A 118,438-nucleotide genomic window follows, 5' to 3' on the forward strand; every position below is an offset into this window, starting at 1 on the left:
GGTAGCAGCCAACAAGCTCAAGCCTACTGCAGTCCAGCCTAGGACTCCCCCAGCAGGACCAGCTGGAGTGTCCCCCTTGTGTCCCCCCTTGGACCAGGGCTACATCCAGCCAGGCCGGCCCCCACTCTTTTCTTAGTTTTTCCATGGCATCCCAGCCGTGCCTGTGAATCTGATGGCCCCTGCCTCCTTGCAGGCCCAGGACCCCCGAGCCAGCTCTGACTGTTTCATGCCTCAGACAGATCTTCTCCACCACTGGAGCTGCCTGAGCCCTGTGGTGGAGCTGACACAGGGCCCCCCACTAATCCTACACTATTTCTCTTCCCATTATGCCCACCCTTGACCCTTCCACTATACCTAAGCTCTCTGGATCTATGGATTGTAGCTTTGCTATCATTTACTTAATGACTAATATCCACATATAAGCAAATACATACCATACTTATCTTTCTGGGTCAGGATTACCTCATTCAGAATGATTATTTTCTATTTTCACCCATCTGCCTGCAAATTTCATGATGTCATTATAAAAAAAAACCGGTGAATAATACTCCATTGTGTAAACATATCACATTTTCTTTATCCATTCTTCTGTTGATGGACATCTATGTTGTTTGCAGTTTCTGGCTATTATTAATAAGGCCACAATGAACATGACTGAACAAATGTCCTTGTGGTAGAATGGAGCATCTTTGCGTATATGCCTGAAAACAGTGTTTTAGTTAGGGTTTCTCTTGTTGGGGAAAAAAACTCATGACCATGGCAATTCTTCTAAAGGAGAATATTTAATTGGGGGTGGTTTATGGTTCAAAGGTTTAGTCCATTGTCGTATGGCAGGAAGCGTGGTGGCATGTCCATGTAGGAAGACGTGGTGCTGGAGAAAAAGTTGAGAGTTCTAGATCTTGATCTGTAGGCAGCAGCAAGTAACAGGGCTTCTAGGCCTTGATTCTGTTTCATGACCTTCTTCGAACAAAACTACACTACTCCAGTAAGGCCATATCTAATACTGCCACCCCCTGTGAACCTTTGAGGGCCATTTTTATTCAAACCACAAGTGGCATAACTGTATTTTGAGGTAAATCAATTCCCAATCTTCTCAGGAAACACCACACTGATTTCCATAGTGGCTGTGAAAGATTGCACTCCCATCAGCAATGGATGAGTGTTCCCTATATTCAACATCCTTATCAGCATGGGCTGCCTCTTGTGTTATTAATCCTAGCCATTCTGACATTTGATGGCATCTCAAAGATGTTTTGATTGATGATAAGAATGTTGAATATTTATTTCTCAGCCATTTTGAGTTTATTAAGAATTTTCTGTTTAGTTTTGTACCCCATTTTTAATTGAATTAATTTGTTTCTTAATATCTAGTTTTTTGAGTTCTTCATGTATTTTGGATATTATTAGTCCTCGAACAGATGTGGAGTTGGTAAAAATCTTTTCCCATTCTCTTAGGCTATCACTTTGTCTGACAGAGTCCTTTGCCTTACAGAAGCTTTTCAGTTTCCCATTTATTAATTGTTGATCTTAGTGCCTGTGCTGTCAGTGTTCTCTGTTCAAAAAGTTGTTGTCAGTGCCAATGAGTTCAAGGCTGTTCTCCACTTTCTACTCTATCACCTTCAGTGTATCTCTTTCCTTCCTTCCTTCCTTCCTTCCTTCCTTCCTTCCTTCCTTCCTTCTTCCTTCCTTCCTCCCTCCCTCCCTCTCTCCCTTTTCTTTCTTTCTTTCTTTCTTTCTTTCTTTCTTTCTTTCTTTCTTTCTTTCTTTCTTTCTTTCTCCTTCCTTCCTTCCTTCCTTCCTTCCTTCCTTCCTTTCTTTCTTTTATTTTTTGTTTCAAGTCTTTGATCCACTTGAACTTGAGTTTTGTGCAGGGTGATGAATATGTATCTATTTGCATTCTTCTACATGCAGACCATTTGTTGAAGGCGATGTCTTTTTTACCGAATGTGTATTTTTTAGCTTTTAAAAAAAAAAGTTAGGTGTCCATATGTGTGTGGATTTATGTTTGGGTCATCAACTCAATTCCATTGATCAATGTGTTTGCTTTTATGCCAATATCATGTGGATTTTGTTACCATAGCTTTGTAGGACAGCTTGAAATCAGGAATGTTGGTCACTGACAGTTCTTTAATTGTTTAGGATCATTTTAGCTATCCTGTTTTGTTTGTTTGTTTTTATGTATAAAGTTGAGCATTTTTCTTTCAAGGTCTGTCAAGAAGTGTGTTGGAATTTTGATGGAGATTGCATTGAATATGTGGATTACTTTTGGTCCAATGCCCATCTTTACTATTACTCCTACTGATCCATGAGCATGGGAGATTTTTTCATCTTCTGATATCTTCTTTACTTTCTTTCTTCAAATACATGAAGTTTTATTCATACAACTTTTTCACTTGTTTGGTTTAAGTTACTCCTAGACTTTTTACATTATTTGAGGCTATTGGGAAAGGTGTTGTTTCCCTGATTTCTTCCTCAGTCTCTTTGTCTTTTAAACATAAGGGGTTACTGATTTATGTAAGCTAATTTTGTATCCAGCTCCTTTACTGGAGGTGTTTATCAGGTATTGGGGATCCCCAGTGGAGTTTTTAGGGTTACTTATGTATATTATCACATCATCTGCAAATAATAATACTTTGACTTCTTCCTTTCCAATTTGTATCTCCTTGATCTCCAGTTGTCTTATTGCTCTAGCTAAGGCTTCAAGTGTTAGATTGATAGATATATAGAGCGTAGACAACATTGTCTTGTTTCTGATTTCAGTGGAATTGGTATGGGTTTCTCTCCATTTAATTTCTCTCCATTAAAATTTATATTGGCTATTAGCCCAAATGCTTGAATTACCCTAGATGCCTAGAACAAATGAAACTCAAGACAGATGATCAAAATGTGAATGCTTCACTCCTTCTTTAAAAGGGGAACAAGAATACCCTTGGCAGGGAAGAGAGAGGCAAAGATTAAAACAGACACAGAAGGAACACCATTCAGAGCCTGCCCCACATGTGGCCCATACATATACAGCCATCCAATTAGACAAGATGAATGCAGCAAAGAAGTGCAGGCCGACAGGAGCCGGATGTATATCGCTCCTGAGAGACACAGCCAGAATACAGCAAATACAGGGGCGAATGCCAGCAGCAAACCACTGAACTGAGAACGGGACCCCTGTTGAAGGAATCAGAGAAAGAACTCGAAGAGCTTGAAGGAGCTCGATACCCCTTATGAACAACAATGCCAATCAACCAGAGCTTCCAGGGACTAAGCCACTACCTAAAGACTATACATGGACTGACCCTGGACTCTGACCTCATAGGTAGCAATGAATATTCTAGTAAGATCACCAGTGGAAGGGGAAGCCCTTGGTCCTGCTAAGACTGAACCCCCAGTGAACGTGATTGTTGGGGGGAGGGCAGTAATGGGGGGAGGGTGGGGAGGGGAACACCCATAAAGAAGGGGAGGGGGAGGGATTAGGGGGATGTTTGCCTGGAAACCGGGAAAGGGAATAACACTCGAAATGTAAATAAGAAACACTCAAGTTAATAAAAAAAAAAAAGAAAGTAAAAAAAAAAATTTATATTGGCTATAGGTTTGCTTTAGCCTGCCTTTATTATGTTTAGGTATGTCCCTTATATTCCTGATCTTTCCGAAAACTTTTATCATGAAGGGGTGTTGGATTTTGTTAAAGGCCTTTACTACATCTAATGAGATTATCATGAGGTTTTTTTCTCATTCAGTTTATTTATATGGTGGGTTACATTTATATTACGTTTTGGATATTGAGTCATCACTGCATCTCAATGATGAGGCCTGCTTGATCCTGGTGGATGATCTTTTTGATGTATTCTTGGATTTGGTTTGTAAGTATTTTATTGAGTATTTTTGTATCTAGGTTCATAAGGAAAATTGATCTGTAATTTTCTTTCTTTTTGAGTTATTGTATAGTTTAGTTATCAAGGTGACTGTGACCAAATAAAATGAATTTAGTAATGTTGCTTCTGTTTCTATTTTGTGTAATAATTTGGGAAAACCAAAAAGTGACGTTATTAGTTGTGGTAGTTTGAAAAGGTATATTCCCCATAGACTCATGTGTTCTAATGTTTGGCCCATAGGGCGTGGCTCTATTAGGACATATGGCCTTGTTGGAGTAGGTATGGCCTTGTTGGAAGAAGTATGCCACTTGTGGGGCAGGAGTTGATGTCTCCACTTCTCAAGCTATGCCCAGTGTGGCACACGGTCTCCTTATGCTGCCTTTGGATCAAGATTAGAACTCTCACCTTCTTCCCCAGCACCATGCACACCTCTACTCTGCCATGTTTTCTACCATGACAGTAATGAACCAAATCTCTGACACTGTTAGTCAACCCCAATTAAATATTTTCCTTTATAAGAGTTGTCATGGTCATGGTGTTTCTTCATAGCAATAAAACCCAAACTAAGACAGTATATATTTTTTAAAATTTTAATTGACTCTCTGTGAATTTCAGATTATGGACACCAGTCCCATTCATCTCTCTGTCCCTTTGTATCTGCCCTCTTCCTTGTAACCTCCCTGCCCCCCCCCCAAAAAAAATCCTGTCATGGAAGTTGTAATGTATCACAGTGTATCACACAATATAACCTTCTGTGCACACACTTTTCTTGCAAATATTCATTGGAATGAGTCATTGGAATGAGTCATTGGTCTGCTTAGAGGCTTTTGTCTTTTGCTACACTATCTATACTGGATCCTAACAGGAACTTTTGGATATCCTGTTGTAGCCCTGTGGCATGGAGATCCTGCAGCTTTGGATCTGCAGGATTGACCCTTTCACAAGCTACAGAAGTTTGTAGATAGGGTAGATATTGATGTGGGTCAACTCAAAGCTCTGGATCTGGGCCTGGAAGGTAGCTGAGTTGGTCAGCCCACTAGCATTTCTCAGCCTGTACCATAGGGTAAGCTCTGCAGTCTAGCCCTGGCTACCTCACCAATGCTTCAGATGGCAAGGCCCAGTGTCAGCTCTCTTACTCTCATGTTCTTGTGGCTAGCTCACCCATGCCTTCAGCACTGGGGTCACCTCTACTCTATCACCCAGGCAAAGTGCTTGACCTGCTCTCCTGAGTGCTACAGCTGGTCATGGGCAGGGTCAGCTTTCCTGCTCTCATGATCTCAGGACCAGCTGGTTGGGAGACTTTTAATGACTGCTTCTGCTTCATTTATTTGATCTTGATTTAACTTTGATAAGTGGAAACTATTAAGAAAAATATCCATTTCTTTTATATTTTCCAATTTTGTGGAGTGCAGACTTTTAAAGCAGGTCCTTATGATTCTCTGTAATTCCTCAGTGTTTGCTGTTGTACTTTTCATTTCTGATTTTGTAAATTTGACTATTCTCTGTCAGCCTTTTAGCTAGTTTGGATAGGATTTTTCTGTCTTACTGATTTCCTCAAATACTCAACTCATGCTTCATTGATTTTTTTTTTGTACTATTCCCTTTGTTTCTATCTTATGGATTTCACCCTCCAGTTTGGCTATTTCTTGCCTTCTACTCATCTTGGGTATGGTTATTTCTTTTTGTTTTAGAGCTTTCAGATGTGCTGTTAAATTGATAGTATGAGATCACTCCAGTTTTTTTTAAATGTAAGCACTTAGTTCTATGAACTTGCCTCTCAGAATTTGCCTCTTTATTGTGTCCTTTAAGTTTGAATATGCTGTGTATTTATTTTTAAACAATTGCAGAAAGTCTTTAGTTCCCTATGATTTTGTTGGAAATATTTTCTATGCCTTTTACCTGGGTTTCTTCTTCTTTCTCTATCCCCAATATTCTTAGGTTTAGTCTTTTTAGAATGCTCCAGGATCCTGCATGTTTTGTGCTAAGGAATTTTAGATTTATTACTTTCTTTGACTTACAAATCCATTTCTTTTTTTTAAATTTTTTTTCCATCTTTATTAAATTGGGTATTTCTTATTTACATTTCAATTGTTATTACCCTTCCCGGTTTCCAGGCCAACATTCCCCTAACCCCTCCCCCTCCCCTTCTATGGGTGTTCCATCCCCATCATGCCCCCATTACCGCCTTCCCCCCAAGAATTCCATTCACTGGGGGTCCAGCATTGGAAGTGCCAAGGGCTTCCCCTTCCACTGGTGCTCTTACTAGGCTATTCATTGCTATATATGTAGTTGGAGCCCAGGGTCAGTCCATGTATAGTCTTTGGGTAGTGGCTTAGTCCCTGGAAGCTCTGGTTGGTTGGCATTGTTGTACATATGGGGTCTCGAGCCCCTTCAGTGCTTTCAGTCCTTTCTCTGATTCCTTCAACGGGGATCCCATTCTCAGTTCAGTGGTTTGATGTTGGCATTCGCCTCTGTATTTGCTGTATTCTGGGTGTGTCTCTCAGGAGAGATCTACATCTGGTTCCTGTCAGCCTGCACTTCTTTGCTTCATCCTTCTTATCTAGTTTGGTGGCTGTATATGTATGGGCCACATGTGGGGCAGGCTCTGAATGGGCGTTCCTTCAGTATCTGTTCTAAACATTGCCTCCGTATCCCTTCCTAAGGGCATTCTTTTTCCCCTTTTAAAGAAGGAGTGAAGCATCTGCATTTTGGTCATCCTTCTTGAGATTCATGTGTTCTGTGCATCTAGGGTAAGTTGAGCATTTGGGCTAATATCCATTTATCAATAAGTGCATACCATGTGTGTTTTTCTGTGATTGGGTTACCTCACTCAGGATGATATTTTCCAGTTCCATCCATTTGCCTATGAATTTCATAAAGTCATTGTTTCTGATAGCTGATAATATTTGATTGTGTACATGTACCACATTTTCTGTATCCATTCCTCTGTTGAAGGGCATCTGGGTTCTTTCCAGCTTCTGGCTATTATAAATAAGGCTGCTATGAACATAGTGGAGTATGTGTCTTTGTTATATGTTGGGGCATCTTTTGGGTATATGCCCAAGAGAGGTATAGCTGGGTCCTCAGGTAGTTCAATGTCCACTTTTCTGAGGAACCTCCAGACTGATTTCCAGAATGGTTGTACCAGTCTGCAATCCCACCAACAATGGAGGAGTGTTCTTCTTTCTCCACATTCTCGCCAGCATCTGCTGTCGCCAGAGTTTTTGATTTTAGTCATTCTGACTGGTGTGAGGTAGAATCTCAGGGTTGTTTTGATTTGCATTTCCTTTATGACTAAAGCTGTTGAACATTTCTTTAGGTGCTTCTCAGCCATTCAACATTCCTCAGCTGAGAATTCTTTGTTTAGCTCTGAACCCCATTTTTTAAAATAAGGTTATTTGTCTTCATGCAGTCTAACTTCTTGAGTTCTTTGTATATTTTGGATATAAGCCCTCTATAAGTTGTAGGATTGGTAAAGATATTTTCCCAATCTGTTGGTTGCTGTTTTGTGCTAACAACAGTGTTCTTTGCCTTACAGAAGCTTTGTAGTTTTATGAAATCCCATTTGTCGATTCTTGATCTTAGAGCATAAGCCATTGGTGTTTTGTTCAGGAAATTTTCTCCAGTGCCCATGTGTTCAAGGTTCTTCCCCACCTTTTCTTCTATTAGTTTGAGTGTATCTGGTTTGATGTGGAGGTCCTTGATCCACTTGGACTTAAACTTTGTACAGGGTGATAAGAATGGATAGATCTGCATTCTTCTACATGCTGACCTCCAGTTGAACCAGCACCATTTGCTGAAAATGCTGTCTTTTTTCCATTGCATAGTTTTGGCTCCTTTGTCAAAAATCAAATGACCATAGGTGTGTGGGTTCATTTCTGGTTTTTCAATTCTATTCCACTGGTCTACCTGCCCGTCTATGGGATGGTACCAATAACATAAAGTTTTTATCACTCTTGCTCTGTAATACTGCTTGAGTTCAGAGATAGTGATTCCCCCAGAAGTCATTTTATTGTTGAGGATAGTTTTAGCTATCCTGGGTTTTTTTGTTATTCCAGATGAATTTAAAAATTGTTCTGTCAAACTCTATGAAGAATTGTATTGCAGTTTTGATGGGAATTGCATTGAATCTGTAGAACGCTTTTGGTAAAATGGCCATTTTTACTATATTAATCCTGCCAATCCATGAGCATGGGAGATCTTTCCATCTTCTGAGATCTTCTTCAATTTCTTTCTTCAGAGGCTTGAAGTTCTTATCATACAGATCTTGCACTTGCTTGGTTAAAGTCACACCAAGGTATTTTGTATTATTTGGGACTATTATGAAGGGTGTCGTTTCCCTAATTTCTTTCTCAGTTTCTTTCTCTTTTGTCTAGAGGAAGGCTACTGATTTATTTGAATAAGTAGGGAGAGAGGGGGTAACCTTATCTAGTGCCTGATTTTAGTGAGATTCCTCAAGTTTCTCTCCATTTAGTTTAATGTTAGCTACTGGTTTGCTGTATATAGCTTTTACCATGTTTAGGTATGGGCCTTGAATTCCTGTTTTTTCAGGACTTTTATCATGAAGGGGTGTGGAATTTTTTCAAATGCTTTTGCAGCATCTAATGAAATGATCATGTGGTTTTTATCTTTCAGTTTGTTTATATAGTGGATTACGTTGATGGTTTTCGAGATATTAAACCATCCCTACATACCTGGGATGAAGCCTATTTGATCACGATGGATGATTGTTTTGATGTTCTTGGATTTGCAAGAATTTTATTGAGTATTTTTGCGTCGATATTCATGAGAAATTGGTCTGATGTTCTCTTTCTTTGTTGGGTCTTTGTGTGGTTTAGGTATAAGAGTAATTGTGGCTTCATAGAAGGAATTTGGTAGTGCTCCATCTGTTTCAATTTTGTGGAATAGTTTGGATAATATTGGTATGAGGTCTTCTATGAAGGTCTGATATAATTCTGCACTGAACCCATCTGGACCTGGGCTCTTTTTGGTTGGGAGACTTTTAATGACTGCTTCTATTTCTTTAGGAGTTATGGGATTGTTTAAATGGTTTATCTGTTCCTGATTTAGCTTTGGTACCAAGTATCTGACTAGGAAATTGCCCATTTCCTGCAGATTTTGTTGAATATAGGCTTTTGTAGTAGGAGCTGATGATCTTTTGAATTTCCTCTGGCTCTGTAGTTATGTCTCCCTTTTCATTTCTGATTTTGTTAATTTGGACACACTCTCTGTGTCCTCTGGTTATTCTGGCTAAGGGTTTATCTGTCTTGCTGATTTTCTCAAAGAACCAACTTTTGGGTCTGTTGATTCTTTGTATAGTCCTTTTGTTTCTACCTGTTTGATTTCAGCTCTGAGTTTGATTATTTCCTGCCTTCTACTCCTCCTGGGTGTATTTGCTTCTTTTTGTTCTAGAGCTTTTAGGTGTGCTGTCAAGCTGCTGATATATGCTCTCTCCTATTTCTTTCTGTAGGCACTCAGAGCTATGAGTTTTCCTCTTAGCACAGCTTTCATTGTGTCCCATAAGTTTGAGTATGTTGTGCCTTCATTTTCATTAAATTCTAAGAAGTCTTTAATTTCTTTCTTTATTTCTTCCTTGACTAGGTTATCATTGAGTAGAGCATTGTTCATCTTCCATGTATATGTGGGCGTTCTTTCCTTATTGTTATTGAAGATCAGCTTTAGCCTGTGGTGGTCTGATAGGAAGCATGGAATTATTTCTATCTTTCTGTATCTGTTGAGGCCTGTTTTGTGCCCGATTATATGGTCAATTTTGGAGAAAGTACCATGAGGTGGTGAGAAGAAGGTATATTCTTTTGTTTTAGGATAGAATGTTCTATAAATATCTGTTAAGTCCATTTGGTTCATAACTTCTGTTAGTCTGTCTATGTCTCTGTTTAAGTTCTGTTTCCAAGATCTGTCCATTGATGAGAGTGGGGTGTTGAAATCTCCTACTATTTTTGTGTGAGGTGCAATGTGTGTTTGGAGCTTTAGTAAGGTTTCTTTTATGTATGTAAGTGCCCTTTTATTTGGAGCATAGATATTTAGGATTGAGAGTTCATCTTGGTGGATTTTTCCTTTGATGAATATGAAGTGTCCTTCCTTATCTTTTTTGATGACTTTAGGTTGAAATCGATTTTATTCGATATTAAAATGGCTATTCCAGCTTGTTTCTTCAGACCATTTGGTTGGAAATTCGTTTTCCAGCCTTTTACTCTGAGGTAGTGTCTGTCTTTGTTTCTGAGGTGTGTTTCATGTAGGCAGCAAAATGCTGTCTCCTCATTACATATCCAGTTTGCTAATCTATGTCTTTTTATTGGGAAATTGATTCCATTGATGTTGAGAGATATTAAGGAATAATGATTGTTGCTTCCTGCTATCTTCATATTTGGAGGTGAGATTATGTTTGTGTGCTTGTCTTCTCTTTCTTTTGTTGCAAAATGATTAGTTTATTGCTTTTGGTATTGTGTAGCTTGCCTCCTCGTGTTGGGATTTACCATCTATTATCCTTTGTAGGGCTAGATTTGTAGAAAGATATTGTGTAAGTTTGGTTTTGCCATAGACTATCTTGGTTTCTCCATGTATGTTAATTGAGAGTTTTGCTGGATACAGTCACCTGGGCTGGCATTTGTGTTCTCTTAGGGTCTGTATGGCATCTGTCCAGGATCTTCTGGCTTTCATAGTCTCCGGTGAGAAGTCTGGTGTAATTCTGATAGGTCTGACTTTATATGTTACTTGATTTTTTTCCCTTAGTGCTTTTAATATTCTTTGTTTTGTGCATTTGGTGTTTTGACTATTATGTGATGGGAGTTTCTTTTCTGGTCCAATCTATTTGGAGTTCTGTAGGCTTCTTATATGCTAATGGGCATCTCTTTCTTTAGGGTAGGGAAGTTTTCATCTATGATTTTGTTGAAGATATTTACTGGTCCTTTGAGCTGGGAGTCTTCACTCTCTTCTATACCTATTATCCTTAGATTTGATCTTCTCATTGAGTCCTGGATTTCCTGTATGTTTTGGGCCAGTAGCTTTTCCCGTTTTACATTATCTTTGACAGTTGTGTCGATAATTTCTATGGAATCTTCTGCTCCTGAGATTCTCTCTTCTATTTCTTGTATTCTGTTGGTGATGCTTGTATCTACGGCTCCTTTTCTCTTCCTTTGGTTTTCTATATCCAGGGTTGTCTCACTTTGTGCTTTCTTTATTTTTTCTATTTCCATTTTCAATTCCTTCACCTGTTTGAGTATATTTTCCTGTAATTCTTTCAGGGATTTTGTGTTTCCTCTCTAAGGGCTTCTACTTGTTTACTTGTGTTTTTCTGCATTTCTTTTTTTTAAATTTATTTAATACTTAATAATAATTCTTTGGTTTCCGGGCAAACATCCCCCTCCCCCCCTCTCCTTCCTTATGGGTGTTCCCCTCCCAATCCTCCCCCCATTGCCGCCCTCCCTCCAACAGTCTAGTTCACTGGGGTTCAGTCTTAGCAGGACCCAGGGCTTCCCCTTCCACTGGTGCTCTTACTAGGATATTCATTGCTACCTATGAGGTCAGAGTCCAGGGTCAGTCCATGTATAGTCTTTAGGTAGTGGCTTAGTCCCTGGAAGCTCTGGTTGCTTGGCATTGTTGTACATATGGGGTCTCGAGCCCCTTCAAGCTCTTCCAGTTCTTTCTCTGATTCCTTCAACGGGGGTCCTATTCTCAGTTCAGTGGTTTGCTGCTGGCATTCGCCTCTGTATTTTGCTGTATTCTGGCTGTGTCTCTCAGGAGCGATCTACATCCGGCTCCTGTCGGTCTGCACTTCTTTGCTTCATCCATCTTGTCTAATTGTGTTGCTGTATATGTATGGGCCACATGTGGGGCAGGCTCTGAATGGGTGTTCCTTCAGTCTCTGTTTTAATCTTTGCCTCTCTCTTCCCTGCCAAGGGTATTCTTGTTCCCTTTTTAGAGAAGGAGTGAAACATTCACATTTTGATCACCCGTCTTGAGTTTCATTTGTTCTAGGCATCTAGGGTAATTCAAGCATTTGGGCTAATAGCCACTTATCAGTGAGTGCATACCATGTATGTCTTTCTGTGATTGGGTTAGCTCACTCAGAATGATATTTTCCAGTTCCAACCATTTGCCTACGAATTTCATAAAGCCGTTGTTTTTGATAGCTGAGTAATATTCCATTGTGTAGATGCACATTTTCTGTATCCATTCCTCTGTTGAAGGGCATCTGGGTTCTTTCCAGCTTCTGGCTATTATAAATAAGGCTGCGATGAACATAGTGGAGCACGTGTCTTTTTTATATGTTGGGGCATCTTTTGGGTATATGCCCAAGAGAGGTATAGCTGGATCCTCAGGCAGTTCAATGTCCAATTTTCTGAGGAACCTCCAGACTGATTTCCAGAATGGTTGTACCAGTTTGTTTTTCTGCATTTCTCTAAGGGAGTTCTTTATGTCTTTCTTAAAGTCCTCCATGATCATGATCAAATGTGATTTTAAATTTAGATTTTGCTTTTCTTGTATGTTTGGACATTCAGTGTTTGCTTTGGTGGGAGAATTGGGCTCTGATGATGCCATGTAGTCTTGGTTTCTGTTGCTTGTGTTCCTGTGCTTGCCTCTTGCCATCAGGTTGTCTCTGGTGTTACCTTGTTCTGCTATTTCTGACAGTGGCTTGACCATCCTATAGGCCTGTGTGTCAGGAGTGCTATAGATCTGTTTTCCTGTTTTACTTTAGTCAGTTATGGGAACAGAGTCTTCTGCTTTCAGGCGGGTAGTTGTTCCTGTCCACTGGCTTTCAGCTGTCCCCGTGGTCAGGAACCAGAAGGTCCTTCCCCTCCTTCTCCTGGGTCCCTGTGTGCAGGGGGCCCAGAAGGTGCTAGATGTTTTCCCCTTGAGTCAGAATTGTGGGCAGAGTAGTCTCCTCTTGTTTCCCAGCCGTGTCTCCTCCTCTGAAGGTCTAGCTCTCCCTCCCATGGGATTTGGGTGCAGGGAGCTGTTTGACTGGGACCCTTCAGATCTGGGCACAGTCTGGACTGCAGGCCTCCTGCAGCTTGAGTGCCCCTATCTTCCTGTGCCCAGAGGCCCCATATAGTTTCCTCTTCGGCTGGGGATGTGGGCAAAGGTGGGCAGAAGTGGTGCTCTCTCCTACCCTGAAGTCTCAGGATTGCCTACATGTCTGGGCGATCAGCTCTCTCTCCCTTGGGGTTTGGGAGCAGGGAGCTATGGGCTGGTATCAGCAAGGTTGCGCTGGCTAGAAACAGGAAGTGTCTGGTCCCAGAGGAATTTTGCCTTTGTGTGTCCTGAGTCCACCAGGCAGGTCACTTAGAGCAGAAAAGTTGGTTTTACCTCTGGTCTCGGGCCTGAAGTCATTCCTTGGGGCTAGGTTTCAGCTTTCCTTGAGGGCAGGAACCAGAAAGGCCTGCCCTTCCTTCTGGGTTTGTGTGCACAGTGGATCCAGATGGCACTAGATGTTTTCCTCTTGAGTCAGAAATGTGGGCAAAGAGTAGTCTCCATATCCATTTCTTCTATCATATCTTCAGTGCCTGAGATTTTTTCCCCCATCTCTTGCACACTGTATGTGAAGCTTTTAGTTCCTTTTTTTAATTTTAATTTTAATTTTAATTTTTTTATTTTATTTCCGAATTCCATCCAGTTTGGGTTTTCTTTATTGATTCTATTCCCATTTTCATATCTGTTTTTATTTATTTGTTTATTTATTTATTTATTTATTTTTCTTAGATTGCTTTGAAAGACTTATTCATTTCTTCTTTAAGGACCTCTATCATCTTAATTAGTTGGTTTTAAGGTCTTTTCCTTGTGTTTTAGCTGTGCGGAAGTATTCGAGGTCTGCTGTGGTAGGACAGCTGGGCTCTAGAGGAGATATATTCCTCTGGTTGTCAGTGATTATGTTCTTAGGCTCTCATCCAGGCATCTAGGTTGGGATGGTTATAGGTCTAGGTACTGAGCTTTGGGTTTGTCTTTGTTGGGTAGGTGTTTTGCTCCTTGGTTTTTGTTTCCTCTGTGGACTTTTCAGTGACTGTGTTGGCTGTGTGTTGCCTGCTTTCCTGGCATATCATCTGATGTGTTCAAAGAAGGTACCTGCAGGTTTGGGAGACTGGGATTCCGGGTTGCGTTTGGCAGGAAGGAATATTGGAGGTTATGGTCTTGGTGAGGAAAAGAGGGACCACAACACGGTTTCTACTACAGATCTGGGGATGGGAGTGAGAAGATCGGAACTGGAGAAGCGAAAGGAAAAGTGTAGGTCTGCCTGTCCTTAACCTCTGACTTCTATTTTTGTCTGTATTCAACACAGGCTCTGACTGTGTACTTTTGACTGGCTTAGAATTTATTATTATTCAGTGATCGTCCTTCCTCTGCCTTCTGAGAGGGGAATATCCATGTGTGCCACTAACCCTAATGTATGTTTTTTTGTTTCCAACTAAATATGTGTTACCATATGCTAGAAGCAGATGGGTCTAATTTTTATTGTGGAATAACACAAACAGAAAGTGAAATATGACAAGGATATTTCCATGTATATAACAATAAATTGACATGGAATCTAATTTATGATGTTTAACTTGAGATATCCTGCCAAAACATAGTTGATTGACAGAATAAATATTAAAACTACTAATGAGATGCCATGTTCTATAAATTGAGGTAGAAGGTTATGGAACAAAGTTCATTTTCTTTATTGCTCTGTGAAGGAAGGAGAAGCAGGCAAAGAAATGAGGGTGAGGGCCTGGGTCGCTTATTAGATTCTAAGAGAAAACTAGGTAGGCCACAAGCCCAGGACACGTGGTGCCCTGCAGAGATACTCCAGAAAGTCTATGTAACTATTTGTATGGAGTCCATAATTCCGCAGTTGAATTAACCACTCTAGACAAACAGGGAGCAAGTGCCTATGGAACTAGAGAAGAACGAAGAAAGGGATGAAGCAAATGATTAGTGAACTTTAAGGTGAGAATTCCAGCAACACCTTGCAGTGCCTTTGGATTCCACAACATGAACATGAAGTCCCTCCCTTTTCACAGAAGCTCTTAGTGTGCAAGTGCTTAGTGCAGAAGCTCTTAGTGCACAAGCTCTTAGTGCAGAAGCTCTTAGTGCGCAAGCTGTTGTGGGAAGCTTTTCGGCATTAAAAAAAAAATGAGAAATGAGTATTTCTCTCAAATATTTTGTGTCTTTTCAATTAAAAAGCTTCTTTGTTTAGCAACAATGATACATTTTAAGAGTATAACACACCATGGGGAGGCACGTTTCTCAGCGTTTTTAAATTCCTGCCTTATTTTTTTTTGAGAGTTGGGAACAATAATTCAATATTCCAGGGATTCTTAAAATTTTCAAAATTACGGTTATTTTCAGCATACTTCGGACAGTAAATGCATCGCTGGTAAAGCTCTCCCTTTTCGTCAGCTATGCTCAAGTCATGTAGCTCCTAAAGGAAGGGAATGTGTGCACACACCTGGCACTTCGATCGTCCACTAAAACCACAAAAGCACGAAGGAAAAGTTCGACATGGAAATTGAAAACAAGGACATACGCAGGCCTTCTTAAAATAAAAAGAAAATAGAAGGGATTTATTGCAACCTCGCAGGAAAGAATGGTTTATTTGTTATTAGGTTAATGCCTTTTTCGTGTCTGTACCTCCTAGACCACTGGAATTTCCTCTGACTTTGATTCCACTTTTCCTGTCTTTTCCCTTTGTGCAGTTTCCTTTTTCTGGCTATTTTGAGTAACTGGTGAAAGGAGACAATTACAGTCCAGTGGATTCCTGGGTTTAAGATTTCCTGGCTGAGAAAGGGAGATAAATCAGGGCATGCCACCAGAAGATTACCGATTTTCTTTTTGTTTTCTTGACTGCAGACATAAAAGATAAAAATTCTGAATATAACTAGATATGAAATTTAGTCTGCTGCATTATTTCTCATATTTCCTCTTAGGCTGGTAAAAAATTTATTCCTGGTGGCTTCCAGCCTGGAGAGTCGCTTTCATATTCTTCTGAGATAATCAAAGGTATTATTCAAGGTATAAACACAGTTTTCTATGCCCTTTGTTCTACAACTGCAAACATTTAAAGGAAATTGAGGCTGTATTTAGGATGAGGCCTGTTTCTATTCTTACTGTTTCAGACCCTGCCCAGAGTCACAGCCTTTTCCCCTCCAGTCTGTGTGGGGACCCTCTCTTGATGGCCCCCGTGTTGTGAGCTCGTTTGTGGTTTGACATACACTATTCTTCCTGAAGGTTTTTGCCTATAAACATAACTCCGAAACCAAATCCCCGAGGAGAGGCTCCTTGGAGGGACTTCCAGGTAAAGACAGTGTGTTTCTCTGTGCTCTCATGAATATGCATAGAGGTGTCTTTAAGAGCAGCCCCCCATGATGCTGCATGTTAATATTTCATTTATATATTCTCTGCTAGAAGAACATTTCGTGCCTCTAAGTAAATAACACACACTGCTGCAGATGCAGTGTATCAATGGAACAAGGTCACCCAAGTTTCAAAATTAGAATCCAAAACTCGAACTTCTTTTCTAGCTCCAGGCCCCTTCGAGTCCATTATCTGCTCTCTCAACACCAGCCCTTACAAGAGAATATGGCTCGGTCACTCAGTCACTCAGTCTTTTTCTTTTTCTTTCTTTCTTTTTATATAATGTATCCTATCCCCATTGTGTATGTAACCTGTCTATATGAATAATAAAGAAAGCAACACTTGGATCCCCCACATTTCCACACACTGAAGAGTAAATAGTTATTAGACGTATGTATTTTCCTTTAAGGAGAATCTCTTCTCCTGCCAATAAATACGCTTTCATTTCATCATTCTTAATAGCTGCCCAGAAAGACTGGATGGCTATATCTCACTGGTGTTTTTCTTTCCCGTGCAGTGTCTGTAATAAGTATTTGTGAAAGAGAGGGCGAGTCATCTCTTCAGTGCTTTGATCTGAGGCTGATTTGAGACTCTGATGAGTCTAGCAGCCATGGCCTTCGACTTCCAAGGGCAAAAATCGGGAAGGGAGCTAAAAGGGGAGCGGTAGCAATGGGATGACTCATTTTGTTTTTGTCTTTAATTCTTTCTTATCATAAAGTGAAAAACAGTGGCTGGATAAAAAAGACAAGAAGATGCGGTTTTACAAAGCATCATCATCATTTCCTAACTAAAAGGACACCGTGACAACATATAATTATGAAAGCTGTTAGGGTATCCAGATTATATACTCATGACGCAGGGCACGGCAGTTACCTCAACACAAACATTACCTTCACCCGGGCTTTCGGATTCTGACATCATGTTATGAAACAAAGTAATTGAGAAAATAATAAATTGATTTGGGAAACTCTAAACACAGAGGTGAAACATTCAGTGGCTGCCAAGAGAACTGCATCTGGGGTAGATTTAAGCCTTAAGAGTGCCCTAGACTGGTTACTGTGGTTATGAGTCACACCTGTCAACACCAGAGGAAAAGCAGAGCAGGCTACCTCCAAACTTCTCTAAAGACCACCTAGAACTTCCCCCACCCCACAGCCTTTCTCCTTGTGCACTTGATGGCCAACTGATTTAAGCAGGATATGAAGCTATTATGGCCCCTCTCCCAAGTTGCTGTCTATCATAGTAGACTTGCCTTTGCCTAGAGGAACTGACAACTACTGTTTGCTTCAGGCTTTGTGGCTAAGCCACTGTTCTGAGCAGAAAGAATGGGTCTTTAGTTTACCTTCTCCCACAACAAGGTTTAGGAAATCACTAGGGTACTTAAGCATTGAGTGGCATAGTCAAACTTCATTGAGCCCTGACTTTGGATGTTTACTTCTGCTGTGACTCAAGAGTAAAAGCCTGGTGAGCTTTGATAGTCCTTTCTTCCTTGTTGGAGTTGGATTGGGGTGAGCATAAGACAAAAGGAGAACCAGGAATGAAACAGTGTAACACGTCTTTATATGCAGGATGCTGGGATACCCAATGTGATGGTGAGACTGAGGCTATTCTGTGACCTGAAGAGATTTACCCAAAGTTTAAGAATGGCAGAATATAGGAAAATGAAAAGCCAAGTTTCACTGGAGGGTTTGCTAAGCCACTAAAATGGCCTTCTTTGTTGAGTTTGGGTTTGAACAACTTTAGAAGTCAGAACACTTATAAAGCCATCCTCCATCAGGAAACCCCAGTGATCTTCCTCCTGTTCATTCTTCCAAATCAAGTTTCAAGTGACCCTTATACTCTCTACTCTTTATGAATTTTTACTAACTCTATTCCAAACACCATCTACCAAGCATAATTTTATATTGTACATTTTTGTAGTGGGAATGCATACATTCTCTCAATCTGTTTGAAATCCTGTGACCTGAAATAGCCTTCCTACAGTTTCCTGCAATCTACACATTAAAGCTCTTGCTCTGGACAGGGAGTTTTGCATTTTTCCCTCTTGGCTTTATTCTATATAAATTATCAACAATCTCTGAGGAAGTATTTAAGACTTCTCTAAGGCAGAAATGAAATACTTTCGCCGTGATTTTCATCGTTATCCCTTCCTCAGCCCCTGGCACCTTGCCTTGCTGCAGGTGCTCCACACAGTTGGCCATGTGTGAAGTTAAAGGTTTGGATTAAATGACCACAAATGTCCCTCAGATTCTAAGGTACGGCAATGAGGTCTAAACAGAAGGGAAACTGGACTTCCTAGGGGCATGTAAAGGTTGAGAATTGGATTGGAGAGAAAGGGAAATCTGTAAGTGTGGGAAATACGAATACGGTGAACAATTTAAAATAAAAGATTAGTGTCTTAACTACATTTCTATTATTGGAACTTTACTCATGATATTTGCTTTTTGATGCTTATCCAGGATGGCTCGTTGCTAATGCAGAGTCCAGCTCTTTGGAGGAATGCACTGAAAATAAAATCTCATACTAGGTGGCCAGTCATGAATTTTTCATAGGTTTGCCAATATTTTGGGATTCATGGCAGAGCTTTCTGTCCTTGTTTAAAGCGCTGAATGTCCCTGATATTTTGACCTTGGAGAAAGATTTGTTTTGTTTGAGGGAAACACTCCAGTGAGCTATTTTTGCACTCACATTGACATTTAGACTTGGAAATACTGTATTTCCATGATACTTATCCCTGGACAAGCTTGCAGTGCTGATAAAAAGTCTTAGAGGTCTGACTTTTAGTCATCACCGATGATGTGATCTTTCAGGGACCTTCCCAATTATGGGCTTTTTCTTACTGTAGATTAATTGGTGGACAAATAAATTAATATGAAATGAAGGGGCAAATAAAAGTATGAGAATTCATATTTTACCCCTTGATTGTTTACCTCACGTCTTTATTCCTATGGTTTATGAACATAGGAACACAAACCTAGGCACTGTTTTGTTTTAACTTAATGATGGATCAAATCTCTGCTTATTTTTCCACTACTGCCTCAATTAGGCCTGATTGGCTCACATGAGAAAAGAGGGCTAGGCACACAGTGGCTCCTTGGAAGGTTTCGTGGGAGTGATGGAGTGGGGATGGGTGTGTGGGAGGTGACTCAAGGAAGACAGTACCGGCTTTCTTTGCGTATCTCTGCGCCTCTGAGCACGATGGTAACAAAGGTAGATCTGGGAACGTCCAAGCTTCTCTCCCCATCTCCTACCTCCTTCCCTCCCCGGCCAATTTTTAAAGATTCTAAATGTCCCTTAAAGGTGCACTTCCTCTCAAGTCTTCTCCTGTGTCCATCTCTACTGCTCATCAGAGGCAGAGTTCACTACCCTGCCCACAATGACCATTATAATGGTCCCAATATAATGATAAAAATGTGCAAAGACCCCCTCCTTGAATACTTTTACATATTTTATCAGAATTACATTTTTGTTATTTTAGGCCCCAAACTAGTTTTTTTTTAAACAAAATAATCTCACACTTGCAGAATTCAACAGTTTATTTCATTGTCAGATTCAATATATATTTGGTGTATGTGAAAATTTCACACATTGGTGGTGATAGTGAAAGACCCCCAGACTTGGGGAGAGTCTCGCTCCAGTCATGGGTTGAGGTACCCCCAGGAAACACGAGAAGCCGGTCTTGATGTAATCAACAAGAGGCAGTTTTATTTACGAGATCTCGGGCTGACACGTATCTCACACAGGAGATTGAGTCAAGCCCCGAGCCTCTCTAGGCAGGAGCTTATATAGGGAAAACCAGGGGTTTCGTGTGAATACACATAATTGGCTAATACAAAGGGTGCACAGTTACTTTTGGCACGGAGTTACATCAACAAAGCATACGTGTAATCTAGCATCTCAGCAATGTGGGCAGAGCAACTCATCTCACTGCAGCAGGGGGATGACCCATCCTCAGGGAGTGAAGGAAGGGGAGGGGGTGGCTCCAGATGGCCAGTGTCCTTGGGAGTTGATAGTCGGGCCAGTGAGCCCTATCTCAAATTCTCTCAGGCATGTCTGGACTTTGTTCATGACTAACTTTTAGAAATTTAAACCCTTCATTCCCCTCTACTCCTTGTGAATAGTCCTAATCTTAGGACTACGAGTCTAGAGTCTAGAGGCTCTTCACCCCGTATAGCCCGATATAGCCCGATACTGTTGTCTCAACATAAGGACATGTATAGCACTAATCCGCTCCCTGACTCCAAAAGCTAAAAGGCGATTAATGATGTAGGGCCCAAAAGTGAGCAAAAGGAGGAGGATAATCAAGGGACCAGCTAAGGCTGACAGCAGGGTGGTAAGCCATGGGGACCTATCGAACCAGCTTTGAAACCAGTTATCAGTGGTTTCTCGTTCTCGTTGTCTCTTGTCCAACCTCTCCCTAAGTTTAGCCATAGAATGGTTCCGGAGTGATCGAGGTAAAAACAACATTCTTCTCTCAAGGCAGCACATAGCCCTCTTTCTTTAAGGAATATCAGGTCTAATCTTCTCCTATTTTGAAGGACTACCTCTGAGAGGGAGGTTAGGTATTCTTGGAGGTCAGCTAAAAAGTCTTTAGGATTCCAATCTGAACACTATCTAAACCTATACACCAAGGTCATGACTATCTTAGAACTTTTAAACTTATGGTCCCTGACGCACAGTCCCAAGAAGTGTTAGGAGTATTAACATATGTAATGTTACATCATTTGTAATAGAAATCAAGCCTATCTCTATATTTTTCTCGATGGAACCCAGGGCAAACATGAAATTCTTGTTTCTAAAGCACACTCCTCAAGTGAGCATTATAGCAACATCCCAGTCACGTCTCTGATGTATCCACTTATCTGATGTGCAAGTCTAGGGAGCTTTTTGAAGATCTGAGTGTCCCTCTAGGTCCCAGCTCTCAGCCCCAACGGCTAGTATGCGGCTGGTGAGGGCTGAGAATTGACGGCTGTCAGGGTGGTCAGCAGCATCAGGTACGGTCCTTTCCAGCGAGGCTCGAGTGTCTGGGCTCCGTGTCATTGTATGTACCTACAGTCTCCGACCTGGAACGTATGAGATGCCTCGGAGGTCCCTGGGGCATAGGCTGCTGCCAGCTGTGAGCAGATTTCTTTCTGTATCACCTGTAGGTCTTTTAGCCTGACACATAAATCATTATTACTATGACATGTTGGTTCAGTAACATCATCTAATACAGTCAGAGGATCTGAGGCCCCATATAAGATCTCAAAGGGGGTAAAGCTGAATCTGGAAGGGATATTTCTTGCTCTGAAGAGAGCGAGAGGGAAGGAGTGTCACCCAGTCTGTGCCAGTCTCCATGGTCAATTTAATTTGGTCAGGGTCTCTTTTAGAGTTTTATTTATTTACTCTACCTGTCCTGAACTTTGAGGTCTGTAAATATAATGTAATTTTCAATCAACCTCTAAATACTTGGCCACACCCTGGCTTACCTTGGCAACGAAAGTAGGGCCATTGTCTGACCAGATTACCTTGGGCATTCCAAATCGGGGGAAAGATTTCTTCCAGTATCTTCTTGATGATTGTAGAGGCCGTCTCTTAGTCCAATCCCAGTTCCCAGTGGCTGTCTCTTGTAGGCCTGTAACCAGGATAGGCTCCTGCATAGCCATTTTCTGAGCCACTTTATCTGCTTTGTTACTGTCCTATGCCACTGAATCTCTTCCTTCTGATATCCTGAGCAACGAATAGTACTCACAGTTGTTGGCTTCACCAGGGCATCCAAGAGATGGTAAAGGCATCTGCAGCGCTGATGTGCTGGGGGGTAGAAGTTCAGCCATCCCAGATGACATTGTGTTGTCCACCACGGCAGCACCCACTTATCTCTGACCTTCATGAAGAGAACTGTTCCTGTCTGTGGACAAGGTCTTCGGCTTTCAGCAGGGGTCAATCAGCCAGTCGCAGAGGTCTTTCCTCCACCCATGGGCTTCTGCCAGTGCTTGACACTTGTGCTGTGGTGGCTCCAGGTCAGGATTGCACAGCAAGGTGACCAGATTGCCCCCAACAGGTGGAGAATCTAGTCCATGTCAGCTGATCAGTGATCCCATCCTCTGGGACATTTTATTTAAAGGCAAAACATCAGCCACTCTACCGCAGTTTAAGTCCTGGATTGGGTGATAATTGTCAGAGCCCGGCTGGCAGGAATGATGTGTTCCAGGCAGAACGGCACTAAGCCACACACACACATCTCCCAGCATCAGGTACTGGTGCACTGAAACAGGTCTTAAGCTCCACATACACAGTCTGTAGATATGCATACACATGGCCTCACCCAGCCATTTTAGCCCACACAAGCCATTTTGGAGAGCAATTTTCTCATGAGCAAGGGATAGGGGCAGTCAGGGATGACCATGAACTAGTGGGTGGGTTACCCGGCCCACGCCAAGGTCCACTGTTCTTCGGGCAGTCCATAAGTATTGTTCGTTGCCAATAGCCCCTTGCACTCAAGGTCTTTGGATATTGACCCACTGGGGGGGGGCATAGGAGCACAGAGCATTGGGTCCCTGTATCCACACTTCCCTTCTATCTCTGTACATAGCCAGCACTCTAGGACCAAGAAGCTCTCCAGTGGCCCCTCTTGTTCTTTCTTGGGCAGTCCCTGACCCAGTGTCCTTTTTCTTCGTATTAGGCACACCGATCTTTAGCCAGGAATTCTCTTCTGTTGCCAGGTACTATCTTCCTAGGTTCCCCAACTACTGTGGCCAGTATATGTTCCTCTCTTGTCTCTTTCTCTTCCTCAGTCTCTCTGTCTGTATCTTCTTCTACAGCTATTAGTTGCTGTCTACTTTTGTGCACCGACCCTGAACCATATATCAACCTTATTTTCTCTGCAACTTACAACAACTCTCTCAGTGACTTAGCTTAACCCTTCAAGTTTCTGTAACTTTTTCTTTATATTTTTTTTCTTACTTTAGCCAAATTGGTGGGGCATTTTCTAGCCCCTCTGAGACCCACCCTTGGAGCCTGGCGGCAGACCTGGCACTCCCTACCTTTAGGCGTTTTGAAGTCAACAGGCAGAAGTGAGGGCCTTCCATCCGTGTCTGGAACATTTTTTCTGGCCTCTAGTAGGATTCCATCTTTCCTCGGTGGTAAAGAAGACCTGTAACAGTTACTAACAAGCATCTCAAATGGGATGGTGAGAAAACAAGGGAATCTTGAGAATAGAGGTCCACTGAAGAGGACAAATAGCATTTAGTCACACAGCTAAACCAGGAGGCCTTCTTGGGACAAAAAGGCCGTTGTAGAAATAAGCACAAGCTTTGTTCCTGTGAAACAGAAAGGCAAGCAGAGAGGCAGCTGATCTGTTATCGACTATCTCTCTGGACTTAGATTTTACTTAATAAGTACCTCCCTTCAGTGTCAGCTCAGTGGCTCTGTCTCTCAATAAACCCAGCCTCTGAAGGACACTAGGCTTCTAGTAAGAACTAATAACAAAAGGATGGAGAGAGGGTTAGAACCTGGGTGTTAGATACTAAGTGGCTGACAAAAGAATTGTAACCAGTTCACCTGGGGCTATCAGGACTGTAGTAGTAGTCCTTTACCAAGCTGTCTCACTGGGTTAAAGGCCCATGGAAAAGAAAACATTAATCCTGACCTTGGCCACAGCCAAAGACTGAATTCTAAATTTTGACTGGCAAAACAAAGTTCTTCACAGTTTGTTGCAGATTCTTTGAAACTATTTTAGGGGCTTCTCTGCCCCCCAACCTGGGGCATTTTGACCACAGGGGCAGGAACTGGCTGCTGTGGGGATAGGATCAAAGGCACTCTCCATGTCAATGATGACTAACAGGGAAGGTTACTTAATGTTGGAGATCAACTCCTCTCTTGGAATAGGGCCAGCAGATAAGGCAGGCTCCCTTAAAGAACTTCTCGTAATGAACACTCTCCTTTTGTGAGCAAGTGTTGAAGGTCTGGCCACTGAAGGCAGCAACTGGATTTTTTTTTTTTTTTTTTTTTTTTTAGGGCCAAAATACAACCACTAACTCTACGCTATCTTTGTTGTCAAAGCGCCAACCCCAGCCAGCCTCCTTACCTTGAAACTCCTCTTGTGCTGACTTGGCCAGAGCTGCGCTGTTGCCCACGCTCAGCCTGTAGCTTGCTAGTAGGCCTGCATGCTTGCCACCCTCAGCCCCTACATTTTCCTACTCTGTGTTGTCCCTTCCTTAAAAGCTGTGAATGTTTAAGCCACAGGGAGAATTTTTCTTCAGGATCTAAGGTAAAGCTTTCAGGTTCTTGTTAATGCCTGCTTCAGACGGATCACTCACTAACCTGGAGTCCTTCATACACAACGGTTAACAGCAGCTGGGCTGGACAATGGGAGTAAAGAGAGGGGCAGCTCTCCTTGGGGAGGAGGCTCAAGAGAGAAAGATAAAACTCCCCGGCAGAAAACAATTTCTCTCAAGCAAACTATTTTTAACTTTTAAGTTAAGCACCAAGAGGACCAAGTAAAACTCCTTGACAAACAAAGCAAACAGTTTCATGATTTCAAACACAGTTGTCAGTCCAAGATTTCAAACACAGTTGTCAGTCCAAGTCCAAAAACGAAACAAAAGCCAAAAAGACACTGGACAATACCACAGAAAACAAACCAGACAAACAAGACCAAGACAAAGCATCCTATAACCAATTTCCACAGATGCCTGGTACCTTCAGTACCTGGCCCAAACTGCAGCTTAACCTTAGCTGCTTCTGGGATACCAAACACAGAAACAGAATACAGACAACAGACACTAACACATCTAAGCACACTTGTCCATGCCTATACTTAAATAGGCAGCCGAACACGACCTCCGAAGTCAAGTCACAGTCAGATCTCTTTGACTGTCACCTGCCGGGTCCTCCCGACAAAAGTTGGCTTGTGGGACGTCTCCCAGAGCTGGGGCGTCCTCACTTCCGCTATCTAAAAAAAGAACAAAAAGAAAACAGCTATTCGAAGTAGAAACCCAGTACCTACTCACAGGCGTCTGTCCACCTGAGTGCACTCAAAAACAACGGAGTGGGAAGCCCATCCACTCGAGTGCACTCAAAAACAACAGAGTGGGAAGTCTTCTTCTGCCCAGACAGTGCACCAAGACCTTAAACCGGTACTGAAAAACAGAGACTACAGGACTTAATTCACACACACACTACTCTCACACTCACACAGCGGCCGCTTTCCAGCACTCACACTAACGTACCTCCAAGAGGCATTCGGATCTCCGGGGGTTACGCTCCTATCCCGGACGAGCCCCCAATGAAAGACCCCCAGACTTGGGGAGAGTCTCGCTCCAGTCATGGGTTGAGGTACCCCCAGGAAACACGAGAAGCCGGTCTTGATGTAATCAACAAGAGGCAGTTTTATTTACGAGATCTCGGGCTGACACGTATCTCACACAGGAGATTGAGTCAAGCCCCGAGCCTCTCTAGGCAGGAGCTTATATAGGGAAAACCAGGGGTTTCGTGTGAATACACATAATTGGCTAATACAAAGGGTGCACAGTTACTTTTGGCACGGAGTTACATCAACAAAGCATACGTGTAATCTAGCATCTCAGCAATGTGGGCAGGGCAACTCATCTCACTGCAGCAGGGGGATGACCCATCCTCAGGGAGTGAAGGAAGGGGAGGGGGTGGCTCCAGATGGCCAGTGTCCTTGGGAGTTGATAGTCGGGCCAGTGAGCCCTATCTCAAATTCTCTCAGGCATGTCTGGACTTTGTTCATGACTAACTTTTAGAAATTTTAACCCTTCAATAGGGGAGTGGAGTGGTGAGTTCAGAGATTAAATTGGGGTAAAGGCCTCCTGAGCCATCCCTGGTAGATGACTGCACTAATGATTACCACCCAGAACTACTTCATCAAAAGTCATCATTCCCACCAGGGCGTGGAGCACTCTGATGACGAGCGTCCCTTCCTTGGTCTCCTTCAGAATCCTGCTATTAGTATTGTCCTGGGCTTATCTTCTCTGCCCCCAACTTAATTCCATGTAATCTCAGAGAAGAAATGAACAATGTGTAATATCCTGAAATAGTTTGCAGATTTGTTTCTAAATGCATTTACTATTCACAGCATTCAAGCTAACCCTCACAAGGATCTTAATTTACAAAACCATTGTCTTGCCTTTGCAATACCCAACAGAAAAATTCAGAAAGCGTTTCACTAGCGTTCCATGCTTTCTCTCTGCTAACCCTGACCATGTCATATTTCTTAGGAGTGAACAAAGATTCAGTGTTGTGGTTTGCCCTGGAGTTATCTGTATTTTGATGCTAATTCACTGCCTAGTCAAGGACAGTTGCCTAGTCACTACTCAGGAATCAGGTGACTTCACCAGAACCTTCTCCCCATTGAATCTGTAAAGTACAGGTGAGGGGCAAGAACAGGATAGAAGGAGGCCTGTCACTGGGGGAGAAGGAAGGTGGGCAGGAGAGAAGTTTGAAGGAAGAGGAGGAACTAGGGAGGAGAGAGAGAGGAGGAGGAGAGAGGGGAGAAGCCATGGCAGGTGATGTTAAGATTCTGCTGTGTATTTACAGGTTGTTATCAATGTTCCTAAGGGATGGATGGTACTGGGCTTTGTATGTTTAAGTGGGCAATTATATCTTATCAATGGGATCTAAGATTATTGTGTTGTGTGTTCTTTTATGTGATGGTTTGAGTGTAGGAAAGTGTGCAGCGGCAGGAGACAATGGGCCACCATGGAGTTGGGATGTGATTCCGCCAAGATATCTAGCAGATATCTTGGGGCACTGAGGTGCAGACCTAGCGGGGTAAAAGACAACTATTACATTTTTTATTTTTATATTTTTACAACAACAATTCAGCAGTGAATTACTCCTATGCTCTGGCAGGAATTTGAGAATACAGGAAAGGGTACGGTCTTTAGAGGTACCTGGATCAGTCTTGGCCTTTCTTTTCCTCACTTGGACTTGTGAATAATTCACTATACCTGCATACCATCAATATCTTTATCAAAAATGACAGAGATGATAAACATGGGAGTAAACTTGGAAAACAAGTGTTTAGACAATATCAGAGGCCCCCATACAATTCACATAGTTTGTAGTCCTATAAGCAATTTTCCCCAGCAAAGCCAGTGATGCATTCATTAGTGCATTATTTGCATAGAGAGAGAGCATCTGTACATTAACCTCTTCTCTGGACTGAGGAGGATTGCCCGTGATAGGCTGTCAAAATACCTCATAGAGAAGACAGGTTCATAAGGCAGAACCAAGGCTGCCATGCTCCAGTCCTGTTTTCCCTTCAGCTTTTACCACATTTGGTGAGTGGTGTACACCTTTTGTTTAAAGGATGGCATCAACAGTAGCATTTGTATGACAGCTCGAAGAAAAGGTTAGCATTTAAGCCCATCCTTGCTACTTACTCACTAAGTGATGTTGAGCTACCTGATGAAATTTCCCATGACAGGTGGTATAATGGTCTGTCCCCCTTATGCCATGACATCCATGTCTTAACCCCAGAATGTGTAAATATGCGGCCTTATGTGACAAAAGAAGCTTTGCATTGTGAAGTTGGCCAAATTAAGGACCCTGAGATTGATGGTACCCTGGATCATTCAGGTAGAGTCAATGCCATTACTAAGGTCCTTATGAGACACAGGAAAAATAAAAATCAGGAGATGGGATGCTGGACCCAGGGTGTGGGGTGGTGCACTTTGAATGAAGGAATGGCCAGAAGCCAAGAGATGCAGATATCTCAAGAAGCTGAGACAGGCAAAGCAATGAATGGCTTTTTCCATGAAGAATCCAGCAGAGACACAACTCTGCTAATACATGTTGTAAGCTGCTAGGTAGGTTTGTGGGTATTACTAATGATACCAACTGAAACCATTACACCAGAAGCTTTAGTTTTTAATGTCTAAAATAAATGCTATGACCCTATACAACGAATATCTATGGTATCAGGTAATATTTTTGGCAGGCAGTTATAGTACTTAAAAATGTCCTTGCTATTCTAAAGCTTATATGAGAAAACAAAAAAGTAAAAAGTTATTTTTTAATAGTATAGAGTTTTGTCACAAAGTAAAGTAGATGAAGCAACCAGAGTATCATGAGTGGATCCAGAATACATGAGGGTATCAAGGTCAGGGTTTAAGAAGATAAATGTAGAAAGAGGCTGGACACCCACCCCTTCCACAGAGAGAGGAGAAATCATGTGAAGGATAGGACATGGCCTGGAGTACAGCAGGTGAGCCTAGAGTTTCAGTTGATCTCCAAAACGTCATTGTGAGGCATTTGGATTTTATTTAAAATCTATCAGGAGGCTTTGAAAATGACAAGCAGAGAAACAACTCAACTAGATTGTTATTTCAGGAAGAATTCTAACCACAGTGTCACTTTGCACCTGTACCCTTGAAATATACTAGCATACACTAAGAAGGTAGATCTTCAGTGTTTCACCAAAATACCAACAGTCATGTGAAGCTCTGGATTCTGTAGCTATTTTGACTGTGGTCATCATTTCACAATATAAACGTATATCAATATATCTCTATCTATCTATCTATCTATCTATCTATCTATCTATCTATCTATCTATCTATCTATCCTATCTTAGAGTATTATTACTGTGAAGAGACACCATGACCACAGCAACTCTTGAAAAGGAAAACATTTAATTGAGGCTGGGCTTACAGTTTGGAGGTTTAGTCCATTGTCATCATGGTGGGAAGCATGGTAGCTTGAAGGCAGATATGGTGCTAGAGAAGGAACTGAAAGTTCTATGTCTGGATCCACAGATGGCAGGGAGAAAGAGTGAAGTTCTAGGCCTGGCTTGATTTTCTGAAACCTGAAAGTCTACCCCCTAATGACACACTTCTTCCAACAACAGCATACCTACTCTAACAAAGCCACACCTTCTAATAGTGCCACTCTCTATGAGCCTATGGGCGCCATTTTCATTTAAATCAACACACACACACACACACACACACACACACACACACACACACACACACAGACACACATTTGGATTTGGGATTACTATTGAGGTTGGATATGAGGCAGTTTTCAGATGATATTTGCATTGAAGCCACAGGGTGTAAGAAGCTTATCCATGCACAGTGCATGTACCAAGTATATACCCTTGCATCGTAGGGAGTCAGGCTAAGGAGAAGCCAGGAAGGAATGGAAGGCAGAACCAGAGGTGGAAATCTGAAGAGTATGCATGCTTGGAGAACGAGGCTGAGATCACCTTCACCGAACAACTCTTTCAATACGTGGAAGATTATAGTCACCAGGCAGACTCAAAGGTCAAGGCTCATTAGAAACCCAATGGTGACTTGCACTTCATATTATTGAAAATTAATTGAAATTTTGGTTGCTTAGAAACAATATTTTGGTACAGACCAGAATCACAAAAGTCCAGTTAGTCACCTTTGTCTTACTTCTAGAATTTTCTTTTCTTGTATCTGGATGTTCCCTTATAGTCATGGCTCTGTAGACAGTAAAGGCCAACTAAAGAACAGGAAGAGCACTAAGTAGACTATTCTCCAGTGCACAATACAGCTTTAGGAAGACAAGAGCCAGGCCTTAATGAACAATGGTGCTTTGATGCAGTTAGGAAAATGCTGTTTACTGAAGTAGCCTGTCAGCTCTGTACTCTTCTGTTTATAATGAACTGATGATAAATTCCTATGCTGGCACACAAACGGCTGGGCTGCATAAGGTTGGAAACTTCATTATGCATTTATTCACTAAAGATTTGAGCAAGTGATTTCTAACCTTTTCGGTGTTACAACAGCCTCTGTCTCTCTGATGTCCTTTTTATTTTTGGTCATCTGTGGCATTCCACGATTTCTTGAAAGGGCTATGATGGTAGGGTTTGACTACTTGAATTAGATGTAATTTTGTTTTGAGCTTTCTCACATTTCTGAAGGTTCCTGGTCTTAGATGCAATATTGTAAGACCACACAAGGGAATAGTTGGGCCAAATGGAAAAACAAATGCACAATGGTGCTGGTAATTCATTTCAACTTGAGAGCATTTCTGAGGAATTGGTGTCATTTAAAAGTCACTTTGAAGCCTGGCATTTTGAGGAAGGCTTCTGGAACACAAGTTTACAGTGTCTTGCTCTATGGCTGAGCTGTGTCTACATGACTGTCTGTACTGAGCTTCTCTTCTCTGAATTCAGAGCCCACAGTAGGCTCCTGGTTCTTCTTCCACCATCACCCAATTCTCTTTCCACTGGTGGCTGCATTCAAGCAAGTTTTCATGAAAACACGCTCTCTGCTTCATGCCCTTTGGAAAGGTTGTTCCTCTGCTACGCTTACACAAAGTGGTTGCAAGGTACCCAGCATCAAGTGAATAGCTAAACATTTCCAAGACTTTATGAGCTGAGCTGGGCCCTTCATGTAGGACAGCATACCTGAAGACATTCTACAGGGTGCTGTGGCATGAGACCTGCTTCTCTCTCTGGGGGTCCAATGCACAGTGAGGTGCACACATCCCCACAACTTTGTGATGCTCACTGTTCAGGCCAGGGAGAACTGCCACAACATCATGGTAAGGCAATTCTTCCTCTACAAAGCACAGAACACTGTTTTCCTTGAAGCCCCTCCTCATATGGAGTCTAGCATATTTTAAATATTGATAAGTATTGACCCATTCACCTACAGTACCCCACCTTCCTCATGCCCCACTTCCTCCTTACTCAGCCTCCTTTTGCATTCTTCAGATATGATCAGCGTTAGTGTTTGTCCAACAGTCCCTCCTTTGCCTCTCTCCCTCTGTATTTGGTTTCTAGGTGCTACAAGTGAATCTTCATAGACTTAGTAGCTTAAAATAAACCTATGTGCTATAGTCTAGCTGGCCAGGGTCAGTAATTCAAGCATCACTTAGCTAAATCTACTTAGGTTTTACAACATTGCATTGATTAGAATCATGGGGTTGATAGCAGAATGTATTTTTTTGTATGTGTAGGGTTATACTGATTTGCTTCTAGAAGGCCAGCTGGAAAGCATTGCTGAACATAGAGAAAGCTTAACCCTTTCTTGTAGGCTTTGTTGATTGGGTCAAGCCTGCCTGCAATTACCTACTTCAGATTAGTGGTGTATACACCACAACATGTAACATCATTATGGAAGTTATCTCCACCATAGCCTGCCATCTTTAAGAGGAAGGTAAGTGTGTCAGAGGACAGAGTCTTAGGGGGGGTATACTGCTCTGTTTTATGCTTTCCCTCAAACTCCAGAAACCTGAGTTATATTTTGCCCATTATTTGTCTGTTTATCATGTATGTATGTATGTATGTATGTATGTATGTATGTATGTATGTATCTATCTATCTATCTATCTATAATATGTATGCATGTATGTATGTATCTATATATTTATCTATCTACATATCTACCATCTATCCAACTACCTATCATGTTAAGAAATGCACACAAACACATTGACTCACCTCCCTTTAAACTCCTTACTATTAACTTTAGTTCATCCTTCATCAGAGTTTCTGGCAACACAGTCTATTTGTTCTTCTCTCCCTAAATGTGCCCTTTTCTTTCAAACTTACCTACCCCTCTGGTGCTGCTTTTTTGAGTAATGATTTCGAAGAAAATGGCAGTTGACTCCACATGTATCCATCTTGTGTTGCCTCTGTTGTTCTTGTGTGTGTTGTGCCCACACACTCTGCTCTCCTTGCTGTCACTCTAGGTGAACCATCCTGTTACTATCATTTTTCATCATTCACCCTTTAGTTTCCTACTGCAATGAATTGTTCCTCACTTCACCCAAGCAGTCTTGCTTTAATTTTTCCTTCTTAAATCCCTCCAGTGAGTCTACCGGGTGGGTTTATCATTCTGTCCTCCTTTCCAACAGTCTGTTGTAATCCGTCATCCATATTCCTCTAAGTAATCCCAATACAATCCATTGCTTCACCAAGTTGGCCTTCGATGGTGTTTGTACTTTGGCCTGTTGTAGATTTCCTATCTGGGGTGAGTAGGCATGTGTATAGCGTCTCCCTGGGAATAGTTTGTCACACAACACCAAGGCAACTCTTGTAAAATAAAGCATTTACTTGGGGGTTTGCTTACTGTTTTTTTTTTTTGTTGTTGTTGTTGTTTTTTTGTTTTTTTGTTTTTTTTTAATTAGGGTTGCTATTTCTATGAAAAGATACCATGACCATGAAAACTTTTATAAAGGAAAGCATTTATTGGGGCTTGCTCATAGGTTCAGAGGTTTAGTCCATTGTCAGCATAGGGAAGCGCGGCAGCATGTAGGCAGACGTGGTACAGTAGAGGAAACTGAGAGTTCTACATTTGGATCCACAGGCCCAGGTAGGGAGAGTGAGCCAGTGGGCCTGGCTTGAATGAAACCTCGAAGCCACCCCCAGTAACGCATTTGCCCCAGTAAGGCCACACCTACTCCAACAAGGCCACACCCACTCCAACAAGGCATCGCTCCTAATCTTTCCTAAGCAGTTCCACTAACTAGGGACACACATTCAAACATTTGAGCCTGTGGGGGCCATTCTTGCTCAAACCACCACAGACTTATCAATATATCACCTATTAGGTAATGTGTTACAATCAAAGCATATAATACTCATATCACAGAAATCGGCTGATCGAGTCATATCAGAACTGGTATAAAAAACATGCAACTTCTGTGACCATTTGGGTGGCCATCATCTCAGCTGGACACTGGATGACAACATGGTGGTATCCTTCTAGTTCTCTGCTCCCTGAACAGTGGTACAAAGATTTCGTGTGTGGGAAATACTTATGGTAATATAACTGATAAGTTTAATTCACTAGGAAAGCAATTCCAATGGGAAGTACTAATCATCAAAACTTTTTTGCCTGAGGGATAAGAAAAGCAAGGCAGAGATATATGAAATCGAATATGTTTAAAAAACTGAAATACTTGCAAATTCCTGTGTTAACGGAGAAATAGAGAAATGAGAAAGAGATTTCAGAAGGCAAAAATGATATAATTTTATTAAGTATGTCTGAATGGAATCTTTAAGTATTTATTTATATATATTTCCAGACACTATTACTATCAGATCAGATGTTTATTTTTCATATACAATTTACTATTGCTGCCCTTCAATAATTTTGTGAACTCATAAAATTGAATAAATTTAAGGTGTACAGTATTGTCTTCTATTACGTTAGTGATAGATGGTGGTTTCTAAAGTGAAAGCCCGTGTGTGTGTGTGTGTGTGTGTGTGTGTGTGGTGTGTTCAAGTATTGTGGAGGATTCCTTTTAAAGATTTAATAACTGTGAAAACAAGTCATGGAAATTTCTTTCTTATTTGTTCTTATAAGAGTTCTATCTTCCTTTCCGACCATGAATCTGACCGTTCAATGACCTTCTATCTCTTTTACTTTTTATTTGGGATTACATGAATGCAGTGGAATTTCTTGTTAATATGCACAGGATGCTGGAATGTCAGGTTCATATCCACAGACTGGTTACAAGGAACTAAGCTGTGGTTTGTGTTCATTGGTAAGGATGTTAACCACTGTTTATATCCTGTCTGCTAATATCCTGAAAATCTTGGGCTCTTGGAGGCTCTTTATCAGCAGGTTGCATGAACTAGGCAGAAGAGAGAGCATGGCTTTGTCTCTAGGCGAAAATGAGGACATAAGTTCAGACTTGTAAATACAAAGTGTTAAACTTTGGAACAGTTTTGTAAGGTGCAGGAATTCAGCCCAACGGCTGCATGAAATTGCAGAAAAAATGATTTTCCCCGGGGATCGACTATGCAGGGACGGGGCACATGATATTTCTGGATATTGCAGCAAACTCTGGGCAGGATTAACTTTGAGTTGGATGATTGGGGAAGATGGCATTTCCAATTGCTTCTGTTTCTATTTGTATTCTAGGACAGAAGCTCTTGACCTTTTCTGAATCTTGTATTCTTTTGAGAATCTATTAAAAGGTATCAGTTTTCTTTCCCCCAAACAAGTGAACATATGATACTGTTTCTTCCTGTAAATGATATTAAACACACAGATGAAGGGAGCAGGTCTAGAGAAGAACCTTGTCTCCAAGGATCCACATTTGAAAGCTGTGGTGTCAGGTTACTTTTTGCTTGTAGAGGACTTGAATAATTAAAGCATCATCAGCAAAACAAAGGTGCATTTGCATTTTGCTACAAAAATGTTATTTGGAACTCCTTTCAACACAGCATATACTTCTTAATTTATTTTGAAGTGTTCTGGAACCAATGAATCAAAAATAAGAATAGGTTAAATATTTATTAATTTGAAGAGCTTTTGAAAGTTGGAGTTCTAAATTTATTCTAATTTAAGTGCTATTTATAGAGGAGTTAGTGATGAATTACCCATCTGTCTTGTTATTTGGTTCTTCTGAGACTACAATGCTGTGGCAGGATATTTATTTGTAATTACTTTATAAAGGACCAAGCTGAACTTCACAGAACTCAACTGACTGGCCATAGAACACAGAGAGAATGATGTACTGGATGCGAATTCATTTAATTCCTTATTCTGATCTGTGACTTCAAGGACCTTAGTATCTCCATAACTCAGTTTACTCTTTTGAAAAGCAAGTTGGTGGTCATGTCAGGCTTCAGTGGGCATCAGCACCCTTTGAGGTTCATGTCCTTCTTACAGGTTTGCATGGCGTTCTTGTCACTGTCCTGAGTGCTCAGCGTAAAGGCTGGCTCAAAGTAAATAACTGATAATGTAAAAGATCACGTTAAAACTAAAGCGGAACACAAGACTTTAGACTATGTTTAATAAAATGTCTTCTAGTTTTAGGAAAAGGCATGGATCAATTTTAATAACATTTCTTTTTTGCATTAATCAAGTCAGTGCTTTGATCTTATTACTCTGTCGGAAAGTCGTTTAACTGCTTATTTTGGGCACTTAAAGCTGTGCAGCAAAATATCGCAAACAGCAGGGGCACAATACCAACCTGCATTCTCTTCCTGGTTTCTGTGGGTTGTGATTTCAGCGGGGCACAGAGGATAATGTTCATCTCCACCCCACTGAGGTACAGTAAGTGAAGGTCTCACAGCTTGAGAGCTGGAGTTTCAGAGACTCAAACATCTAGGACCTAGGCTGTGGGGCATCTTGTTTGTCTCTCTTGAGCCTCTTGAGATCTCTGCATGTGGTCTTTCTAGTACAGCAGTTTCCCAGGAGCCAAACTTCTCACTTACCTTTGAGGAGTCTGGGAAGAGTGTCAGCTGGAGCCCTGTCTCCTTCCTAACCTACGCTTAACAGGCACAGGACATCACTTTTGGGGCCTTACGAGACTTCCTGTCATCAGTGATGAATTAAACTCCCTTTTCTGGGAAAGCTTTAAGATCATCATGTTCTCTAATCCTCATAATTATTTTTTTACTAATTAATGCCATGGTCAAGTTAGTGAGTAAGTAAATACTGACAGTATTCATGGGAAGCGGCAGTACAGGAAAAAAAATGACTTCATTTGTCCTCAAAGAGGTCACAGTCAATTTGGGGAAGATAATACCTCCGTAAAAAAAGATAAGCAAGTGTATGCTTTACGTAAAAAGTCCTGAATGACAAATTCTGCTTCCAGAAATTCCACCGATGTGCTGTCACCAGTGTTGGCTACATTTCTGTTTCCTCATCAGAAGACATGGAGGTGGAGTAGAGCCCATGTGGAGCCTGGAAACCCTGTTGCTGCTTCCTGGGTGCTGTCTGAAGCAGCAGACCTGGCATACTATGGACCCTAAAGGATGACTGCCTTTAACTTACTAATTCTTTTTTTCTTATTTTTTATTAGATATATTTCTTTACTTACATTTCAAATGTTATTCCTCTTCCCAGTTTCCTGTCCATAAGATCCCATTCCCTCCACTCCCCCTCCCCCATACAGGTTTTCCCCCTATACATCTCCCTTATTGCCCCCCCCCCCATAATCCCCTGCACTGGGGGTCCAACCTTGGCAGGACCAAGGGCTTCCCATTCCACTGGTGCCCCAACAAGGCTATTCTCTGCTACATATGCAGTTGGAGCCCTGGGTCAGTCCATGTGTAGTCTTTGGGTAGTGGTTTAGTCCCTGGAAGCTCTGGTTGCTTGGCATTGTTGTTTTCATGGGGTTGCAAGCTCCTTCAGCTCTTTCAATCCTTCCTCTAATTCCCCCCAAGTTACTAACTCTTTAAAGCTGATCAACACACATACACAATGCTCTGCTAAGTGCAATAGGAAAGACAGAACTGATTCATTACGTACTCAGTGAGCTGGCACATGTACATCTACACTAACAGTAATTGCGTGCAGTGTGTGTGCTTTTCTATATGGCTTTTTCTTTTTGCCATGTACAGGCAATATAAAACAAATATAGAAAGATCTGTGTGAATACTGTGAAGGTGTAATGTATGGACAGCTGTTACTCATAGGTATACATTAAATGGTTGGTTGTATGTCCAATACTTGTGTACATTGACTGATATCTTTGGGGGTGATGGTTATGCACCTTCTTCAAGGTGGCAGCCAGGGCAGATTCCTTATCTTTACTAGGCAGCCATGTTTAGAGAATAATGGGTTTGAAGTGTATCTTTTACGAGGACCCTTTGGAGTCTTAAGATTATTTTTTTTAGCTTTGCTTTAAAAACACATGTCCAAGCACACGTTCAGATGTTTTGCTTTCTTTTCCTAACTTTAATTGAAAGCCTACAGTTTAAATCCTTGAGCTTAGTAAGGCTATCGTTCAGATAAAAGGAAATCTCTAAATTCTCTATACAGCCAAAAGAGACAGAAGCCTTTTTATAATAACCCTGTGGTGAACTCAGAAGTTTTTATATTAAAATGGTATCTATTGCACACGTGTCTAGAAGATAATAACACCTTGCCTTATGTGTTCCTAGTCGCTTTTAAAGTGTTTTCTTTGCTAGAATTTTGATTTTGATCTGTCTCTGGGGCTTTTCTGTTCTTGCCCTTTTAAGGGCCTTCGCTGGCCTGTCTCAGAACTTCTGGGCCCTAGCCCAAACCGCTTTAATGGGTAAACAGTATATTCCCATATAAGTGGGATGAAACTGGATCGTGGCAGGCAGCACTGCTGGTAAAACTATCTTTTAGGGACAGACAATCTGCACTTCAGGAAAGGAACTGAGTCACCGTTTGTTTAGGAGGCCGTTGTTCCTTCTGTCTGGGGGAGGACTCTCTTTAAGGTTTTTGAGAAGAAAACATGCGATGTATAGGTATCACCTTATTTAGCCGTCAGTTTTATGTCGTAAGCAATACAAGGCACATAAACGGCCTGGGATCAGAAATCCTGTAAGAGTGCAGAAGCAAAGCGGGAAAGATGAATTGCTCTCTCTGCTGTGGCTTCTATCCTGCCCTAGCAATGCCAGCACTATCTACCCAACTGAGGGGAATATGTGGGAATATGTCTTGATGTTGTGGTTGCAGTGCCCTGGGGACTCTGGGGCACATGGAAGGGGGAACCTGGGAGCTACCAGACCCAAGGGCAGCAGGTACCTGGAAATGTCATGCAGCCCTAGAACTAAATAGAGAATCAGCACACACCTCCTGACTATCCCCTGTCCAGAGAGTATAACTTTAAATGATGTATAAAAATGGTGGGACAATGTGAGAGTCTTTGCTGTCTGATGTTGATCATAATTGTTCTGGCTCCATAGATGTGGGGTGAGCAGGTTGAACCCCTTCTCAGGCCTGCTGCCAAGGAATGTAATCCCCCTGAACCCTCCTAGGTAGCTTAGTCCTTCCCAGGGCCTTGCAAACATTTTGGCTGCCCTCTAGTTGATGGTTTCACACACTTCTCATCTGAAGTAGGCATGGCCAATCAAGCCTTCACTGTGGACTCAATTTTGGCAATTTCCACATTGTGTCCTCATGGGCAGGGACTGACCTTATTCTCTAATGATAATTTTGCACCGTGCTCTAGTTTAATTGTGGCAGACTGATAATTCAGAGGGCATCTGGTCAGAGATAGGGTACTACTACCACTGTGTCAGAGATCCTCAAGAACTTCAAAAGCAGAGAGCTGGTTTAAAGGTTAAAGAGGTTGCTGCTGTCGTAGAGGACTGGACTTTGACTCCCAGCATTCAACACTGGGTAGTTCACAATCACCTGTAACTCCAGCTCCAGGGACCTGGAACCATCTGGTCTTCATGTGTACCTGCACTTGTGCATGTGCGCGCACACATGGCTAAATCAAAATCAAAATCAAATCTTTAAAGTGCTCTGTAAACAATAACAATAGCAACAACAAAACTTCAAAAGCAAATCTCTCTTGAACTTAGCTTGGACTTTGAGCATCCCTTATTGTGTCTAAAGGAAAATCAGGCCTTTATCTACAAGAGCTGAACCCTCCTTGAGCTTAAATGTCATATTTCTTTTTTCAAGAAAATGCTAGCTCCTTGGCAATTCCAGCAATCATTTGGTAATCCCTCAGAAGTATCTCACAAAATCCTGATACTAACATTAAGATAGACTATTTTGAAGGCCAAATGTAATAAATATCCATGTCAGTACCATTAATAAACATTTGCTAATAAATATTTCTGTTTTGTGCTGAGCATTGCTGAAAATTCTGTGCCAGTGGTTCTCAACCTTCCTAATGCTACAACCCTTTAATACAGTTCCTCATGTTGCGAGGACCTCCCAACCATAAAATTATTTCCACTGCTACTTCATAGCTATAATTTTGCTACTGATATGAATCCTAATGTAAATATTTTCAGAGATAGAGGTTTGGCAAAGGGGTCATGACCCACAGGTTGAGAAGAGATTCTGTGCAAAGCGTAGCCCTTTCCGAGGAGTTAAAGTGTAGGGACATATACATGTAGACCCCTGGGGAGAGAAGCTAGAAGGAAGGGACACATATGTAAAGATGCCGTGGACCCAACTTAGAGAGAAGAGTTACATATGTACAGACACCAGGGGCAGGAGTTAACAAAGGGGCGCACAAAGACACCAGGGACAGGATTAGAGAGAAAGGACGCATATAAAGATATAACAGGCAATGACTTCCAACATGAGGGTGGTGCTCAAGGATGATTTCAGCCACGGAAGGTATATGAATTTGGATGGAGATGAGCTTTCTGAGGCGAAGGGAGTTTGGGATGATCTAAGGGAAGGAACATGGAGAGCACAGCAAGCCCTGAGGGTATGGGTACAACTCAGAGAAGCTGTATGAAGAACGCCTTTCAAGGGGAATAGTTCAATAAGTAGAGTCGAGATGGTTTATTTTGTTTAGAAACCTGCCAGACACAAACACTGTACTCAGAACCTTCCAACACTGTCTCCTTCAGGAACGCACATCCCATTCCTATTAGGTTTGTCATACTTTGGGAGCTTTCCCTTCTCAAGAGGAACACAGCGGTCAGAACCCTTTATGAGTGCCAAACTCTGTGGCACTCCAGGGCCCGGGTTCTTCAGTCATGCAGAGTAGAAGGGCTGAATGGCCTGCACCATCACCTGATAGCTAATCAGCCTACCAGATAGACACAGACCCAAAGACAAATATTCATTCTCAGATACTGCGTAACTCAGATAGGAAATAAAATTATTTCCCCAAACCCAATATCCATCTTTCGATGATCTCTCTAGAAGCAGAGCCCGTGCCAGAGGCTGAAGGGCCTGTAATCTACTGAGAAGAGAATCTCTGGGATGGAAAAGTACAGTAGAGAGCAACGGAGCTGGGAAGGTTGCAGTCTCCTGTCAGTGAGAGATAAGAGTTGTAGACTCTGGTGGGAAGAAAGGGCAGAATTAGCTCAGGCTAGACTCCAGTCAGCAGATGCTTGGAGAGGAGAAGCAAATATGAACCTGTGGTAGCCAATAGTTCTAGCAGTCAGTGAGTGCTTAGACAGTGAAATAGAACCACCAGGCAAGCACACTATAGAGTGTACTATATACTATCAGTACACAGATGGATTTATTATTGTGCAGTTCAATGTTATGTCCCTCTTTGTTCAACTATGTTCAGATCAAGCGTCATGGTGCACACACACACACACACACACACACACACACACACACACACACACATTCACACTCACACCAGAAAAAAGGGCCAGGGCCCATCACAAAATCTTCTCATGGCTTTTATGCATAGTGGCCAAACCTTTGGCATTTCTTTTCCTTGCCATAGGCTGGTGGCTCTCCTAGATGGGGCCGAGTGTCCCCACACAATACTTAAGGGCCAGGAATTTAGACAAAGTGTGAGTAGGTTTCCTATTTTCCCATTATCAATGGGAGCGACATCAGCTTTAGACTGGTAGCATAGATGACTTACGGTATTTTGTATTTTGCAAGTTGATTCATATTGAATCAGTTTCTATTAAATAGTACCAGATAAGCATACTTCCTCATTAAGTATAAAAGCAAACCAGAGACAAATCCATTCTAGAACCCAAATTTCAACTGTAACTCAAGAATGAAGTTTTTAACATTAAGTGTAAAAGGAGACGGAATAATTCAATGTTAGCCTCCTATGAATTATGCTAAGGATAGCATGGAGCTAAGGTGCAGAAGTAAGGAAGATGAGAACGAATCATTATGAGTTGCAAGAGCTCTCCTGAGAACAGCAGGTTAGCATTAAAAGTAAAGGAAAGCACTTTGTTCAAAATTGATTCCATATTTCTTTTGTGTGTTTGAGGTGTGTGGGGTATGTGGTAGGGGTGGTGAATGGATACGTGTGACAGTGGGTATATGTACTTGTTTGCACATACGAAGGCTAGATAAGGACTTTATCTGGCCTGCTCTATTATTGTCAAGCTTATTACCCTGAGACAGGGTATGTTGTTGAACTTTCTGACAAGCTCAAGCCCCAGCTATTCTCTTGCCTCCTCCCCAACAGTACTAGGGCATGTGGAGGGTAGTGGGATCTGAACTCAGTTCTTCATGCTTATGTAGCAAGCACTTTTATCTACTAAGCCATCTCTCCAGTCCCCGATACTACAATGTTATATGATTTATTGTTAGAACTTTGAACACATAGACATAGAAAATAGGTACTATAAGGTACAAGCAGTTTTGTAATTTCTTTTTTTAAGTGGTGATGAACATTTTTATCTGTTACAAGCTTCCCCTCCAAAAACTCTATAAAACACACCTTGGGCTAAATAGTCTTTCATTTTATGAATGTCCCACGGTACATCTCATTAATCTATAAAATGCATAATTTACTCCTAGTACAGTGACACTGATTTTAATTTTATTCAGGAGCAAAGTATTCTGAATAAATGCTGTACATTTTGAGTATTAAGCTACAGAACTGCCTTCGACATTGGATGAAAATTTGATTTTTGTCCTGAGCACATTTTCTGAAGTGGCTGTTTCCTGACAGTGTGATTCTTGTGATAGGCACCTATGCTATTTAAAAACACAGTCTTATTTCCAAACCTATTAACAAGTACGTTTGCCTGCAACAGAGTTTTCCACTCCAAGACTTCTAAAGTTAGGGAAACTGGAATAATCTTATTTTCACAGTAAAATTAAAGCAAAGCCACAATAAAGCCGTTATACTAAGCAGTGAGTGACTCCAAGAAAATGGCTCTTAATTAAAGAAAACACAAAAAAGCCACAGTTAATCACCAGCTTTGTATGTAAGTCATTTAGTACTAAGAAAACTTGAGAAAGACGTAAGATCCAAATGTCAGTACAAAGTCCACTATTGTTCAGGCTCTCAGGTTCTGAATCAGGTGTTCCCAGGTCTCATGCTCCAGCCAGTGGCTGTAGCTCCCAATTTTTGCCCGTGAAACTAGCATTTTATGTTTTACGTGTCCCAAGGACAGAAATTCTAGGAAAAGGATATAAAAATTCACATGAAGATAGATTTAGACCCATGGGTATTGTTTTCTATTATTTTAAGATCTTCAAACCCAAGACAAAGCACACACATGTGCACACACACACACACACACACATCACATACCACATACATGCACCACACACTCATATGCACATGCATGCATCCCATACAAACACATACCACACATGTCCACACATTCACATGCACATGCATGTGCCTCAAACACACACACACACACACACACACACACACACACACACACACACACTTGGAGTTAGTACAAAGCAAAGTCTTCCACCCTTATCAAATGTCTGTTTCTAAATTCATCACTGTATCACCATGTGTTGGATTCTGCCTTTGTGTATGTTGGCTTCTGGCATAAAATGAGGGATTAAATTAGAACTGAGAGCAAGTCATCGGCTGTCAGTGCTAGAAAGTGCTCTGTTGACTCAATCAGATCCTTCATTTTCTAAACAGGAATCCCAGTCTCAAGAGGTTAAGTGCCTTGTCTGGAACGGAATAAACAGCAAGGGTAGAGGTGAAGTTTATGGCAGATCATTTAATATCTGAATCCTGTGTTTTTCATTCAGCTCCTAATCTGTACACAGAGGTCAGCTGCGAAGCTTATTAACTCACAGTTATACAAATGAAGCTCTGTAACGTGAGCAATGTAACTAAAACCAGTTTTTAAAAGGTTGCCCCAAATTGGCAGCTAGCTCACTGTGTCTGAATGCTCCTTTAAAGAGAAAGGGGTTGTTTTGGTTTTCAACCTTTGGGCAACAATTCAAACCATGATCTATCTTTCCCCAATCTACATCTGCCTGCTCTCAGACTCACTCTTGTGGATAAAAGCATGGCTAAAAATAGTAACCCAGAAAAAGCGATGCAGACAAGAAGTAACACGGCGGTAAGCAAACTGTGGCTGGGCAGCCTGTGCTGTTTATTAGATTCGGATCTTAAAATAGGAGCGGGGATAATCTTGTGGACACAGCCTTAGTTTGAAATAAAATACATTATTTCAAACAGCAGTTTGTCCTTGGGGATGATGTTAACTCGGCTTTGCAGCCAAGTTACTTCGTAGACTGCGCAGCCTAACAGCAGATAAACTTGCAAGGGACACACTTGTTGGAGTCATTTGACTGAAGGTTCATGGTTTCCATAGCGTCATAGCTTGCAGACAGCGGTAGTCTTCTTCAGAGGTCTAGCAAGGTGGAACATGGGGAGAGGATCCTCTGTTTCCGATCATTATCTCTGACGTAGATGTTGGGAGGATTACGTGGTGTAACAGCGGTTAGCATCAACGGTGCAAAGGAGGCGGGGCCTTAAAAATAGCATGGAGCTGAGAAGGACAAGTCTGGGGATGAGGGATTTTCTTTGCTGCTTGATAGCTTTCATTATAGACATCGGCTTCCTCCCTGCCCCTGCCCTGTTCCTTCTACTTCTCTTGCTTTTATGTGCGTGGTGTGTAGAAGTTCGTGCAGGTACATGTGGGTGTACGAGCATGTGTGGGCGTGCATGTCTCTCCCTCTGTGTTCTGCATACTCAATTATATAAAGAAGCCAGAGGTCGATGTTAGGTGTCTTCCTTAATCACTTACCCCTTAATTTTTTAGACAAGGTCTTTCGGCGAAGCCTCAGGATTTGTTGAGGCTTGCTGGCCAGTGAGCTCCAAGGGATCTGGCTTCTGCCTCAAGCGCCCAGCATTAGGTTTACAGCACTTACCCGTCACCATGTATGGCATTTTTACATGGGTGCTAGAGATCTGAGAGGAAGTCCTCGTGCTTGCATGACAGACACTTTACTGACTGGACCATCTCTCCAAGTGGATATGGACATTATTAATCGAAGCTCCTAGACAAGTCTATCTGAGGGTGAGGGATAATTACCCCATCTCTCTTACAATGATTAAGTGTGACTATGCATATTTCTCCTACTCACTAAAAGGCATGGGATGTTAGTTATATAAATACACTATTATTTTAGCTCCTAAACATTTCTAAAGGGAATGGACTACCCTCGGGATCTTACAAATTACGTTAGCAGCAAGGATCAGTGCAAAGAATTTCTGCAGAGGGCCGTGTAAGTCTTCAGCTTAGCTGGCCGTGTAGTGCATTATAAGTATTCACCTCTGTTGTTGGGGAAGTTTCTCCAGGCAGAAAGTAAATTAATCAGAATGCTAAGCTTTGGTCACATTTACTTACCAAAGGAAGAAGACAAGTCCAGAGTTTGCGACCCCTGCCAGAGGACATGGGCCTATTTTATTTCTACCACACGCAGAGCTCTTTGCCAAGTTCCTCAGGTAGACATCTGAGGATTATCTTCGATTGCTTTCTTCTTTTTAAAAAACATTCTTATATTTCATCAGTAATGAGTGCCATTGATTCCAGTTTTTCAACGCCTTCTGTTATCTTCTCATGAGGGACCCTTGGACCAACTTTTTAAAACCAGTTTCAAGTCCATCTACTCCATGCTTTCTCACAATGCTCCCTTAACAGTGTAGGAAATAGTCAGAAGTGGACTTGCTTTATGTGTTGACAAGTGGTAAATCTATTGACTCCTCCTAGAGCATGGTACACATTCCTGAGGTTAAAGATTTTGTCCTTCTTCCTCCTCCTCTTCCTCTTCTTCTTCTTCCTCTTCCTCTTCCTCCTCCTCCTCCTCCTCCACCTCTTTCTTTTCTTCTGCAAACTTGGAGTCTATTAAGGAAATACTGTAGGGTGTATTTACCCATGAGCATGGGTAGAGGAGGAGAGGTGTGTAAGAGGAGGACAGTAATCGAAGCCCTGAGTGGGTGTGTCAGGCCTTTCAAGAGGCCAGTCTCTCTTTTGGAGGTCCTAAACCCCCTTACCCCCAGTTCATCCATAACTTGGATTCTAGAGTCCTTGTATCAGGAAAGGTGCATCAGGGAAAAGATGATACACTTAAAGTAAGACCAATAAAGATTAAACAGGGAATTTTAGAGGGTCTTTGTGGGTGAGAAGAAGGAAAAGGAGTATCACAGTATTGTTCCTAAACCTAAGGCATCTATGGGATTGGGCTGTCACAAGAATAGAGGGGCTTCTAGAAACAAGTTCCATGATAGGACATAAAAGGAGGCAGTCAGTGACAGCCTCTGGGATGGGAGTAGGAGAGAAACTCTTCTCAACACAGGCTCACCCCTCCCTCAGACCTCCTGCTGGGACTCAGTAGAAACCCAGCCAGCTTGCAGGAGTCCGAGGAGTCAGTTCGGTTGGTATAATCCCAGAGAACAGGGCTCTGGAGGGTAGACATGACATCTGGTGCTATGATTCCTTTGTGTCCTCAGCATCCATTCCTGTTTCCAGGAAATCCTCACGTCTGCCACAGGAACACATTAAAGCCCACCGGCCACTGAATCAAGAGGGGGGCGATGCCAATTCTTTGACACCCATGCCTGATGTGAAAGCAAGGGTGGTCACTGGGACTCTTAGTAAGGTAGCAGGAAACAAAAGAAAGGGGACTAATACAAACAGCAGTTGCCATCCCTTACTAGTACGTGGACATGGCACAAGGCACGAGTTGACCAACAGGCTTTTTCTTTTCTGGTGTGTGCACTTGAGTGTGTGCGTGAATTGTATGGACATGTATATGGAGGTCAGAGAACAACCTTGGGCATCCTTCCACCTCTACTTCATACAGAGTCCTCACTGGCCCAAAACTCGGGACTCCATCTGTTTCTACCTCAGGATTATGAGTGGGCAGCATCACTCTTTGCTTTGTTGTCCTTGTTGGATATGAACTCAGACCCTCCTGCTTGCAAGGAAAACACTTTACCAGTTGAGCACCTATCTTATCCCAGGGTGCTTTTGTTCTACCACACATTCTATTCCTGTTCCTTTGTCCTTTTGCCAGCGCTGCAGTTGGAAAGGGATTCTCTCCTGGTAACATAAACTTTCATTCTTCTAAGAGCCTAAAGTAAATAAACAAATCAGTCTCAGCCTCTTAATATGAGTGTCTGTTTCCTGGGGTCACTGTGGGGACTAATAATAGATGCAGCAGGACACACGTGCCAACTCAAATGTAATTCAAGTAGCAATTAATAAAGAGACTATCACAAAGACTGGAAGAAGAGCCAGGGTATAGCTTCTGAATTCTGCAGACTACTTGAATAGGGCATCCCCTAGCTATATCAAGGAAGGAGTTGTTCCCATAATCTGGGAGTCATGAAAACCATGCTTCCAGAGCTTCTTATTGGATGGAGAGACGGAATCATCCTGAAGTGACCCAGGTGGGCAAGACTTGGAAGATGCGCTTTCATCTCGCTCTTATTTCTTCCTGATGCTGCAGCAGTCTCCCCTTGTTTAATCTACACAGGCACCAGAGGGGGTAAAGCTTCTTGGTATGGTCATGCACAGTAGTTTCTTTCGTTGTTTACAGACATGGTTCCAGGATGGCTTGCAACTCACTGTGAAGCTCAGGAGCCATGGTGGCCTGGAGTTTACATCACCCCTGCCTTTGGTATGCTGGCATGACGAGTATAAGAATGACACTTGACTAGCAGGAGAGCTTCTTAAGGGCAGGGGACAAGCGAAGAAAGGTGAGAGAACAAATGAAAGATCTCTGGGGTGTAGATATTCTCCAAACACAAGCCAAATGATTCCTTCTCCTCCTCCTTCCTCCTGCTCCTTCCTCCTTCCCCTCCTCTGTCTCTGTCTGTCTGTCTCTGTCTGTCTGTCTCTGTCTGTCTGTCTCTGTCTCTCTGTCTCTGTATCTGCCTGTCTGTCTCCCTCTTTCTCTCTCTCTCCTCTCCTTCCCTCTCCCCTCTTTTAAACAGTCTTCCCCTGACACTCAGGTTGGCTGTGGACTCACAGCAATCCTCCTGTTGTTCACACTCCTGTGACCACTGGCAGCATCTCTCTCCAATTTACACTTTCTTGACTCCTTACAACGTCACCTTGCTTTGTTTTGAAATCCGTGTGAGCCCTTATTTTAAATTCTTTGCATAAGAGGCCAAGGACCTAGAAAGGTCTGGTTGAGATCTTGACCACCATTAATATTCATCCTCAGCATGTCCAGTAAGAGGTTTATTCAAATGATTTTTAGAACTAAACAATATTCTATCTTTTGATGACTTTGACTGGTAAAATAAAAATCAAAGTAGTTTAACCAATATTTACATACTCATTCAGTTTTTTCCTCATTACACCTGTCGTGCATTGATTTTTGAACATTTTTGCCACCTGTGTTGCGTGAAATTTCTTTTCCTTTGTAACTCAGACCAGTGAACAATTCCACCTCATCCATTTTTACAATTCCATTTAAAATTCTCTTTTGGTAAAAGGCACATTCAATCACAGTCCCCTTGAGAATTATTTCTTTGATTCATTAGCTCATTTACTATTTGGATGCTTTAGTTTTTGTAGAAATGTACATGGCCAAAAAATATTTGAAAGAATCTTCAGAACATCCTTAGCCATCAAGAAAATGTAAATAAAAATTGGTTTGATATATATCCAACGTCAGTCAGAATGGCCATCATCAAGACAACATTTGACAACAAACACAGATGAGGATTTGGAGCTAGGTAGCCATTATTCCTTCCTGGTGGCAATGTAAATGTATGCATCCACTGGAGAAATCAGTAAGGAGATCCCTCAAAAAACCAAATTTGATACTGAAATATGACCAAGCTATATCTGGGTTATATTCACAAGGGACTTTTAAACGAATATATCATACACGACACGCCCATGTTTATTGATGCACTAGTCACAAGAGTTAGGAAATGGAGCCAGCCTAGATGTCGGTCGATGAATAAACAAAATGTGGTGCATATACACAACCATACATGCAAACATACATAAAACCATTAAAAAATGACATTTTCAGGAAAAAAAGGTGCAACTTAAAAATCACTGTTGAGTGAAATAAGCCAGACTGATAAAGACAAATGCTGCATGTTTTCTGTCAAATATGGAATAAAATTTAAAATTATGTATATATATGCATGAATACATATATATGCATGTATAAACATATATATACATTTGTGTGTATGTGTATTTATGTATGTGTCTTTGTACATCATGAAATTACAGATAGAATCGTGAGAGGGGAAGATGAGCTCTTAGGGAAGGTAGAAAATCAAGAGAGTAATAAAATGCATGTAATAGGAGAGAGAAAGCAAGACATAACTGGGGGAAGAGAAGGAGCCGGATGGAGGGAGGGAGGGCCATGGAGAAGGAGCACAAATAAGAACAAAGTATATTAGTGCACATACATGAAGAGATCATGATGGAACTCATTGGTTTTTATGTTAGCCTGAAAGAATAATTAAAATATTGTTAAAAATAACCACCATAGTCTCTTTCTTTCTTTTTTTTTAAAGGTCAGAGTTCCCCTTCCCTTGTCTCATTGTTCTAGTGCAGCAGGCTTCCCTTTAACGCATTGCATTGTGTTCCTGAGCCATATTAAGTACCCTGGTTATACCGTCTCATCCTCATGGGAACACAGCAGTATAGCTATTTTTATTCTGTATTATGGATAACGAGAACTGGCTGTAACCACCTTACTCTGCCGATGAATCCTAGCTTAGCTAATGGCTACAGCCCCAGTGCAGGAAGCTTCCTGATGTAACATAATGTGAGGCTCAGAATTGTCCTCCGAAGGATTCCCGCCAAAGTACTTAGTGCAGATCTAATCAAGTCTGTACATCTGACAAACAGCTGGCAGGGAATGTGTGGGACAGAGAATCCTGCTGAAATATGATGTAACAAAGAAGAGGGCCAAAATATGAAATCCGACCTTTTTAAAGGCAATGGTCCTGGGTTCAGTCAAATATTAATTTTCCTGAAAGAGAAGGAATATTTTAGATGAAGAGATACAGCGGATATAATCAGCAAAGGCAATGTGTGTTCTTTGCTGGGATTTCTGTTTGTTCATAGCCATAAAGCATACAGCGTCCAGTGCAGCCCAAGCTTATCTTTGTCTGTTCTAGGCTATAGAGATGTCCCTGCCCAGTCCATTGGTGCACACTGTTCTCATACTAGCTGTCTGTGCTAAAGGCTCTTAATTATTGGTGATGGAGGCTCTTGAGAAGTAGGGGTTCTGTTTGGGACCTTCTTTGGGCCCATCCAAGTCCATAGGGGCCTTGAATGTAGTTCTCAGCCAATAAAGAGCGGAGGACAGCTCTTGAGTGAACTGCCTTGAGAAATTTGGTGTATCTTTTCCCTGAAATTAAAGTGGGACTTATTCCTGTCGGCCCACGGAAGTAAGTTTGCATTAGCGCAGCCTCTGAGGATTTGCTTCCCGCTGTCTTACTTTCCCACTCCTCGGGTGTTTTCAGAGCCCACTTGCTATACAAGCCTCTTTTTCTCAGGCTCCAAATGGAAACTGTGATGCAGCTACTTTCTCCAAACAGGCAGGGCATGACTATTGTAGTCATGAAGCAGAGTTGCTGCAGAGATCGGCAGAAGTTAAGTCACCCCAAGGAAATAAGTAAACACCACGGCTATTGCCTATGTCTTATGGTCATAGTCATGAGGCTTTTAATACTTCTTCTAGGAAGAAGGTGGGAAGGGCATGAGACCCTCTCTGAGATTCCAGTCACCACTCTCCAGAGCCACACCGTTTTGCCATATGCTAGACTACATTGGAAATGGAAGATTGATAGGGAGCTAGAAGTCTTCAGTGGTGCAGCAGCCAATCAGTCAGACATGCGGGAGGTGGGACTTCCTGGCGGTATAGCTACATTTGAGTTACACACATGCTCAAAACTCTTATTGGCTTACCCATCTGGACTTGTGCAGAATTCTTCCTTTAATCAGTTGCTGCCTTCTCTATTTGAATAGATTCTTTGGAAATCTCTCCCCAGGAAATGTCATACAACGAAGCTCATGACAAATTTGCTCCGTTCACTAGATGTTGCCTCATGGGTAACCATTCAGTGATGGAGTTAGTAAGCGATTCTGTGACACTTTTATAGGAGGGAGTAGGCTTTGAGGTCACATAAATCTAAGTCCCAAGTCACAGAAGCAAAAGTCCCTGGCTTTTTCATGTCATGATTGCCTGACTTGAATCAACCAATATTCTTTTTTTTCAATATTCCTATTCTTCCCTTTATACTTTAAGTTTACAAACTTGCACAGGTATGGGTGCTGCTTTACTTTATGTCATTTCTGGTACTTGACTTATTTATGATCACTTATGATCTGTTCATAAATTCAGGTAATGATTCCAAAGTAACTCAAGGATAGAAGGTAGTGATAGCGTGAATGAAGTCTTGTATGGTCCCTCTATGCAGAACAGACAGACATATCTATGTCTTTCCTCAGCAGCAGAATTCATTGAAAAATAGTAAATTCACAAACTGGGTCACTTTGGGTGGCTACAATTTACTAAAGAATCAAGATTCACTTTGATAGCTATCTCTTGGCAATTACAGAATCTTCTATTCAATGTTAATTATGATTTGTCTATCTATCTGTCTTACAGAACATCTACAATAGGAATAAGAAGGCCACAGAGTTCAAAGAGGTCCTAATAGTGGCAGAGGAGGGAGGATGTCCACAGTGAGGTCCAAGTGGCAGACAAATGAATAGAGAATAGATGGATGGCAGGATGGCAATATGAAAGGGATACACCAGGCTGAGCCAAGAAGCACTCTCACATGAAGCTATTTGCATAGCCAGACATTCTCCATCAATTTCTACACACACACACACACACACACACACACACACACACACACAAACACGCACACACACACACAGAGTCAGAAGGCAGGTTGGAAGAACCAACACAGTTATAGTTTTAGGTATAATTTTTTTCTTTTCTTTCTTTTTTTTTTATTAACTTGAGTATTTTTTATATACATTTCGAGTGTTATTCCCTTTCCCGGTTTCCGGGCAAACATCCCCCTCCCCCCTCCCCTTCCGTATGGGTGTTCCCCTCCCCACCCTCCCCCCATTTCCGCCCTCCCCCCATAGACTAGTTCACTGGGGGTTCAGTCTTAGCAGGACCCAGGGCTTCCCCTTCCACTGGTGCTCTTACTAGGATATTCATTGCTACCTATGAGGTCAGAGTCCAGGGTCAGTCCATGTATAGTCTTTAGGTAGTGGCTTAGTCCCTGGAAGCTCTGGTTGCTTGGCATTGTTGTACATATGGGGTCTCGAGCCCCTTCAAGCTCTTCCAGTTCTTTCTCTGATTCCTTCAACGGGGGTCCTATTCTCAGTTCAGTGGTTTGCTGCTGGCATTCGCCTCTGTATTTTGCTGTATTCTGGCTGTGTCTCTCAGGAGCGATCTACATCCGGCTCCTGTCGGTGTGCACTTCTTTGCTTCATCCATCTTGTCTAATTGGGTGGCTGTATATGTATGGGCCACATGTGGGGCAGGCTCTGAATGGGTGTTCCTTCAGTCTCTGTTTTAATCTTTGCCTCTCTCTTCCCTGCTAAGGGTATTCTTGTTCCCCTTTTAAAGAAGGAGTGAAGCATTCACATTTTGATCATCTGTCTTGAGTTTCATTTGTTCTAGGCATCTAGGGTAATTCAAGCATTTGGGCTAATAGCCACTTATCAATGAGTGCATACCATGTGTGTTTTTCTGTGATTGGGTTACCTCACTCAGGATGATATTTTCCAGTTCCGACCATTTGCCTACGAATTTCATAAAGTCATTGTTTTTGATAGCTGAGTAATATTCCATTGTGTAGATGTACCACATTTTCTGTATTCATTCCTCTGTTGAAGGGCATCTGGGTTCTTTCTAGCTTCTGGCTATTATAAATAAGGTATAATTTTTAAAAGGACTTATTTTAATTATCTGCAGTTATGTTTATGTGTGTCCATGTGTCTGTGTAGGAGTATGTGGACATGGATATAGGTCAGAGGTATCAAAGAGCCCCTGGAGCTGGAGTAACAGACGCTTTTGAGTCACCTGATATGGGTGCTGGGAACCAAACTCAGGTCCTCTGCAATTTCAATATACTCTTAAGTGATGAGGCATCTTTCAGGTGCTTAAATAGCTTTGTCAAAAATGGATCTGGGTTTAGAAGACAGCTGGTATCAGACTTATGTTTCCCAAGGCAAAGACTGTACCAGGGACATGTTGATTAGAAATGTGGATACAATTCTTTATAAATGGAAAGCATCCTTCTCAGGTGTAAGCTGAGGAAGGCAAGCCCAGAAAGTCCTGGACCATGGGGTTCTTAGTCCTTCAAAGGACATTTACAGAGCGTTACCATTTCTACTTGTACAACACACATTTTTCTTGAGCGTCAGCGGCTCCTTTCATGAAGCCCAGATGAAGAAGGACTTCCGGTCTTTCTCTACCAACTGGCTTCTTTCACGTGTGAATCTAGACATTTTACTCTCCAGTCCCTAGTCTATCTCCCATATTTCATGTCTATTGCTGTTTTACTTGTTCAAATCTTGTTTAGGTAGCCGTATCGTTGAAGTATATGGGTGCAGCTTTCCAGTCATTTCTAGGAGACACAAGCTCATAGTGTATTTCCTTGTTCACTGGCTCTTACAGTCTTTTCAACTCTACTTCTCTGATGTTCCCTAAGTTTTAGGTGCAGGTGTTGTATTATAAGTATATCATTTGGGACAGGGCACCTCACTTGTTTTCTGCATTTGGACCAGCTGTGGTTTCCTGTAACAGTCTTTATCTGTTGCAAATAGAAGTTTCTTTGATGAGAAGCGGAGCTATACTTACCCGTGGATATAAAGGTAAATACTCAGAATGAAGGTAGGTATGCTGGTTTAGTAAGGGTGGTAGTATATCCTTTCAGATCCATGACCTCATTAGCCCTGGGGACTTGGCTAGGTTCTCACGATCAATTGGGGAGATGTTGGTTTCTACCAAGATATGAATATCACTATTTGTACCCTTTGGGTGGTTGCGTCATACTGGTCATTATTGTAGTTCATAAGCAACACAGCTGGGTAGGACTATAAGTTGTTTCCCTTCTTTGGAAGCTTGCATAGCACCTGTTGGTACTGTGAAAGCTAGTTCTCAGGGAGGAAACTTTTAGGTCAGATGCAGTACAGATCCTCTGTGTCCTGTGTTTAAAGTGTATGGTGTGTTCAGTAACAGAGACTTAATCTCCAACCTCTCAGAGGTAACCAAGGGCAACGACACAACAGGCCATACTATTTTAGAACTCTCTTGAACTCCCTTGACCAAAAAGTCAGAAGGGGTTTCTCATGCCTGATATTGGACTTTTGGGGGTGTGGGGGAGCAACTGTTAACTAAAGTGGAGTAAATTCTATATGTCTATGACTATGTCTAGGTTTACACACAGACTTACACATGATTTTAGGAATTCTTTTCTGGATTGAAATCTTTGCTGGGTATGGTGATACTTGCCTTTAATTTCAGCAGTCGAGAGGTAAAAGTAGGCAGATCTTTGAGGTCAGACTGGTGTGCATAGGCAGTTCCAGCCCAGCAAGCCTCCTTAGTAATCCATTACCGTGCGTAAGGCAGGGAAAGAAAGGATGCTAGGCCCGTCACGGAATGATTTTTAAGTGAATTTCAGTGACTTATTTAACCTTTTCATAAATCAACTTTGAGTTCAAAATAAGAATTTTAGGTTCTCTAGCTTACTTTTCCCCACTCTTGGAGTCTTCTTTCCAATACGGGGCCCAACTGTGCAATCAGATTTCACAAGCCAAGCACATTGCAACCTTCCCTTAATGCTCTCTTACAGTGGATCCTTTTTGTGCACCGTCAACCAGCTTATGAACATTAAAATGTGAACAACTGATAAGACTTCATTCTGTCTTCTTTGAAAATTTACACCGCAGAACAATTTAGTGCTGTGTACTGAGGGGCCTCTGGGCTTTAAACCAGGGCTGTGGAGCTTAGTTTTGTTGCTTAGAGCAAGTCACTTTTCCTCTTCTTTTTGGATTTTATTTTATTGAGATTATAATATAATTACATTTCTCCCTTCCCCTCCCTTTCTCCAAACTTTCCCATTTATGATTTCTTGCTCTTTTTAAAATTCACAGCCTCTTTTTACACTAATTGTTGTTAGTCATGTATGAGTTAATATAACTCATACATGTATGAGTTAATACAAATCTATATTTCTAAGTACCTAAAACAACCTTCTCAGGCTACACAATGTTACTTGTATATATGTTTTCAGGGATGACCATTTGGTATTGGATAGCCAGTTGGAGTGCTATTTCCTCAGAAAACTATGACTCCTTAGCTCAGTATTCTTTAGTTGCCTGTAGTTCTTTGTGTAGGATTGAAACCTCATGGGCTCTCCTCTGCCCACATAAACATGTCTGCTGTTGTTGTCCTTGTTCAGTCCCTGTTTAGACCATCACATTGAGAAGACTTTATGGGTACAGCTTCAGACATCACTGGGAGAAACAAGCTCACAGCAAACACCCCGAACTTCTGGCTCTTAGAATCTTTCTGTCCCTTCTTCCACAATGATATAGAACTTTAAGTGCAAGAGTTGTGTTATAGATGTATCATTTGAGGCTGGGCTCCATTCCGCCACTGTGCATTTTGATTGGTTGTGGCTTTCTGTACTGGTTTCTGTCCGCTGCAAAGAGACATTGCCTTGATGTGGGGTGAGGACTACATTGATCTGTAGTTATAAGGACAGATATGTAGAATGTAGTTTGGGATTCTGCTGGCTTAGTAAAGTGGCAGTTTTAACTTCTCTCCAGAGATCCATACATTCTCTAGCCCTGGATAATTGGTTACATTTTCAGTACCAGGCAAGTAGAACAGGATTTAAGTTCAAATGAAGAGCTGTTGGCTACCACCCTGTATGCACGGCATTACCATACCCTTATTGTACCTGGGCCATGAGCATTGCTGTTGTGGTTCAGGCATAATAGCTGGGTAGTACTGTTAGTTGCTTCCTTCCTTTGAAGGATTTCACGGTGTGTTCTGGTCTCATTGTGGGAGTGTTGGGGGGTAGAGGAGAAACAGAAGGGGGATAGAAAGGAGGGCTCTTTAAATTTCTATCTCATGTACTGCCTTGTTTACATTTTTGCAAGCATGGTTTATTTTTATAAGATGAAAAAGCAACTATATAACATTATATTCATAAAACAACTACAATGTAGCAATGAGTACCTTGAATTAGGCTTAGAGTGTTTTATGTGGAGTCTTATAATTTAAATCCTAACCTAAGATTTGTAATACTGGGCAGTTTTAACCAAAGAGTTGGATAGTTTTAAGTATTAGTTCCTTGTTTATACTCATTAATGGAAAAGATGAGAGGAAAAAAGGAGAAAAAGCATCAAAGGAAACTGATGTAATGTGCAAAAGGCCCTCAACACACACACACATGTGTACATACACACACACACACACACACACACACACACACACACACACACACCCCTTTTTATAGATGCTTGTTATAAGAAACTGTGGTCAGAATAGGTTCATACACTTCCAAGCTTCACTGTGATCAAAGCTTTGATGTCATTATGTTCTCTTAAAAGAGCCTCATTTTTTCTCAGAAGACTGTGGAAGAAAAGGATTGCCTTCCTCAAGGCCAGTAGCTGTTGCATAATATTTTCCTCTAAACAATCTGGAATATAGTGGGAAAGAATTTCATAATTTCCTTTGGGTTGTCTGTATGTGGAAATGCATTGCAACTAGAGGAATGTGATCTATTAATAGGCAAATCAGTTCAATAAATGTACTAAGGTTCACTTTTTTGTGACTCTCAGATTCAATGTCAGTACTAAAATGAAAGAAGTTGACCATCCTATATTATACTTTCAATTAAGGAAATCATTAATTATTGATTCGAATACATGTGCAAAACCTACATGATGTGCCCTGGTAAAGTCCTGGGAAACATGACCTCTGGATATTGCTAAACTTGTACAAAACTTCTAAATAAAACATTCCTATCTCTGTTATGTTTGCCAAAATAATGAATCACAGTGGGCTGCTGTCGGTACGAGCAGCCAGTGACGTGTGTTCCTTTTGCTTTCCCTAGAGCGCATGGCTGGAGTCATTATCATACAAAGCAAACTCTTGGAGCTTTGTGGTACATAGCACGATTTATACTCTATGGCTTTCTCAGGAAGACTGTGGTGAACACTAATTGCTGACTCAGTTTAAACTTGTTGGACCGTGAATAAAGTATACATGCTCCCCCCTCTTCCCTCTCTCTTTGACCTTTCCCATATAACTTTGTCCATGTGGTGTGTCAATGTGGGGCTGACAAGATGATTTATGGAAACACTGGCAGATGTGCTAGAGCGCATTTAAACTTTGAGGTACGTCACTACCTCTCTTGCCCACACAAGTTTTTATTTGTACCTGTTCATATTAATTGGACATGGGAATACTTACTGAGATAGTAAACCATTTTATGAAAGTCAAACTCTACATACTAATCGTAGAAATGTTTTAAGATACCAAAATAAAAACCTCATAGAGCAAAATAAAAATTAAAAACAAAAATGGAGCTGTGCTTTAATCTATAGCCTAAAAATGGGCATTAATACTTCTCTTTTAACCAAAAAGAACAATTTCACTTACTTATTATTTTTGCTTTGTAGGACAGAGTCTTACTCTGGAGTCAAGGTTGGTCTTAGAACTACTTACTCACGGCAGAGTTTTGCCTCAACCTCTATAATAGACTGCAGGTGTAAGCTATTAGAGATGACTCCACATAGATAATTTTGTATCCTGCTTTTTTTTCATATCATATTGACAAGTTGTTTATACTATACTACAAATTAAAATTGAGACCTGTTGTCAGACACCTCCATTCTCAGCACTTGGGGACTGGAGACAGGAGGAACAAGAGCTCAGTGCCAGCTTTGGCTATATAGCTGGTTTGAGGTAGCCTCAGCTACACAAGACCCTGTCTCAACAAACAACAATGAAACCAGACTAAACTGGAAAGCTTCATTGCTTTAAAACCGTAAAATGCTACGTACGTAGATGAGAAGTTTGTGTTCTAATGCTGCTCTTCAGTCTCCTTTCAGCAGCCTGACAGAGTCTGAAGCACTGGCAAGGGAAACTGAAGAATTTTGTCCCTGGCCGGTTTCTGGACATTGTGATTCCTCAATGTCCAAAGTGACCATCTTGTTTGTTGAGCAGAGAGAGATATTCTAATTTTCTAGTTACTCTCAGATTGAGAGGCTCATGGAGCACTTACTATGGGTCCTGAGCTGGGACCACAAAAATGTCACGTTCAAAGTTCTTCAGGGAAATCCACTCAACTGTTAACTTTATGTTTCTGAAGCCTTTATCCACCATAGCAAGAAGCCTGGATTTTGTTCATAGATCCTATGGGGGAGAAGCTGAAGCCATTTCATGGAACCTTTATAAACAAATTGAAGGACTTTTCTTTTGTAGCTGTTTGCAAGATTAAGAACTTAGTAAATTAGTAAAAAGGCCGCATTCAACTTGTAGGGATTTGGGGTTAGAAAGAAAACAGTTGAGGAATTCTGAAGCCAAAAGGGACAGATGAATACAGTTTCGTGCAATTGACCTGAAATACCAAGTAAGTTCTTTACTTAAAATACCAACACCATAAAAGCAGCAGGGCGATGGTCTGAGAAAGAGATGCTCTTTTGGTTGTGCACGATGATACAGGCATGGATGTCGACAGACAGTTGGCCCAGCGGGATCCCGAGCACAACAGTTTCATGGTACCATACTCCATGCTGGCAGCAGGGCCTTCCCTTGCATCCTATATTTAAACTTGGCACCTGCCAGGAAATACCCTGGCACGGCTTTGGAATCACTGTCGCAGCTGTTAATTTCCATAACTTGTTTTAGTTACTAGACACTGCTGTGAGCTAGAGAGAAGAGGACCATATGGACAAGAGCTAGAGACTTTCAGAGTGATTTCACATGACAGGCCACTTGGCCAGGATTATACACAATTTACTTCTTCAGTCCAGAGCTAAAAGCACAGCTATACGCAGGCGGCATGAAACCCAGCACTCTTCACCGACGGTTTGTCAGTTCTCAACAGAGCTCTCATTCTAAGGCAGAGACTTTCTGTTTTTTTTTCAGACACCCAGTACTGAACAAGACAAGACTTGCTCTATTCGGTATACATAATGAAGAGCCAACTTTCTCAGTTTTCTACTAAACTTAAGAGTTGTAAGCAGAAAAATGAGAATTCTAGTGTGTTGACCTAGCAGAGAAGAATGCCAGTAAGTATTGAGGTAATAAAAAGAAACCATTGGAGTATGATAAACACAATGCAAAAATTTAACCCCAGGCATACTACTGGCTATTTTATACTGGCAGTTAGGTAGATCATTTTTTCCTTAGTCTCTCTCTCTCTCTCTCTCTCTCTCTCTCTCTCTCTTTGTGTGTGTGTGTGTGTGTGTGTGTGTGTGTGTGTGTGTGTGTGTGTGTGTGTGTGTCCCTACCTATGTGCAGGTACCCATGGAGGTCAAAAGAAGGTGTTAGACACCTTTGAAAACTGAACGTGGGTCCTTTGGAAGAGCAGGAAACGCTCTTGACTGCTGAGTCATCTCTCCAGACCTGGGAAGGTTTTGGAAGGTGATGGAGTGTAAACTGAAAACCAAATGCCTGGGAGGACATAGCTATGGAAAGATGGAGAAACAGAACAAGCCATAAGCTTATAGTTGTGATCAGCATTCAGGGCTATTGCCCAATCCTTCTTACTGTTGGGGAACTGAGGAAGGAGGGGTTACTTGATGACTATAAAGGAACTGTGTAAATGGCCTCAGGGGAAAGCAAGTGCAGGGAATCCAAAGCTTTACAGGTTGAGTAAATGTTTATTCCAAATGGGAGACTACTGTGGGACATGGCACATATTTAATTTACCTGCCCCATGTTTGATGAGTGCCAGGTCTTGTGCATAATTTTGAAATATACAGATTTATTGGACATTTTATCTTAAAGGAGATCCTAGTCTAAATGGCGACTCCTTTTTTTCAACGTTTTCTTTAAAAAAAAATTATTTATTTATATGAGTACACTGTCGCTGTCTTCAGAAAAGTGCATCAGATCCCATTACAGATGGTTGTGAGTCACCATGTGGTTGCTGGGATTTGAACTCAGGACCTCTGGAACAGCCGTGAGTGCTCTTACCACTGAGCCATCTCTCCAGCCCTTTGCATCTTTTTTTTTTCCTCTGGACAATGGGAACATTCTGGACAACTGCCAAGGATCTGGATCTCTATAACTTCTTAATAGTCTGAAGCTCTTATTGTCATCATTGTTATGGGTCTCCATTTGGTTGTGTACAGGCCTTTCAAAGTAAATAAAACTGAAGAATATAATTGTTTGTATTTTTCCTATCTATGTTAGTATACATAGATGCAATAAACAAACATGTAAGCTCTTTTGAACTTATAAACCCTGTCATATCTAAAGGATTTCCAGGCATGGTAGCACATGTCTTTAAGCTTAGCCATTTGAGAGGATTTCATGGCTTCAAAAATTCAAGGCTGATAGGGCATTGATGACAGATCAAATAAATGATTCCATGTTAGTCTATTTACTGAATCAATGAGTTTCCTATGGTTGCCTGAAGAAGTATAGGAGAGGGGTTACTTATAGGAGTGTAGGTAAGGTTTCCTACAGGAACATGGTTGTCTCAAAGGCAAGTTGCATCACTGAGTGGTCTACTTTTACATCCCTGGAGCTCACTGAACAACCTGGCACATGGAAAATCTGGGCCTTATTTAGTTATTGCTGCTTATATAACCTTGTGGAGACTTGTGAACCTTGTTTCAGGAGGTTTCTGAGACCGTACAGTTTTGTTGAATTCCTGAGCCTTGTAAGTTTTGTTTACATCCTAGTCCTATTGTGCCTTTATCCAGGAGTCATTGTTTCAATTCAGAGGACACGTTTGTACAATAATACTATCAAACACAGAAGAGTCCCAGAGTTTTCCAAAATTTCCTCATCCATCTTTACCACTAACCACAGGCAGTCGTGGATCAGTTGTCTGTTCCTTTAATTTTGACTTTTATAGAGCATTATGGAAACAGAATCGCACATGTGACTAATGTACTATTTGCCTTCTTTCACTGACAGCACTGTGTTTGCCATGTTTTTGTGAGTTTAGATACATTGTTCCTTCATAACACTGAGTGGTATTCTACAGTAGAGATACAGCATAATTTCTCTATTCTCTTGCCAGTTGAAAGGAACATCTGAGCACTTTCCAGCTTTGTTGACTGTGAATAAAGCCACTATCAACCTTCTTGTACAGTTGTGAATGCTTTTTACAGAAAATGTTTAGCCATAAGCATCCAAGAGTGGGAATCCTATACACTATGGTAAGTTATGAATGTGTCAACTGCTTTCCAAACTAGATATCTTTTTATATTTTCACCATCAGTATATACATGTTCTAGTGGTTCTTGGTATTGTTATTTTTATTTCTTTATTTTTACCCATTTATAAACTTTGTAGTACCAACTTTTTGGTATCTGTATTTCCATAGCCCCAGTGACCTAAATGATGCAACCTTCGACATGCTTTTTTTGTCATCTGTAGACTTAATGAAATATCTGTTTAAAACTTTTCCTCATTAAAAAAAAAACCTGGGTTGTTATTTTGCATTGAGATTTCTTCACATACTCTAGATGTAAGAAGTCCTTTTTTAGATAAATGTTTTGTCCCAAAATTCAGCGTGTTTTTCATAATGTCTTTCAAAAGGCAGAACATTATAATTACGGTAAAATCTAATTTGTCAGTTTAGTTTTGTGGGATACAATTTTCAATTATAGTTAGAGAATGTTTAAAGTACTATATTTTATACTTGAAACAACACTTCATTTTTCATGGTTTTTTCTTTTCCTGAAACAGGATCTCATGAAGCCTTGTCTGTTCTTAAACTTCCCATGTAGCCAAGGTTATCCTTCTACCCCTGATCTTCTGGCCTCCACCTAGCAAGCACTGAAATTTCAGTCATGTATCACCACATCTGGCTTAAATTTTTCATTTGAACATCGTTTCGTGGGTCATCAGCTTCCTCAGAGGACTATGGACGTAGCTCATCTCTGTCCTGTGAGATTGTTGGTCTTAGCTGAAATGACTTAAATGTTGAGATCTGTCTGATGCAACTGCTGGGATCCTGTGTTCAGGCCTCAGTGTCTTTGCTAGGTAGGGTCTTCCACGTACTTTCTTCATGTAGTTTTCTTGGACTTTCTCACAGCAAAATGTCTCAGAATAGTTAAAGTTCTTACCAATGGCCAATGTTTTAACTAATATTTTATGTGCTACTCAGTATATATAGATATTTTAGTGTATTCTTTTAAATAATTTTGGCTGAAAATTAAATAATCAACAAAATATGAGATACTAAATCACTCTGCACCATATGTGGCTGTTTAAAAAAATTGACCACCCCTACTAAATCTGGAGTTGACTGTGTTAAACTAATAATAGTTTTGACTGGCCTCAAAAATCAATCACAGCAATTCTTTCACCTCAGCCTCCCAAGTGCTGAGAAGACAAGCATGTGCCACAATACATTGCTTTATTGTGTTTTAAAATCATGCAAAACAAGATTGTTAGCCAAGACTCTAAGCATAGAGGAAACTCAGGTGGCACAGGGAACGGACGGGCCCAGAACAGAAGTGAGGGAAACACTTGGTGAAGACCCTGGTGAGGCTCAGCTTTGGTAATTGCTACTAACTAGGAACACGATAACTGAATTGGTTAATTAATTAGCAATCTTTTGACAAGTTCATGTATTTCTACATTGATTGTAATTGCTCCCATTGACTCTCTCCTCCAGGTTCCAATCAAACCATTCCTCTTGTTAGCTGCACAGCTTCTACTTGTGATTGGTTAAAATAAAATGAATTAATAAAATGCAAATTCAAATGTGTTTAAATTATTGTTTGACAAACACAATGAAAGCTCACTTGGACCCTTTTCAAACACCTTTCAACTTCCGCTTTAGGACTTTCAGACTTACCTTTGCCATAGAAGGCTTCTCCTTGTGCTCTGCTAACTATACAATGAGTGATTCCATTACAGAATAATGTATGAACTTCTCCCAAACATTTCCGTAGATACATACTCATAATAGAGTTGCACAGGTGGACTAAAAATTCACAGTGGCTTTCTAGTGAAGAAGTTTGGTCTTAGCAATGCACTGATATTTGAGAAGAGTCTGAATCTATTGTTGTAATGGAGTGTGGAGTTGCCAGAAAGTAAGGTGCCTGAATGGATTCAGCCATCAGAGGGACCCTCTGAGAACATCAATAGTTTATGATAAAAAGAGGGATGAAACACATTTCTTAAGGTTAACTATTTATTCTCACAGAGATTATTCTTTAAAAGGCTAAGAAGAAGTGTTATATTTTATGACAGTTGCTTACATATAGTAGTGAAAATGTATTCATTTCCAAAAGGACTAAAAGGGAAAAACAGGCAACCTCACTTAGACAAATTGTTCCCACACTGCAGTGAGTATCTAATGAAAGTGGCCTGAGAAGATACTTGCAATGGATTAACTGCTGGACGGTATTTCTCCAATCTTTGTGCATGCATGTGTGTTTATGTCTGTCTGTCTGTCTCTCTCTGTGTGTGCGTGCTGTAGACACATGTGTATAAATGTGCACACTGATGTGCTCCCCTGTATAGAAGTGGAGGTTGCCTTTGGGTATCTTTCTCTAGTGTGCTCCAGTTCGTTTGTCCCTGAAATGGTTGCTCTATTTGGCAATTACTCAGATGTCGGTTTTTTGCAATGAGAGTGTGAGTTCTTTTCAAGCTGATCTTTTGATGTGCTTGCCTAATTCCTGACACATGGCAGATTTATAAAATGAGTTAGCCTTTAGGTTGAAGAATTAAATCATGAATGTTGGTGTATAGAGGCATTTTAAAATGATTTTTAAAACATCAAAATATCCTAGCACTACTTACTTGTCTCACATGACCAAAACAGGTCATAAACCATTAGGATCCCCTCTCTCTAAGCTCTCAACTTCACAATATTTATTTGAGATCCCATTCTTTATATTTCCATATAGATCCATGTTTCTATTAGTCCCCAGCAAGTACTTTATCTGTGGAGTTTTATGTGGTTACTGACCAAGCTTTGTAAGGAAGCTGTTGTTATGAGTACTGGGAATGTTTAATTTTAGGATATTGTGCAAGATTCCACAATGAAATTTGCTATCTCACTTTTTTAACCTTTTGTTTCTTCTCAAGATTATAAAGCCATTAACTTTGTGTTTGAAATTGCTGAGTGTCTATGCTCATGTCAGAGGCTGTATATTTATAAGTACTTAAGAACATAATGGGAGGAGCTGGATATCTTTGGTTTTGACAAGTTTTATCTTTTGACAACAGATTCTTCCAGACATGGCAGCTGAATGAAGGGCTTCCGTTTATTAGACACAATACTTTTAACTTTTTAACCCTGGAAAGGAGAATGAAAGGAAGTTCTAATGAACTGCTGGCATTTTGGTGGTTGCTGAATGATTTACATGGTGTTTTATTAGACACCGCTGAACAAAGCCTCCTTTTCTGTGGGTGTTCATCAAAAGCCACTGTGGCATTAGGAATTTGCCTTTTCAAGAAAAATACTGTCCAGTCTGAACAAATGAAACTCCTAATTTAATAGATTCTTGTCTTTTTTACTCAAACGCTCTTTCTTTCCCATCTCTTTGATCATATTTATCCTCTTTTGGAAACACGGCCGATCTGTTTTAGTGCCAAACACAAATCATTTAATATTCAACATCCTTCGCTTGGTGTCCCTGTGTACACAACACTCGTGTTTCTCATTTCCCATCATTTCATGTCTAACAAACCTTCCTGTGTCCTTCAGAGATAATCAGCTCGGCTAGGTAGATCATGAGATGCTCTAGTGCTCCGTGCTTTCCGGAGAATGGTTCAAAGGGCTGTTTTAAAAATAGCTCATGTTTTGTAAAAGGGATTACATCTACAATTTTTTGGTTCGTACCTTCTCTGTAAGGTCTAGACATGACTTTCAAACTTGATCTTTAAATAACAGGTTCCAGGACACCGTGAAGCAGGGAAAACATAGTCAAATATATTGCTTTGTGCATTCCCATGAATTTATTTGGGCATGGAGAAGTCATTGATGAATTGCCTGGATGTACTTCTGTTCTTTATTTAACATGCAGTCACATGCTGCATACTGTCACTTGGAGGTAGGAAGCAGAATAGAAAAAAAAGAGTTCACACTCTTCCTGTCTAAAAGTCAGACACATGAATCATGGCCCACCATTTGGCATAGTATATTCACGATGCTATCCCACTTCAAACTTTTTCATAGTCTCAAAAGGACCATATAAAGAAGGATGTGCAAACCAAAAGATGAGTAGCATAAGCAGATAGGGGTGAATAGGCAAAAAGAGCTTTAGATGGATCTGTGAGTGAGACAGGGCCCCATGAGGTGCTACAACCCGATTAGGTATCTTTCATAAGATCACTGAGTGACCAGATTTAAGCTGGGTGTGCCTTACACTACACCAGAGCAGCATCTCAAGAATTACTCCCTTAAATTGATTACCTCTGAAGAACATGGAGGAAGGCTTATTAGAAACGATGTTGAAGAGGATGTTAAGGATGAGCTAATAACTTGAGAATCATGCTGAGGATGCAGGCTCCTATTATGAGTGTGGTGGTTTATTCACAGATAATCTATATTGCTCTAGATTCCACATGTGTCCTGATTACCTAGATTTAGAGTTTGTTTCTGTTCCTCCCACTTGGATTTAGATCATAAAGCACAAGAGCCCATGTCTAGATTGCTAAACTCAGACAGGGCAGCTTGGTAAGGAGATCGATTGGGCACTTGTGATTTACAGAAACACTCTCTTGGAAGTGAGGGTGGAATGATCATGGATGGAGGTTTCAAAATTGTGCTATTGACTATCATGTGGCTTGACAAATCAAAAATTCCAGTTTCATCAACCTTGGGAAAATGAAGGGATTGTATCCGATACTCTCTAAATTGCTCTTGCTAAGCTTTTTGTGTTTCCTGTGGTTATGAAAATGAGGGCTGTGATCTGTAGGTTGGACTCAGAATTAGCATTCTCTTTCCTCAGCCTTCTGAGTGTGGGGATAGTAGGTGTGCACCACCATATCCAGCATTTCTGTCATTGACATCCTGTTCCAGGTTAGGCCCATCCTCATTCTCTAATAAGCAATATATTTCCCTCGGAATTCACTACATAGTTCAGGCTGGCCTCGAACTCACAGAGATGATAAAGGTATACACCAAGCTCCTTAAAAGCAAATTTTAAAAATTCTCCTGAATTTCTTTTCTGGAATTCTTACTTTGTGTCCAGTACTATGCTATTTGTTGTCCAGAGTATTTCAGTAAGTTCCTAATTGTTACAATTTTTGTATATGAGTTCTAGAAAGACAAATGGATGAGGAATCTGAGGCAGAGCCAAGCAACTGCTTTCTGTTGCCTGCAGAGAAACAGTTACATCCCTTGGCATTTAGAAACCCTAGCACATGTAACCCCACCAGACATCTCTGCACGCTCATATTCTAACACACCAGCCACATGGTTTTGCTGAAGCCTCATGGGTTCACTGAATGGCCTTCCAAACTTCTGAGAGTCTCTTCCCACAGCTGGTCATTCTGTCTGGTACCAGCCTGCTAGTTTTTCATGTTCTTAAAATGGCGCCTTACTCCCTTTAGTCACTCTCTTCATGCTTAAAACACTCAAAAACCTTTCTTTCTCATGTCACTCAGTTTTTCAATGCAGTTTGACCTTTTTTTTAAACTGCTGACTAAAGGGTTGGTGATTTTAATTCTTTAGATAAAAGAGTTGACAGTTATAATCCTGGCAGAAATCTAAGTGGAGGAGCAATTGAGGTATTGAAATAGGAAGAGGCATTGAAACATAAAGTATTGAAGAAAATATATGTTGATTTTGTAATTTGTCCAAGTTAACCTTTTTGGGTAGACTCAATGCTTTCTTACCTGGAGGCATTATTTATGTCACCAAACCTTTGTGTGGCACATATCAAGCCTGTCCCTTACATACTTCTTATGTATACTAGAAGTAATAGACACAAATCTTTTAAGTGTCTATTGTTTGGGGGTGTTTTGCAATTCTTGATTTAATGTATCTATTTCATTCATAAAGACCAATCTAGTCTTTGGCCCAGATTCTAGCATAAAGCTTCTAAAGCTCCTAGGATTTCTGGAATGCTGGGAATAGTTATGATTCCAAAATGCTTGAGAACACCTCAGCTTGTTTTAATACTTGGTGGAGCTTTGGTTTTTCAGAACAGGGACCAGTCCTCAGCAAGGCCCCTCACAGGATAGGAGGGTTGGAACATTAGGTCTGTGGAACCTCCAGGGATGAGTTCAACTGTATGGCCAATGATTTACCCACGAATGCCCACCTTGGCAGATGATTTAGTCAAGCACAAGATGCTAGGACAAACCTAGTGCCCCTTTATAGTGAAAACATTGTCATAAATGTTGCATTCTCTAAGTTCTGTGAGGCATTCTAGAGAATTGTCATAGTGATGAAAACACCCAGATGTGTTGTTAGAAAAGCAGGTGACATCTAAATGACAAGTTTGGTAGATTAGGACCTTAACCTGTGGAGTCTGCACTACTTCTGAGTGCTGAGTACTTGAAGTGAACTTCAATATACCAGTTGGGGTTGAAACCAAATGAAGTCAAAGGTTGAAGAATGATGATAGCAAAAGTTCAGTTATTTTCAGTAGAAGTCTTCAATGTGATCTAAAATCAAATGGGATCAACTCTGTTTAAAAACAAAATGGCCTTGACAAATAGGAGGATCTAAATGTCCAATGCTTAAACTATCAACTTTGTTTCTTTTGAGACAAGGTCCCATTTTGTAGCCTAGACTGTTATGGAACCCAGCCTGGTCTCGAACTTGTGGCAATCATTCTACTTTAGCCTCTTAAATACTCTTGGGATTACAGGCATGTGACCACAATGCCCAACTTGAGTCTTCTTTATTATACTCGATTAGGAAATCACTTTGTTGGCATTCAAGTCTTTGTAACTACATTCTTTGTTTTGCAAATTCATAGCTGGCTTATTTTCACTCAGTATTTCTCTTCTCAATGGGCGACGGACTGCCTGCCATATAGTGGCAGAAAAGCAAATCTGCTTCCCATTAGAGATGAGTGCCCATCACTTTTGCCAAGCAGGGAGGGAGAAGCTTAGTGATTACACAGTTCTGCTCAAACTAAGCATGTCTGAAAACTGTGTGAAGATCCACAGAGGAACGGACGATATCTCCTTTTCTCATTTTGGTTTGGGTCTTACAGTTTGTCACTTGTCATTAACATTGGCTTTGTATCTCACTGCAGTGAAGCTTAATGGTGTCTAATTTTGTCTGACTTTACGGTGGTTGCATGGCTTCTTTTCAACAACGATCTAATCTCCCTTCCATTTGATCGTCCTGATTTTTACTTCAACGATGCTTTTATAGCCTGTACACTGTGTTGACCTTGGGTGGTCTTACTTTCAATACTACCTATGAGATCATCACACCGTCACATAGAATGGGCTTTCTTAGCTCACTTCCTAGCATGGAAGTTATTTTTTGTTTTGTTTTGTTTGTTTGTTTGTTTGTTTTTGTAAAGACATCAAAAGCAATCTTTAAAGAAATTAAATCACTGCCAGCAAGATCTCTTAACCCAATGTCCTTTCTTTTACTTTATTTTATTACTCATGGAAAGGAAATTTGCTTAGCTTCGCCTTAACCTTGTCTTTTGTGCATCACTTAATACTGATTGAATTTCTTCCCACTGGATGAATAGTTTTATTTTTTTGAAGTAAGTGGCAAATCTTTGAACTTAGTGATTGAAACATAAAAGAAGTAACAAAATCCATTTACCAGATGTGCTTTGAAAATCTCATTTCTTTATAGAGATTGATTTAGTTTTTCAGTTAATGTGATTTTCTTTGGACAAAACGATTAGCTAAAAAAGAAAGGGTAAGTTTCACATAATGTAATTGCTTCTCCAGGTGAGATTTGTGGATTTTGGTTTGAGGCTCCTATAATGCCCTTTATTTATAGGTGAGTGGGTTTCTCTGGTTACTGAAGAACATTCTTTTATGTTTTAGTGTGGCAAGATAAGGCATAGAATCCTGTTCATTTTATTTTTATATTAAACTCTAGTACGTGGAGTGGATATACATATAGCAAAGTAACTTTTCAGTTTCAAGTGAAGGCATTCACTGGTTTATTAAGACATGGTCACAAAGCTAATGTTGTTGGGTGTTTTTCTCATTAAGATTATAATCTCCTGGGACTGTGTTCTCTTCTGGATGTCATGCAGGATCTATATTCTTCTCTCTCTTTTGTGTGAAGAGGGGAATAAATGTTAACAACAATAAGATTTAACTTAATAAAAGCCTAAAAACCCATAAACAACTTGATTGATATGTCAAGTCAAAAGAATGCTGCATAGAACATTTTTTTCTTTTTTTTTTTAAATTTAGAGAATACTTTATTAGTTTTTGTAATCAAACCCACATAGATAAGACCTTACATATTTAATACAGTGTGTTACCCCTGTACAAATGGAAAAAACTTAAGTTCAACATTTCTAGACCAATATGGCTGTTAATTTCTGTACAGTGCCAACTCAACACAGTAAACGGGGATACTTTTTTCCAAAGTTGACAGCACAGCTAAAGTTTCAAAAAATTCAAATTATACATCTGTATATATATATTTATATTTATATAAAAAGACCAATAATAGCAGTGTGTTATGCATCAACAGCAGCAACAGCTTTTCCAGGTTCTGCAGTCATCTGAACAAAACTGTAGAGACATCCAGCACACTCCATTAAAAAAAAAAAAGTAAAAAAACAAAACCCGAGAAAACAGCACAGTTCTGTTACTCTTGTGGTACCTGGCACCATTTTTTTTTTAAATTAGCTTCTCAATCATCATCTGGAAAGAAAACATTCTGAGCAACATCATTAAAAACAGCTCTGTCACTACTACTAGCACGGTCACTACTACATATCATAAAGCAGGTACAAGCTATTTTACATCCACAGAGGTATGATACAGTACTGTCCTACATCTATAATACTAGAGGATACAATTTAAAAGGCATTATTTGAGACTTGATTCTACTTTTCCAGCAGAGGGCCCAAAGGATGGTATGACACAGCTTTGTAAAGAAACATACTCTAGACAGGATTTCCTTTCACTAGTGGCACAGTTCTAAGGATTCATTCTCTCCATGAATGTCAGCTAAAACCATTATTAAAAAAATGAAATATCCCTAGAACAAAACGGTATAACCACCGGATTCACATGAAGATGACCTAGTGGAGACAAGCTGGACCTCACCTTACCAACAAGCTATCAAATCTGTTATGTTTAAACAGTGAGACCTCCAAGGAAGGAGATGCCAAGTAGTGCTTCAAAGCTTCGGACCACAATCAAACACAGCATCCTTTTCAACAGAAGCAGAAGCTCATCTGAATATGCTCAAGGATGCTGACATCAACATTTAGTCATCTCCTCACTCATCCAGGAAGAAGGGGAGATCAGTTACAACTGTACTTTATTGTGTTCAACCAAATCACCATGTTACAAAAATAGCAAGCTGCCATAATAAAAAATAAGGCTCCTCTATCCAGCACCAGATAGCATCATTTTACTTTCAAGCCTAGAAATTGCACACTTGTATATAAACCAACCGAAGATGAGGATTGAGAGTTCATCTTGGTGGATTTTTCCTTTGATGAATATGAAGTGTCCTTCCTTATCTTTTTTGATGACTTTTAATTGAAAATTGATTTTATTTGATATTAGAATGGCTACTCCAGCTTGCTTCTTCTGACCATTTGCTTGGAAAGTTGTTTTCCAGCCTTTCACTCTGAGGTAGTGTCTGTCTTTGTCTCTGAGGTGTGTTTCCTGTAGACAGCAGAATGCAGGGTCCTCATTGCGTATCCAGTTTGTTAATCTATGTCTTTTTATTGGGGAGTTGAGGCCATTGATGTTGAGAGATATTAAGGAATAGTGATTATTGCTTCCCGTTATATTCATATTTGGATGTGAGGTTATGTTTGTGTGCTTTTCTTCTCTTTGTTTTGTTGCCAAGATGATTAGTTTCTTGCTTCTTCTAGGGTATAGCTTGCCTCCTTATGTTGGGCTTTACCATTTGTAGTGGGCATCCTTTGTAGTGCTGGATTTGTAGAAAGATATTGTGTAAATTTGGTTTTGTCATGGAATATCTTGGTTTCTCCATGTATGTTAATTGAGAGTTTTGCAGGATACAGTAACCTGGGCTGGCATTTGTGTTCTCTTAGGGTCTGTATGACATCTGTCCAGGATCTTCTGGCCTTCATAGTTTCTGGAGAAAAGTCTGGTGTGATTCTGATAGGTCTGCCTTTATATGTTACTTGACCTTTTTCCCTTACTGCTTTTAATATTCTTTCTTTATTTTGTGCGTTTGGTTTTTTGACTATTATGTGACGGGAGGTGTTTCTTTTCTGGTCCAATCTATTTGGAGTTCTGTAGGCTTCTTGTATGCCTATGGGTATCTCTTTTTTTAGGTTAGGGAAGTTTTCTTCTATGATTTTGTTGAAGATATTTACTGGTCCTTTGAGCTGGGAGTCTTCACTCTCTTCTATACCTATTATCCTTAGGTTTGATCTTCTCATTGAGTCCTGGATTTCCTGTATGTTTTGGACCAGTAGCTTTTTCCGCTTTACATTATCTTTGACAGTTGAGTCAATGATTTCTATGGAATCTTCTGCTCCTGAGATTCTCTCTTCCATCTCTTGTATTCTGTTGGTGAAGCTTGTATCTACAGCTCCTTGTCTTTTCTTCTGATTTTCTATGTCCAGGGTTGTTTCCATGTGTTCTTTCTTGATTGCTTCTATTTCCATTTTTAATTCCTTCAACTGTTTGATTGTGTTTTCCTGGAATTCTTTCAGGGATTTTTGCGATTCCTCTCTGTAGGCTTCTACTTGTTCTCTAAGGGAGCTCTTTATGTCTTTCTTGACGTCCTCCAGCATCATGATCAACTATGATTTTGAAACTAGATCTTGCTTTTCTGGTGTGTTTGGATATTCCATGTTTGTTTTGGTGGGAGAATTGGGCTCCGATGATGCCATGTAGTCTTGGTTTCTGTTGCTTGGGTTCCTGCGCTTGCCTCTCGCCATCAGATTATCTCTAGTGTTACTTTGTTCTGCTATTTCTGACAGTGGCTAGACTGTCCTATAAGCCTGTGTGTCAGGAGTGCTGTAGACCTGTTTTCCTGTTTTCTTTCAGCCTGTTATGGCGACAGAGTGTTCTGCTTTCGGGCGTGTAGTTTTTCCTCTCTACAGGTCTTCAGCTGTTCCTGTGGGCCTGTGTCTTGAGTTCACCAGGCAGGTTTCCTGCAGGGGAAAAGTTGGTCCCACCTGTGGTTCCAAGGCTCAAGTTTGCTCGTGGGGTACTGCCTAAGTCCTCTCTGCTGTGGCAGCAACCGGGAAGATCTGCGCCGCTCTTTCCGGGAGCCTCCGCACACCAGGGCTCCAGATGATGCCTGGTGTTCTCCTCTGGCGTCTGGACGTGCACAGAGTGCAGCCTCCCCTGGTCTCTCAGGCGTGTCTGCCTCTCTGAAGGTTCAGCTCTCCCTCCCACGGGATCTGGGTGCAGAAACTGTTTATCCGGTCTGTTTCCTTCAGGTTCCGGCGGTGTCTCAGGCGCAGGGGTCCTGCCGCTCCTGGGCCCTCCCCCACGGGAACCCAGAGGCCCCACACAGTTGCCTCTTGGGCCAGGGATGTGGGCAGGGGTGGGCAGCGCCGGTGGTCTCCTCCGCTCTGCAGCCTCAGGAGTGCCCACCTGATCAGGCGGTGAGGTCTCTCTCCCACGGGGTTTGGGAGCAGAGAGCTGCTGTGGGCCGGGATCCGCGGGTGTGGGACTTCCGGTAAACACAGGAAGTGCCCAGTCCCAGAGGAATTTTGCCTCTGTGTGTCCTGGGTTCACCAGGCAGGTTTCTTGCAGGGGAAAAGTTGGTCCTACCTGCGGTTCCAAGGCTCAAGTTTGCTCGTGGGGTACTGCCCAAGTCCTCTCCGCTGTGGCAGCAACCGGGAAGATCTGCGCCGCTCTTTCCGGGAGCCTCAGTGCACCAGGGTTCCAGATGGCGTTTGGTGTTTTCCTCTGGCGTCTGGACGTGCACAGAGTGCAGCCTCCCCGGTCTCCCAGGCGTGTCTGCCTCTCTGAAGGTTCAGCTCTCCCTCCCACGGGATTTGGGTGCAGAGAACTGTTTATCCGGTCTGTTTCCTTCAGGTTCCGGCGGTGTCTCAGGCGCAGGGGTTCTGCCGCTCCTGGGCCCTCCCCTACGGGAACCCAGAGGCCTTGCACAGCTGCCTCTTAGGCCAGGGACGTGGGCAGGGGTGGGCAGTGTTGGTGGTCTCCTCCGCTCTGCAGCCTCAGGAGTGCCCACCCGATCAGGCGGTGAGGTCTCTCTCCCACGGGGTTTGGGAGCAGAGAGCTGCTGTGGGCCGGGATCCGCGGGTGTGGGACTTCCGGTAAACCTGTATAGAACATTAAAAAAAAAAACTTTCAGTGTTTTTTTTTCCAAACACAAATTCATAGCTCTCTTCTTCTTGGAACCTGTAGCTCTATTAGGTGCACACCTATAATTAGAACTGTTTGTCTTCTAATATTTTTTGAAATGAGTAACAGAATATATACAGTCTCAGGGTCCATAAGGGAGCAACAGTTAGTTGAGAACTGGACTGCTCTTCAACTGTATCCAAATTTCTTCTAATCTTTGAGTGTTTAAAGAGAGTTTCAAGTTATAAGTTTTACTGTCGTCTTTCTTTTAGCTAGTTAAAAAAAACATCTGCACAGAAGAGCTTTCAGCCCTTTTGTTCTGTAATTCATATAGTTCACGGGGAACTTGACATTGGCTTTTTTGGTTGTCTAACTTCTCTTTTCGAGCATTTGACAAACAGCACTTCCTCCAAGAACATTCTCAGTCCAGACTGGCACGACCCGGCTGTGGCCTGCTCTTCCTGCAGCAGCATGTGAGCGTCTCCACACTGCAATTTTAGTGAGGCCTGGCTTCATCCCTGTCTTTTCGTGTCTTCTCTCACCTGTTCTGCAAATGGGTAATGGGCATCTCTGCCAGCCTCTAACAGGCTCTGCTGTTTTAGCAATCAGCCGTAGAAAACTTCCCTAGTTTGGGGACATGAAGATAATTAAACAGGAGAAATAAGGTACTTACATAGTACATCATGCAGTGACTCTCTCTTACTCTCTTTTTAGGAAGAGAAACTAACTTCCTCCTTTATTTACAAGCTCCTCCACCAGGCAGGACAGGCAGAAAGTTTTTCTTGTTAGAAAAAAGTGTCAGTACCATATTCTTCAGCCTTGATAGAGATCGTTTTCCCTAAACTATTGCCAACTTCCTCCTCCCTCCATTAAATTTTAGCACTGCGCGCATACTGTGTTTCTGTGTATTGCCTTTGAAGATTCATGGATCACTGTGTCTTTTCTTTACAACCCAAGAATACATTTCTGTTCTTCTTGGGTCTGTTGCTTGGTGTTTGGTTGTGCTGATGCTGCAACTACTGTCAAGTGTCAGTGTCCAGGAGGCAGAGGGGAGCCACAGAAGGGATTTTTGCCTCGTAAAACCTTTCCTACTTCTTCCAGCAAGAGAAAAAGAGAGTCTGATGCACTCCTCTTTCTCTAGGAGATGGTCCTTTGTATACAGAAGGTTCTACTTGTCAAGTGGCCTTTATCCTCGTGTGTCCTGTTCTTCCTTCCCCTTCTTTGTTTCTTTGTTCCTTCCCTCCCTCCCTCTCTCCTTCCTTCCTTCCTTCCTTTCCTCTCTCTCTCTCTCTCTCTCTCTCTCTCTCTCTCTCTCTCTCTCTCTCTCTTCTACCCAAAAGAGAGGTGTGCTGTGGTTTCTAGAGGCAGAATCCAGGTCCGAGCTCTTCCAAACTTGGCAAAAGCTCCTGGCACACTTTCCTCTGAACTGTTTGGGGACATCTGCAGCTGAAGAACAACCAGTCTCTCCTGGAGCCTGGGAAGGGACCATGTGACTTCTCCTCATGTCCCATGGCACACTGGGTGTTTGTAGCCAAACTCTCCTGGGTTCTGGAGAATCTCACAGCCCAAACAGCTTGCCTTTTGAGGCTTGGGCATATGCTTCAGGGACTCTGTAGCCTGCTTTGTATGAATTCTGTGGCTCCCTTCCCTCTGCCAAGACCAGCTGGCTACTATTGGTTCTGTATCTTTTGTTTTCCCCAGCTCAGTCTGTATAATATTTCATAAATCTTGACTTGGGCGATTTACACTGAACTTCCGTGAGATTGAACTACAGATGAGAGCGTGAAATGTCAGACCATTTTAACTACCTTGCTTTAGGTTGCCTAGTTTGTGAGAAAGAGGGTGACTTCAGAATCTGAACCATTCTTTCTGACTCCCCTACCATTATGTTACCCTCATCTTCCAAACTGGGTGATAACACATGTGACTTACAGACATTTCTCGCACCCTGTGTTTTGCATGCTTGGGTAGGGAGAGAAGCTATGCAGGCTGGCAATAGGGTTGCACCAGTCTCACCCCCACATTGGTGTTGTTTAGAATGTTGAAGTAGCCCCTGAGACTTCCCCAGTCTCTCGAATTATAACCTAACTTCTTTATGGTACAATTGGTAGAAGGTATCAGAAAGGCCAGATGTAGAAAGCATAGTGTTACCATCTTTGAAGATTCAACCTACTATACTTGCATTGTTGTAATTTATCCAGTCTGCTTTGTCAAGTATTAGTGCCCCTCTTCTTACGGCCAAATGCACACTAGTTGGGTTCCATTTGGGGAACTAAGTATGTCAGGAAAGAGGGCTCATTTCAGCCCCAGACTTGACTAAGATAGGTGGAAAGCATAGGAGTTCCTCAAACTTCAGATTACACAATAAAAAAAAAAATAAGTTGTCAGCTTCAAAAACCAAAGAATGCATTCCTTCGTTTCTTGTTTCCATTATTGGTTTGGGTGATGGTAAGGAACAGTTGCCACATCCTGTTGTTGGTTTTGACCTGTAGTTACCAAGTTTGGCAACCCCAACCCCAGCCCCCGCCCCTGCCCAAACCATTCCCCCAGGGAGCTGACCTGCAATGGTGTTGCTATCCTGTAACCCTAACTTCCTCAATGTTGAGAACTTGTTCCTGTGATTGAGCTGCATAAAAAAGATCCCTTCAACTCTGGGTGTCTTGGGTTGCAACTTGGAAGCTCTGTGCTTTCTCTTTGGCACAGGCTGTGCCCTCCTCAAAGCAGCCCTTTTGTACCTCACAAGGAGAAGGAAGGCTTGAACCCAGGGGCATTGTTCAGAGACAGGCTTGATGCTATCACACTCTTTCCATTTCTGTTATGGAAGAATTAACTTTGAATTTGTTTCTTAAGCTTAAATCATGCATGTTCCACATGCCTCTTAAGCACAAGTTCCTTGGGAAAAGAAGAACCGTTTCAATTAATATTGTGTCCTGCAGAGAGGAAAACAGCCAGCGTCCACAAAAGAAAAGACACAATTGTGGTTCTTCCTCGTTCTTGAATTTCCTGTGTCACCGATGATGCACAAGCATCCTCGACTTTTTCTTTCTTTAAAGGAGCCTGAATGTACCTATTTTCCTCAAGACTGACTAAGGGTGTTTTTGATCCAGCCATTTAATAATCATGAAATTTGTCACTGAAGTGACCAATTTTAGCTTTCAAAGGAAAATGTAAACAGGAAACTGAGTATTAGAATTACCAAGTTATAGTGTCTAAGATCTGAGGAACTCTTCGACACCTCAGGTAGCCTGGTGTGTCAAACCTCATGGTCACAAGACAGCTGTGTGTGATTGCTTCTTCGTCTCCTGCAAATGCAGGGAGAACATTTTAATGGGGACTCCAATTAGTCGATATATTGTAAACACCAAGTAGTTCTCTGAGACACAATTTTTTTTTTAAGACTTGAAAATGATTCTCCCATCAGCCATATCTGAGAGCTGAGTCTGCTGATATATGCTCAGGAATAGCTTAATAAATGCTAACAAAGTATTCACATGCATTATTATTTTCTTCTTACATGCTTTTTCCAATAAAGGGCTAATATATACATAGGAGATTCTAACCCAGTCCCATCGTAGTCAAGCATACTCCACTGAAATGGACAGCAGCAAATTCCCTTTTAACCTTTTCTGCAATCTTTTATTTAGGAAGCTGTTTCCTTCCTGCTGCCCTTGTTTCTTCTTTGACCCTGAGATTGAAATCAAAGGCACAGTTCAGGTCACTTCTCTGTCAAGTGAGCTACAGTTTTGATGAGAGTCTGAATATTTATTAGTTTCCAATAATACGTGATGGTTCATTAATAGGCTCACCCTGAGGTGAGCACCCTCTGTGCTTCATATTTATGCAAGCTTCTGTATTCTGTTCACCTCATCTTTTCAGATAGCTAGGAGGGTCTCTGCCAGCTCACCCTTCATCTATCTCAAAGTGCATGTAAGCATCAGACATCGAAGGACATGGAGCTGGAGGCTTTCCTCCTATAATCGGAATTCCCTGCACAGTTCGTAGTGATTTATTTACAGCAGACATTCTGTAAGTGTTCATGGGAGGATGAATGGGGTAAGAGAGAGAATTTTCCAGTGCTGCATCACCTCAGCCTTTACCCCTCGAACCTTCATTTCCTTACTTGAAAGTCAGTGACAGAAGAGATATTCACTCATTCATTGTCAGAACCCAGATTAGGTCTTCTTATTGCTTTCTTTTGATGTGCACTCAGTAGAGTGGTGGCTTTATTAATGTAGACCTTTGCAAATCTCTCCTAAAGTCTGCTTAATGTGCTTTAAGTAGGAAACTGACTTAATGAGAAAATGTAAGAAGTCTTACTCGTTCTAGTAAGAAGGTGAACTTGGTTTTGTTGTTGTTGTTTTGAAAGATGTTTACCAAAGCTTACCCCAAAGGCAATTGTCTTTCCATTCTCTCCATGCTGAAAATATGTTTGCCTATCATGTTATATTGTAAAGTGCTGCATGCTGGACATGACACAGCCATTGCAGTCATGAACTTATAGTAGCCGTGGTTACCTACTCAAGAACAGCATGGAATTGATCTCTTAAGTGTTCTGTTATGGACTGGGGAAGGGGTTCATTCGGCCCCATTACTCCCTGAAAGGCTACTGCATATTATTTGGTTGCAAAGGAGAGGAGTCATTTCCCTTTGTGTTTTAGCCACTGCTGTTAACCAACTGAACTAAATCCATTGCCCATGGTCATGGAAACTTCTCTAATGTTCCTTGACTTGCAATTAGTCAGTAGCACATCATGGCAGCTAGAACATGTGACGTATGATTGTCAACTCAAGAAAACCTAGGACAAAATACTTGCAGGTAACATCAAACACACCCATGTGGCTTATGACCTTCAAGTAGGCCACACTTCTAAAACTTCCAGAACTTTCTAAAATAGTACTTTGCTGGGAATGAAGCTGTAAATCCATGGATCTTTTAGAGGGATACTTTATACTCAATCTGTAACAACCAGGGTCACAAGAGTGTTCAATCATGCTTAGGCACAAGGTTAAAATGGGAGATTCTGAAAGACATGAAGAAACTTGCCAAGGAGCAGAGCAAGCTGTGAAGTAAGATCATGAGAATAGTTTTGGATTTCTGCATTTTGGCAATGGTCTTTAAAAGCTTCAGGAAAAGATCTTTGAAATTTTAGTAAAGAGGAGTTATCAGATAGTGGCACCAATTATGAGGAATGTAAAATGAGTCATTTTGATGTCTCAGGGCATGTAGCAGACAAGCTGCCACAAGGGCAGTTTTGCCTGGCCAGAAGTGAGAGTGGAGAATCTCCATTTCAAAGATTTTACTTCAGATATGGAAAGAGGGTATGGGTGAGATGGCTAAGAGTTAAGAGTTCATATTACTCTTGAAGAGGACTGAAGGTTGGTTCCTGGCACCCATATCAGGTAGCTCACAACTGCCTCTAGCTTCAGTTCTAGGGGATAAAAGGCCATGACTTCCATGGGTACATGTGCTTACACACACCTTCTGCAATAGACGTAACTGAACATAAAATAAATTTTTACAAAGAAGGAAGAGAGAAAGACTTAGGGATTTTAATATCTTCAACTCCCTCTGAAAATAGTTTTCCTTGGGTGCCTAGCCAAATAAAACTTAAATTTTATTCGGGAATAGAGGGCACTCAAGGTAAACTTTCAAACAAGATCTCTTGTCATTCCCCCCTTCTCCTTTGAAGAATATGCTTTTTTTTTTCTGTAAATGAGAGGAATTGCATAACCTTGCTGAGGAAACGGTTTGAAGCAATATCATCTGAAGCAACAATTATTCCAGTATGCAATTCATCAAGAAAGGCTAAAAATAGGAAAACAAGCAAAGCTACCAACCATAAAAGCCAAGAGTTGCGTGAATCAAGGTTTTTGCTTTTTTTTTTTTTTTGTTTTGTTTTGCTTTTAGGTTTTTGGAGACAATGTCATACAGCCGTTGGCTGGCCTGAGAATCACAGTCTTCTTCGAATTCAGCCTTCCTCCTGACTGCTAGGAGTGCAGGTGTGTGTCCCCTCACCAGGTTCAAGGTTACTCTTCTATGGGTACGTGTGCAGTTGGCTGGGATGCTATAGAAGGTCGGTACTGTTAGGCGCTACCCATAACCCTTGTTTCCTTTGAGATAAAGTCTGTCCTTGAACTTGTGCCTTGACTTATGGGCCCCATTTTCAACTGCGAGTAGCTGGTATCCCAGGCCTGTGCCAGCAGGTCTGACTTTAATTTTAATTCTTTGGGTTTGTGTTATGACAGAGAAGCAAAAAGCAAACATAGAATCTTTAATTCTGGAAAGACAATGAATATAAACATAAACATAGCATATTTCCCCCATTATGATCTAAATTAAATTTCATGTGATTTACATTATGATTTCGACAAATATGGCTTTAAATTTTTACTCTTCTTTACACAGTGACAGAAACTTTGCTTCTGATTTATTAAATAATTTTTTATCTCCTTCAAGTGCTTTTGAGTATTTATATAAAAACCATAACTAAAGGGGTCTGGGAGCCTTTTGCTTTCTCTTGCCAAGCACCTTTCTTTAATCTGAACTTTAGATTGGTAGCAAACCATGTAATTCACTTTATAAAAATATTTATTAAAATGCTTCAGAAAAATACAAATAATTGAAATTGTCTTGAAAGTTGTTAATTTTATTTTAAATTAAAAGCAACAAGCTTCTCTCTGGTACTCAGCTCTATTTAATTTATATGGAAATCTTTCTTCGAAAAAAGGAGCCCTATTGTAATAGAAGATGATTTATAGTCTTAACATTGTTATTCCATTCTGCTTGCCAAATTTAGTCCAAAGAGAGGCTCCACACACGTGGACCCACAGCTGAGCTGCTCTGTTGAAGCTTGCAAGGAAAGGTAAAGGCTGAACAAGAAAGCGTAGAATGGGTTCTCTGCAGCTTCTGTGGTACAGCAGAGTTGTAATCTTCAGGCCACTGGACTGTCATAGGTAGAATCCCCACTATAGCCATTCTACAGAGTTTTAACAAAGACTCTTAACAAAAAGTAAAGTCTTAACTCTTACAAAGAAGCTTTCCAGACTGGGGATGTAGCTCAGTCTGCAGAACACCTTTTCAGTATGCATGGGATCCATCTCTACCACCACCCAGACCAGCTATGGTAAAGACCTGCAAGCCTAGCACGAGGATGCTAGCACCTAGGAGGCGAGTGGAGGGCTGCCTATGACAAACCTGTCCAGGAACAAACAGGGAAGCAAGTAAATCAGCCATTTCATTGACTCAATTATTCCAGTGTGTGAAGGTCATACTAGATATTTGGTGTAGTGGTTGGTGTTAGCTTTCTTGCTTTTCTGTTCAATCCCTTGTGATTGTTAAAGCAGTTCGGTCAATTCAAGGTCAAAATTCATCCATGAACTCTTGACTAAAAGAAAAATGAGAAATTGTTTTGATTTGTTTTTGTCATAAAGTGTATGACTTACTGGAAACTCCACACTATTACTTTTTACGGCTTGTTAGTGAAATTCTTATAGGGATGTCTGCTTGAGTTTAGACATTATTAACCCACTGCATTCGAATCCTCAAAGAGATTGATAGAAACTAGAATTTCCAGGTTCAAATCTAAGTCCTGACTTAGAGGGTCTGGGATGGGGTTCAGGACTCTTTTTATACTGAGATGCTCAAGTAATACTTATACAGAAGGAAGGACCCTGAATCACACACCAAGAAACACTACTTCTGAGTTGTTCTTTTCCCCATTAAAATCCCAAAGAACAAACACATACAGACACATTCACATAAACACACATACACTCACACACATACACATACATCCACATACACATACATAACACATACACACACTCATACACGCATATACACAAGCATACACGCATATGCACATTCACACATTCACATTCAAACACACATACACATACACTTCACACACATATACACTCCCACACACAAACAAAATACCCATCTTTTAAATAAGAGGTTCTTGTATGATTTCATCAAAAAAACAAATTATGACTAATGCTGGTGAACAGGTATGGCAAAGGGAACACTTATACACTGATGCTAGGGATGTCAATTGATACAGTCTCCATGGAAGTCAATGAAGCTTCCTCAAAAAGCTAGAAGTAGAAATACTGCATGATTCAATGATACCACTGCCGAGTATGTTTGTGAACATCTCTAAGTCAATACACTCCAGAGATACATGTCCGGACATGGAGCCAGGTGGGTGTGGAGGTTCATGCCTATCACTCTTCCTGTTGGGACATGAAGGCGGGACAGGAGTATCAGGTGTTCAAGGTCACCCTTGGGTATATATCTGTCTCAGCAGAGGCCTCAAGAATCTTAAAAGGCAAGAAATGTAACTAGCTTTTAATGTCTGTCAAGAGATGAATGGATAAAGAAAATGTGGTGCATACACATACACACAATGGGATTCTTTGTCATAAAAAATGATGTTATGACATTTGTGGGACATAAATGGAACTGAGTTTCATTATGTTAAGTGAAATGAATCAGATTCAAAAGATGTTTCATATGTTTTCTCTCATTTGAAATCTGTATTTAAATTTGTGTGTGTGTGTGTGTGTGTGTGTGTGTGTGTGTGTCTAGGTCATGAAAGTTGAGAGGGGAGATGACAAGGTGCAGAAATCTTGATGAGAGAGAAGAAGAGAAAGAACAGGTAGCGGAATCCATGTTACATGAAAGCAGAAGTAGGGAAGACTTACAGGAAGGAGGAGTACCAGAAAGAGGAAGGTAAGGGGAATGGGCAAAGCAGGAGGAACTGAACAGTCATAAACTATAATGACATATAGATCAACAGATGGCCGTTAAAAACCCAGCATTTTATATGCATATTTAGAACAGTAATTTAAAAATGGTCACAGAATCCTAGAAAGTCTTCCGACTATAGACAGTCTTTGTTCCTGGACTAAGCTATATGTGTGGTAGACCCCATCATAGCAGAGCGAAGACTTTTTCTCTCTGAATTCCTCTCATCTTACCTGGGAGAAAATTTGTGCCATAGATGCTTTTAAGAATCATGATCTTCTTTAATTTCTTTCTTGAGAGACTTGAAGTTCTTATCATACAGATCTTTCACTTGTTTGGTTAGAGTTACCCCAAGATATTTTATATTATCTGTGGCTATTGTGAAGGGAGTTGTTTCCCTAATTTCTCTCTCAGCCTGTTTGTTGTTTGTATAAAGGAAGGCTATTGATTTATTTGTGTTAATTTTATATCCAGCAACTTTGTTGAAGTTGTTTATCAGCTGGGGAAGTTCTCTGGTAGAATTTTTGGGGTCGCTTATGTGTACTATCATATCATCTGCAAATAGTGATACCTTTAATTCATCTTTGCCAATTTGTATCCCCTTTATCTCTTTTTGTTGTCTTATTGTTCTAGCTAGCACTTTGAGTATTATATTGAATAGGTATTGGGAGAGTCTTGTTCCTGATTTTAGTGGGATTGCTTCAAGTATCTCTCCATTTAATTTGATATTGGCTGTTGGTTTGCAGTAAATTGCTTTTATTATATTTAGGTATGGGTCTTTAACTCCTGATCTCTCCAATACTTTTAACATGAAGGAGTGTTGTATTTTGTCAGATGCTTTTTCTGCATCTAAGGAGGTGATCATGTGATTTTTTTTTTTGGAGGCTCCTCAGAAAATTGGAAATAGATCTACCTAAAGATCCAGAAATGCCACTCTTGGGAATGTACCCAACTTATGCCCCACTATGTCACGGGGTACATGTTCCACTATGTTCATAGCAGCCTTATTTGTAATAGCCAGAAGATGGAAAGAACCCAGATATCGATGACAGAAGAATGGATAAAAAATGTGGTTCAGTTACACAATGGAATATTATTCAGCTATTAAGAATGAGGACATCACCGCCGGACCCTAAAGGAAACAGACCGGATAAACAGTTCTCTGCACCCAAATCCCGTGGGAAGGAGAGCTAAACCTTCAGAGAGGCAGACAGGCCTGGGAAACCAGAAGAGACTGCTCCCTGCACACACATCTCGGACGCCAGAGGAAAAAGCCAAAGACCATCTGGAACCCTGGTGCACTGAAGCTCCCGGAAGGGGCGGCACAGGTCTTCCTGGTTGCTGCCGCTGCAGAGAGCCCCTGGGCAGCACCCCAGGAGCGAACTTGAGCCTCGGGACCACAGGTAAGACCAAATTTTTTGCTGCAAGAAAGCTGCCTGGTGAGCTTGGGACACACGGAAGCAGAATTTCTCTAGAACCGGGCACGTTCTGTGTTTACCGGAAGTCCCACACCCGCGGATCCCGGCCCGCAGCAGCTCTCTGCTCCCAGACCCGGTGAGAGAGAGACCCAACCGCCTGGTCAGGTGGGCACTCCTGAGGCTGCAGAGCGGAAGAGACCACCAACACTGCTCACCCCTGCCCACATCCCTGGCCCAAGAGGAAACTGTATAAGGCCTCTGGGCTCCCGTGGGGGAGGGCCCAGGAGCGGCAGGACCCCTGCCTGAGACACCGCTGGAACCTGAAGGAAACAGACCAGATAAACAGTTCTCTGCACCCAAATCCCGTGGGAGGGAGAGCTAAACCTTCAGAGAGGCAGACAAGCCTGGGAAACCAGAAGAGACTGCTCTCTGCACACACATCTCGGACGCCAGAGGAAAAAGCCAAAGACCATCTGGAACCCTGGTGCACTGAAGCTCCCGGAAGGGGCGGCACAGGTCTTCCTGGTTGCTGCCGCTGCAGAGAGCCCCTGGACAGCACCCCACGAGCAAACCTGAGCCTCGGGACCACAGGTAAGACCAAATTTTCTGCTGCAAGAAAGCTGCCTGGTGAACTCAAGACACAGGCCCACAGGAACAGCTGAAGACCTGTAGAGAGGAAAAACTACACGCCCGAAAGCAGAACACTCTGTCCCCATAACTGACTGAAAGAGAGGAAAACAGGTCTACAGCACTCCTGACACACAGGCTTATAGGACAGTCTAGCCACTGTCAGAAATAGCAGAACAAAGTAACACTAGAGATAATCTGATGGCGAGAGGCAAGCGCAGGAACCCAAGCAACAGAAACCAAGACTACATGCCATCATCGGAGCCCAATTCTCCCACCAAAACAAACATGGAATATCCAAACACACCAGAAAAGCAAGATCTAGTTTCAAAATCATATTTGATCATGATGCTGGAGGACTTCAGGAAAGACCTGAACACACTTAGGGAAGCACAGGAAATCATTAATAAACAAGTAAAAGCCTACAGAGAGGAATCGCAAAAATCCCTGAAAGAATTCCAGGAAAACACAATCAAACAGTTGAAGGAATTAAAAATGGAAATAGAAGCAATCAAGAAAGAACACATGGAAACAACCCTGGATATAGAAAACCAAAAGAAGAGACAAGGAGCTGTAGATACAAGCTTCACCAACAGAATACAAGAGATGGAAGAGAGAATCTCAGGAGCAGAAGATTCCATAGAAATCATTGACTCAACTGTCAAAGATAATGTAAAGCGGAAAAAGCTACTGGTCCAAAACATACAGGAAATCCAGGACTCAATGAGAAGATCAAACCTAAGGATAATAGGTATAGAAGAGAGTGAAGACTCCCAGCTCAAAGGACCAGTAAATATCTTCAACAAAATCATAGAAGAAAACTTCCCTAACCTAAAAAAAGAGATACCCATAGACATACAGGAAGCCTACAGAACTCCAAATAGATTGGACCAGAAAAGAAACACCTCCCGTCATATAATTGTCAAAACACCAAACGCACAAAATAAAGAAAGAATATTAAAAGCAGTAAGGGAAAAAGGTCAAGTAACATATAAAGGCAGACCTATCAGAATCACACCAGACTTCTCGCCAGAAACTATGAAGGCCAGAAGATCCTGGACTGATGTTATACAGACCCTAAGAGAACACAAATGCCAGCCCAGATTACTGTATCCAGCAAAACTCTCAATTAACATTGATGGAGAAACCAAGATATTCCATGACAAAACCAAATTTACACAATATCTTTCTACAAATCCAGCACTACAAAGGATAATAAATGGTAAAGCCCAACATAAGGAGGCAAGCTATACCCTAGAAGAAGCAAGAAACTAATCGTCTTGGCAACAAAACAAAGAGAATGAAAGCACACAAACATAACCTCACATCAAATATGAATATAACAGGAAGCAATAATCACTATTCCTTAATATCTCTCAATATCAATGGCCTCAACTCCCCAATAAAAAGACATAGATTAACAAACTGGATACGCAACGAGGACCCTGCCTTCTGCTGCCTACAGGAAACACACCTCAGAGACAAAGACAGACACTACCTCAGAGTGAAAGGCTGGAAAACAACTTTCCAAGCAAATGGTCAGAAGAAGCAAGCTGGAGTAGCCATTCTAATATCAAATAAAATCAATTTCCAACTAAAAGTCATCAAAAAAGATAAGGAAGGACACTTCATATTCATCAAAGGAAAAATCAACCAAGATGAACTCTCAATCCTAAATATCTATGCCCCAAATACAAGGGCACCTACATATGTAAAAGAAACCTTACTAAAGCTCAAAACACACATTGCACCTCACACAATAATAGTGGGAGATTTCAACACCCCACTCTCATCAATGGACAGATCATGGAAACAGAAATTAAACAGTGATGTAGACAGACTAAGAGAAGTCATGAGCCAAATGGACTTAACGGATATTTATAGAACATTCTATCCTAAAGCAAAAGGATATACCTTCTTCTCAGCTCCTCATGGTACTTTCTCCAAAATTGACCATATAATTGGTCAAAAAACGGGCCTCAACAGGTACAGAAAGATAGAAATAATCCCATGCGTGCTATCGGACCACCACGGCCTAAAACTGGTCTTCAATAACAATAAGGGAAGAATGCCCACATATACGTGTAAATTGAACAATGCTCTACTCAATGATAACCTGGTCAAGGAAGAAATAAAGAAAGAAATTAAAAACTTTTTAGAATTTAATGAAAATGAAGATACAACATACTCAAACTTATGGGACACAATGAAAGCTGTGCTAAGAGGAAAACTCATAGCGCTGAGTGCCTGCAGAAAGAAACAGGAAAGAGCATATGTCAGCAGCTTGACAGCACACCTAAAAGCTCTAGAACAAAAAGAAGCAAATACACCCAGGAGGAGTAGAAGGCAGGAAATAATCAAACTCAGAGCTGAAATCAACCAAGTAGAAACAAAAAGGACCATAGAAAGAATCAACAGAACCAAAAGTTGGTTCTTTGAGAAAATCAACAAGATAGATAAACCCTTAGCCAGACTAACGAGAGGACACAGAGAGTGTGTCCAAATTAACAAAATCAGAAATGAAAAGGGAGACATAACTACAGATTCGGAGGAAATTCAAAAAATCATCAGATCTTACTATAAAAACCTATATTCAACAAAATTTGAAAATCTTCAGGAAATGGACAATTTCCTAGACAGATACCAGGTATCGAAGTTAAATCAGGAACAGATAAACCAGTTAAACAACCCCATAACTCCTAAGGAAATAGAAGCAGTCATTAAAGGTCTCCCAACCAAAAAGAGCCCAGGTCCAGACGGGTTTAGTGCAGAATTCTATCAAACCTTCATAGAAGACCTCATACCAATATTATCCAAACTATTCCACAAAATTGAAACAGATGGAGCCCTACCGAATTCCTTCTATGAAGCCACAATTACTCTTATACCTAAACCACACAAAGACACAACAAAGAAAGAGAACTTCAGACCAATTTCCCTTATGAATATCGACGCAAAAATACTCAATAAAATTCTGGCAAACCGAATTCAAGAGCACATCAAAACAATCATCCAACATGATCAAGTAGGCTTCATTCCAGGCATGCAGGGATGGTTTAATATACGGAAAACCATCAACGTGATCCATTATATAAACAAACTGAAAGAACAGAACCACATGATCATTTCATTAGATGCTGAGAAAGCATTTGACAAAATTCAACACCCCTTCATGATAAAAGTCCTGGAAAGAATAGGAATTCAAGGCCCATACCTAAACATAGTAAAAGCCATATACAGCAAACCAGTTGCTAACATTAAACTAAATGGAGAGAAACTTGAAGCAATCCCACTAAAATCAGGGACTAGACAAGGCTGCCCACTCTCTCCCTACTTATTCAATATAGTTCTTGAAGTTCTAGCCAGAGCAATCAGACAACAAAAGGAGATCAAAGGGATACAGATCGGAAAAGAAGAGGTCAAAATATCACTATTTGCAGATGACATGATAGTATATTTAAGTGATCCCAAAAGTTCCACCAGAGAACTACTAAAGCTGATAAACAACTTCAGCAAAGTGGCTGGGTATAAAATTAACTCAAATAAATCAGTTGCCTTCCTCTATACAAAAGAGAAACAAGCCGAGAAAGAAATTAGGGAAACGACACCCTTCATAATAGACCCAAATAATATAAAGTACCTCGGTGTGACTTTAACCAAGCAAGTAAAAGATCTGTACAATAAGAACTTCAAGACACTGAGGAAAGAAATTGAAGAAGACCTCAGAAGATGGAAAGATCTCCTGTGCTCATGGATTGGCAGGATTAATATGGTAAAAATGGCCATTTTACCAAAAGCAATCTACAGATTCAATGCAATCCCCATCAAAATACCAATCCAATTCTTCAAAGAGTTAGACAGAACAATTTGCAAATTCATCTGGAATAACAAAAAACCCAGGATAGCTAAAGCTATCCTCAACAATAAAAGGACTTCAGGGGGAATCACTATCCCTGAACTCAAGCAGTATTACAGAGCAATAGTGATAAAAACTGCATGGTATTGGTACAGAGACAGACAGATAGACCAATGGAATAGAATTGAAGACCCAGAAATGAACCCACACACCTATGGTCACTTGATTTTTGACAAAGGAGCCAAAACCATCCAATGGAAAAAAGATAGTATTTTCAGCAAATGGTGCTGGTTCAACTGGAGGGCAACATGTAGAAGAATGCAGATCGATCCTTCCTTATCACCCTGTACAAAGCTTAAGTCCAAGTGGATCAAGGACCTCCACATCAAACCAGACACACTCAAACTAATAGAAGAAAAACTAGGGAAGCATCTGGAACACATGGGCACTGGAAAAAATTTCCTGAACAAAACACCAATGGCTTATGCTCTAAGATCAAGAATCGACAAATGGGATCTCATAAAACTGCAAAGCTTCTGTAAGGCAAAGGACACTGTGGTTAGGACAAAACGGCAACCAACAGATTGGGAAAAGATCTTTACCAATCCTACAACAGATAGAGGCCTTATTTCCAAAATATACAAAGAACTCAAGAAGTTAGACCGCAGGGAGACAAATAACCCTATTAAAAAATGGGGTTCAGAGCTAAACAAAGAATTCACAGCTGAGGAATGCCGAATGGCTGAGAAACACCTAAAGAAATGTTCAACATCTTTAGTCATAAGGGAAATGCAAATCAAAACAACCCTGAGATTTCACCTCACACCAGTGCGATTGGCTAAGATCAAAAACTCAGGTGACAGCAGATGCTGGCGAGGATGTGGAGAAAGAGGAACACTCCTCCATTGTTGGTGGGATTGCAGACTGGTAAAACCATTCTGGAAATCAGTCTGGAGGTTCCTCAGAAAATTGGACATTGAACTGCCTGATGATCCAGCTATACCTCTCTTGGGCATATACCCAAAAGATGCCTCAACATATAAAAGAGACACGTGCTCCACTATGTTCATCGCAGCCTTATTTATAATAGCCAGAAGCTGGAAAGAACCCAGATGCCCTTCAACAGAGGAATGGATACAGAAAATGTGGTACATCTACACAATGGAATATTACTCAGCTATCAAAAACAACGAGTTTATGAAATTTGTAGGCAAATGGTTGGAACTGGAAAATATCATCCTGAGTGAGCTAACCCAATCACAGAAAGACATACATGGTATGCACTCATTGATAAGTGGCTATTAGCCCAAATGCTTGAATTACCCTAGATACCTAGAACAAACGAAACTCAAGACGGATGATCAAAATGTGAATGCTTCACTCCTTCTTTAAATGAGGAAAAAGAATACCCTTGGCAGGGAAGGGAGAGGCAAAGATTAAAACAGAGACTGAAGGAACACCCATTCAGAGCCTGCCCCACATGTGGCCCATACATATACAGCCACCCAATTAGACAAGATGGATGAAGCAAAGAAGTGCAGACCGACAGGAGCCGGATGTAGATCGCTCCTGAGAGACACAGCCAGAATACAGCAAATATAGAGGCGAATGCCAGCAGCAAACCACTGAACTGAGAATAGGACCCCCGTTGAAGGAATCAGATAAAGAACTGGAAGAGCTTGAAGGGGCTCGAGACCCCAAAAGTACAACAATGCCAAGCAACCAGAGCTTCCAGGGACTAAGCCACTACCTAAAGACTATACATGGACTGACCCTGGACTCTGACCCCATAGGTAGCAATGAATATCCTAGTAAGAGCACCAGTGGAAGGGGAAGCCCTGGGTCTGCTAAGACTGAACCCACAGTGAACTAGTCTATGGGGGGAGGGCGGCAATGGGGGGAGGGTTGGGAGGGGAACACCCATAAGGAAGGGGAGGGGGGAGGGGGATGTTTGCCCGGAAACCGGGAAAGGGAATAACACTCGAAATGTATATAAGAAATACTCAAGTTAATAAAAAAAAAAAAAAGATATAAGCACAAAAAAAAAAAAAAAAAAAAAAAAAAGAATGAGGACATCATGAGTTTTCCATGAAAATGGATGGAGGAACTAGAAAATATCCTGAGTGAGGTAACTTAGACCCAAAAGGACATGCATGGTATATTCTCACTAATAAAATGGATATTAGCCAAAAAAAGTACAGAATATCTAAGATATAGTCCACTGAGCTCAAAAAGGTCAACAAGCTGAAGGGCCCAAGTGAGGATACCTTAGTCCAACGTGGGAGGGAGAAGGAAAGCAACCACAAGGGGGGAGGGAGGGACAGAGGAGGGAAAGGGTACAGGGTAGGGGGAGAGGGGAACATGACCTGGTATTGGGTGGGGGAAAAGGGCTGAAGCCCTTAGGGCCAACAAAAAGAATGGAAACAGGCGACTTCAGGAGGAAGGAGGTTAGGAGGATGCTCTAGAATGTACCAGAGACCTGGGAAATAAGAGACTCTCAGGTCACAAAGGGGGAACCTTAGGTGAAATGCCCTAGAGTGGGGAAAAGGAATTTGTTGAGCCCACCTCCAGCAGAAAGACAGGGCAATATGGGGTTGCTATCCCACAGTCAAAACTTTGATTCATAATTCTTCCTGTCTGAAAGAAATGCAGGGATGAAAATGTAGAAGAGCCTGAGGAAAAAAGGTCCTGCGATAGGCCCAAAGTGGACTCCAGCTCAAGGGGAGGCCCCAAGACCTAACACTATTACTGAGGCTGTGGAGCGCTAACAAAAAGGGACTTATCATAACTGCCCCGCAAAAGACCCAACAAGCAGCTGAAAGAGTCAGATGCAGATATGTGCACCCAACCAAGGAACAGAAGCTTCTGACCCCTCTGGTTGAATTAGGGAAAAGCTGGAGGGAGCTGAGGAGGAGGGCAACACTGTAGGAGGACCAGCAGTCTCAATTAACTTGAACCCCTGAGATCTCTCAGACACTGAATCACTAACCAGGCAGCATACACTAGCTGAGATAAGGCCCCCAACACATAGAGCAGAGAACTCCTGGGTCTGGGTTCAGTCAGAGAATATGGACCTAATCCTCAAGAGACTGGAGGTTCTAGGAAATTTAGAGATCTTGTGGGATTTGTGGGGTGGGGACATCCTTGTAGAGTCTGAGGGGGGCGGGCAGGGAGGAGGTATGGGATGTGGAACAGTCAGAGGGTAGACCGGGAGGGGAATAAAATCTGGAGTGTAAAAATAAATAATTAAAATAAAAAAGGAAAAATACAAACAAACAAACAAAAGAATTGTGATCAAATACAGATGTAATGATAATTTACAAATAAGTAAAGAAACAAAAATACCAAATGATCAGACTTATTTTGTAGTTATTTGCCTTTCACAGTGAATGTTTTAGTTCATTAAGAATATCTGGTTTCTTGGAGACATAATAGAAATATGACCTACTTTTGCTATGGCTTTGGAAGTCCTGGAGTCACACACACTGTGTTTCCTAAGATGAACACTACCATAGTTGACCCACAATCATATTTCATGATTGAGTTGGTGGCAAATTGGTCTCAGCTGAAAAGTGGGAGTGGGCAGAGAAAAAGGTAGTTGCTCACTACCTAGAATGCTTCTTGCGATTTTTTCTGAAGATTCCCCAGCCAAATCCAAACCTCAGTAAGAGTCCTGAACCTTGTTTCAGATATTCTAAATAATCTGAGCCTGGAAACCTGGTTTTTATTAGTTTTCCTGACAAGTCTAATACAGTGGGTTAAAGACCTCTAAATTCATTGTCTCACCCCTCAGTACTAGTCTTTACAAAATTTATTGCAGTTAATATGTTTTTTTGACTGTATCTTGTACTTTATTATGTACCAGCAAAAGTGTTGAACATTCATTCAAGTACAACATTTTTTTTTATCTTTATTAACTTGAGTATTTCTTATTTACATTTTATTTACATTTCAATTGTTATTCCCCTTCCCGGTTTCCAGGCCAACATCCCCCTAGCCCCTCCCCCTCCCCTTCTTTATGGCTGTTCCCCTCCCCATCCTACCCCCATTACCATCCTCCCCCAACAATCACGTTCACTGGGGGTTCAGTCTTGGCAGGACCAAGGGCTTCCCCTTCCACTGGTGCTCTTACTAGGCTATTCATTGCTACCTATGAGGTTGGAGCCCAGGGTCAGTCCATGTATAGTCTCAGAATTTTTAAATAGGATAATCATATGTCAAATTGAAAACAAATGAGAATGTAGAACACAAAGCAGACAATGAATTTTCCAACTGCATTAGGAAGCATAAACATAATGTGTATTGGTGAGACTTTATGAATACAGCTTCTAACATCATTAGGAGACATAATCTCACAGGAAACTCAGTGATCCTTTTGCTCTTACAATCTCTCTACCCACTTTTCCCCACATTCCCTGAAGTGAGTATGTCCATTGACACTGCGATTCGCAAGTTTTCATTTTGATTTGATTGTGATTTCCATAGTGGCTTTCATCTACTACAAAGAGAAGTTGCTTTGATGAGGTGGCTCATGCCAAACTGAACAGGGAAAATCAAAACAGAGAAAAAAGGGGCTGTTAAGAGCACTGACTGTTCTTCCACAGGTCCTGAGTTCAAATCCCAGCAACCGCATGGTGGCTCACAACCATCTGTAATGGAATCTGATCTCCTCTTCTGGTGTGTCTGAAGACAGCTACAGTGTACTCATATAAAAAAAATAAAATAAATAAACCTTTAAAAAAATTAACCATCATGATGTTTAAAAAAAAACAGAGAAAAAAGGAGGAGCCCAGATTGTGGGTAAATCACAAACACTGGACACTGAGTTATTTATATTGTTTGGTGTTGGTTTTGCTCTGGTCAAATTGTGACTATGTGCTGACTTTTCCTTTTTTAGTGAGAATGTATTTAATTTAATTTTTAATTTTATAGAAGCCCATAGCCATAAGACTCTGAACTTTTAAAGCCAATTTTGGATTTTTTAAAACAGATTGGTTATTTTAATGAGACTACAGTTTTAGTGTGTTTCAATTTATAAAGACTGTGGGACTTTGAAAGTTATTTATATTTTATATGATTATATTTATATTACTATGCCACCTTAAGGGTAAATGAGAAAGAAAAGGCTCCAATTGAAAAGTGATATGTTTGTGTAAGAGTATTTCTTTTTTTTTTTTTTATTAACTTGAGTATTTCTTATATACATTTTGAGTGTTATTCCCTTTCCCGGTTTCCGGGCAAACATCCCCCTCCCCCCTCCCTTTCCTTATGGGTGTTCCCCTCCCCCCCCATTGCCGCCCTCCCCCCAACAGTCTAGTTCACTGGGGGTTCAGTCTTAGCAGGACCCAGGGCTTCCCCTTCCCCTTCCACTGGTGCTCTTCCACTGGTAGGATATTCATTGCTACCTATGGGGTCAGAGTCCAGGGTCAGTCCATGTATAGTCTTTAGGTAGTGGCTTAGTCCCTGAAAGCTCTGGTTGCTTGGCATTGTTGTACATATGGGGTCTCGAGCCCCTTCAAGCTCTTCCAGTTCTTTATCTGATTCCTTCAACGGGGGTCCTATTCTCAGTTCAGTGGTTTGCTGCTGGCATTTGCCTCTGTATTTGCTGTATTCTGGCTGTGTCTCTCAGGAGCGATCTACATCCGGCTCCTGTCGGTCTGCACTTCTTTGCTTCATCCATCTTGTCTAATTGGGTGGCTGTATATGTATGGGCCACATGTGGGGCAGGCTCTGAATGGGTGTTCCTTCAGTCTCTGTTTTAATCTTTGCCTCTCTATTCCCTGCCAAGGGTATTCTTGTTCCCCTTTTAAAGAAGGAGTGAAGCATTCACATTTTGATCATCTGTCTTGAGTTTCGTTTGTTCTAGGCATCTAGGGTAAATCCAGCATTTTGGCTAATAGCGACTTATCAATGAGTGCATACCATGTATGTCTTTCTGTGATTGGGTTAGCTCACTCAGGATGATATTTTCCAGTTCCAACCATTTGCCTACGAATTTCATAAACTCGTTGTTTTTGATAGCTGAGTAATATTCCATTGTGTAGATGTACCACATTTTCTGTATCCATTCCTCTGTTGAAGGGCATCTGGGTTCTTTCCAGCTTCTGGCTATTATAAATAAGGCTGCGATGAACATAGTGGAGCACGTGTCTTTTTTATATGTTGGGGCATCTTTTGGGTATATGCCCAAGACAGGTATAGCTGGATCCTCAGGCAGTTCAATGTCCAATTTTCTGAGGAACCTCCAGACTGATTTCCAGAATGGGTGTACCAGTCTGCAACCCCACCAACAATGGAGGAGTGTTCCTCTTTCTCCGCATCCTCGCCAGCATTTGCTGTCACCTGAGTTTTTGATCTTAGCCATTCTCACTGGCGTGAGGTGAAATCTCAGGGTTGTTTTGATTTGCATTTCCCTTATGACTAAAGATGTTGAACATTTCTTTAGGTGCTTCCAGCCATTCGGCATTCCTCAGCTGTGAATTCTTTGTTTAGCTCTGAACCCCATTTTTTAATAGGGTTATTTGTTTCCCTGTGGTCTAACTTCTTGAGTTCTTTGTATATTTTGGATATAAGGCCTCTATCTGTTGTAGGATTGGTAAAGATCTTTTCCCAATCTGTTGGTTGCCATTTTGTCCTAACCACAGTGTCCTTTGCCTTACAGAAGCTTTGCAGTTTTATGAGATCCCATTTGTTGATTCTTGATCTTAGAGCATAAGCCATTGGTGTTTTGTTCAGAAAATTTTTTCCAGTGCCCATGTGTTCCAGATGCTTCCCTAGTTTTTCTTCTATTAGTTTGAGTGTGTCTGGTTTGATGTGGAGGTCCTTGATCCACTTGGACTTAAGCTTTGTACAGGGTGATAAGCATGGATCGATCTGCATTCTTCTACATGTTGACCTCCAGTTGAACCAGCACCATTTGCTGAAAATGCTATCTTTTTTCCATTGGATGGTTTTGGCTCCTTTGTCAAAAATCAAGTGACCATAGGTGTGTGGGTTCATTTCTGGGTCTTCAATTCTATTCCATTGGTCTATCTGTCTGTCTCTGTACCAATACCATGCAGTTTTTATCACTATTGCTCTGTAGTACTGCTTGAGTTCAGGGATAGTGATTCCCCCTGAAGTCCTTTTATTGTTGAGGATAGTTTTAGCTATCCTGGGTTTTTTGTTATTCCAGATGAATTTGCAAATTGTTCTGTCTAACTCTTTGAAGAATTGGATTGGTATTTTGATGGGGATTGCATTGAATCTGTAGATTGCTTTTGGTAAAATGGCCATTTTTACTATATTAATCCTGCCAATCCATGAGCATGGGAGATCTTTCCATCTTCTGAGGTCTTCTTCAATTTCTTTCCTCAGTGTCTTGAAGTTCTTATTGTACAGATCTTTTACTTGCTTGGTTAAAGTCACACTGAGGTACTTTATATTATTTGGGTCTATTATGAAGGGTGTCGTTTCCCTAATTTCTTTCTCGGCTTGTTTCTCTTTTGTGTAGAGAAAGGCTACTGATTTATTTGAGTTAATTTTATACCCAGCCACTTTGCTGAAGTTGTTCATCAGCTTTAATAGTTCTCTGGTGGAACTTTTGGGATCACTTAAATATACTATCATATCATCTGCAAATAGTGATATTTTGACTTCTTCTTTTCCGATCTGTATCCCCTTGACCTCCTTTTGTTGTCTGATTGCTCTGGCTAGAACTTCAAGAACTATATTGAATAAGTAGGGAGAGAGTGGGCAGCGTTGTCTAGTCCCTGATTTTAGTGGGATTGTTTCAAGTTTCTCTCCATCTAGTTTAATGTTAGCAACTGGTTTGCTGTATATGGCTTTTACTATGTTTAGGTATGGGCCTTGAATTCCTATTTTTTATCATGACTTTTATCATGAAGGGGTGTTGAATTTTGTCAAATGCTTTCTCAGCATCTAATGAAATGATCATGTGGTTTTTTTCTTTCAGTTTGTTTATATAATGGATCATGTTGATGGTTTTCCGTATATTAAACCATCCCTGCATGCCTGGGATGAAGCCTACTTGATCATGGTGGATGATTGTTTTGATGTGCTCTTGGATTCGGTTTGCCAGAATTTTATTGAGTATTTTTGCGTCGATATTCATAAGGGAAATTGGTGTGAAGTTCTCTTTCTTTGTTGGGTCTTTGTGTGGTTTAGGTATAAGAGTAATTGTGGCTTCATAGAAGGAATTCGGTAGTGCTCCATCTGTTTCAATTTTGTGGAATAGTTTGGATAATATTGGTATGAGGTCTTCTATGAAGGTCTGATATAATTCTGCACTAAACCCGTCTGGACCTGGGCTGTTTTTGGTTGGGAGACCTTTAATGACTGCTTCTATTTCCTTAGGAGTTATGGGGTTGTTTAACTGGTTTATCTGTTCCTGATTTAACTTCGGTACCTGGTATCTGGATAGGAAATTGTCCATTTCTTGAAGATTTTCAAGTTTTGTTGAATATAGGCTTTTATAGTAAGATCTGATGATTTTTTGAATTTCCTCTGAATCTGTAGTTATGTCTCCCTTTTCATTACTGATTTTGTTAATTTGGACATACTCTCTGTGTCTGGCTAAGGGTTTATCTATCTTGTTGATTTTCTCAAAGAACCAACTTTTGGTTCTGTTGATTCTTTCTATGGTCCTTTTTGTTTCTACTTGGTTGATTTCAGCTCTGAGTTTGATTATTTCCTGCCTTCTACTCCTCCTGGGTGTATTTGCTTCTTTTTGTTCTAGAGCTTTTAGGTGGCTGTCAAACTGCTGACATATGCTCTTTCCTGTTTCTTTCTGCAGGCACTCAGCGCTATGAGTTTTCCTCTTAGCACAGCTTTCATTGTGTCCCATAAGTTTGGGTATGTTGTACCTTCATTTTCATTAAATTCTAAAAAGTTTTTAATTTCTTTCTTTATTTCTTCTTTGACCAGGTTATCATTGAGTAGAGCATTGTTCAATTTCCACGTATATGTTGGCATTCTTCCCTTATTGTTATTGAAGACCAGTTTTGGGCCGTGGTGGTCCGATAGCACACATGGGATTATTTCTATCTTTCTGTACCTGTTGAGGCCCATTTTTTGACCAATTATATGGTCAATTTTGGAGAAAGTACCATGAGGAGCTGAGAAGAAGGTATATCCTTTTGCTTTAGGATAGAATGTTCTATAAATATCTGTTAAGTCCATTTGGTTCATGACTTCTCTTAGTCTGTCTATGTCTCTGTTTAATTTCTGTTTCCATGATCTGTCCATTGATGAGAGTGGGGTGTTGAAATCTCCTATTAATATTGTGTGAGGTGCAATGTGTGTTTTGAGCTTTAGTAAGGTTTCTTTTACGTATGTAGGTGCCCTTGTATTTGGGGCATAGTTATTTAAGATTGAGAGTTCATCTTGGTGGATTTTTCCTTTGATGAATATGAAGTGTCCTTCCTTATCTTTTTTGATGACTTTTAGTTGAAAATTGATTTTATTTGATATTAGAATGGCTACTCCAGCTTGCTTCTTCCGATCATTTGCTTGGAAAGTTGTTTTTCAGCCTTTCACTCTGAGGTAGTGTCTGTCTTTTTCTCTGAGGTGTGTTTCCTGTAGGCAGCATAATGCAGGGTCCTTGTTGCATATCCAGTTTGTTAATCTGTGTCTTTTTATTGGGGAGTTGAGGCCATTGATATTGAGAGATACTAAGGAATAGTGATTATTGCTTCCTGTTATATTCATATTTGGATGTGAGGTTATGTTTGTGTGCTTTTCTTGTCATTGTTTTGTTGCCAAGACGATTAGTTTCTTGCTTCTTCTAGGGTATAGCTTGCCTCCTTATGTTGGGCTTTACCATTTGTAGTGGGCATCCTTTGTAGTGCTGGATTTGTAGAAAGATATTGTGTAAATTTGGTTTTGTCATGGAATATCTTGGTTTCTCCATCTATGTTAATTGAGAGTTTTGCAGGATACAGTAACCTGGGCTGGCATTTGTGTTCTCTTAGGGTCTGTATGACATCAGTCCAGGATCTTCTGGCCTTCATAGTTTCTGGCGAAAAGTCTGGTGTGATTCTGATAGGTCTGCCTTTATATGTTACTTGACCTTTTTCCCTTACTGCTTTTAATATTCTTTCTTTATTTTGTGCGTTTGGTGTTTTGACTATTATGTGACGGGAGGTGTTTCTTTTCTGGTCCAATCTATTTGGAGTTCTGTAGGCTTCTTGTATGCCTATGGGTATCTCTCTTTTTTTAGGTTAGGGAAGTTTTCTTCTATGATTTTGTTGAAGATATTTACTGGTCCTTTGAGCTGGGAGTCTTCACTCTCTTCTATACCTATTATCCTTAGGTTTGATCTTCTCACTGAGTCCTGGATTTCCTGTATGTTTTGGACCAGTAGCTTTTTCCGCTTTACATTATCTTTGACAGTTGTGTCAATGATTTCTATGGAATCTTCTGCTCCTGAGATTCTCTCTTCCATCTCTTGTATTCTGTTGGTGAAGCTTGTATCTACAGCTCCTTGTCTCTTCTTTTGGTTTTCTATATCCAGGGTTGTTTCCATGTGTTCTTTCTGAATTGCTTCTATTTCCATTTTTAATTCCTTCAACTATTTGATTGTGTTTTCCTGGAATTCTTTCAGGGATTTTTGTGACTCCTCTCTATGGGCTTCTACTTGTTTATTTATGATTTCCTGGAATTTTGTCAGGGATTTTTGCGATTCCTCTCTGTAGGCTTCTACTTGTTCTCTAAGGGAGTTCTTCACGTCTTTCTTGAAGTCCTCCAGCATCATGATCAAATATGATTTTGAAACTAGATCTTGTTTTTCTGGTGTGTTTGGATATTCCATGTTTGTTTTGATGGGAGAATTGGGCTCTGATGGTGCCATGTAGTCTTGGTTTCTGTTGCTTGGGTTCCTGCGCTTGCCTCTCGCCATCAGATTATCTCTAGTGTTACTTTGTTCTGCTATTTCTGACAGTGGCTAGACTGTCCTATAAGCCTGTGTGTCAGGAGTGCTGTAGACCTGTTTTCCTCTCTTTCAGTCAGTTATGGGGACAGAGTGTTCTGCTTTCGGGCGTGTAGTTTTTCCTCTCTACAGGTCTTCAGCTGTTCCTGTGGGCCTGTGTCTTGAGTTCACCAGGCAGCTTTCTTGCAGCAGAAAATTTGGTCTTACCTGTGGTCCCGAGGCTCAGGTTTGCTCGTGGGGTGCTGTCCAGGGGCTCTCTGCAGCGGCAGCAACCAGGAAGACCTGTGCCGCCCCTTCCGGGAGCTTCAGTGCACCAGGGTTCCAGATGGCGTTTGGTGTTTTCCTCTGGAATCAGTAATGTGTGCAGAGTGCAGTCTCTTCTGGTTTCCCAGGCGTGCCTGCCTCTCTGAAGGTTTAGCTCTCCCTCCCACGGGATTTGGGTGCAGAGAACTGTTTATCTGGTCTGTTCCTTCAGGTTCTGGTGGTGTCTCAGGCACAGGGGTCCTGCCGCTCCTGGGCCCTCCCCCACGGGAACCCAGAGGCCTTATACAGTTTCCTCTTGGGCCAGGGATGTGAGCAGAGGTGGGCAGTGTTGGTGGTCTCTTCTGCTCTGCCGCCTCAGGAGTGCCCACCTGACCAGGCGGTGAGGTCTCTCTCCCACGGGGTCTGGGATCAGAGAGCTGCTGCAGGCCGGGATCCATGGGTGTGGGACTCCCGGTAAACACAGGGAGTGCCCGGTCCTAGAGGAATTCTGCCTCTGTGTGTCCCGAGTTCACCAGGCAGGTCTCTTGCAGCAGAAAAGTTGGTCTTACCTGTGGTCCCAAGGCTCAAGTTTGCTCGCGGGGTGCTGCCCACGAGCTCTCTGTGGCGGCAGCAACCAGGAACTGCAGTTAATATTTTTTGCTTTATTAAATGCTGTGTTTTTATTTTTTATTTTTTCTCCATCTCTTTATTAACTTGGGTATTTCTTATTTACATTTCAATCATTATTACTTTTCCCGGTTTCCAGGCAAACATCCCCCCAACCCCTCCCCCTTCCCTTCTATATGGATGTTCCCCTCCCCATCGTCCTCCCATTACCGCCCTCCCCCCGAGTATCCCGTTCACTGGTGGTCCAACCTTGGCAGGACCAAAGACTTCCCTTTCCACTGGTGCTCTTACTAGGCTATTCATTGGTACCTATGCACTTGGAGACCAGGGTTAGTCTATGTATAGTCTTTGGGTAGTGACTTAGTCCCTGGAAGCTCTGGTTGGTTGGCATTGTTGTTTATATGGGGTCTCAAGCCCCTTCAAGCTCTTTCAGTCCTTTCTCTGATTCCTTCAACGGGGGTCCTATTCTCAGTTCAGTGGTTTGTTGTTGGCATTCGCCTATGTATTTGCCATATTCTGGCTGTGTCTCTCAGGAGAGATCTACATCTGGTTCCTGTCAGCCTGCACTTTTTTGCTTCATCCATCTTATCTAGACACACAATCATATTTCATGATTGAGCAGGTGGTAAATTGGTCTCAGCTGAAAAGTGGGAGTGGGCAGAGAAAAAGGTAGTTGCTGTATATGTATGTGCCACATGTGGGGCAGGCTCTGAATGGGGGTTTCTTCAGCCTCTGTTCTAAATTTTGCTTCCCTATTCCCTCCCAAGGGTATTCTTATTCCCCTTTTAAAGAAGGAGTGAAGCATTTTGGTCATCCTTCTTGAGTTTCATGTGTGCTATGCATCTAGTGTAATTCGAGCATTTGGGCTAATATCCACTTATCAATGAGTGCATACCATGTGTGTTTTTCTGTGATTGGGTTACCTCACTCAGGATGATATTTTCCAGTTCCCTCCATTTGCCTATGAATTTCATAAAGTCATTGTTTTTGATAGCGGAGTAGTATTCCATTGTGTAGATGTACCACATTTTCTGTATCCATTCCTCTGTTGAAGGGCATCTGGGTTCTTTCCAGTTTCTGGTTATTTTAAATAAGGCTGCTATGAACATAGTGGAGCACATGTCTTTTTTATATGTTGGGGCATCTTTTGGGTATATGCCCAAGAGAGGTATAGCTGGGTCCTCAGGTAGTTCAATGTCCAATTTTCTGAGGAACCTCCAGACTGATTTCCAGAATGGTTGTACCAGTTTGCAATCCCACCAACTATGGAGGAGTGTTCCTCTTTCTCCACATCCTTGCCAGCATCTGCTGTCGCTGGAGTTTTTGATTTTCGCCATTCTGACTGGTGTGAGGTAGAATCTCAGGGTTGTTTTTGAGTTGCATTTCCCTTATGACTAAAGATGTTGAACATTTCTTTAGGTGCTTCTCAGCCATATGGCATTCCTCAGCTGTGAATTCTTTGTTTAGCTCTGAACCCCATTTTTAATAGGGTTATTTGTCTCCCTGCCAAGTAACTTCATAAGTTCTTTGTATATTTTGGATATAAGGCCTCTATCTGTTGTAGGATTGGTAAAGATCTTTTCCCAGGCTGTTGGTTACCATTTTGTCCTAACCACAGTGACCTTTGCCTTACAGAAGCTTTGGAGTTTTATGAGATCCCATTTGTTGATTCTTGACCTTAGAGCATAAGCCATTGGTGTTTTGTTCAGGAAATTTTCTCGGGTGCCCATGTGTTTGAGATGCTGCCTTAGTTTTTTTTTCTATTAGTTTGAGTGTGTCTGGTTTGATGTGGAGATCCTTGATCAACTTGAACTTAAGCTTTGTAAGGGTGATAAGCATGGATCGATCTGCATTCTTCTACATGTTGACCTCCAGTTGAACCAGCACCATTTGCTGAAAATGCTCTTTTTTTCCATTGGACGGTTTTAGCTCCTTTGTCAAAAATCAAGTGACCATAGGTGTGTGGGTTCATTTCTGGGTCTTCAATTCTATTCTTCTGGTCTATCTGCCTGTCCCTGTACCAATACCATGCAGTTTTTATCACTATTGCTCTGTAATACTGCTTGAGTTCAGGGATAGTGATCCCCCCTGAAGTCCTTTTTATTAATGAGGATAGTTTTAGCTATCCTGGGTTTTTTTATTCCAGATGAATTTGCAAATTGTTCTGTCTAACTCCCTGAAGAATTGGATTGGTATTTTGATGGGGATTGCATTGAATCTGTAGATTGCTTTTGGTAAAATGGCCATTTTTACTATATCAATCCTGCCAATCCATGAGCATGGGAGATCTTTCCATCTTCTGAGGTCTTCTTCAATTTCTTTCGTCAGAGGCTTGAAGTTCTTACCATACAGATCTTTCACTTCCTTGGTTAAAGTCACACCGAGGTAGTTTATATTATTTGGGACTACTATGAAGGGTGTCATTTCCCTAATTTCTTTCTCAGCTTGTTTCTCTTTTGTGTAGAGAAAGGCTACTGATTTATTTGAGTTAATTTTATACCCAGCCACTTTGCTGAAGTCGTTTATCAGCTTTAGTAGTTCTCTGGTGGAACTTTTGGGATCACTTAAATAAACTATCATATCATCTGCAAATAGTGATATTTTGACTTCTTCTTTTCCGATCTGTATCCCTTTGACCTCCTTTTGTTGTCTGATTGCTCTGGCTAGAACTTCAAGAACTATATTGAATAAGTAGGGAGACAGTGGGCAGCCTTGTCTAGTCCCTGATTTTAGTGGGATTGCTTCAAGTTTCTCTCCATTTAGTTTAATGTTAGCTACTGGTTTGCTGTATATGGCTTTTACTATTTTAATGTACCTGTCATGTAGCTGTTCCTTCCAAGTGGGAGATGCCTGTCACCACCATAGAGAAGAGCAACAAAAATCTACAGTTCTTCTCCAGATGGGCCCTATTAACCTCCCCTTGTAGGGGGTGGTTTAGAGTTGGAGGTTCTGACTCTTTGGAGGCTCAGAAGCTTTTAAGAGTTCTTCATGGGGTTCCCTACTTCCTTGTGGCTATACAAATAGCAAACGGTCTTGAAAGGGGACACTTTTGCGTGATGTAGCTACCATAATTTGCATAGGGGACTTCATGATGGAATACATGTTTTTTTTTTTTTATCACCCCTTGATTCTGTAAATAGCTGCAAGGAACTTACTGGCTTACCAAGTGGGCTGTTTGTTTAGCCCATGATTGTTTTATCTGTGATGAGTTGATGTTTCTTTACATCCTCTTAAGAAAAATCACGTGAGAGCAGTCATGGTTGTTTTACTTATATGTATAGAGACAGATGCTTTAATATTTACTTATCTAAAAATCATAAACTAGGTAGAATGTATAAATTGTTGCCAGATCTTCATGGAGGACATGTTAAAAAAACCCCTATTTTTCTAGGTTAACTCCAGAATGAGGACGTTTAAGTTAACAGAATTATTAAAACTATGAAGTAAAAACTTGCACATTATTTTCGTAAGTTCTTTATTCCCTTAAAACAATTTAACATTTTATCATCACTGAGGCAAATATCTTTTGTTATAAGATATTTAAGATTATTTTGTTATAAGAAATTTGTTAAAAGATTTTTTGTTTGAAAAATAAATGTTATTATGTAAATCTACCAAAAAGCACTAGCCAAAGTACATTGTGATGTTTGTTGTTGCCCTAAAACAGTAAATGTAAAGCAACTCAGAATAAACAAATTCTAAAGACAAACATTTAAAGCTGTATTTTGGGTTCCCAGTAGCTCAATTTCTAAGGCCGTCACTGTCTTCTGAAGCCTCAGCTGACAGACTTAAGATTATAATTCTCATGTGACTAATCACCCTTTCATTAGGATAGGGAGATGACTTAATAAAGTAAATCCTTTGTGAGAATGAGGATTCAACTTCAACCTTCCACAACGTACCTAGAAAGCCATGCTCTTTATAGCATGTGTGTAATCCTATGATGGCATCGTGGAGATAGAGGAGGCTTGCTGCTTGCTAGCCCATCTGTGTAGCCAAATTGATATGCTCCAGGTTCAGTGAGAGACCCTGTCTTCAACAAAACAAAGCAAAATAGAGCAGAGCAAACACAACACAACACAACACAACACAACACAACACAAGTGGAGGCCAATTGAGAAAGGCTTCAGTGCCAACCTATGATTTCTGCATACAGGGACAGATCAACATGTGCACCAATACCCACCTGTACATACATGAATGGGTACATGCACATATGCTAAAAAGAAATCTCTTTCCCAAGAGTGGTGTAATTTTTTATGGCTTTTCTAATCACTTAGCATGATCATTTAGATTGTTGTTGTAGCCAGCATTTTCAATTTGGTGTCGTGATTTTTATATGCCCAATTATAATAAAATTTGTGTTCTGCATTTCTGTGGCTACATAAGATAGTACTAAAATGATGATGACAAGGCAGAGAAATAAATAACTTCAGGTCTAGGGAGAAGAGGAAATTCTGCAATGCGAAGCAATGCTTTACATCTCCAAGTTTTAATGACTTTGTTGATCCACTCATCCAATGTGCCGGGAATATAATGTGATAGGCTCTCTCATGACAGGACTCACTATAGAGCTGGAGGAAGAGGGTGAGAAGCTCATTTAAAACTGGCAGGACCATACAAGGGCCACAGTAGGAGGGTCTTTGTTGCCAAGTCAGCTAAATTCTTCAGACTGAGAAAGGCAGAGTTTTTATTTGAGTGATATATACAGAGAAACATAGTTGTAAGTGACTCGAGCATGTCAGGCAGTGGCTGAAGCATGTGGGAGGTGCTGGGTATGGGGTCGATCACAAGGCTGAGGTCAGACCAAGTCTAGTCTCTTATCATTCTGGAGGACCTTGAACCTTATGTTAGGCTCACTGGGCTGTGATGGTAAATGAGTGAATTGTTTAGAATTCTTAACAAACGATAAATGATTTTTTTATCATCTGGGATCTCTTTTGTTTCTTTAGGGTAACATTAATGATAGATCTATTATCATTCAGATAATAGTCTTTTTATAATTGATCTTTAGCATATGTCAATTTATTTCTCTTAAGATGAGTAAAAGAACAGGAAGAAACTTATCAGAATTCACCATAAACTTATATTTACTAAGCTCTATAAGGCTGAACTTTTTAAAAAGGAACTTTTGATTATTGTAAATGGTATGTATGTTAGGGGAAAATCAGGTTATTTCTGGGACATGAGCCAGATACAATCAGGTTTAAGTAGATTTCTGGAAACCTGCTTAAGCAGAAATAGAAGCCTTTGAAATAAACACACATACATACATGCATGCATACACACACACACACACACACACACACACACACACACACACACACACACACAGCTGTCCTGAGGACTGTGAAAACTGAGGAGACACTATGTCCAGTGGGTGGTGGTCAGATTGGCTGCCTCTTTCCCAGCATTGTAGCTTCTTCCGGGCAATGATGATATCACCTTGACTGTGTCACTTATTTCTAGGACCCACTGGATGAATGAAGCACAAAAAGGAACATTTATTTCTTAAACTTAGAAAATGGCAGGGACAAGGACATTTTGGTTAGCTGAGTAAATGGATGTCTGTGTGTGTGTGTGTGTGTGTGCACTTGAAATTGAACTTGGCACATGTTCAATCTGTTCTTACTGAGCTATTCCCACTGGCCCTAGGCATCTTTACTTCTGACCTTGATACGTTTTTGAGATGTCTATGGATGAGAGAGTTTACTGCAGCTTGTTAATAAGAAAAGATCATTATTTTTATCATATAGAATGCTACCGTAAGCTGAGCGATGATGGCACATGCTTTTAGTCCGGCACTCAGGAGGTAGAGGCAGATGGATCTCTGTGAGTTCGAGGCCAGCTTGGTCTACAGAGTGGGTTCCAGGACAGCCAGGGTTATATAGAGTAACCCTGTCTCAAACTTACAAACAGACAAACAAGCAAGCAAACAACAACACAAAAAATTTCTACTGTAAAATGCCTTAGTTTTGATCCTCTGGTATGTGATTGTATATACATTGTTGAAGTCCTGTTAAAGAAGGGGAAATCTCCACGAACCCAAGTACTGACTTTCCCATTTGACAGCTTTAATATTCTGTGCAGTACACTCAGCCCATCCCCCCTGCTCTGTAGATGACAAAACAGAAACTGTATAGGTAGATATGAGAGACTTATTTAAACTTACATGACAGGAAATAAAATTATCTAGAAACTAGGTTTCTAGACTTCTGACCCAAAGCCTTCAGACTTGTATGGAATCTGAATCTTTTACCTTTAGCAATCTTGGAAGCTGCTCATTTGAGATGTCAAGTTGTATTTAATCTTACATATCATCGACTGCAAGCGAAATAAACTCCCTAGAATAAGTTGTCTTTTTCTGTCTGAATATATATTAATTGGGGTTATTTTGAAGAATGGGAGTCTGGTTTAGGGCATTTATTTTCTTGGAGTCTTGGTCATTGCAGCATGGAGTGGGAAGAAGCCCTCTACAGAAACTAAGATTGTAGGTCCGTCTTAACTGCTGGCCCCACACAAGTCAGTTCAGCTCATGATGACTCAGTGTTTCAACCTGTGGAACAGAGAGCTCAATACCCACTTCTATCTTTCCATACAGGTGGTACGACGATAAAACAATTACGTCAATAATGACGAAAACATGATAGTTGAGCATAGTTTTGCAGTTCATGTATCTGTCATGTATGTAGCTCATGTATGTATTTCAAAAAAGATCATCTGACCTCATGTTAACATGCACAGGCTGACTAGGTGATAAGCTCATGAGAAAGTATTTATGTCTGTTCTGCAAGTGATCCGTGATAGGCTGACTTCTCTACTATGGCCAACTAAAGGCAATAAAAAACAGACATCCTATCTATTTCATTCTGATGAATGAATTCTGATGAAACACATAGCTGTGAGCCTTAAAGAGCAAAGACTTCTAATTAGCATCATTCGAGAACTTTATAACATCCCAGGGAGGGCCGAGCAGGACTGACTCATTTCTCCTGCACATGGTGTTCCCATTTGGCAAACAAGAACACAATGGACTCCTGAAAGTTGAGACACATGAACATTTTCTATTAACTTCAAGGAACTTGTACATTGTTTGCACAGCTGTTGGATTCCTTTCATAGGAGGCAGAAATTACTTTTAAAAGTCTCTCGGGAATAGTGATGATAAAAAAAAATAATAGCTGTAATTTATTGGTCTTCTATTCCCTGTCAGTCACCGTGCAAGAGGGTTACATACATTTCTTTTTGCTTTCTAGTTCTCAAAGCAACTCTGTGAAAGGTAGGTATTATCGTCACGCCTATTTCACTTTACTCAGTCTTTATAGAAAGGAAGTAGGATATGCTATCATTTGAGTACCTTAGTTTCCATTTTTCCCTTGGTAGCATCCTTGTATTTCAGTTCTTCCCATGGATGTTCTTTAGGATAGTAAGCGGCATCATTCATTTCAACTAGCAGACAAATCTAGAGCAAGATGGAGTTAGTTATCATGCCCAAGCATCAGCCAGGTCTGACTGGGGACTTAATACCATTTGTCCCCTATAACAAATGTTATTAGATCACTGCTTTGAAAATTAATGAATTTGATAGTTGCATAGTAAAATGTGCTGGAACGTTGAGCGAAAACAGGCCCTGATTGAATGACGAAGAATTTAAATTGGAATTCTTTGAGCAGATACCTATGGGTGCTTTAGATGGCTTGGATTCTTCCCCCACCCCCATTATGTTAAAGCTCATTAATGGAGCTTTAAATTGTTAAAATCAATCATACCACTGTTATTGATTTAGCATGTTTTAAAGTGCTCAGCCTGTTATTTGATTTCTATGGCACTGGGAGAGAGAAGGGGACATGACATGGACATCAGGACTGGTAAAGGGGTGGAAGCCACCACCAGAGGCTAATCTCCTATTCTGTGCTGGCAGCCAGCCACCCAGCCTCTTTCCTTATTTGGCCTCTGTGTCCTCCAAGGCAGGATGCTCTTCAGAAGCGTGTGACTCACCCACCCTCTCCCACACACTGTTCTTACAGAATGAATGAGAAGTTAGGAGCTCGGGCTTTGGAGAAAGCAGAAAGTCTAGGACATTGGTCTAGTCCAGGATTATTATAAGAACATTACAAAGAAAGCCTGGTGTAGCAGGCTGTGAGTATACTTGGCTTTAAATCCTTCTCCATTTTGTAGCTTCATTGAGGCACCAAGAACGCAGACACCAAACTTAAACCCTGAGAGAAGAGAGGGGGATATTTAGGGAGATTGTGGAGAAACCATAGGTGAAAAGCTTCAGAACCCTCAGTGGGGGTTATTTCTAGTTTTTCAGTGTTTGTTATAATGAAATTAGAAGATTTTAGTTCATCTATATGGTATGATCACTTTTGTGCAATTTCCCTCTTTATTTATCATACCTAATTTATCTTACGAAATTCCAAAGATTTAGTTCTTTGTGGGCCCCAGCACTTGTTTATGGGTTTAGTAGGTTGACTCTCTGCTGATTGGTTCATCACCCTAAGAGTCTCTTGTTTATGGAGGACTTTCCAAAACATGTTTACACAGGCTGGAGAGACAGCTTAGTGAAGTGCTTGCTTTCTAAGTATGAGAACATGAGTTTTGTTCCCCAGCTCCCACATAAAGAGAGGTGGAGGTGTGGCAGTGTGTACCTGTAATACCAGTCCTGAGGATCCACATCCCTGGGGCTTGATGCCCAGCACGTCTAACCTGATCAGCCAGCCTCAGGTCCCTGTGAGATACCCTGCCTAAAACAATGCAAGGTGGACAGCTTTTGAAGAATGACAACTGTGGACTCCATACACAGATACACTGCTACACACATGTGCACACGTGCACGTACATGCATACACACACACTCAACACACACACACACACACACACACACACACACACACACACTCAGGCCTCATACAAAGATCTACTTTCCTCCTGTGTGCTCAGGTTAAATACTTGACAACTAGTTCATCCCTGTACTTTACATTAGGTAACTAGTAGCAGTTTTAAGGTAATTAACTTCATATTATCTTTGTAGTTGAAATATTTTTAATTATTAACTATACCTTTTGTCCTAAATTTATTAAAAATTTTGAGTTTTTAAAATGTATTCATTATTTCATAAAAGTCAACTGTGTACTCTTTGTCCCCTTGGGCAATTCTGATTAAAAGCTTAAGGTTCATTCACTGTCAGGCTCCAGAGGATTGGGCTATGAAATGACAGTTCAATATTTATGTTCTCTTAACATTTATTAGGACAAAGACATACTGAACATGTTTGGATATCTCATAAATGTTTAATAAATGATAGTATCCTATTTAACTTTCTTTACTGACAAGATATCAGGGGAAATTATCATGTTCTAAAATGACAATAGTACACTCTCCTGCGTGCTAGGGAAGGAGAAGAAAAGGAAAGCAGAGCTCTCTTTGGCTTTTCTGGGCTTCCATCAGGACAGACACAAGGATGTTTCCAGCTTCCAGTTAAAGACAGGAATTACAACCTTTCCCTTTGAGGGTCCCTTGCCCCTAAACTGCCCGACCAGTTTCTTCTGCTGAGTTAATGCAGGTGCCCTTCCAAGATCCCCTCCCCCAATGCAGTAGTAGCTCCCCACCCTCTTTTCTTTCTTCCCATGTCTTTTCCAACACCACCAAGCATACTTTCCCTGTCTTACAGGCGTGCTCTCTCTGACACTTTGGGGTTTCTTACTTCTGAAGCCTCTTTACCCTTTCTGCCACGAGCAAGTTTACTGACCTCTATTGCAAAGAACATGGCTTTCTCCTCTCCTCATCTCCATCTTCCTCCTCAGTGTAGCTGCTGGAATCTTTAGCTTGCCTGGTTCCTCTTCCTCTTCCTCTTCTTCCTCCTCTTTCTCCTCTTTTTCCTACTTTTCCTCCTTCTCCTTTTTCACACACTCTAATAGTCCTAGAACTTCTGTCTGCTGCTTCTGTTTTTAAATTCTCTTACTGAGAAGACAAATAACAAAAAAGGGGACTCTGATTTTCCTAGTAAGAGCAGTCATTTCTTAAAAAGAAAAATAAACAGTCCCGCTTCGTGGAGCCTGGGTTTTTCTGTTTTCTCCTTTTGGCTCTTTCTACTCTACAGGGTGAATGACATCCAGCAATTTCTTTTGTGCAGCACCCAGTAGGGTAGAAAGAGTCAAAAGGAGAAAACAGAAAAACTCAGGTTACACAATAGTGGGATTGTTTATTTTTCTTTTAAGAAATGGCTGCGTGTCAATGCTGACTTCTTAGAGCAGCCTGAATTCTATGTGTGGAAACCTATGAGTTAGTTATATTTCTTGCAATCTATGAATTCAACATTGACAGTACTATCTTCAATTCAGGCTATGAAGGAGTCAATATTAACATCCTGGTCAATAATATCATAAAGTTATAACTCCTGTCTCTTTGGGAACAAAGATTATTTCATTATGAAGTTTTCCATGTGTTTTTTAAAAGTGTTTCACATTTTTTTCTTTTTTTTTCCAGAGCTGGGGAGCGAACCCAGGGCCTTGTGCTTGCTAGGCAAGCGCTCTATCATTGAGCTAAATCCCCAACTCCTAGTGTTTCACATTTTCGATGCACCAAATCAGACTTAGCTGTAACTACTTTCATTTGTGCTTTGCATAAGGCAATCCTTTTGAATAGGTAACTCACTGATGCTAAATTTCTAAACAACATTTTTATTATGATATTTCTACCTGGGAACCACATTAAACATTGGTTCAGGACATCTTTACCCTAAACTGGACTGCTGAAGAATAAGAATAAGAATAAGAATAAGAATAAGAATAAGAATAAGAATAAGAATAAGAATTAAAGGGAAAGGAGGAAAAGGAAGAGGAGGAGGAAGAGGAGGAAGAGAGCAACAAAACCAGCCAACCAACCAACCAGCCAACCGACCAACCAGCCAACCAATCAACCAACCAACCAACCAACCAACCAACCAACCAACCAACCAACCAACCAACCAGCCAACCAACCAACCAGCCAACCAACCAACCAGCCAACCAACCAGCCAACCAACCAACCAGCCAACCAACCAAACAGCCAACCAACCAACCAACCAACCATTACCCCCCTCACATACCAAAACAAAACTCAACCCAACCAAACAACAACAACAGCAACAGTTGTCTCAGTGGCTAAAATTGCTTGTCACCAAACTTGATAACCCCGATTTGATCTCCAGCACCCATGTGGTAGAAGGAGAGAAATGATGTCTGTAAACATCTGTAAACACACAAAATAAGTAAAAATGTACTAAAAAGCCACCACTTCATCATAAATCATTGAGACACAACTTATGTGACAAGAAGAAATCTAGGCAGTTTGGCTGGCTCGTTTGCTATTTGTCTTAGTTAGGCTTTCCTATCTTCTGTGACTAGTGAACTTAAACACTTGAAGTTTAATCTCCCCTCCTTCTCTGCTCTTCTAAAATTTGAAGCAGTCACTTCTAATTGACGTGTGGTTGAAGAGACACCACGGCAGCTGCCTCCACCCATTTTAAAAACAAGCCTCTTGCCATTTCCTTCCTTTTTGAGCATTTCACATTTCTGCTCCTGATATGACCTTCCTGACCATCTTGTTCCTTCTATTGTACCTTCTAATCTTTTCCTCTTCCAGCTCTTTCCCAGTTGCTTGCTAAGGAAAACAAATCTCCAACTTCCATTTGTACCAGTTCTCCCCACGTAAGCTCACAAACATCTCCCATCAAACAACTACCCCTACTTTGTATTCACACTTTAGTCTCCATAAATATTTGGGGAGAGAAGTGCTATGGTGCCAACCTGTCTAATGAGTGTCTGATTGGAAAAGAGGAAGTTCAGTAGTACCAGATCAGCTATTGCAAATTATTCTCTACTTTGAAGGCTACACACACACACACACACACACACACACACACACACACACACACACACACACGATATTGTCTATGAAAAGAGTAGCAATAGTGGAAACTCTAACAGAACTTAAGTAGACACAAGAAGAACAACTTAATTACCTACTGCACTATGTTAAAATAAATTTGATTGTGACTCTGAAGCCTCATAGTCCATGCTTCCTGCTCTTGTCCATCTGTAAGCATGCAGTTCTTTTGGGGAGACTAATACCAGATTAAGAACTGGTCTCAATGCAGGTTAGGTGATGTGAACCCATCAAACTGATCAGGGCCAGGATCTGAAACCAAGAGATGATCATCCTTGCTTAGGGTTAGCTCAGCTACTCAAGCCCAGAGAACTATTTCTGTGCTTTTACATGATCACTGGTAGAAACTCTAGAAACATGAATTTTCATTGATTCAGTATTTTGCTTCCATTTGACCAGCCAAATAGTGATGAGAAATAACTGTAATCTAATCTATATATAGTGTGTGTTCTAATAACTGTAATCTAATCTATATATAGTGTAATCTAATCTATATATAGTGTGTAATCTAATCTATATATAGTGTGTAATCTAATCTGTGTGTAACTGTAATCTAATCTATATATAGTGTGTAATCTAATCTATATATGTATGTGTGTATAATGTGGTGAGTACACACATGCACGTACACACACACACACACACACACACACACACACACACACACAGGTTTGAAAAGCATTGGTGCTGATATATAAGCACAATCATTACACAAGAAAGCTAGATGATTTTAACAGAAAAAGCCAGCTGGCAGCTGTGAATTCAGCTTTCATAGCCAACATGACACAATGTAGACTCAGAAGAGAAGAGAGCCTCAGGAGGAATCGTCTACATTAAGTTAGCCTGCCAGCATGTCTGTGGAGGACGGTACTGATTAAGTCAATCGCTGTCGACAGACCAAGCCCACCGGTCTAGTTAGGAGGTTCTAAACCGTGTAAGACTGTAACTATTTTACTCTTTAGTAAAGAAATTATTATTAAATAGTAAAGTATGCAATCAAAAAGTAAAACTGTAAAGTATTAAAGCAATCAAGAGGAGCGAAACTTATCAAGCCAGTGAGCACCCGTGTATTAATTTCTCTCTGTTATCGATTGTTGATGTGAGGTTACTATCGGCCTTGAGTTCCTGCCACTGTGATTTCCTAGTAGTAATGGACTATGAAGTCAAATTGTGAGAAAAAAAAAATCCACTTTCTCCCAAGCTCCTTTTTTGTATTTTATCACAGCAACAGAAATGAAATCAGAACAGCGACCATAATTACTCTGATCAGCTAGGAGACATCCATAAACGCCAACACTTGTAGGTGAAAGTTGAGCAGTAACAAGGTATTTATGCAGTATTAATATAGTTCCCCTCTAAATTCCTAGGAATTATAAAGGCAAAAACAGTGACATCATAGCAGAAAAACCTGGCAGAAAATACCTCAACACAGTGATTGATGTGACATTTTCCAGGGAAGGGCAGCTCAACGAAGGGGTGCCTTCTGATGGGGCACCCCTGTTTTTCTAAATCATAAAGCATCAGGCAACCTTCACTGACTGACATCCACTCTTTTTTTTTTTTTTTTTTTTGGTTCTTTTTTTCGGAGTTGGGGACCGAACCCAGGGCCTTGCGCTTCCTAGGTAAGCGCTCTACCACTGAGCTAAATCCCCAGCCCCTGACATCCACTCTTTAAAACAAACAGTCCTCTAAAGCAGTGGTTCTCAACCTGAGGGTTGCGGCCCCTTTGGGGTCAAATGACCCTTTCATAGGGGTTGCTTATTAGATATTTCACATATCAGATATACATTACAATTCATAACAGTAGTGAAATTACAGTTATGAAGTAGTAATGAAAACAGTTTTATGGTTGGGGTGGGTCACCGCAACATGAGGAACTGTCTTCTTTTCAAAGATTTATTTATTTATTATATACGAGTACACTGTAGCTGTCTTCAGACACAGCAGAACTGGGCACTAGATCTCATTACAGATGGTTGTGAGCTACCATGTGGTTGCTGGGATTTGAACTCAGGCCCTCTGGAAGAGCAGTCAGTGCTCTTAACCACTAAGCCATCTTTCCAGCCCTGAGGAGCTGTCTTAGAGGGTCAGATCATTAGGAGGGTTGAGAACCACTGTTTTAAGGTCACTGTCACAAGAGACTGAGGAGCAAGTCCAGATAGACTGACTCTAAGGATGGACAATGGATACTCAATCTAGATTTTAAAAGTGTGTGTGTGTGTGTGTGTGTGTGTGTGTGTGTGTGTGTCAGAGAGAGAGAAAGAGAGAGAGAGACAGACAGAGAGACAGAGAGACAGAGAGAGGTGATATGAGTGAATGTGTGTATGTGTGGGCATGCCCACACCACAGCAACTGTGTGGAAGTTAGAGGACAATCTTTGGGTATCAGCCCTCATCTATCTACCTTCTTTGAAACAGGGTTTCATGACTGCTGTGTGATCCAGCTTGGCTGTCATCTGATTGTCTAGATGTTCTCCTGGCCCTGCCTCCATTTCTTGTAGGGCAGAAATTGCAAATGCTTGTACCTTTGTACCCCTGCCTTAGCTTTTGCACTGGTGCAAGGGATCCAAACTCAGGCTGTCAGGTTTGCACAGCAAACTGGTCAACGAATTCATCTTCTCAACTCCTTGATATGCAACTTTCATTGCTCCTTTAATGAATATTAATGGACATTGGTGAAATCTGAATAAGGTCTATAGAATAAGTGACAGGACTGAACAAATGTTAACTTTTTGATTTTGATAACTGTAGTGATGTGGATAGATAAGAAGCTGAAGGATTTAGGATTGAGGAGACACTATGTCTGCTATTTATCACCAAGTAGTTCATAAATACATAGCAAATGTCGAATTCTAACTTGTTAAAATTAGAATTCTAGGTTAAAAGTATAGAGGGATTCTTACCCTCTGAATTTCTGCCCATCTGAATTTCTACTGGGATGTGAATTTAAAAATAATCACCAGTTTGAATCAGTGTCATTCACCCAGCTTAGAGCTAGACACTTAAGAGGGTTGGGATAAAACACAGGAGATATGGGGGGGCCAGAGGTTTGGGTGAGAAAAGAGATGGCAGGGTAGGGCAGAGGAGTGGTGACTACCACTAATAATGTTTGAAAAGGTCTTATGGAGACCTATTATTTTCTAGCCTCGTTTATACAGTATATATTATATTATAATAAAATACAACATATATTTTTTCATATAACAGAGCTTAATTAGAGTTACCCTACCCAGTGGGTTATCCTCATCCCACAACCCATAGGATGTCCAACAGAAATCTCAGTGCCAGGTGTGAGATATCTTACCTCCAGCTGTTGGTTCAGAGATACCTGGAACTCCTAAAACAAAATGGGCTGTTGCCACCACTCTTAATTGCCCACAAAAGCTTGATGGTGAGGTCTCTTAAGAATTATTCACTTTTATATGTATGTATGTATGTTTTGCCTGCATGTATATCTGTGAACTAAGGGGCTGGAACAGAACTTCAGATTCCTGGGACTGTGGTTAGAGGTGGTTGTGAACTGCCATGTGGGCTCCAGTAATTGAAATCCAGTATTCTGGAAGAGTAGCTGGCACTCTTTTTCTTTTCATTTTTCAATTGGTTATCCCCCCTTCCCAGTTTCCCCTCCACAAACCCCCTCCTCTCCCCCTCCTCTTGCCTCTATGAATGTGCTCCTCCCCCTCCCACGCACTTTTAAGCACTGAGCCATCTTTCCAACCCCAAATTAGTAATATCTTATTGCTGAGAATGTAGTACTCATTGGCAACTGGAGATGGAGAAACCAAGTCAGTACAGACCAGGAAACTTCTTTCCTGCTAGGTAGTTTTAGTAAAATTGGAAGGTGTTATGCCATCTGTTGGGGATAAAAGTATAAAATTATCAGTAATATTACCTGGCTTTGAACCTTGTGAGATGAGATAATGTCTGATGTGGCAATATATGCCCATGGGTACAATAGCAGCACAATGTTATAATCAACTGCCTTTTGGATTGGATCGAAGTTCCACTACATATTAGGAGATATCTCCTAGTATGGTCCTATAACTCTGGTGAAGAACTGTGGTTGTGGAGCTCACAGGCCTCAGCGGTGAACCTTCTTACTATCTTGCTGACTCAACATTGCATTAAACTGCCCTCTGTATTCAAATTTCTATTCCCATACATGACTGCAGCCCTCAGATCTCATCAGAAAAGTTTATTTATTCTGTGGACAGTGGTTAATACAGAAGCTCATAACCTGTCCAAGTGCTGAGAATAATTGTCAGGGGAGTTTTCGGCTACAAATGGGCATCTGTAGCTCGTCCATTTCCCAAGGCTCCAGAACTATTGCAGAAGAGAGGTGAGAGCACGGTAAGATCCAGAGGTCAGGGAGGGCCAGCAGAAAACAGTGCCTTCTGGACATATAAGACTGCTAGAATTATGAGCTCAAAACAGCTGTTGTCTGTTCAAGACCCAAACAAGATCGGGCCTGTCAGCATTCTAGCATGGAGGGCCGGGCCTGTCAGCATTCTAGCATGGAGGGCCGGGCCTGTCAGCATTCTAGCATGGAGGGGGACAGTGGTCACGAGCCTCCACTACTTACCGGGCAGCTATGGAGCAAGGAGGATCAGTTCTGTTTAAGGGTGTTGCTGCTGGTAGGCCAGTCATCTGACGGATGGCCCCACACCCAGGTGTGTATGGGCAGCCCAGATTTGAGTTTATAGGTTATTAGGGCAAAAGAGGATGCAAATTTGGGTAGAAAGTGAGGTGTGGGTATGTCTTAGTTTGGGTTACTATTGCTGTAATGAAACACCACAAAGAAACTTGGGGAGGGAAAGGTTTATGTAACTTCCATTTCCACATCGTAGCTCATCCTTGGAGGAGGTCAGGACAGGAACTCAAGCAGGACAGCGACCTGGAGGCAGAAGCTGATGCAGAAGCCTCGGAGGAATGCTACTTCCTGGCTGGTTCAACACGGCTTGCTCAGGCTCCTTCTTGCAGAACCCAGAATCACCAGCTGAGGGATGATGGCACCACCCACCCTTCCTTGTCAACCACTAATTAAGAAAATGCCCTTCAGGCTTGTGTGCAGCCTGCTTTTATGGAGACATTTTCTTAATTGAGGTTTCCTCCTCTCAGATGACTTTAGCTTGTGTCAAATTAACATAAAAGTAGCCAGGAAACAGTGGATCTAGGTGGATTTAGGGGTAAGAGTGGGTATGGGAGTGTAGTCAAGTACATTGTAGGAAATTCTCAAATAATTAAATATATATTTAAAGAAATACATACATATTTAAATATCATCTTAATTTCAATTTCAGTGTTTTCAGAGGACAACCCTCAATTCTCAGTTTTAGGATTTAATTTCTAGCTCTTTATATTATCTTTGCCCTTCTCCCAGGTAAATTATGAGTCAGCCTCAGCCTCCATGAAATAGCTTTAGTCTTAAATACTTTAAATAGCTTTAATACTTAAAACCCCACGTTCTTTAAATGTATAAAATCTTTAGTGTTTCTTGGTTTCTTTGTCCAGGGCTTAGTCCTGGACACTTGAAGGACGAACCTTCAATCGTTCTCATTATAGCTACGCTGAAGATCTCAGAAAATACACGGCTGTATTGTTCAGCGAGTGTTCTGGAATTATAGCGAACATTTCCATTTCAATAAGGTTTGACTGAATTGCAGTAGTCTCTGCAAATTATCTAAAATGGTTACAGTACCTGCATTAGAGATTCAGCCATGCCTATGTTAGGGATGAGGAGAGGAGAGCCGATTTCCACGTTCCTCTCTCTTCCATAAAAGGGAAGAACTGCTGCATAAGCCACTTTAATAGCAGAGGAAGCTGCAAATTGATTTTCTGACAGGATTGCTGGAGAGAGTGATTAGGAGTGGGTGGAACTGACTGAGCAAAATGAGAAATGAAAGAGAACAACCAAGGGTGAGCCGGGATCCTGGGAGTAAGGGTTGGCTGTAACTCAGAATAATAAAATCTATTCCTGAACCTGCTTGGCAGAAGGAAAGCCATACTTAGGCAACATTTCCAACAACTAAATTAACAATTTTTTTATGCCTGTCACAGAAACCATTTTGTGAAAAAACTATACATGCATTAAATATGTGGTACATGACTGTGTTCCTTAGGGTTTTACTGCTCTGAGCAGACACTATGAACAGACACCATGACCAAGGCAATTCTTATAAGGACAACATTTAATTGGGGCTGGCTTACTGGTTCAGAGCTTCAGTCGATTATCATCAAGGCTGGAGCACGGCAGCATCCAGGCAGGCACGGTGCAGGAGGAGCTGAGAATTCTCCACTTTCATCTAAAGGCTGTCAGCAGAATGCTGACTTTCACGCAGCTAGAATGAGGGTCTTAAAGCCCACACCCACAGTGACACACCTACTCCAACGGGGCCATATCTTCTAATAGTGCCACTCTCAGGGCTGAGCATATATAAACCATCACAATGACCTAGGACCTAATATTGCTTTATAGTTAGAGATTGAAAAATATACATAATAAACAGAAGGAAAAAGAAAGAACATGATGGTCGGGGGGATGCAGGGAAGGGGGGAAGTGGTTAGGAAAACTGTCAGCAGTGACTGGGGAGAGCCTTTGAAATGATGATAGACAACTGAAATACAGTAAGTAAGCTAGAGAGGGGCGAGAACTGGGCTTGCAGGGTGACCATAAAATCTGCCAACCGGTGCCTTAGACAGAGGGGTTGTCTGTAACAATTTGCATGACTGCTGTGAGCAACACTCACTCACACAAAGCTCAAAGCTGAGAACTGGCAAATAGTTCAAATTTTAGTCATGAAGCAGCTAAGACAGAGTGAAGTGGGAGCCCATCTTCTACCCACGGCTGGGGGAGAACTTGCTCATGCTTTTCATAAGACAAAGGAAAAGCTGGTTTCTTTCTGTCTTTAAAAAAAAAAAGATCAGGACAGTGGCTCTGACAGATGAGAAGGAAGTACAGGCAGGATGCCTCTCATTAGCTGAGGAAGAATTAGAGCTGGTTTGTGCTCAACAGGAAGATGATGTTTTAGGCTCCACAGATGCGCTGTTCAGAACCTAAAGCTGCCTGGGTCGTGGTCATCTCATCCTGAGTTGGCAGACAGGCCTGGGCTCGGACATGGACCTCATCTAGACGTTTTGTTTCCTTCTTTCCCAACCCCAAACTTCAAAGACGAATGTGCAGTGACTTCTCTATTTTTCTGTTTTATTTTATGCTTAGTCCTGAGAATTGAACCTGGGGTCTGTGTGCACTAAGGACATGCACTTTTCACCCCCTCCCCATATTTGCAATGATGGTGCTTGCCTTGTGTGAATTCATGCTTGCCTCTGCATGAATGAGGGGCTCTATCTCTTCTCAGTTCCTCCAGGAATGTACAGTGTCCTCTATGACAAGATGATGCTCTGGCCCCTGGATCATGTCATGTACATATGCATGTTTTAATATCCCATCTCACAGAATCCCTCACAGTACACATACCTTTTCCTGATTTTCGCCCCCCATTATAACCCTACTTCCTTATCTCACCTCCCATGTATTCAGTTGCCTCCAACCTGAGTTCAGTCACTTCTGAGCATTTTCTTTCTTGACATGAGTGACTTCCATGTTCTCTTTCTCACACCAATTTGATTATTGCAGTAGCTGGGTATCAATCCTTC

At 41.2% G+C, this 118,438-nt stretch overlaps 3 long non-coding RNA genes across 13 annotated transcripts; 2 read left to right on the plus strand and 1 right to left on the minus strand.

The window, feature by feature from the left end:
• Positions 1–19,896: 19,896 nt before the first annotated feature.
• On the minus strand, positions 19,897–25,973 carry LOC148001657 (uncharacterized). Its single transcript, XR_015635486.1, has 2 exons — positions 25,427–25,973; positions 19,897–25,149 (listed from the first exon to the last, which is right to left on the minus strand). It is a non-coding gene; the product is annotated as an uncharacterized LOC148001657 (long non-coding RNA).
• Positions 25,974–42,833: 16,860 nt separating this feature from the next.
• LOC103691931 (uncharacterized) lies at positions 42,834–61,748 on the plus strand. 9 transcript variants are annotated; one of them, XR_015635499.1, is made up of 6 exons: positions 42,834–42,867; positions 46,355–46,514; positions 52,558–52,644; positions 57,938–58,080; positions 60,048–60,186; positions 60,719–61,748. It is a non-coding gene; the product is annotated as an uncharacterized LOC103691931 (long non-coding RNA). The 9 variants fall into 9 exon arrangements; XR_015635503.1 differs by having other exon boundaries at positions 57,938–58,092; positions 60,719–61,738; XR_015635506.1 differs by lacking the exon at positions 42,834–42,867 and adding an exon at positions 46,031–46,205 and having other exon boundaries at positions 57,938–58,092; positions 60,719–61,738.
• Positions 61,749–72,796: 11,048 nt separating this feature from the next.
• LOC148001658 (uncharacterized) lies at positions 72,797–110,903 on the plus strand. Of its 3 annotated transcripts, none has more exons than XR_015635522.1 (3): positions 72,797–72,885; positions 78,321–78,486; positions 109,347–110,903. It is a non-coding gene; the product is annotated as an uncharacterized LOC148001658 (long non-coding RNA). The 3 variants fall into 3 exon arrangements; XR_015635523.1 differs by having other exon boundaries at positions 78,321–78,453; XR_015635524.1 differs by having other exon boundaries at positions 78,321–78,412.
• Positions 110,904–118,438: the final 7,535 nt, after the last annotated feature.

The sequence above is a fragment of the Rattus norvegicus genome, chromosome 13 (assembly GCF_021556685.1).
Source record: "Rattus norvegicus strain SHRSP/BbbUtx chromosome 13, alternate assembly SHRSP_T2T, whole genome shotgun sequence".
In the NCBI taxonomy this organism is placed as follows: domain Eukaryota; kingdom Metazoa; phylum Chordata; class Mammalia; order Rodentia; family Muridae; genus Rattus; species Rattus norvegicus.